The sequence below is a fragment of the Panthera onca genome, chromosome E2, assembly GCF_046562875.1.
Source record: "Panthera onca isolate mPanOnc1 chromosome E2, mPanOnc1 haplotype 2, whole genome shotgun sequence".
Taxonomy (NCBI): Eukaryota; Metazoa; Chordata; class Mammalia; order Carnivora; family Felidae; genus Panthera; species Panthera onca.
Window position 1 is genome coordinate 11,889,246 of NC_138353.1, and position 137,917 is coordinate 12,027,162.

At 42.0% G+C, this 137,917-nt stretch overlaps 3 protein-coding genes and 1 long non-coding RNA gene across 5 annotated transcripts; 3 read left to right on the forward strand and 1 right to left on the reverse strand.

Annotated features, from left to right (window-relative positions):
• Window positions 1-2,853: 2,853 nt before the first annotated feature.
• Window positions 2,854-74,624, forward strand: ZNF229 (zinc finger protein 229). 2 transcript variants are annotated; one of them, XM_060651385.3, is made up of 5 exons: window positions 2,854-5,808; window positions 13,196-13,322; window positions 14,764-16,921; window positions 33,268-33,325; window positions 74,374-74,624. In XM_060651385.3, exons 1-5 carry the CDS (start codon window positions 5,728-5,730, stop codon window positions 74,476-74,478), a joined length of 2,529 nt encoding a protein of 842 aa, XP_060507368.3. In that variant the 5' UTR covers window positions 2,854-5,727; the 3' UTR covers window positions 74,479-74,624. The 2 variants fall into 2 exon arrangements, with proteins under 2 accessions (XP_060507368.3, XP_078294460.2); XM_078438334.2 differs by lacking the exons at window positions 33,268-33,325; window positions 74,374-74,624 and having other exon boundaries at window positions 14,764-17,695.
• ZNF285 (zinc finger protein 285) lies at window positions 42,516-45,368 on the forward strand. Its single transcript, XM_078438353.2, has one exon. It carries the CDS (start codon window positions 43,380-43,382, stop codon window positions 44,562-44,564), a length of 1,185 nt encoding a protein of 394 aa, XP_078294479.2. The 5' UTR covers window positions 42,516-43,379; the 3' UTR covers window positions 44,565-45,368.
• Window positions 74,286-75,422, reverse strand: LOC144614535 (uncharacterized). Its single transcript, XR_013552333.2, has 2 exons — window positions 75,315-75,422; window positions 74,286-74,775 (listed from the first exon to the last, which is right to left on the reverse strand). It is a non-coding gene; the product is annotated as an uncharacterized LOC144614535 (long non-coding RNA).
• A 121-nt stretch (window positions 75,423-75,543) lies between these two features.
• On the forward strand, window positions 75,544-113,807 carry ZNF112 (zinc finger protein 112). Its single transcript, XM_078438332.2, has 5 exons — window positions 75,544-75,618; window positions 90,284-90,331; window positions 93,209-93,335; window positions 104,479-104,574; window positions 110,395-113,807. The coding sequence occupies exons 2-5, from the start codon at window positions 90,317-90,319 to the stop codon at window positions 112,893-112,895; spliced, it is 2,739 nt and encodes a 912-aa protein (XP_078294458.2). The 5' UTR covers window positions 75,544-75,618; window positions 90,284-90,316; the 3' UTR covers window positions 112,896-113,807.
• Window positions 113,808-137,917: the final 24,110 nt, after the last annotated feature.

Consider the following 137,917-nt stretch of genomic DNA (forward strand, 5'->3'; position numbering starts at 1 on the left):
CGTGGAGCCTGCCTGGGATTCTCTCTCTGTCTGTCTGTCTCTCTGCCCCTCCTCTCACGCACTGTCTCTCAAAATAAATAAATAAGCATTTAAGAAAATGATAAGAGAACTCTTATCCCACCCACCTTCTCTCTGGCGACCACCAGTTTGTTCTCTGTGTTTGAGTCTGGTTTTTGGTCTCTTTTTTTCTTTGTTCATTTCCCCCCCCCTTTCATTCCACATCTGAGGGAAATCGTATGGTATTTGTCTTTCTCTGATTCATTTCACACCCTCTAGGTCCATCCGTGTTGTTGCACATGGCAAGATACCATCCTTTTTTATGGCTGAGTAATACTCCATTGTATATATATGTATCACATCTTCTTTATTCATTCATCTCTTGACGGACACTTGGGTGGCTTCCATAATTTGGCTGTTGTAAATAGTGCTGCAGTAAACACAGGGGTGCGTAGATCTTTTCAAATTAGTGTTTTTGTTTTATTGGAGTAAATACCCAGTAGTATTACTGGATATTTTACTGGATAATTACTGGATCATATGGCATTTCTAATTTTAATTTTTTGAGGAACCTCCATGCTGTTTTCGCAGTGGCTGAACCAGTTTGCATTCCCACCAACAGCGTCCCAAGGTTCCTTTTTCTTCACGTCTTCACCAACACTTGTTATTTCTTGTCTTTTTGATTCTAGCCCTTCTGACAAGGGTAAGGTGGTCTCTCCATCTTGATGTGCGTTTTCCTGATGTTTTGTGACGTTGAGCATCGTTTCAGGTATCTGTTGGCCATCTGATGGTCTCCTAGGAGCTACAGTGAATGCAGGCTTGTAGACAAGGCCCACAGTTAGAATGGTGTGGACCCTCTGAGCCCTGTAGGGAGGGAGGTCTCTTTCCTGGGGGTAGGAGTAGATTCCAGGAAGGCTAGATTACATTCAGCTGGTGCTCAGAACTTTCTCCTTGTTGTGTAGCTGGGAATTGTGATAAAATCATGTCATCTCCTGGCTCGTTTTTATTTCATGGCCTTGCCTTCTTGGGACTGTGCCTTTCTCAGAGAGATCTGAGTAGAAGAGAAAGGAGTAACCCCTGGTCTCTTGACGTCAGAGCTCCAGGTGAATAAAAGTTTGGTTTCTTGTTTTATGGCAATGCCAGCTCTCTTCCCAAAGGCCTGCTTTCCTGATCTTCCTTACTCGTCATACCACGGTGTTGCCAAATGCCCATTCCGGCCCCTCAGCCGTGGCTGCTTTCCCCCAGAGATGTTTTTTTTCCTAAGGGTGGGGGAATTTCCCAGCGACTCTATTTAGTGTATTCTCTCCCTGGCCTGTAGTATTGGTTCGTGTAGCCGGTAAATCACTTAGGCTTACACTGCTTCAGGGCTGTGCTAGCTACAGGGAAGAAATAATTACAGTGACTGTAATGGTTTGCATTTATTAAGTGCTTATTACATGCCAGTGCTGCGGACAGCTTTGGTTGAGTATCCCTGATACCTGGGACAGTGCCTGGCGTGTACTAGCCTGTCAGTAAGAATTGATAGTTAATTTTCTCAGTAACTTATCGTTAGTCCCGTGTCACAGATAAGAACGCTGAGGTGTTACAACCAGAAGTCAGGGCCTTTGCCCTATGCGTGTCCCTCCGTTCTCTTCCCATCCCAGATCTTTGCGTGGCTGATTTATTTTCATGCAGGTCTTGGAGACTGTCCACGACAACCTGATTCATGTTGCGTCTCCCACACCTGCCCCCTGTGGTCTGACCCAGAACGAGAATCTGTCACGTTCAACTTATTTTCGTCCTTGCCCCTTTTGTAATCAGAGGTCACCTCATCTGTAAGACCTGTTGACCCGCCAGAATGCAAGCACCGTAAGAACGAGCACCTTGCCCATCTTACTTGGTCCTGTGTCCCCAGGGTTTGTTACAGCGTCGGAGACAGAGTGGGACACTGAACGTGTCTTTGTTAAACGAATGGGTGCCTGTATTCCCGGGTTGGCGGTGGGGTGAGCGAATGACAGCAGTGACAGTAGTTGGCTGAGGATTTTCCGTGTACCACGTACTAGACTCTGAACTTCATTCAAATAGGTATGCCCGTGTACATGTGTCACAGAGAGAGACTTAATTCTGTCAACTCTGTGAGTGAGAAGTACTGTCTTCACTTAACAGCAGAAAGAACAGGCTCATTCAGAGATTTCTCTCTCTTCTGGTGTTAACGCAGCTACAGAATGGCTGAGCCAGAACTTAGACCCAGGCCGTGTGACAACCTCGGTGTTAAGAGTCAAGACCAGCAACTTCCCACCCCTGCCTCTCGTCTTGCTGGCTGGATTAAAACGCCATAATTTACCTGTTTTCTTTAAACTTCAACTCCAGACTCGTATTTGACTTCTCCTTTTCACCCTCACGTGTAATTATTCGTCTAGTCCTGTCCTTTCTACCTTTGCGGTATCCCTTAGTCCCATTACCCCTTGATCCCAGTGCCTTTGGCGTCAGTTGTACTGGTCGTCCTCTTTGTCCAGTGTGAGCTCCATATGGTAAAGGAGTGTATCTTTCCTTAAACCTAAGCACCTGACATAAAAGTAGAACTCCAGTGAATGTGTGCTGTCTTCCCGGCTAGAATGTTAGCTGTTTGCGCGCAGAGTCCTTGCCTGCCCTGATCACCATCGTGTCCCAGCATGCCCTGCATGGTCCTTTGCATGTAATTGATTAAGCGAACAAACTGCAGAACAAAACCATCCCGCTCTGTAGCTGGTCTCAAAAGACCCAGGATCCAAGTATCAGCAGGTTGAGTTCGCATTAGTCCCATTCTCCCATTGATTTCATTTAAAAAAAATTTTTTTAATGTTTGTTTATTTTTGAGAGAGAGAGAGAGAGAGAGAGAGAGAGAGACGGAGCGTGAGCAGGGGAGGGGCAGAGAGAGAGGGAGACACAGAATCCGAAGCAGGCTCCAGGCTCTGAGCTGTCAGCACAGAGCCCAACACGGGGCTCGAACTCAAACCGTGATATCATGACCTGAGCTGACATCTGACGCTTAACTGGCTGAGCCACCCAGGCTCCCCCCACCCCCCATTCTCCCATTTAAATATGTGTTGAGTGCTTACCCTGTTGCTTGGAGCTGACTAAAATCCCAGCCCTCACAGAGTTCATACTCTCATGGGTACAGGAAGATAGTAAACAAGAAAAATAGATGGTAGGTTAGCTAAGCTTCACGGAGGACAATGAAGCAGGGAAGATGCTTTGGGAGGACTGGCAGAGGGACTTGCAATTGTGTAGGATAACTAGGAATGATTTCACTGACAAGGTGGTGAGTAGGTGAGTAGGGATCCAAAGGAAGAGAGAGGCCTGTGGACGCTGGGGAAAGGGAACAGCATTGAAGGCAGGGTCCATTTGAAGAAGTGTGGAGGCCAGAGAGGGTTAGCAGAGTGAGAAAGAGGAAGGATCGGTAGGAAATTGGGTATTGGGAGGTCAGATAGCGTAGTGTCTTTAAGCCTTTTGAAAGGCCTTTGGCGGAGGTTTTGAGTGAGGTGAAGTTCTTGGCCGGAGGAGTGACCTAACTTTATTTGTATTTGTATTGGTATTTTATTGTTTTGGGGAGCGAGAGAGACAGAGTATGAGTGGAGGAGGGCAGAGAGAGAGGGAGACACAGAATCCGAAGCAGGCCCCAGGCTCTGAGCTGTCAGCACAGAGCCCGACGTGGGGCTCGAACCCATGAACCGTGAGATCATGACCTGAGCTGAAGTCTGACGCTTAACCGACCGAGCCACCCAGGCACCTCTCCACACTTGCTTTAGAGGACAATCCCTGGGGCAGGGCAGTGCACAAACGGTGGGAGACAGGGAGGCGCTTGCCAGAGTGGGCTGTGCAGAGGCCTGGGACCGATGGCTAGAGGCAAGGTGGAGACATGAGCTCCCGACTCAGTACAGTACAGGGAGTATCTTAGAGCAGGCACCCTAAGGGTGTGTACGTTCCTATGAACCTGCCCTGTGGCTCGAGTCTCAGGAGAAAGATCAGGCAAAGAGGCAAAAGGAAGGAGCTTATGGTCAGTGTGTTTCTGCTGCCTACTGACTAGCTCCGGGCCCGTGCCGAGAGTTCTGTTCATCTCTGTGCTCCACACCCCACTGATGAAATTTGCTAAGCGTGTCCAGTGTGCCAACCCCGTGCAAAATGGAGACCACGAATGAAGGTAGAGGACCCCATTCTCTTGATGACTTAGAGGTCTCAACAGGGCGGCTGTGTGAAAGGTGGCAAGCCAGCAGTTTCTACAAAATGGTTCTGGGGTCCCAGGGTGACTGATTCAATCTGATGGTGGCAGAAGGACTCCCTTACGGAAGGGGTTCTTGAACGCAAGTCCGTGGGCGTAATGCAGGGTGATCATGAACCCGAGTGGGGAAAAAAAGATGTGCACCAGTCATACTGGAAATTAGTATTTCCTTTGATTATGAATGCAGGTGACAGACCACAGTAGTATTATCAGAACCCGTGACTCTGTTATTCAGGTAAATCATAGATGTTTTTATATTGTAGTTGGTGTAGATGTTTCAGAATATCACTTATGCTCATTACTTTTTAGAAATTCCAGCAGTTGATTCATTCCTGATATTTAATGTGTAAAAAGAAGCACATCCTTGGTGTTTTATTATTTTTGAACATTGTATTCCGGTATAATTAGCCTTTAAAGTAACCCTGTGTGTTTTATTTTATGCTTTCACAACATCATTCCGAGTAAGAACCCATAAGTATCACCAGACTGACACAGGAGGCCATTGAACAGAAAAGGTTACAAACTCTGATTTAGAAGATCTTTGCTAACCTGTATCTTGAGTGATAGGACCCTCGAGGACAGGGATTTTTTCTTCTTCTTTTTCTTTTTCTTTTTTTCTTTTCTTTCTTTCTTTTTTTTTTTTTTGTCATCTCTCCACCTAGTGTGGGGCTCAAACTCACAACCCTGAGATCAAGAGTCTCATGCTCTTCGACTGAGCCAGCCAGGCGCCCCGACGACAGGGATTTTTTTTTTCATCGTTTCTTCTGTGAGGCCTACAGTGTTGCATTAGTAAAGCTTTCATGCTCCAGATTTTCTTTCACAGAACACAGGTGTCCTGTGTTTGTGGCATTTGCACCCTTCTGTAGGGCCCTGTGTCTCCCTGTGACACTTCTGCTCAGCCCTCCCCACAGAAACCTCTCAGATTGTCCCCAGCCACCTGCAGCATCCTTGGCTCTGTGGACGGTGAGTCTCTCCAGAGCGGGGACTATGCATACAGCGACTCAGTCAGTGTCCGCTGAATGAATGATGTCTACAGGGTGTGAACCGTTCTGGAGACCCAGAGCTTTGGGGCCCAGAAGAAAGGACTCCATAAAGTCAAGTTCCCTCTTGAGCCCACGGGTCCCCGGAGTGCGGGAACCACCCAGGCTGGGGAGCATGCAGGGGAAGGCAGGTCCTTCTGAGCCCAGGTAGCCATGTGACAGTCCTTGTCAGAGCTTGGAGAACCTCAAGAATGAAGAAGGCCCAGATCTTCTGCTTCTCTGGCTTCGGAAGATCAGAGGATACATAAAGTTGCTGCTGCTCTGGGAAAACCTGGGAGAGGTAACCATGGAGACTTTGACCTCGAGGCCTAGGGAGAGAGGTTGAGAGTTCATGAAGGGGGTGCGGTGGGGGAGAATCGAGCCGGGTGCGGAGAGAGAAGAAACCAGTTTGTGACGCAGCAGACGTTGCTGAGGTCCAGGTAGAGAGTCTAGAGGCAGGAGCCACGTCTTCTCATGGCCTTCCTTCTCCTCCCGCAGCTCTCCGTTCTCAAGCTTCAGCCCTTTCCCAGGATGGGGAGGACAGGACAGTTTCAGGTGGGTTGAGATCGCTTTTCTTTCCAGAAATCACACGTCAGGCATCGGAGTGTAAAAATGTCTCCCTCCCTTGGTAAAAGGGAGTCGAGGAAACAGTGTATTGGGTGAATAATTACAAATGAGTCCTTCTCTGCCCGAGTTTATCTCCTCCGTGGGACATTTCTCTGTTTCCTTTCCAGGTGTCCTTTTGTCCAGGTGAATACACCCTACAAAAAGTACCCCGTGAACGAGGCTAAAAGAGCATATTAGGGGAAAAAACATTTCGTCTACGACAAAATTATAAATTCTAATGTCTTTATTTTTGACAGAGGGGTTCAAAGACCCAAGCATTCTTGCTCAGGAAGGGAGAAAAGCAGAAGTACAAATGGCCAACAATTATATGAAAAGTCCGATCAGCTTCTATTAAAGTAATACAGGGGTGCCTGGGTGGCTTCGTCAGTTGAGTGTCTGACTTTGGCCCAGGTCATGATCTCACGGTTCATGAGTTCGAGCCCCACATCCGACTCTGTGCTGACGGCTCAAAACCTGGAGCCTGCTTCAAATTCTCTCTCTCTCTCTCTCTCTCTCTCTCTCTGCCCCTCCCCCACTCATGCTCTGTCTCTCAAAAATAAATCAAAACATTAACAAAAAAAATAAAGTGATACAGAATGAAATGAGATACTGATTTTTTTTTCTTTTCTAGCAGATCAAAGATTTGAAAGGTCAGCTCTCACTGTTAGCCAGATGGAGAGATGGTGCGTTCATACCATTGAAAGGGGCATTTTTAGTCTTCTTGGTAGTTCTGCACACGTCTGCTCCAATATTTCCTACTCTTAAGAATTCATTCCAAATCAGAGCGAGTATTCAAAGACTGATCATTGCAACGTTGTTCGTAACAGCAAAAAAAAAGAAAAAACCGTGGGGTGGACTCCGTGTCCGTCCATTGGATTGATGTTGGATTGATGGACTGTTATCATTTTGTTTCTTCTCACGTCCAGGTCCTGTGCCGCTGTCAAATGAGGTCAAAAGCGGATGAAAATATCAGGACATGAAAAGATGCGCTCGCTCTCTCTCTCACATACACACACACCGTAGATCTGTGCATACGTGTTAACTCATTTTTCCTTTGGGTTGCAAGAAAAAGAAATGAAAGCAGTTTGCAAAATTTTAAGTATGTGCTCTTTTCGGCGCGTGCAAAATTATTTTACAAAGCTTCCTTTTTTTACGAAAAGACGTTATGGAAAAATTCGGAAGGTTTGAGTTACTTCCTTACTGTACGCCTTAATTGTAAATGTTATTGGGGAACTTCCTGCCACGAGGGCTGAAGAAATTAACACGGTTCTACTTCCCACCAGCTCCTGGTATGGTACTGTTGTTACCGTCATCACCTTCTGACGGTTGTCACCACTGATTCCCACAGTGAGCTTGTGTCAGTTCTCTCCGTAGTGGTCCTTGTCCGCCACCCGTCTCTGGTTTCTGTAGTCCTGGCTTCACTGACTTGCCTGTTGGCTGGCTCAGCGTCATTCCACGATTTGCTTTTCCCAAAGAAGACTTGCGGATGCTGTCTCCGCTGACCGTTTCTGTGCTGAACAATGTCTGTGCCTTTAGGCGAACGGAATTGCGGATGGCACATTGCCGAAGCTGAAGAGTCTTCATTCATACTTTCGGAACTGGCATTAAGTCTCATGCTGGTCTTTCTCTCCCTTCTCCATTCACCTTCTGGTGAGCAAAGCTTATGCTTATTTATTAGTTAGTTTAGCGCTTTTTCTCAGAAAGGTCTGTTGTGTTTATACATGGCATCTTGGCTGAGCGTCATTTTCAAGGATCACACGTTTATTGCCTTTGCTCTGCGATCTTGTGGCGTTAATTCTCTTTCTGCCTGGATGTCTGTCTGCCGTTACTATCATTTTATTCATGTGGTCCTGCCAGAACTCCCATTACTGAAGGTGTAACTTCCAGATCTATCTTCCCTGTTCTTAAACTTCTCTTCTTCGGAATTTTCTGTCACCTTCCAGGAGGCTGCTCTGTTTTCCAGTTCACCGGCTTGTGCTTCAGTGATGTTCATTCTGCTGGTTGGCTCGTCTCTTGAGGTTTTATTTTCCCCGAATCGTAGGAGTGGGTTTTTTTGGTCACACTTCTAAAAATTCTGATTAATTTTCTTTTTGGCAAGTTCTCCCCCCCAGGCTATATATCAGTACTAAACATTTTTGCTAATCTGATGGAGGAGGGTATGTGGCCAAGACGTATGTATTTTGTAGTTCCTCACACATTAGGTGCATGATAAGCATCTTTCATATATATATTTGCTGTTATGTTTTCTCACCTATAAATTGCTTATGAAATGCTTTTGTCCATTTTTCATTAATGACAGGAGCTCTTTCAAGAGTAGGGTTGTTAACTCATGCCCATCAAAAGTGTTAAAGTTACTTTCTCTCAATTTTTACTTTCTGAATGGTGAGTTGACCATAAAGAAGTGTAAAATTTGTACACAGTTAAATGATTTGTTAGTTCCCTTTTGAAAATATGGCTCCATACCTAGCTGCAAAAGGCCTTACCCATTCTAAGCTTAATCAGAAAGGCACCTAAATGGGGGCGTCTGGGTGGCTCAGTCTGGGTGGTTAAGTGTCTGACTTCAGCTAAGGTCATGATCTTGTGGCTTGTAGGTTCGAGCCCCATGTCAGGCTCTGTGCTGGCAGCTCGGAGCCTGGAGCCTGCTCTAGATTCTGTGTCTCCCTCTCTCTGCCGCTTCCCCAGCTCACACCCTGTCTCTGTCTCTCAAAATTAAACATTAAAAAAACAATTTTTTTAATTAAAAAAAAAAGGCACCTAAATGGGTTTTTATTTAGATTAAAAAACGTTTTAATCTCTAAAATGATTATAACTGGTTTTTGTAAGTGGCCTAAGGTTGACATTTAATGTCATTTTCTTCAAGATGGATAGCCAGTCAGGACAGTGCCATTTATTAATCATTCATGTGTAGGTCAACTGAAATGCTGACTTTATCATTTATATATTTTTGTATATGTTTATGTATACGTATATGTATATATGTATATAAACATGTATATATTTAATAGGTGTGTATGGGGATGCCTGGGTGGCTCAGTTGGTTAAGCGTCTGACTCTTGATTTCCGTTGAGGTCATTATCTCACAGTTTGTGAGTTTGAACCCCATGTCAGGCTCTGCCCTGCTTCAGATTCTTTCTCTCTCCCTTTCTCTCTGCCTGCTTGTGTGCTCTCTCTTTCTCCCCTGCTCGTGTGCTTTCTCTCTCTCTCAAAATAAATAAACAGTAAAAAAGTTAAAAAAAAAAAAATAGGTGTGTGCGTTATATATGTGGAGAAAGAAAAATGACAGTTGACTTAGCTTTCATAGGACGTGACCATTCCTGTATACTGTACTCTGGTCTACTGAGTTGTATGTCCCTGTGTTGTTTTACTATTTATATTGAGCATGTACCTCTGAGGTTCAAAAGTTAGTCTTTCTCTCTTCATTCAGCAAACGTTTGTTGCACAGCTACTATGGGCCAAACATTATTCTAAGCCCTGGTGATACATCAGAGAGCAAAACAGATAACACCCCTGCCTTCATGGGGCTGGCCTTCTAGAAGGGGGAGACCGGTAGTAACGGGTTAAACACAAGATGAGGGCTCTGAAGTATCTTGAGGGACGTAGGCAGGATGAACTGGGAGGAGGTCTGTGCGATCATCCAAGCGAAGGACGATGACGAGTCACATTAGAGAGGCAGAAGTAGTTACAGGGAGAAGCTTGAAGTATACTTTGGAATAATAAGTGGCAGAATTTTTTTAAGTTTATTTTTATTTATTTTGAGAGAGAAAGAGAGGAGAGAGAGAGAATCCCAAGCAGGCTTCGCGTCGCCAGCACAGAGGCTGACGCGGGGCTCGGACTCACGAACCGTGCTATTGTGACCTGAGCTGAAATCAAGAGTCAGACACTTAACTGACTGAGCCACCCAGGCGCCCCATGAATTTTTTTTTTTTTTTTTTTTTTTAATTAGATGTAAGAAATGAAGAAAAGGAAAGAATCCAGGCGATGCCTTTAAGGCAGATGGTACTTGCGTTTGCCCACGTCAGAGAGATGAGAAGGGAACTATTTGGGAAGAAAGACTCCCTTCCAGTTGGGCTGTTTTTGCTTCGCGATACCTTTTAGGCGTCCAGGCGGCAGGCAGAGTAGGCAGGGCTCAGTGCTGAAGGCAGGACTGGTTGTAGAGATTTGGGAGTTAGCGGCAGGGCCACAACTGTGTAATTGTCACATCGGCTGCCTCTGGCCCGACGTTTCTCCCCTGTGACGCTGCCTCTGGTCTTGGGATCGATCTGGGATTCTGCTCGGAAATGTGCTGTGTTGGTGGCGCTCGCCCTCCCGAGTGGGGAGGTGGGTTCCTCTGGTCTGGCGCCTCCAGTCTCATTTGGGCCGCGGTAGGGCTGGGTGGTTTCAGCGTCGTTACTCGGGCTGCCCGAGTCCAGTCCCGACTCAGGCTTCCGAAGCGTATGTTGTTCGACACGTAGCATTCGCTTTCTGAGACCCGTTTTCTCGTCGGTCAAATGGAGATAGCAACAATAACTACCTTGTGAGTAGTTACCATTAAAAGAGCAGACAAGAGAGCATTCCTGGTGCTCCAGAAAGTTCTCGCTTTCTGTGAGTTTTGTGAGGGTTCAGTGAGATAAACCACGTAAAGATACGTAGGCTAGAGCCTGCCTTAGAGTGATTTTTCTGCAAATTATCTGCTTTATACATGCATTTCTGGCCCCCTGGTAACACACAGGTTGGCCCGTATAGGACAGTTGTTAAAGTACAGTGGCTCTGGAACTAGACTCTGTGTGCTCATGTTGTAGTTTGAGCTCGAACCCTGTCTCTTACTGGCTGTGTAACCATGGCCAAGTTCCTTCACCGCCTGGTTCAGGGCTCCCCGAGACCACGCCCATGTTCAGAGATCTGCCAGGATCCATGGGGTCCAGTGTGTAGTTCTATGCGTGGCTGAGATTTGTCACAGAAACACACCCGTTTGCACCCTGCTTCCTCCAAACTTCACCCCACATGCCCTTTCCCTCAGCTGATTTTTTTAAAGTGATTTATTTATTTATTTATTTATTTTTGAGAGAGAGAGAGAGAGAGAGACAGAGAGAAAAGGAACAAGTGGGGCAGGGGCAAAGAGAGAAGAAGACAAGAATCTGAAGCCAGCTCCGGGCTCTGAACCATCAGCACAGAGCCCGACATGGGGCTCGAACCCACAGACTGTGAGATCGTGACCTGAGCCGAGTCGGATGCTTAGCCCACTGAGCCACCCACGTGCCCCATGATTTTGCTTTGTTTTTTAACCATACTAAGTGCAAGCTGTGAGTACGACTATGTACTGAGTCCTGTGAGTCCTTCTAGCGAATCATAGAACTTGGAAGGGATCTCGGGGACTGTGGGCACAAGCCCCACAGAGGCACGGCTGTTATTTTCTTCATTATCTCTGGAATTCCTGTGTCTAATACTGTTTTATAGGTACTGAACATTTATGGAATGAGTCATATATAGACATGCATGCATTAAACCTTACTATGGGGGCACCTGGATGGCTCACTTAAGTGTCTGACTTCGGCTCAGGTCATGATGTCATGGTTTCGTGGGTTCAAGCCCCCATCGGGCTCCATACTGATGGCATGGAACCTGCTTGGGATTCTCTCTCCCCCCGCCCCACCTCTCTCTGCCCTTCCCCTGTTCTCTCTCTTTCTCTTTTTCTCAAAATAAATAAATAAACTTTAAAAAAAAAAAAAAGGAAACCTCACTACTAAAGCTACTTTGCCTTCCTTCTTAAAAACGTACCCATGAAATTTTTTTTTTTTTTTTTAAGTTAAATATGTATACGGGCACCTGGGTGCCTGGCTCAGTCAATTAAGCCTCTGACTTTGGCTCAGGTCATGATCTCACAGTTCGTGAGTTCAAGCCCCACATTGGGCTCTGTGCTGACAGCTCAGAAATCGGAGCCTGCCTCGGATTCTGTGTCTCCCTCTCTCTCTGCTCTCCCCCACTTGCACTCTGTCTGTCTGTCTGTCTCTCTCTCTCTCAAAAATAGTAAAAAAAATTTTCTTTTTTAAATTATGTATAGAATCACAGCTCAAGTTGTACTTCGTAAGACCTTGTTACAGGTATTCCTGGGACAGGCTGCAGGCCAAGTGGAATTTGAAGTCCCTCATACGCAATTGTCTCCCTCTCGAGAAGGACGGCGAGTATCACGATACAGTTGATCGCTGTGTTTCACTGTGTTTACAACTGCCGCTGTCTTCCTCCGTGGACTAGAGCAATTTGCTTGAAGGCCATGGGCCACAGTTCATAACTGAGGATGACACAGCATGACGTGAAACTCCACCGCTGCTTCAGAGGCGTCCTCTGGCTGGGGACATGGTCGCATAAACACCCGTTGGTTGCTTCTGACAGGTGCTGACATGGAAACCCGTAAAAGGCGTGTGTGTGTGGAGGGGGTGGGAGGCAGGGGCGGCAAAGAGCAGGATTTGCCCCACTGCTGATGGAGGGGCGAGGGGCTGGTTGGTGAAGAATCGAGGAGGTGATCTGGAGGTGTGTGTGGACGTGGGCACTCTTAACATCAGGCACTGCTGAAACAGTCATTTTGGAGGAAAAGTTGGTATTCTGTAAGTGAGAGTCAAGGCACCCCTGGGTGGCTCAGTCAGTTAAGCATCTAGCTCTTGGTTTCGGCTCCGGTCAGGGTCTCGTGGTTTCATGAGTTCAAGCCCCTCGTTAGGCTCTGCGCCAGCAGCATGGAACCCGCTTGGGATTCTCTCTCCCCCTCGCTCTCTGCCCCTCCCCTACTTGTGCTCTCTCCGTCTCTCTCAAAGTGAATAAATACACTTAAAAAAAAAAAAAAAAACTTGAGGGGCACTTGGGTGGCTCAGTCGGTTGGGCGTCCCAACTTCGGCTCAGGTCATGATCTCGCAGTTTGCGGGTTCGAGCCCCACGTTGGGCTCTGTGCTGACAGCTCAGAGCCTCGAGTCTGCTTCAGAGTCTGTGTCTCCCTGTCTTTCTGCCCTTCCTCTACTTGTGCTGTGTCTTTCTCTCTCTCTCTCTCTCAGAAATAAATGTTAAAAAAAATTTTTTTTAAACTTATAAAAAAATTGTAAAATGGACAGACCGCACGATGGAAGCATTGTAGCTCTATGGAATTGCCCTCTGAAGTGCTCACACTGAGCGAAGAATGTTTGTTGCTTTGCTCTGTGGATAACCACGGAAGATCAGTTGGTAAGAACCGACATTGTTGGCATCAGACATTAACAAAACTTGATTTGACTCGTCAGACCGAGCAACTGCCTGCATGCTTGTCTACCCTTCTCAGTGACGCCAAGTTTGCCTTTCATCTGGTACGTGTTTGTGTTAATGGTGTTTCACATTTTAGGAGCCATTGACCTTCAAGGACGTGGCTGTGGTCTTCACCGAGGAGGAGCTGAGGCTTCTAGACCCCACCCAGAGGAAGCTGTACCGAGATGTGATGCTGGAGAACTTCCAGAACCTGCTGTCCCTGGGTAAGGGGAATGTCTGGGTAATCCACACTTACCTTGATTGGAATGTTCTTGTTCCCGGGGAACTTGAAAGATCAGGACTACATTTTTTGATCATTGTTTGCACCTCACAAATGAGCCTAAGGCTTGGATTTTCAGGGCAACAACCTTTCAAACCTGATAAGGCACCTCCATGGAACAAGGTAGAGAGACTTGGGTAACAGAGAAACTCCCGAGAGATGCATGCCCGGGCAAGAACCATGCAGCCTGGAGTCTGACGCAGGCAGGGGTGGGGTGAACTTGTCATGCAGAGGCCCCTTCTGATCTTGATCTTGCCTGTGGACACTTGTACTATGGTAGGTGATTGTTCTCCGACCTCATTTCCGCTCCTCGGTCCCCACCTTCACATGGATTCTTCATGCTTTTCAGAGAGTAACGTATCCAGAGTGACTGAGGGGTCCCTGGACTTTCCTCCCTTTGCTAGAAACAGCCGGTCAGCATTAAGATAAGCCAGTGGCAAAGAGACTCTTCCAGCATATTGAGAGTCCACTGATGGGTTTCTCATTTGTCTCCAATATCCTACAAGTCCTCAGGTGTGAACAGATTTGTGTTATTCTGGCCCATGATGATAAGAATCGCCAATAAGGAATATCAGAAAGCATGGGCAGATTTCTTTAACCTTGAACTACGTGGTAAACGTGATGGTTTGATGGCTTGCGGTTAGTGACAGAGAGAAGCTGAACATGTTTCTGCCTCTGTGCCCTGTCAGTATCATGTGGATTCCTATTCGATACGCTTCTGGAAGCCGGGACACAGCTGGTGCACTTTGGAGGATTTGGTGCTTTGTTTCTCGCCCAAGTTCAGCTCACACGTGCTCACAGATTCACTCTGGGAGGCAGTGCTCAGTATGGCTCTGAAACCGGACTTCCCTGTTTGACTCCCTGCCCACCCCTTCGGCACCGCATGGTGGAGTGACTTCACTGGGTCACTCACCCTCTCTGTGCCCTGGACCCCTCATCCGTTAAACAAAAATGGTAAGGGTTCCCACCTCAGTGTTACTCTGAGGGTTAAGTGAGTTAACCGGAGTATATCGTCAGCACCGTAGGAAGCATCATAATAATGTTGGATATTATTGTTATGAACAACAACATTAAGCGGAGAAGGGAATCTTCTCTGTAGGAATCTGTTTGGAATTTCTTTCTCGCTTGGGCAACTAGATGAGATGCAGTTCATTACTGGTAGGGTCATTTAATGTCTGGCTACGAAGCTTATTAATAGGAACCTCTTCTTTTTTTTTTTTTTTTTCTTTTCCAGATATAAAAGAAGTGCCTTGGTAGTTATGATACACACAGGTGGATTTTGCTCCAGGCCGTTACTGGTCCGGGCCTGAAAGCCTGACTTGACTTGAGATCCCTGAGCCATTCTTGTACTTGTTCTCATCTCTGAACTGTCTTTCACCCCACAGGAGACAAGAATGAAAAGGATCTGGAGTATAGTCAAGAAAGGGAACTTAAGTGCCTTTCCTACAGAGAGCTGTCCTACTGGAAAATCGGGGAACAGGCGGCTGCTGAATTAACTGGGAGTCAAGACCGCAGAGGGAATCTTCAAGGGAAGGATTTCCAGTTCTCGGAGGACGCTTCTCCCTGCCAGGGGTGGGAAGGAGCATCTCCTCGGGGTTCGCCAATTGGCAATTTGGCCAGCGGTCTTCAAGGACCCATCGGTTCGGAAAATCAAGCATTTCCACCCTGGAAAGCTCTACGACTGGTATCCGTTCAAGAATCTTGGATGAAAGCCTTTGTGAACGAGTCGTGGAATGTTCTGGAAAGGTGTAAAAAACTTGACACGCAGGGTACAACGGATAAACCTGAGTGGGACGGTTTCGGCTTCCGCTGGGTGTCACGTTGTCACGATGACCACGGGTTACCCGAAAGAGAGAGACCGTGTGATCGCGAGCGCTGTGGAAGAGACCGCCTGAAAAAGTCAACCCTCCGTCACCCTGCCCCGGAAGAGGATGACCTGAGAAGCAGCGAATGCGGAGATGGCCTCAGGGGCCCCTCGCACCTTCCCGCCCAGCCCGGAGCGCCCTGGAAAGAGAAAGCCCGTAGATATCCCGAGGGTGGTACGGGCTTGAGGCAGACCGCCCGCCTCGAGAGGCCCCAGAGGGCCCCCACGGACGAGAAACCCTCCAAGGGTAACGGGCGCGCCCGGGGCCTCCGGCAGAACGCGCGCGGTCCCAGCCGGCCCCGGGCCCCCGCCGGGGAGATGCCCTACCGATGCGACGTGTGCGGGAAGGGCTTCCGGTATCAGTCGATTCTGCTCATCCACCAGGGCGTGCACACGGGAAAGAAGCCCTACGCGTGCGAGGAGTGCGGGAAGGCCTTCGGTCGAAGCTCCAACCTGCTCGTCCACCAGCGGGTCCACACCGGGGAGAAGCCCTACAAGTGCGGCGAGTGCGGGAAGGGCTTCAGCTACAGCTCGGTGCTGCAGGTGCACCGGCGGCTGCACACGGGCGAGAAGCCCTACGCGTGCGGCGAGTGCGGCAAGGGCTTCTACGCCAAGTCCGCGCTCCACAAGCACCGGCACGTGCACCCGGGGGAGACGCCCTTGGGCTGCGGCGCCGAGTGCGAGTGCGGGAAGGGCCTCTCGTGCGGCTCCCACCCGAGCAGCCGCCAGAAGGCGCACGAGGGGCAGAAGCCCTACCGGTGCGACCAGTGCGACAAGGGTTTCAGCTACAACTCGTACCTCCGGGCCCACCAGCGGGTTCACACGGGGCAGCGCCTCTTCGACTGCGACGTGTGCGGGAAGAGCTTCAGCTACAGCTCGGGGCTGCTCCGGCACCAGAGGCTGCACACGGGGGAGAAGCCCTACAAGTGCGAGTGCGGGAAGGGCTTCGGCCGAAGCTCGGACCTCCACGTCCACCAGAGGGTCCACACCGGGGAGAAGCCCTACAAGTGCGGCGAGTGCGGGAAGGGCTTCCGGCGCAATTCGGACCTCCACAGTCACCAGAGGGTCCACACGGGGGAGAGGCCGTTCGTGTGCGACGCGTGTGGCAAGGGCTTCATGTACAGCTCCGACCTCCTCATCCACCAGAGGACCCACACCGGCGAGAAGCCCTACAAGTGTGCCGAGTGCGGCAAAGGCTTCAGTTACAGCTCGGGGCTCCTCATCCACCAGAGGGTCCACACCGGCGAGAAGCCCTACAAGTGCGAAGCGTGCGGGAAGGGTTTCCGGTGCACGTCGAGCCTCTACAAACATCAGCGGATCCACACGGGGAAGAAGCCGTACACGTGTGAGGAGTGTGGCAAGGGCTTCAGTTACGGCTCAAATCTGCGCACCCACCAGAGACTGCACACGGGGGAGAAACCCTACACGTGTTACGAATGTGGCAAGGGCTTCAGGTACGGCTCTGGTCTCCTCAGTCACAAGAGGGTGCACACGGGAGAGAAGCCCTACAGATGCGACGTGTGTGGGAAGGGCTACAGTCAGAGCTCACATCTTCAAGGCCACCAGAGGGTCCACACTGGCGAGAAGCCCTACAGGTGCGAGGAGTGCGGGAAGGGCTTTGGGCGAAGCTCCTGTCTTCACGTCCACCAGAGGGTCCACACCGGCGAGAAGCCCTACAGGTGCGGGGAGTGCGGGAAGGGCTTCAGTTACAGCTCAGGGCTGCGGAATCACCAGCGAGCGCACGCTGGCGAGAAACCGGAGAAGCAGACACGCGCCGAGGCAGAACTCAGAACTTGACGCCCGTCTGAGCGCCGACGCAGGAGGAAGGCTTTGCCAACGGGATGCGCAGGGAGGGCTCCGGTGGAGGGTGACCCGTCCCAGCAGTTGGCCTGCCCAGGAAGGGACGATCCGGAAGGTTGATAGATGAGAAAAGCACTTGCGTCGCAAACTTTGCTCTCCAAGGGTCTGTCCCCCAGAGGGCCGTCCTTGAAGTACGGCGGGGCCTCGGTAAAAATCGCCACTCTCATCAGAGTCGGCCCAGGAGGGAGCTTCTTACGAATGACCTAGGAGTGTGTCCGAGGAGCAGACTGTGAACGTGGATTCCTTGCCGGGTGGGGGAGAGGGGGGGAATACCTACACATGGGACAAATGTAGGAAAAAGCCGTCACCTTACTAAAACCAACATCGTGCGTACCTTTTAGAAGATGGTTTCTACAAAAATGGAGAGATGATGCGCACATTGGTTAGGGCAAGTCACTTTCAGAAGGCTGGGAACAGTTCGAGAGTCGCCTCTTGGCAGGTGTATCTCCACGTGATGTATCGCCATCATGTTTTTATCATGCTGCGGTGAATGTGTTTTATCTCCTAGAGATACACCGCTCTCCTAGACAGGCTGTGCTGTATGGCAGGACCATCGCATTTTATCAAGTTTTAAAAACACAGTCCGACTGGCATTGCATTGAATTTATTGGTTAATTTATTGCTGTCATGAATATTTCTGCCCCGTTCGTTTCGTTTCCCCGTGTTTTTAAAGATACATATTAGAGCATTTAAAAAAACCCAGAAACACCCCTTTAACTTGTCAGAACAGAACAGAGTCACCAAAGCCACCATCGGTGGGACCTGTGGAAATAGGCACTCGTGAATATACTGGTAGGAGTGAAAAGAAGTAGTCTTTTTTTGGAAAGGATTTGTCAGTGTATCGAGTCCCATTTGTATAACCTTTGAAGTGGCAATGAGTGTGTAGTCATTGATAGTTAGGAGATAGTTGCACATGTGGAAGAAGATGTATGCCTCCAGCTGAGTTTCTTAGAGTTTTCTTACTATAGCAAAAAAAAAAAAAAAACTCCCAAGTGTAACAAATAAAGGCACATGTAAATGAGCGAAAACCACTAAAAATATTCAGTGCCTACAGTGGCATTGAAGGTTGCCCACAAATTATTTTGTGAGTCAGGAGAGTTGTGGAACAATTTTAGTATGACTCCATTTTGTTGGTATGTTTTTGTGTGTGTATGTTTAGAGAGAGAGAAAAAAAAAAAGTGTGAAAGGTTAGTATGATAACTGCATATCTCTAGCAAGTGGGATGCGGGGTATGTAATACATTCATGTACTTTTATGCATTTTACTTTTTCACGAAGAGTATATATCAGTTTTATAACGATAGTAAAGCTATTTTTTAAAAAAATGAGTCTGGTGGAACAGTGCCTTATGGTCAAAGATCCCTGTTACAACCTCTATACTTTTTTTTCTTTTTTTTTGGCTTTTTCTACTGTTGACTTAGCACCTAGTACCACATATAAGGTATACAAATGAACTGAGAAATTTGTGATTTAGATACTTTCAGAGACTGCATAATTTTTTTTGGCTTGGGCAGAAACGAGGTGATCTGGAGAACCGGGAGGGGCTGTGGTGCTCCAGTCTGCATCCTGACCCTCTGGGACCAGTGAGCCCCCAAGCCTTGCTTCACAGAGGGCATTCCCGGTAGTCTGACTTCTTCATCCGGGAGGCTCGAGACCTGGGGCACAGTCCAGGCTGAGCTCCTCTCTGCTGCCTGGGCTACTAGACAAAGAACGTCAGGGAGGTGGGCAAGGGGCACCTTCTATCTAAGCGAATAGTTAGCATGTCTGGGAGTCGAGCAGAGTGCAATGGTTAGCTTTCGGAAGGGGGCTTGAAGAAAATCTCCAGTATTTTATGGAACAGCAGCAGGGTGATTCCTTCCAATCGTGGGGTGGGTTTTAGAGCCAAAGAGCCAGTGTAGACGCCATTCCTACACCTCAGACCTTCAAGGTTTGTGGTCAGAAAGTTCAACTCGCTTACTGGCTTTCCAAAGGAGGACCTCAGATTCTTAAAATTGGGCAGCACATCCCCAGTGTTCTGGAACTGGCTGTCAGATGCTGCCTGCAGCTACAGTCTTCTGAATGCCTGACCAGGGCTTAAAGGATCTGCTTCCAAGATGGCTCTGGGCACAAAAGAGCCTTGAACAGGAGGCCTCAGTTCTTCAGTGGCTGTTGAAAAAGGTCTAAGATCCTCACCACATGGGCTTCTGTACAGGACTGCCTGAGAGCCTTCATGACAGGGCAACTGACTTCCCTCAGAGCAAGTGAGCAGAGGGGAGAGAGCAAGCAAGAAGCCACAGTGCCTTTTTTGACCCTGAAATCGCCATCACTTCTGCTTTCTTCTGTTCCGTCGGAGCCACTAGTTTATGGGAAGGGGCAGTAGGCCTCCTGGAAGGAGGACCAGAGAATTCGTGGATGTGTCTTGAAACTCCATACCTACTAACAAGCGTGGGAGAATCACACGGTTGGAATGGTTGTGGCAACAGTCAACTTTTGTAGATGTGCCCTGATCATTCTACCTGCTGGAGGCTGGCCTTGACATGCCCCTGGGTTGCCTACAGCTGACCCAGCTGCCAGTCGGCTGCTGGTATTTCAGTGGCAGCAAGGGCTACGAGAGAGTCAAGGGCAGTGCTGTAACCGCTATGGATTGGTTTGCGTTGGGTGTAAAAGCGCGGTACTTTCCGTGCAAAATCAGCAGCAGCAAGTGAAGTGAGGTGTTACTCTGTTGTCATTCTTTGAATGTCATATGGTAGAAAGGTTAATACGAGCTTCAGGGCGTTTGGAGAGTTGTAAGAGCACCATCTGCAGAGCGGAGTCAGCGATGGAATGATCGGTAGCATACCAAGAATGATGTTGAACGAGTTGGCTCTAACGGAAGTGGGTTGGTTGGGGGGAGACGAGTCTGGTATAAAGTGTATGGTGACAGTAAGGCTGTGTCCTAGCAAAAGGTTGACATGTGGTCATTTTATAAGGTAGAGTCAGAGATTTAAGCTACCCATCTCCAAGCAGCTTTTGTGGGTCCAGACGAGGTGTAACTGTTCCTCAGAACAGTCGTTAGCCTGAATGTAAATATTTCCGGTATAAAACCCAGCCTAGTATTATTCCACCACCAGATGGAGAAGAAAGCGTGCCAATTTGGTGAGGTAATCTACCAGCACCCACTAGGATGAGGTGATAGGATAGCAGGTCAGAGATTAAAGTGGAGTTATTCACACACTTGGGAGATCTCCCGCATCCAGCTGTGTTGCTCACAGCACTGAAAACACCTAATAAGCCTGTTGTTGCCTTGGACCCCAGGGTCCCGGTGTAACACGGTGTCATGCAATTTGGCCATCAGGAGTACATGCATAGCATCTTTATCTCTTGAATTGTTACTTCTGACTGAAATTTGATGAATCGAGAGGTACTGTGTGTCAGGCACTGTGGGTCTAAGCACTGGGGATACAACCATTAAGCCCGCTGTGGTTGGAGCAGAGTGGGCAAGCGAGAAAGTAATAGGAGAGAGGTCAAAAAGGAGAGGCTAAGGGGCGCCTGGGTGGCTCAGTCAGTTGAGCGTCCGACTTCAGCTCTGGTCGTGATCTTGTGGTCCGTGAGTTCCAGCCCCACGTTGGGCTCTCTGCTGACAGAGCAGAGCCTGGAGCCTGCTTCAGATTCTGTGTCTCCCTCTCTCTCTGCCCCTTCCCCTCTCACTCTCTGTCTCCCAAAAATAAATAAATGTTAAAATATATATGTTAAAAAAAAAGAGGCTACAGAATAAATTAATGCAAACGTGGAGAATTGACGTATTTATGGCAGATATTACTGAAGCACGTTAAAGAAAACATCCCCCTCTATCCAGTAAAAAGACTTAGTATCTGCCAAAATTAAGGATGACTCCCAGCCCTGGAAGATTGCACTTTTTTTTTTTTTCCATCATGAGGAAACTAATGTCAAGATATCAATAGACAGGGATAGGCCAAAAGAATTTTGCTGTTCTCTTCATGTGCCTAAGTTGCAATGCCAGTTGATAGTTGGATATTATTTCTCCAGCTCCTGCCAAGGCATGGCGATGGGGGTCTTCAATTATCTCCCATGTCTAGGACCAGAGCTAGCAAAGAGAGAATATGTTCTCACCCGTTTTTTGTTTTTGTGTTTTGTTTTGGGGTTTGTTTTTGTTTGTTTTGTTTTGTTTTGTTTTGTTTCGTTTTGGTGCTTTCCTCCAGGCGAGAATTGTGGGCCTCTAGGGAAATCCTTCTACAATTTTCTTACCCCGTGATGGCACAAAAAAAAAGAGACTTTCTCTAACAGGAATCTTAAAATGCAAAAAAGTAAGTCCCAAGAGCGGAGACTTCTCCGCTCCGCTTCTTCAGATGGGAATCTGAAAACTTCCCATGTCTTCGTGATTTGTAGAAATAGGCCTCTTATAAGACCTCCACCCACCACCCACCCAGACTCCTGCTATCCCCTGATTAATAACAGAAGGCACTGGTTGTTAATTTTTCTGCTTCAGAGAAGGAGAAACCTATTACAGGACTATGTCAGCTCTGAAGTGTGGAAGATCTTCCAGGGTCCCCTTCAATGGAAACAAGCCGTGAAAAGGGTATTTAAATACATTTTAATTGAAAAATTGCGTGTTTATAAAATCAAAGGGTATGTCTGCAGAGTTAAGAACCTGTAAAGGATTTTCACTAAAATGGGAACAAGTGCTCATTTCCAGGTGGTAAGAGAATCTTGCCTCTCCTTTATTATCACGGGTGGAGAATGATTTGTTTTCATTATTGCTAGCGTTTCACTGTTATTTTACCACTCTTGCGATTGTTGTTATTTTCGTTTTAGGTAAATGACTGGCGTGCGGGTGACCCCAGCAGGGGCACGGGCCCCCTGGCTGCTGCGGCGCAGGGGCTTCTGGGGATTGTAGTCCGCAGACTTTCCTGCGCATGCGTTATGGGCTCCGGCGGGCGCCGTGGGCGACCTTGTTTGGGGCGCTGAGGTGAGTCCAGCCCGGACCGCGCCCCGGTCGGAAGCGCTAGGGGTGGAGGGTGTATAGTCGTGATCGCGCCCTGTTGCTAGATGGGAGGAGTTGGAAGCGGGGACTGGTGGCCAATGAAAGAGCCTTCTTGGCGGGGCGGAGTGTTGAGGTGCTCGCCCGGCATTCCTTGGGAAGAGGTGGGCGAGCTTGAGCTGGATTTGGGGGGACTGCGGCAGTGCCTCTGCAGGTTTGGGAGGTAGGAGCTGTGCATCCCCGCGTCGGGATTGGTGTCCGTCTTGGAATGTTCATCTCCACATCCAGGCGGGGGGGGCCGGAGGGCGTTGGCTCATGTTTGGGGGATAATGGTCGGGGCCAGGCGTCCCCGACTGGAGAGAGGGACGGGCCCAGCAGTTCATCTCCGAGTATGGGGGACGGCTTGGTCTGTTCATCCCTGGGGTTGGCAGGGGGGCGGTTCGGGCTCAGCACCCCAAGGCTTCTGGAATCTTGGCTTCTGAACGCTGGGCTTGGCATCTGGTAGCTCTGTCTCCAGGGGGGTATCTTGTTACCCCAAACTGGGTTCACCTCTTGGTAAGTGTTGAGCTAAAGGACACAACCAAGCCAAAAAAAACCCCCCAAAAAACAAACAAAAAAAAAAAAAAAAAAAAGGAAAAGGAAGGATTTTACTTGCAACGAGTAAAGGGGAACACCCGGGATATTTCCCAAAGCAGTGTCTCCTGGAACAATAAAACTGGGGAAGTTTTAAGCTAAGGGTGCGTACATATTCATGAAGGGTCTTGCGCAGTGGGGCAAAAGTCATCTTAAAGTGGGCGAGTCCCGGTCTTCGTTGAAGTCATGAGGGCCGGCAAGGGTCAGCATCATCAATTCTCTGGCCTCACTTGGTCTGGGATCTGGGTGCTCGAAGGGGTTTAGATCCTGCAAAGATTACTCAAGAATGTGCTTCAGGCCACGCTTCACTTTGGGGTCAGCCCTGGGAGTTTTACCATCGATTTATTGTCCCAAATATGATTAGGCTATCTCGTGGCCTGAAAGTGGCTGTGTATTCTTACATTCTTTTTTGTTCCCTTAAAACCGTTAACTACCGAGGTCTATTCTGCAATTTCAACATATCGCAGGGAGTTCTGCAAGAAAAGTGCTTCCGGCAAGTAGCGTCAGGTGCCAGTCAGGCTTAGATCACAAGAGGGCCAGGACATAAAAATGACTTTTCTTATGTCAAGAAGCTATGTCAACCACCCCCCACCACCAAAACCAAACAAACAAACAAAACAAAAAAACCCAGCTATGTCTCTTCTGTCTTTTTCCGGGGAGCCCTAACTCTGCTTACCTCTTGGCTTTTCTCCTCCCTCTAGTTAGACATCTAGAGTAGTCTCTGAATACAGTTTGAAAAGAACTGCCCCAAATTATTGGCCCCATCCTCACCTTGCACGCCGAGAGGCAGGGAATGCAAACTTTGAGGCTGATTAGACATAAAGAGCAAATGGCAAATTGTTCGGTTGCAAACTGCCTCTCCATTTGATAAAATTAGAGAATTGATGTTAATTATTTGAGGTGTAATGTTAGCACTTTTAAAACTATTTCACATCGTGATGACGTATGTTTGGATTAGACAATATGATGAATATGGTGTCAGGGGAATGTTTCAAAATACTAAGTGTACGTTGGGACTAGGTAGCCGTATGGTTGAAATAAGAGTGGCCACGTGTTGATAATTGCTTCAGCTGCATGATTGGTACCTGGGGGTTCATTCTGCTAGTCTGTCTCCCTCTGCATGTGTTTGAAATGTTTATAATAAAATGTTTTTGAAACAGCTTTACAATGAACTAGCTAGGAAGTGCTCTGAGGAAGCATAGAAAGGTTGAATTTTGCTCCTAGCTGCATATAGTATGTGGGAGCCAGACATCGCAAATTCCCTCTCAGACTAGACCCTTGGGCCCCGTGAGCCGCTGTGAGCTCAGAGGTGTGGTCAGCGCTTCAAGTGTCTCAATAAAATTCTGAGGTTTTCGTCTATTCTTTAAAAAAATTTTTTTAATGTTTATTTATTTTTGAGGGAGAGCGAGAGAGAGAGAGAGAGAGAGTGGGGGAGGGGCAGAGAAGGAGGGAGACACAGAATCCGAAGCAGGCTCCAGGCCCTGAGCTGTCAGCACAGAGCCTGATGCGGGGCTGAAACTCATGAGATCATGACCTGAGCCAAAGTGGGCTACTTAACCAATTGAGCCACCCAGGCCCCCGTGTTCTTAATGAAATTGATTCATAGGCATTTTATGTCTTTTGTCTCTTGTGAAGGGGATAATTTTTTTCTTCGATCTCTGTAAATATGAGTGAGAAATCAGCCCACCGACCCAATCAAAGGAGGGACAAGGAGACTGGGAACACAGTGAAGTGAGGCTTTAATCAACATTCTTGCAAGAGCTGGTGTCTGAGGGGCAGTTACAGCAGACAATTTATCTCCTAGTGTGAAGCCCCTCCCCTGATTCCTCATTGGCTGAGCACTACAGAGGTCACAGCCTTACCCAGGCGTTGCCTATGCCCATATGCCTATGCCATAAAGCGGTCTGATTAGAACAAATGTACATTCCCTGAGATGACCAGAGACTTTCAGTCCCTCCTCCCTTTATTCCTTGGCACATGCTCATTGCAAAGTCCACGAAAATAAGCCCGTGAAAATAAGCCTGCGAAACAGAGAGGGGAAGGAGGACCAGGAAGTGAAGTTTCTAAGGGTTTGGGACTCCGCTGTGGGTCCGGGCAGGGTGGGGTTTTATACATATTTCCAGTACTTTGTAAACCTACTGTTAACTAGACTGCCCAGCTTTTGTTTCGTATTTCTGAAAATGAATCCTCTGCCTTACTTCTCACGCTATGGGTGTGTTTTTCAACACCTCAAACCCACTGTTTCCAAAACTGAGCTCCTAATCGGCTGCAAAACCTGGCTCTCCAAAACCTTCTCCATCCTTCCAGTGAACAAGGCCAAAGCCTCCACCCCCTGCCTTCCACCCTGGATGGAAGCCATCGACGGAGCCTAGTGACCGTGTCTTCATTATAAACGCAGACCCCAGCAACTTCTCACTGCCTCCACCTCCGCGTCCCTGACCCAAGACGCCATCATCCCTTGCTGGGATTGTCGTGATAACCGACCATCTGGTCTTCTGCTTCCCATCTTGCCACTGTTAGTCCATTCTTAACAGCAGCCAGAATAACCCTATTGATAACCTAAGTTGGATCATGTCACTCCTCTGTTCAAAAGCCCTGCCTTTATTCCCACCTAATGAGGATAACAGCCAAAAGCCTTAAAACGGCCTAGAAGACCGCATAGCATCTGGCTCGCATTTACCTTTCTTTCGTCTCTGATTATTCTTTCCCTCACTCGCTCCACTTTAGCCACATGCCGTGCATGCTGCCACCTCTGGGTGTTGACCCTTGCTGTACGCTCTGTCTAGAATGTTCTCTGTACAGATATTTGTGTTGGTCACTCCTTTACTCAGTTAGGTCTTTACTCACAGATCACCCCCGTGAGGCTTCTCCTGACCACCCCATTTCATTCCCTATCCCCCTGCCCCATTTTTTTTTTTTCCCTCCATAACCCTTATTGCTATATCTTCAGTTTCTAGATCCCTGCCTGGCATACAGTAGGCACTTAATAAATATGTGTTGGACGAGTCAATGCCACCCTTGCTCTCTCTGAGCTTATGGCCAAGGGTGGAAGATAATGAAACAACCACAGTATAGTGCTTCGATAGGAGAAATGCCAGCCACAGTCGGCCTCTGCCATGGTGTGAATGTTTGGATCCCCTGAAATTCACATGTTTGAAATCCCAAGGCCCAGCGTGATGGTATTAAGAGGCAGGGCTTTGGGGCGCCTGGGTGGCTCGGTCGGTTAAGCGTCCGACTTCGGCTCAGGTCATGATCTCACGGTCCGTGGGTTCGAGCCCCGCGTCGGGCTCTGTGCTGACAGCTCAGAGCCTGGAGCCTGTTTCAGATTCTGTGTCTCCCTCTCTCTGTGACCCTCCCCCGTTCATGCTCTGTCTCTCTCTGTCTCAAAAATAAATAAATGTTAAAAAAAAAAAAAAAAAAAAGAGGCAGGGCTTTGAAGGTGGTTATGGCCTGAGGGCAGAGCCCTCGTGAGTGAGATCAATGCCCTTATAAAGGAGGGCCTAGAGGGCTCCCTTGCCTGGTCCACCCTGTGAGGAGAGGTGGAAGTCTGTGATCCAGAAGAGGGCCCTCACCTAATGGTGATCTTGGGCTTCTGGCCTCCAGAACTGTGACAAATAAATTTCTGTTCTTTATAAACCACGCGGTATGTGGTAGTTTTGTTACAGGGGCTTGAACGGATGAAGACGGTACGTGATAAGGTGGAGATAATCAAGGAGGGCTTCCTGCAGAAGTAACACCCAAACTGGTACTTGAAGGTTAATAATAATAATAATAATAATAATAATAATAATAATAATAGTAACACAATGTTGAAACTCTTCAGGATTCTTCAGGATCGGCCCCTGGTAATGTCTCCGGCATTGTCTTAGCCGGACTTGGCCCTGTGACTCTCTGTTCTAGTCTATACCCATGTGCTTCCTGGCCTTTGGTGGGACCGCAGCATTGCCCACGTGTGTGTTTTCGCCCACATTGCCACTTCTTCATTAGCCTTCTCCTTCCTTGTCAGTTGGGCAAATGCCTTCTGTTTCTTTGGGCATCAGCTACAGTTCAATTATCATCTCTCAAAAGCCTTCCCTGACAGCCTGGAGCCCTCTCGGGCTGTGTCGGGTTTCTGTTCCCTGTGTCTTTGTTCAGTTTTGTGCAGCCACATCTGCTGCAGCCCTTCTCACGTTCCAGTGAATTTACTGGCTCACCTCTCTACCCTCTAGTTTGCCTCCCCTTTAGATCAGGGACTGATTTTTTTTTTTTTTAATGTTTATTTTTGAGAGACAGAGAGACAGAGCGCGAGCTGGGGAGGGGCAGAGAGGGGGACACAATCCCAAGCAGGCTCCAGGCTCTGAGCTGTCAGCACAGAACCAGACATGAGGATCAAAGCCACAAACCACGAGAAGATCATGACCTGAGCCAATTGGACACCAACCAACTGAGCCACCCAGGTGCCCCAAAGGGATGTCTTTTATTTTTATTTATTTATTTAATTTTAGGGTTTTTTTTTTTTTTAAATGTATGTTTATTTTTGAGAGTGAGAGAGACAGAGTGAGCAGGGGAGGGGCAGAGAGAGAGAGGGAGACACAGAATCCCAAGCAGGCTCCAGGCTCCGAGCTATTGGCACAGAGCCCGATGAGGAGCTTGAACTCAGAAACCGCGAGATCATGACCTGAGCCGAAATCAGAGGCTTAACGGGCTGAGTCACCCAGGCACCCTGATCAGGGACTGAATCTTACATTTTTATCTGGAGCACTTAGCATACAGCCCAGTACACAACACTTACTCCTTATTGTGTGCTAGGCGCCACTCTGAGCACCTTGCACGTCATAACTTACTGAGTTCCCACAATGACACTTAGAAATAGGTTCTCTCGATATCCTGTCTTGTACAGAGGAAGGAACCAAGGCACCAGGAGCTGGTTTGACCAAGGGCACACAGCCAGTGGCTGACAAAGCCACGCCTTGAACCCAGGGAGTCTGGTTTCAGAGTCTTAATTTTTTTAAAAATTTTTTTTTTAACGTTTATTTATTTTTGAGACAGAGAGAGACAGAGCATGAACAGGGGAGGGACAGAGAGAGAGGGAGACACAGAATCGGAAACAGGCTCCAGGCTCTGAGCCGTCAGCCCAGAGCCCGACATGGGGCTCGAACTCACGGACCGTGAGATCGTGACCTGAGCGGAAGTCGGATGCTTAACCGACCGAGCCACCCAGGCGCCCCTAATTTTTTTTTTTTTTTTAAACAGCCAGGCTCTACTGCGTTTTCTCCTAGTCAGCGTTCACTGCATGGGTCATATACCCAATGCATGGGTTTTCCTTGCACCTTTGATCTCAGGATCTGATCTTTTCAGTCTGAGAATTGAGTCAGGCAAAGGCCCAGACTTCTCCATTCATTCATTCATTCATTTGGCACCTACTGCATGCTAAACTTGCCATATGTACACAAATGATACAATTTTTAGTCATTAGGAGCACATGTTACAGGAGAGAAAGCAAAAAGTAACCAGGAAAATTGAAGTAGGATATGAAAAGTGTTGTAGTGGACGTCAGTACCAGATCCTGTGGTCTGACCATAGAAGACTGATCCCCATGGGCAGGGGATATGGGAAGGTCACTAGAAAAGCCCTCCCATAGTCCTATACTTCATAGTCACTTGAACTGGCCAGTGACAGGCTTTGTCATGTGCACACAGCCATGTCTCACTAGCCTTTAAGTTTTTGGACAGGCTTTCTGGGGGTAGGGCGGCTATGCACATCTGTGCAGGCTGCGTACTGCACAAGGAGACCACATCAAAGCCATACTATTCACATAGGACACACATGCAATTTTCAGCAAGTAACAATAAAAGTACTCCGTTGCTTTATTCCAACAAAAATCAGTATGTGATAAGAATTTTCCAACAGGTGGAAGAAAAGTATCTTGAAGAAGGGATACATTTTCTAATATCCTCAAAGGCATATTGGCATGGGCTAGAGACAGCCCTGCCTGCCGTCCTGCCACAAGCCCTGAGGGCTGAGGGCTGAAGCCAGCTCTTGTAGAGCCCTCCGGCTCAGATACTCACAGATTACAGACGGACCACTTTGGCATTATCACATGACATTCACCCTCATGCACACAGAAGCAATGGTCTTTGTCCCATTCCTGAGATGATTACACAGGATTGCTAGGCACATCTCTCTCACTTTTGAATCCTCTGGAACTTCTAAGAAAAGTCAGGAATCTGGAAGCAGGGTTTTGGGGAAAACTCGGGGCTTATATTTCTTTTTTTTTTTTTTTTTATGTTTATTTTTTAGAGAGAAAGAGAGAGAACAAGGGGTAGGGGCAGAGGGAGGGAGGGACAGAGGATCTGAAGCGGGCTCTGTGCTGACCACAGAGAGCCCATGTGGGCTCAAACTCACAAACTGTGAGATCATGTGACCTGAGCTGAAGTCAGGTGCTCAACTTACTGAGCCACCCAGGAGCCCCGGGGCTTCTCTTTCTGATTGTGTTTCTTGGCACCTGAAGTTCCAGATTCAATTGTTGCTTTCCCTGCAGCTCCTCTTCCCCTCCAGAGGTTGCCGTGGGGACCTGGTCTCTGTCCTGCTTCAGCACTCAGATCAGAATGCGATTAGCACTGTACTTAGGGGTTTAACAAATCTTTGTGGGAGCCCAGAATAAGGCGATTCATGCTTTCTACAAGAGGTAGTAAAGGAGTGGGGGGAAAGGGTGAAGATTTGCCAAAAAGTCATTTTTTATTCTATTAACCTGATCCTGTAACCCTGCAAGCTGCTCGCGGGGTGGCCAGCAGACTGGGGCCAGTCAGAGAGCTAAATGTTATTGGTTTGTGACCAGATAATTTCAGAAATTGAGTGTAAACATTGAAAAATTTGTATATCAATTTTAGCAATTGTATGATAATTGATTAATCTGATGATTTAAAAATGGGCTTGTAATTTGTATGCCTAAGTTTGTACTTTTTCTAGAAATTTCTTTTTACTTTTTTCCGTATTTTTATTTTATTTTATTTATCTATTTTTAAATATAATTTATTGTCAAGTTAGCTATCATACAGTGTATACAGTGTGCTCTTGGTTTTGTGGGTAGATTCCCGTGATTCATCGCTTACATACAACACCCATTGCTCATCCAACAAGTGCCCTCCTCAATGCCCATCACCCATTTTTCCCTCTCCCCCCGCTCCCCCTCCATCAACCCTCAGTTTGTTCTCTGTATTTACGAGCCTCTTATGGGTTTTCCTCCCTCTCCGAAACCACTTTTTCCCCTTCCCTTCCCCCATGGTCTTCTGTTAAGTGTCTCAAGTTCCACATATGAGTGAAAACATAATATCTGTCTTTCTCTCCCTGACTTATTTCACTTAACATAATATCCTCCAGTTCCATCCACATGGCTGCAGATGGCAGGCTTTCATTCTTTCTCGTTGCCAAGTAGTGTTCCATTGTATATATAAACCACATCTTCTTTATCCATTCGTCAGTTGATGGGCATTTGGGCTCTTTCCATAGTTTGGCTATTGTTGAAAGCGCTGCTGTGAACATTGGGGGTACATGTGCCCCTATGCATCAGCACTCCTGTATCCCTTGGGTAAATTCCTAGCTATTTCTGGGTCACAGGGTAGCTCTATTTTTAATTTTTCAAGGAACCTCCATGCTGTTTTTCAGAGTGGATGCACCAGTTTGCATTCCCACCAACGGTGCAAGAGGGTTCCCCTTTCTCCACATCCTTGCCAACATCTGTTGTTTCCTGAATTGTTAATGTTAGCCATTCTGACAGGTGTGAGGTGGTATCTCAATGTGGCTTTGATTTGTATTTCCCTGATGATGAGTGACGCTGAGAATCTTTTCATGTGTCAGTGTGGCCAGTAGGCCATCTGGATGTCTTCTTTGTAAAAGTGTCAGTTCATGTCTTCTGCCCATTTCTTCATTGGATTATTTTTTTTTCAGGTGTTGAGTTTGGTAAGTTCTGTATATCGTTTGGATACTAACCCTTTATCCGATATGTCATTTGCAAATATCTTCTCCCATTCTGTCAGTCGCCTTTTAGTTTTGTTGATTGTTTCCTTTGCAGTGCAGAAGCTTTTTATCTTGATTAGGTCCTAGTAGTTCATTTTGGCTTTTATCTCCCTTGCCTTCGGAGACATGTCGAATAAGAAGTTGTTGCAGCCAAGGTCAAAGAGGTTGTTGCCTGTTTACTCCTCTAGGGTTTTGATGGTTTCCTGTCTCACATTTAGGTCTTATATCCATTTTGATTTTATTTTTGTGTATGGTGTAAGAAAGTGGTCCAGTTTGGGGCGCCTGGGTGGCGCAGTCGGTTAAGCATCCGACTTCAGCCAGGTCACGATCTCGCGGTCCGTGAGTTCGAGCCCCGCGTCAGGCTCTGGGCTGATGGCTCGGAGCCTGGAGCCTGTTTCCGATTCTGTGTCTCCCTCTCTCTCTGCCCCTCCCCCGTTCATGCTCTGTCTCTCTCTGTCCCAAAAATAAATAAAAAACGTTGAAAAAAAAAATTAAAAAAAAAAAAAAAAAAAAAGAAAGTGGTCCAGTTTAATTTTTCTGCATGTTACTATCCAGTTAGAAATTTCTTTTTAACTGTATTTTACCAAAATATTGGTCAGTGACAGATGAAAATAACAGTGAAAATAACATGAAACTGGTCCTTCACCACAGGTAGTTTTTTTTTTTAATGTTTATCTATTTATTTTGAAAGAGAGAGAGAGCAAGTGTGAGCAGGGGAAAGGCAGAGAGAGAGAGAGGGGGAGAGAGAGAATCACAAGCAGGCTCCATGCTTAGCACAGAGCCTGATGCGGGGCTCAATCTCACAAACTGAGATGCTGACATGAGCTGAAATCAGGAGTTGTATGCTTAACCAACTGAGCTACCCACACACCTCTCACAACAGGTAGTTTAAAAAAAAATTTTTTTTTTAATGTTTATTTATTTTTGAGAGAGAGACAGTGAGAGCCAGGGAGGGGCAGAGAGAGAAGCGGTGGGGGAGACAAAGAATCTGAAGCAGGCTCCAGGCTCTGAGCTGTCAGCACACAGCCCGACATGGGGCTCGAACCCATAAACCATGAGATCATGACCTGAGCTGAAGTCGGACTCTTAACTGACTGAGCCCCCCAGGTGCCCCCAGGTAGTTTTGAGAAGCACTATCTGAGAAGACAGAGACATGGTCTTTGGTTTTTATCCTTTAATCTTTGGGGTTCCCACAGTGCCTAAAGCAGAAATTTTACACACTCAGTTTCTCCTGGAAGGCCAGAGGCTACAGAGTTTTTACAGATGTTTACGGAGTTTTTCAGATAGGAAATAAGCACCAGAGTCAGAATGGTAAGTTGAGACGAGCTTAAAATAAAGGGGCAGTTTACCAAAGTGGGGGCAGGGTGTGGTAATCAAGAAAGGATCTTGCAATATCCCAGATCTGCTCATAGCAGGGTAACTGACTGTCGTCCCTAGGGTGGAAGGGCTGAGGGAGGAGCCAGTTACCAGACCTGGGGAAAGAGATCTGAGAGGAGGGCCACTGATAGGTGCTGTGACCTTTGGTCAAGGGGTATGAAACAGCCAGTCCAAAGCAACTCCAGGAAAGAGCTGGGGAAGTACTCTGACTTCACTTATGTCCCTTCGCTGGATCTCCTGCTGACTTGCCCTATTGGCTAAGTTCAACTGGAAGCTGGAGGGCAAGGGGGTCTCCTGCTACAGGCAGGACAGGGAAAGGAGTTGAGTGGATGTAGAGTGCCAAGTTCCCAGGGCCTCCTTCTACCTGCTTCTGTCCACCAGCAGATCTAGAGAGTTCCTCGCACCATCCTGTGAGCTTTTCCAGAGCAGAGTGTGCTGTGCCATCAGTATTTGCAAAAGTCACAGGGTCCCAGAGCGTAGAATGGGTGCTGGGGAGAGGTTGTTTTGTAAGATCTTAGCTAACTGAAAGTTCTTCAGCTTCCAGGTCCTGGTTACACAGGAGTAACTTGCATGTGAAAGTGGGAGCAAAAGAAGGTTCCCCCGTCATGCTGAGATCACCCTCCAAGTCAGAAATTCTGGAGCCTGTTTTCCGGAATGACTGGGATGCAGGTGACGTCAACACATTGGCAAGTCTGAGAAAAGGAAAAGCATGGCAGTTTTGACTGAAAAGTTTGAGGAGCGAGACAGGAGTGACAGGAGAGCCTGGGTGGAATGCGGGCAGGGGAGAAGGCTTGAGGAGGTGAGATTCAGTCCGTTGAGAATGAGAAGAGAGGTAAAGATACCTTGGGAGGGAAGAATGTGTGAAAAAATTGCACAGATAAGAAGAAACCAGGACAGGGGCACCTGGGTGGCTCAGTTGGTTAAATGTCAGACTTTGGCTCAGGTCGTGAACTCACTGCATGTGAGTTCGAGCCCCACGTTGGGCCCTGTGCTGACAGCTCAGAGCCTGGAGCCTGCTTCAGATTCTGTGTCTCTGTCTCTCTCTGCCCCTCCCCTGCTCACACTCTCTGTATCTCTCTCTCTCTCTCTCTCTCTCTCAAAAATAAATAAACATTAAAAAAAAAGTTTAAAAGAAAAAAAAGAAGAAACCAGGATTTACTCGGAATTTGTTAAACCCACACTCTCATGGATTCTTTCTTTGCAGTTCTGCATTCTCGGGATCCCACTCTTTCCAAGAGGAAGACAGTATGGTTAAGTTCCGGGTAAGTCAAGGTTTCCTTTCTCTCTCTTAAATACCACGTCCCTTCTGGGGAGCTATTTTCTGAAAGGAAATGGCCAAGTTTTGAGTGGCGGCTGTGTCTTAGACACTTCACCTTGCTCGTAACAGCTGTGTGAGAGAGGTGGTGTTAACGCCCTTTGCAGAAAGGAAGGAACAGGCTCAGAGATGTCAGGATGCCTAGTTCAGGCTATTCCAAGTGTGGTTCGCACACAAGTGCCAGTCCATGAGCTGCTTGTCACAGAGAGATCAATACAGCAATCAAAAGGAAGAACCCAGAAGCTTTTAATGTTTGTTTTTGAGAGAGAGAGAGAGAGAGAGAGCACAAGCCGGGGAGGGGCAGAGAGAGAGAGAGGGAGACACAGAATCGGAAGCAGGCTCCAGGCTCTGAGCTGTCAGTGCAGAGCCCAATGCAGGGCTCCAACTCATGGACCGTGAGATTGTGACCTGAGCCGAAGTCAGACGCTTAACCGACTGAGCCACCCAGGCGCCCCAGAAACTTCTATAGCAATGCAGCATTGCCACAACATTCGAGTGCGTGGTCAGTACATACATGACCACACTCTGAGTAGTGCAGGGTCCAGTCCACATAAGTAGCAAGATTTGAATGGGTATATGTCCATCAGGGTTCAACCAATTAAGGTGGAACAACATGAGATATATAGTAAGAAGAGATTTGGATGAGATTTCTTTTATGTGACTGGGGGTGGGGGCGGGGTGCAGGGCGAATTGGAAATCCCAGGGTGGGCTGGAACTCTTAGATACAGACTGGGACTGCTGTCTACAGGTAGAATTTTTTCTCTTAGGGAAGCCTCAGTTCTGGTCTGAAGGCCCTTCAACTGATTGAGTCAGGCCCACCCAGATTATTTGAAATAATCTCCTTCAAAGTCATCTGATTAAGGACTTTAATCACCTCTACAAAACATCTTCACAGCAACACCTAGATTAATTTTTGCTTCAATAATGGGACCGTAGTCTAGCCAAGTTGACGCATCAAAAAGGCCATCAGAGGGTGCAGCCGTGATTTTTTTTAAATCATGAAAAATGTTTTAATTATGAAAATATACAAAAAGGGAAAAGAGTACTATGAATGCCGATGTAGAGCGCAGGCTCAACGTCTTGCCACATCTGCTTCATCGATCTCGTTTTTACTTGCCTTTTTCCTTTCCCAAAGCATTTTAAAAGAAGATCCCTATAGCACGTTATTTTGTTTTATACTGGTTTTGTTCTGAGCCCATTACTTTCTTAGAGCAGCTCGGGTGCGAGCTAACATAAATGCACTCCCTCTCCTTTCCTCTGCCTGGACACCATCTTGCCTGAGCCCACCCCTTCTCCTTAAGGACATTTTCTAGCTTCTAAATTATTGCCAGCAACTGTTTTACCAAGCGTTTCACACTGTGTCACCCAGGCGACCATTTTTCCAGCCTCTGCTAACAGTTTCCTCAACCAGTACTGCCCGGTCCCAAAGTCAGTGCCAGAGATATTTATTTGGTAGCATTCTGCTTGTGGTAGCAGTTTTATCGGTTAGCTTGGATGTGTTGGGTGGTGGCAGAGGAGTAAGGAAGCAAGTGGAAACATTCGAGACCTCTTAAAGGGCTAGGCTCAGAGCTGGAACAAGTCGTGGAGCCAAATCCTAAGTCACGGGGCAATGAAATGCACTCTGGTCTTGTAGTGGCATTGGGGAGTGTGAGAGAATTTTGTTAAATAGCAATCTAAGTTACCATTCTCCTCTATATACTTCAGTATGTATTTCTACTGACGCTAGAAAAAAAAATGACTGAGACTATCAAGTTGTTCTTTGGTATCATCTAATACCCAGGCAATAATCAATTTTCCCCGATTATCTCAAAAATGCTTCTGTTTGCTGTCATTCAATGGGTTCCTCCAGCTATAATCTTTCCTATAAATGGAAGCACGAAACACTTGAATAAATTCAGGTCCCAGGTTTTACAAGAGTACTTCATAAATGGTGCTGTGTGCTGAGAAAAAGACTTTTTAAGTCATTGATTGTATCTGTATTGGTTTATAAATTTGGGTCATTAATATTTTTGGACAGTCCTTGTACCGGCATTATATGGCAGTCTCTGCATAGCATCCCAGCAAAGAATCCACTCGGCTGCGAAGGGTGGTGGGGATTGGGTGTTTTGTTTTCCCAGAGCGTTGAGACGAAGAAGGGAGAAGGGGGTTAGGCTGGGTGAGCCTGCATTCCTAACCCCTTCTCCCTAGAGTTATCCCACTGGGCTGTCCAGTATCTCTGGTTCCTGGCCTGCTCGCTCCAACTCCTTTTTGTTGCCTCCTACCGAGGAGAGAAGTGCTGCTAAGATATACTGGGTGGTTAATGAGCTGAAACTTATTTGCACAGCTCTGGAGACTAAGAAGTCCAAAATCAGGTAGCTGGCAGATTTGGTGTTGGTGAGGGTCCGCTTTGTCATCAGTGGATGGCCATCTTCTTGCTGAGTCCTCATATGGCAGAAAGGGTGAGCTCTCTGGGAGATCTTTTAGAAGGGCATCAATCCTATTCATGAGGCTCTACTCTGATGACCTAATTACCTCCAGAAGGTTTCACCTTTTAAGACTATCACCTTGGGGGATTAAGATTTCAATATGTGAATTGGGGGGTGGGGGGTGGGACACAAACATCCAGTCCATAATGCCTCTCCACCTACTTTTTGTTTTTAATAATTGCCATGTATTGGTGAATTGAACAGTTGCGAAATGCTAAATGCTAATTGCATAAATGCTCCATGGAATACATTTTAACTTCTCACAGCTTTGGTTGGAAGCATTTTTGAGGTGCAGAGTCTAATGAGAGTCACATGTCTGTGACCACGTGGTTGAGCAGTGTGATAAGTACACTGATAACATTTATTTTATTTTATTTTATTTTATTTTATTTTATTTTATTTTATTTTATTTTTATTAAACATTTTTAAAAATTACATTTATTTATTTTTGAGAGACAGAGTGAGACAGAGCACGAGTGGGGTAGGAGGAGAGAGAGAAGGAGACACAGAATCCAAAGCAGGCTCCAGGCTCCAAGCTGTCAGCACAGAGCCCAACAGGGCTCGAACCCACGAACTGAGAGATCATGACCTGCGCCGAAGTCAGACATTTAACCGACTGAGCCACCCAGGCGGCCCTGCAATGATAACATTTTATTTAAACATTTGTTTTCTTGGTCAGGGGATGGCGATTAATACTAGATTATTTTTCCCCTCAACTTTTTATTTTCAAATTTTTTAATTCGTGGAAAAGTGGAAAAAACAGTATAGTATATGATCTTTAACTAGATTCATAGTTGTTAACTTGTACACATATATATAATACACATATATACACACATACTTATCTATATTTCATCTTCCTTAAAACTTTTTTTAATGTTTATTTATTTTTGAGAGAGAGAGAGAGAGAGAGTGTGAGCACGGGAGGGGCAGAGAGAGAGAGGGAGACACAGAATCTGAAGCAGGCTCCAGACTCTGAGGGGTCAGCACAGAGCCCGATGCAGGGCTCAAACTCACTAACTGTGAGATCATGACCTGAGCCAAAGTCAGACGCTTAACCAACTGAGCCACCCAGGAGCCCCTATCTATATTTCATTTTGCTGACCCAGTCGAGAACGAATTGCAGGCATCATTATTCATCCCTAGATGCTTCAGCATGTATCTCCTAAGAATAAGGTCGTTTTCCTACATCTCCACATTACTGTCATCACACTCAAGAAATTTATTTTTGGGGGCACCTGGGTGGCTCGGTCAGTTGAATGACCTGCTTCCACTTAGGTCGTGATCTCATGGTTTGTGGGTTCAAGCGCCACGTCAGGCTCTGTGCTGACAGCTCAAAGCCTGGAGCCTGCTTCGGATGCTGTGTCTCCCTCTCTCTCTGCCCCTCCCCGGCTTGTGCTCTGCCTCTCAAAAATGAATAAATGTTAAAAAAAATTTTTTAAGGAAATTTATTTTTTTTCAAGTATAATTAACATACAGTGTTATATAGTTTCAGGTGTACAACATGATGATTCAATAATTCTATATATTTCTCAGTGCTCATCATGATAAGTGTCCTCTTTTTTTTGTAAATTTGTTCCATTTTATTTATTTTATTTTATTTTTTTTTTAAAAATTTTTTAACGTTTATTTATTTTTGAGACAGAGAGAGACAGAGCATGAACCGGGGAGGGGCAGAGAGAGAGGGAGACAGAATCGGAAGCAGGCTCCAGGCTCTGAGCTGTCAGCGCAGAGCCCGACGCGGGGCTCGAACTCACGGACCGCGAGATCGTGACCCAGGCTGAAGTCGGACGCTTAACCGACTGAGCCACCCAGGCGCCCCCCATTTTATTTATTTTAAAGAGAGAGCACGTGAGTGAGGGAGAGGGGCAGAGGGAAAGAGAGGACCTTAAGCTGAGCATGGAGCCCAATGTGGGGCTCGATCCCATGACCCTGGGATCATGACCAGAGCTGAAATCAAGTGTCAGATGTGCAACCAATGAGCAACCCAGGTTTCCTGATAAATGTACTCTTTAATCCCCTCTGTTTCCCCCACCCCCCCACTCACCTCCTCTCTGGCGACCACCAGTTCTCTGTATTTAAGAATCTGTTTTTTGTTTCTTTTTTTCCCTTTTTTAAAAAAAAAATTTTTTTTAACGTTTATTTATTTTTGAGACCGAGAGAGACAGAGCATGAACGGGGGAGGGGCAGAGAGAGAGGGAGACACAGAATCGGAAGCAGGCTCCAGGCTCCGAGCCATCAGCCCAGAGCCCGACACGGGGCTCGAACTCACGGACTGAGAGATCGTGACCTGAGCTGAAGTCGGACACCCAACCGACTGAGCCACTCAGGCGCCCCTCTTTTTTTTCCCCTCTAATCATTTGTTTTGTTTCTTAAATTCCACATGTGAGTGATATCATATGGTATTTGTCTTTCTCTGATTGACTTATTTTAGTTAGCATTATACCCTCTAGGCCCATCCATGTTGTTATAGATATCAAGAGTTCAATCCTTTTTGTGGCTGAGTAATATATCATTGTGCAGAGTGTGTGTGTGTGTGTGTGTGTGTGTGTATCTGTGTGTGTATACCACATCTTTATCCATTCATCTATTGATGGGCACTTGGGTTGCTTCCTTATCTTGGCTATTGCAGATAATGTTGCAATGAACATAGGAGTGTGTATATCTTTTTGAATTAGTGTTTTTGTTTCCTTTGGGTAAATACTGTGCATAAAAATAAACTCAAAATGGATTAAAGACCTAAATGTGAGACCTGAAGCCATAAAATTCTTAGAAGAAAACATAAGCAGTGATTTCTTTGACATTGGCCATAGAAACATTTTTCTGGATATGTCTCCTCTGGGAAGGAAAACAAAAGCAAAATTAAACTGTTTGAACTACACCAAAATAGGGGCGCCTGGGTGGCGCAGTCGGTTAAGCGTCCGACTTCAGCCAGGTCACGATCTCGCGGTCCGTGAGTTCGAGCCCCGCGTCAGGCTCTGGGCTGACGGCTCGGAGCCTGGAGCCTGTTTCCGATTCTGTGTCTCCCTCTCTCTCTGCCCCTCCCCCGTTCATGCTCTGTCTCTCTCTGTCCCCCCAAAAAAAAAAAAAAAAAAAGGCGTTGAACTACACCAAAATAAAAAGCTTTCGCACAGAGAAGGAAACCATCAACAAAATAAAAAAGGCAACCTAATGAATGGGAAAAGATACTTGCAAATGATATATCTGATAAGTGGTTAATATCCAAAATATATAAAGAACTTAGACCAAAAAGATCAAAAAGACCCAAATAATCCAATTGAAAAATGGGTAGCAGATAGGAATAGACATTTTTTAAAAAATGTTTATTTATTATTTTTGAGAGAGAGAGAGAGCAGGGAGAGGCAGGGAGAGACACACACAGAATCTGAAGTAGGCTCCAGGCTCTGCGATGTTGGCACGGAGTCCGATGTGGGGCTCAGGCTCATAAACGGTGAGATCATGACCTGAGCTGAAGTTGGACACCTGACCAACCGAGCCAACCAGGCACCCTAGGAATAGACGTTTTTCCAAAGAAGATATACAGGCGGCGAACAGACATGTGAAAAGATGCTCAGCACCGTTCATCATCAGGGAAATGCAAATCAAAACTACGATGAGATATCACCTCACACGTGTCAGAATGGCTAAAGTAAAAAACAAGAAATTACAAGTGTTGACCAGGATGTGGAGAAAAAGGAACCCTTGCGTACCGCTGGTGGGAATGAAAAATGGTGTATCCACTGTGGAAAACATTATGGAGTTTCCTCATAAAATTAAAAATAGAACCACCATATGATCCAGTAATTCCATTACTGATTCTGTTATTTTTTAGTAGTTAGCTGATACCCAAATGCTCCCAGTTGTCCCAATAATTTCCTTTTTATGTTTTTTTTTTTCCCCCTTAATCCGGCAGCCAATGCTTTTGGTTGCCTTGTCTGCTTAGTCCATTCGAAATAGATTTATCTGCCATGGCAGAGAAAGTAAAATGCCAAGTCTTGGTTTGTGAGGGGGAATGAACACCTAGATACTGCTAGGCCAGTGTATCAGCACAACCTTTTTGGAGGACATTTTGGATAATATCAAACTGTAAAGTATGCTTGCCCAAGTAATTCAGTGGTCTCTTGTCTAGGAATTTATGTTATACCAACGCTCGTATAAGCACTCAAAGACAGATGTTCGTGGATGTTTAACATTCTTTGTGCGACCCTGGATGGGTAACAGGGGGACACAGGCAATGTGGGGGATGGAAGCGACACTTGGCCTACCTAAAACTTTGAATTTCTTCTGTGTCTCTCATTTCTTTTGTACTAGGAGGGGCCTGTTCAGGGACACTAGCTATTGGAACAGGAAGAATTTAATAGAAAGAATTGTTCACTAGGTATGGGAGTTGTTAACCAGGTAACTGAAGGGGTGAAGAGAGAACTCTACAGTATCACAGAAGTAACAGCTACATAAAAACTGCCAACCAGGCTGAGGGGACGCAAGGGAGAGATTGAATTATTGGAACTTAGAAACTCGGAGGAGGGGCCTTGTGGCACTGAAACACAAAATTGTGAGGAGGCGGTGCTGACTGGCTGGTATCTCTGAGCTCAGAGAAGAAGCCCACCGGTCACGGACCCAGATTTCTGATGAGGGGACACCGGCTGGCTGGACTGGTGTCTGTGACGTGGGGAACAATGAAACTGGTTCTGTAAGTGTTGGGGAAACTGCAAAGTGGCTTCAGCCATCCCTGCGGAAAGGGACTGCTGTCACCAGCAGAACGGAGGAGCGTGAGAGAGGTGATCCCGGAACAGGAAGCACACAGGCAGGAGCAAGTGAAGTCCCTTTCTCTCTGAGCCTTACAAAATCCCTCTTGCGCCCCCTAGTGTCTGAGCCTCACATGGAGCCACTTGCCAAATTCAAAGTGTGATTTGCAGAATCTCAGCTCCAGCATTACAAAGTGTGTGGTTTCAGCACCAGAGTTTGGAGCAGAAAGACAATAACCTAAGGACTGGCACAGCTTCCGGTTGTGCTCTTCTGCCAGTGGTCCTTTGTGGATCATCAATATGGTGTGTGCTTGATGTTTTAGGAAACTGTGACCTTCAAGGATGTGGCTGTGGTCTTCACCGAGGAAGAGTTGGTGCTATTGGACAAGGCACAGATACACCCGTACCAGGACGTGACGCTGGAGAACTTTAGGAACATTGTCTCAGTGGGTGAGGACAACAACCCTCTGTGACCAAGCAGCAAACCACTGGTCCTGTTTCCTCAAATAATCAGCTTTGCAGCAGAGAGAATATTCCAGTTGGAGCATAAAGGGAAGCTTTGGCCACTGGAGAGAAAACCTGAGGGATGTGCAGACAAGACACCTGAGTGTTAGCAGATAGATGTGAGTGGGTGGCCCCTTGTGGAAGTGTTGGTGAGGAAGCTCTCAAGGCCTGCACCCGCTGGCCCGTGGGCATCCTATACAGTTAGCGAGCCCACCCTGACCTCCTCTCGTTGGAGGCTGTCATTCTTTTCTCCTGTTTCTTAAAGTGAGGTTGATGAAGTTCACACACTACCACGGGCCTCGGTCCCTTGCAGTATTTTGGGCAAAGGAGTGTGAAAGGAACTAAACCAGGATCTGGTATGTAGTGAGTGCGATATAAGGGTCAGCTTGTTTGCTTTCTTGTTGATGAATATCTACTTTTAATTTCTCAGAGGCTCACATATTACCTTGGTTTAGTTTATGAGATAGTTGCTGTTCTGGCCTCCTTTTACCAAAGCAACAGCTGAGGCATGGAGTAGTTAAATAACTTGCCCATGATCACACAGTTTGTAAGAGCTATGATTTGAACCCTCCTAATCTGGTTTTAGACCCTGTGCTTTTAATAACCACATGAAACGAGGTACCACTGTGTCTGTAGATTATAGACGTAGGCCCAATGTGCAGGATTCAGCACTGTCGGTAAGTCTGACATCAAGTTACTCTATCATAATCAGCCGTTTTTAAAAAGCAAGACAGATTAATGGACTAGAACACAACAGAATTTATCAGAGTACGTTGCACCTAGTGAGGTAAGTATCAGGTGATAAAGCCGTTTTAGTTAACGGTCTGTGTCTATTTGTGTGTACTAGGTCGCAGTGTAAATGCGTTTCTTAATGTGGATACAGTCAAAAAAACTGGCAGACTGCTGCTGTAAGCTTGTGGTGGGCAGCTCAAAGTCCCCCTTTCTCTGACACCACCTTCCAAATTAAAGTCACTCAGTAAAATGACTCAGAAATGGCATCGAACCAGAAGCAGTGTCCAGATGGTCTTGATCATGGTGTTCATGCCATTCTGAAGCCCATTTTAGGGTGCCAAGGGTATGACCACCCTTTTCTACCTCATCTCCCTTCGTTGTATGGCCCTTTAGTACAGTCTTGCTTCCCTGGGGGCCAGACCGTTGACAGTTCCAATTGTCCATTCTCATAGTGATGGCTATTTGATTTTCTGCAGTTTAGATAATGTAAAGAGGAGATATTAAGGAAGTGGATGACAGGATCTTAGAGCATGTGACTCTTGATCTCAAGGTCATAAATTCAAGCCCCACATTGGGAATAGAGATTAGTTACCAGAAAAGAAAAGAAAAGAAGAGAAGAGAAGAGAAGAGAAGAGAAGAGAAGAGAAGAGAAGAGAAGAGAGAAAGAAAAGAAAAGAAAAGAAAAGAAAAGAAAAGAAAAGAGAAAAGAAAAAAAATATCACTGGCTGGATTACAGGATCTTGGTGGACTTTATCTCTTCATGGAATCTAGAGAATCTCAGAGAAACTGTTGTCTCTTTAAGCCTGCCTCAAAGGTGTACATGTACCTCCCCCACCTCCCCCAAGAACTTTATTTCATAATATTATCCCCATCTCAATCCCTATTGCTGTTTTAAGTCCACCACATACAGTTGTGCGGGTGGTATAGAAACATACATGATAATCCCACCTCCTGTGACAATGATGTGAAGGAAGGGACATTAGCAGGAGACAGGACTTGTTTGTTTCTTCAACTTTATATAGTATCTTGGAAGGTCTTTGTGATCGTTTACGTCTGTCACCATGTGTAGCACTCCATTATTATGACGTACACACATACACACACATACACACACAAAGAACATGAATCATATGGGAAGACTCCCCCGTACCTTTTGTAGCCAAGTGATTAAAGGTGTCTTATCAGCTGCTCTTATAGCAGGGAGGTGAATTTCTTTCTCTATAAATTGTTCCCAAGATTTCTTTTGGTTTCCCTGCAACATCTGATTTTTAACAGGCAGTTCACAGATTAGACTTACTGTGGTTCTGTTTCCTCTATGAATAGAATCCAGTGACAACTTCCCACCCCATCCTACTTCATTTCTGAAAACCTCTGGAGGGATGACTTACTTGTTCTCTTCGCCAAATTCTCTTTTCTCCTCATAGGAGACAGGATTAGAGACAACATTTCACATCTTCAGGGAAAAGGGTTGAGTTATCTCTCGCCAGAAGGGCTCTACCGCTGGCCGATTTGGAAACAAAGGATCAGTGAGTTAACTGGGAGTCAGGAGTGTATCATGACTGTTCAAGGAAATTGTCCCCAGTATTTAGAAGGAGATGTTTTCCTCTCTGAAGAATGGGCGGGAGTGTCTCTTCAGATTTCTGGAAGTGAGAACTATGTAATAAAGGCCATTAATTTAGAAAATCAAGATGGCACGGTGTGGAAAAGCCTGACACAACTCCTTACACCCAAGTCTTGGAAGGAAGCCCGCATGACTCAGCGCCAGAATTCTCAAGGACAATATGAGAGAATTCACGTGGGACAGACACTGTATGGATGCGTTCAGGGTGATGACCACATCAGTCAGACATCACGGGGTCATGGTGACTCCCAGGAATGTAAAGAAGAAGATCCCTATAGATACACTGACTGTGGGAAGCACTTGGCAGTGAAGTCAACAGTCCATAACGTGGTCCCTGTGGTACCACAACCTGTCGAATGTAATCACTATGAGGTGGGACACATAGATGTTGCAGACCCTCTTGTCCATCCCAGCACTCACGTAGGAGAACAGTCTTGTAGATGGGACCAGTGTGGAAAGGACTTCAGTCAGAGCTCAGAGCTTACTGTTCATTATAAAACTCATTCAGAGGACAAAGCTTATGAGTATCAAAAGTGGGCTGAGGGCTGCAAGCAGAGCGCAGACCCTCCCAGATACCAGAAGGGCCCCTCGGGAGACAAACCCTATAAATGTCCCGAACGCGGCAAGGTGTTCAGGCGCAACTCCTCTCTTCACAACCATCACCGAGTCCACACGGGGGAGATGCCCTACAGATGTGATGTGTGTGGGAAGGGGTTCGGATTTAGGTCCCTTCTTTGTATTCATCAGGGAGTGCACACAGGGGAAAAGCCTTATACATGTGACGTGTGCGGTAAGGGCTTCAGTTACAGCTCATATTTTCACTTACATCAAAGAGATCATACCAGAGAGAAACCGTATAGATGTGATGAGTGCGGTAAGGGCTTCGGTCGGAATTCAGATCTTCAAGTGCATCTCAGAGTCCACACAGGAGAGAGGCCCTATAAGTGTAAGGAATGTGGTAAGGGCTTCGGTCGTAACTCATACCTTCTTGCTCACCAGAGACTGCATACGGATGAGATACACTGTGTGTATCGTGAGGATGGCCAGGGCTTTCGTTGCAGCTCGGACCTTCTTACTCATCAAAGACTGCACAAGGGGACGGAAACATTCTCAACGTAGTTAGTCAGGGTTCAATCAGGAAACCAAGCAAGTCCATGCACTGAAGGTGATAGAGGCTCACTCGGCCATTGGGAGGGCTGGGGCAGCAAAGGGCAAGGACACTGTCACCCATGATGTCGTTCTGAGGCACGGAAGCAGGGGTTCACAAGAGCATTCCAGAGAACTACTCTGGATCTCGACAATGTCTGCAAGACTCCCACCAGCTGTCGCATGCTGCAGTGGCAAAGTAAGTGATAACTGACAGACGCACGCTTCGTGGCAATGACAATAATTAGAGGTCAGATTTCCACGAGTGGATATGCCCAGGAAGGAAATTATAATTGAGATGAGGACACTGAGGCTTTCAGGCCAGCCAAAATCTGTAGATTTTTTAAAGAGTGTGCCTGCTAGAAAGATACTCAAAATGAGTGCTCAGAAACGAAACCCGTGTTATTGTTATTCGTGTGGCGAGAATATTAGTCCAAATTCTCAGGTTTCCAAACCCACAAGGTTTTCTACACAGAGAGGGGCTCTCTAGAAGTGATATTTTACGGCCACATTTACTGTGCGTTCACCTTGCGGGCTCCATTTCTTGGTCACGTAAAGAGCCTTCATTTCCCAGAACCCCTTGCAGTTGAGAGCTCGTCCATGTGATACGGTTTCCAAGCAACAGAGTACGAGCAAAAGTGATGTAAGCTACTTCCAGGCCTGACCCTTACAGACCTCTTGTGATGTCCTCCAGGCATCTTTCCTAGAAATGTTTCCTAGAGGCTGTTCCAGGCTTGGATTGGTGGAAGGTGGCTATCTGATCTGTGTTAGACCTTTTTTTTTTTTTTTTTTAAATAAATAGACATTTTTCTTCTATTTAAAAAATTTTTTTAATGATTATTTTTGAAAGAGAGACAGACAGAGCGTGAGTGGGGGAGGGGCAGAGAGAGAGGGAGACACAGAATCCGAAGCGGGCTCCAGGCTCCGAGCTGTCGGCACAGAGCCCGACGCGGGGCTCGTGCTCACAGACTGCGAGATCGTGACCTGAGCCGAAGTCAGATGCTTAACCTACTGAGCCACCCAGGCGCCCCATAAATAGACATTCATTGTGTTATAGTCCTGACATTTTGACAGTTTCTTTGTTGCTAGTTTTGCCCAGGCTATACTGACTATGACAGGGAGATTTAACAGCAACATATTTTATAGTCATTGGAGTTCGCGTAAGAAAGCAACTTCATAATTCAGAGTTTGAAACTTTTAAATCTTTATGGCCATATGTGGCAGTGCAGCCGTCCAAAATGGTGTGGGTAGGGCTTCAGTGAGAATCTTCATTCATTGGTACGTACGTAAAAAAGAAATGTTCCAGGGGTGCCTCGGTGGCTCAGTCAGTTGAGCGTCCATCTTGGGCTCAGGTCATGATCTCATGGTTCATGGGTTTGAGCCTCGCATCAGGCTCTGTGCTGACAGCTCAGAGTCTGGAGCCTGCTTCGGTTCTGTGTCTCCCTCACTCTCTGCCCCTCCCCCACTCTCTCTCTCTCTCTCAAGAATAAATAAACATTAAAAAAATTTTTTAAATAAAAAAAAAAGAAGTGGCCCAGATAACATGCATGTGGTAAAGCCTTCCAAAAGTGCAATCTATAGACATCAGAAATCCCGTGCAGTAGGGAAACTCTGTAATGTGTAACGATGAGAAAAGTTTGTCAGCTTACCACTTAAGTGCAGTAAGAAATAGACCAGGTGTCCTACAAATAGTCTTAATAAAGTTAATTCAGTAAAACTAATATTTACTGACGTGACTAACAACTTACAGAAGGGCAAGGCTGTTTATTGTCAGAAGCCGGCCCCAGCACTTCTCAATAGTCTTGTTTAATAATGGGGTTTTAGAAGGTGCTAGTTTGGTCAAGTCCCTTCCACAATTGTGGTTTAGTTTGGGACTATAGATGGGTTTGGGAGGAGGAGGGATACAGTAAAACCTTGGTTTGTGAGCATAATTTGTTCTGGAAACATGTTTGTGTTCCAAAGCACTTGTATATCAAAGCGAATTTCCCCATAAGAAATAATGGAAACTTATTTGTGCCGTGTTTTATTTCTACTTTTTCTTACATTAGAATTTCCTACTAGTTATGGTTTGTACATGGAACAGCCATTCAAATGCAAATAAAACCATTCCTGAAGTGTTGCTTTCTTACCAATTCAGGCGAGCAACAGTGAAAGATCAATATAGCTCAATGCCAATAATGGAGTGGAAAAACTAGCAATTCGCGGGGAAAAAATACGGGTGCAACCTTTCTGGAGAGGGTTTTATCTACATGTACCAAAGGGTATAATGTGCATCGTCTTGAGCTAATAATTCCACCTCACAAAATTTATCTTTAGGGTGTAATTGTACAAGAGGGAAAAGATGATTTCAGAAGGGAACATGCTCCCAGAATATTTACAATAATAAAAAAAAATCGTAAACAACCTGAAGATACACGAATAAGAGATTGAGTAAATTATGGTACCCCCATAAAATGAAACAAAATATCACCATTAAAAATGATATAGACCTATAAAAATTTCCACATACTTTTTGAAGAAAAAAAAAATCAAGTTGTTAGAGATCATTACAGGATGACCCGTGACTGACAAGTTTGAGAACGTGAGTAGCACTGGGAGTAGTCCCCTCCACTACTCTACACTTTTCAGTGTTGTTTCAAGGGTTGTTTGGACTGTTTAGCCCAGGTGGGTGTATGTATAACATAGGAAATGCTCTGTTTGGAGAAAGTGAGTCTGATGAAAGGTTGTGACATTTGCTTTAGAAAGATGCTGCCAGAGACGGAAGGCGATGGACTTGACCTATCGCTAGGTGGTTGCTGTAGTATATCGCTCCTTGAATGAGTAATTACTGCAAATGGACCAGTAGGAAAGCCAGCTGTCTTCCCACTGTGTGGTCTTCCTTTGTGTCTCAGTGCTGTTTTAGGCCAATCCTTGATTTCCTGACCCTTATCCTGTATGTCTTCCCATGTAACCCAACACTTACAGACCCGTAGCTGGGACTTTGAAAGGGCAATGGTTGCAGTTCAGTCTAGGGACACTGTGCCAGTTTATTGACTTTCAGCTCCAAACTCACCCTTTAACACACCCTCTGTGATAATGAAAGAAATTTCTTTGAGCATCTCTCCTTTGCAGTGGACACAATGTTAAGTGTTCTCCGCAGAGGGCGTTGGAAGGAGGCTTCAGGAGGAACGGGTCTTCTGCTTTTGTAGCAGCTGCATGGTCAGTCAGCAGTGTGGGTGTGAGGACATCTGCTCGTACTCTGCACTCTCCACACACTCAGAAGGTACAGTCCCTTGCTGATCTTGCAACTCTAGGCCATTGATCACATTCCTGTGGACCTCTGGATGTGGACCCTGCACATTCCAGGCCTTCTACCGAAACAGGCACACCCACTCCCTATGTCCATCCATGAACGTGGCCACTGGCTATGACTCATCTGTTCCCCAAATGGATGCCATCTGCAGCCTTCCTCATTCTGCATGCCCATGCACTCGACCACCAGTTGCGACTCGCCCACAAACCACCCACACCCTAGAATGTTGCTTCCAACTTGACCAGCAACCAGGGAGCACCACTGACCCAGGCAAAACAGAAAATTCTCTGCCATCCAGTGGGCTACAGTTACCTTTTCTTCACAAAGTCTGAGGTTTGCTGAAGTTTGTTTTTCCTTCGATACCCTCAGTATTGTACCACATAAAGTTTAAAAATATTGTATAGTTACTTTTTTAAAAGTTTAATCGTTTGTAAATTAAATTTCCATTGAAAGCACTGTGTGGTTTCTGTCTCCTTATTGGACCCAGACTGATCAGGTGACAAGTGTAATTTCTGTTTCAATGGGAGTTTTAAGGCCAAAGAGTACAGTGAGTTTGGGGTAATTCAACAGTGGTGAGGGAGAAAATATATGGAATATACTCTTTGACTGTCAGCCTTGATAGTTGCAAACATAAAGGGTTTGGAAGACTGGCCTTAACATCTATTGGCAAACTGGGAGACATGATATCTGCCACCTCCAAAAGTTTCCTTCTCTCTTTTTTATTTTATTATGATTTGTGTGTGTGTGTGTGTGTGCGCGCGCGCGCATGCACTAGCGTGCGTGTGGTATCATGAGATCTACCCTCTTAGCAAACTTTTAGGTATATAATACGGTATTGTTGATTTTAGGCACTATGCTGTACAGCAGATCTCTAGGACTAATTTACCTTGCATAAATGAAACTGTAGCCCCATTGAACAACTCTCCATTTACCCCTTCCCCTGGCCCCTGGTAATCACCATTCTAATCTCTGCTTCTGTGAATTTGACTAGTTAGGAACCTCATTTAAGTAGAATCATGCCACTTCTGACCTGTGACTCGCTGATTTCACTAAGCATAAAGTCCTGAACATGCTAAAGAATGAAATTGGATGCTGTCTTACACCATTCACAAAAATAAATACAAATGGATTCAAGACTTAAATATAAAACCTGAAACCATAAAACTCCTAGAAGAAAACATAAGGGAAAAACTTCTTCCCGTTGGTCTTGGCAGTGATTTCTTGGATATGACACCAAAAGCACAATTAACAAAAGTGAAAGTAGACAAGTGGGACTACATCAAACTAAAAACCTTCTGCATAGCTAAGGAAACAATCAAAAGAATGAAAAGGCAATCTATGGAATGGGAGAAAATACATGCAAAGCACATATCTGATAAGGGGTTAATGTATAAAATATAAAATGAACTCCTACAATTCAATAGCAAAAACGAACATAACCGGACTTTAAAATGGATGTGACTTGAATAGACCCTTCTCAAAGAAGATGTACAAGTGTCCAAAAGGTATATGAAAATATGCTCAGCATCACTAATCAGTGAAATGCAAATCAAAACCACAATAAGATATCAACTCACACCAGTAGGATGGCTATTATTAAAAAAAAAATAGATAACAAGTGTTGAACATTTGGAGAAATTGAACTCTTCTGCACTGTTTTTGGGAATTAAAATGGTGCAGCCTATATGGAAAATAGCAGTGGAAATTCCCCCCTCCCCAAAATTAAAAATGTAACTACAATATGATCCCATTTATGGATATATACCACCAAACAATTGAAAACAGGATGAGATATCTGCAGTCCCATGTTTATTGCAGCACCATTCCCAATAGCCAAGTTAAGAAACAACTCAAATGTCTCTCAACAGATACATGGATAAAGAAAATATGGCATATACATACACTGGAATATTATTCAGCCTTGAAAAGAAGAAGATCCTGCCATTTTTACATTTAGCTTTGTAAATAAAATTCTGAAAGAGAGCGACATCAGCAACATGGTAGAACAGGAGTTTTCTACATTCATTCCCCCCAAAGAACATTGATTTTGACAACCACCCATGAACAAGAGTACCCTTCTGGAAGTCCAGGAGTCCAGCAAAGTTCCAGCACAACTTTGGGGCAAAAAATAGACACATTGAAGAGGGTAAGAACGGTTTCACTTTACCCACAACACTCCTCCCCCAGGGTCATCAGGCTCTGTGCTGACAGCTCAGAACCTGGAGCCTGCTTTGGATTCTGAGTCTCCCTCTCTCTCTGACCCTCCCCCGTTCATGTTCTGTCTCTCTCTGTCTCAAAAATAAATCAACATTAAAAAAGAAATCACAAAAGATTTGAACACAGTCTGGAGCTCAAGAATACAATGGATGAGATGGGGGAAAAACACAATAGAGAACATCAAATGGACTTGATCAAGCAGAGCAAAGAACCTGTGAACCTGAAGACTAGTCATTTGAAATTATCCAGCCTGAGGCGAAATAGATCATATGCTCTCACTTATATGTGGAATCCAAAACAAAAAACCAACTCATAGACACAAAGGAAAGACTTGTCGCCAGAGGCAAGGGATGAGGAATGGTTGAAATGGGTGGAGTAGTGCAAAATTAAAGCATCAAGTTATAAATTGAGTCCTGGGGATGTAATGTATGGCATGGTGACTATAGTTAATAATATTAAATTGTATATTTGAAACTTGCTAAGAGAGTAGATCTTAACAGTTCCAGTCGCCAGAAAAAAAAAGTGTAACTATGTGTGGTAATGGATTTTAACTGATTTATTATGGTAATACTTTAACAATATGTACATATATCGAACCGTTATGTTGTGCACCTGAAATTAATATAATTTTATGTCAATTGCATCTCAATTTTTAAATCTGAAAAAAAAAGCATGAAAGATGGTGAATTACAGTAGTTTTATTTCTATGGCACTTTTCAAAATGTTCTATACATTATGTTGTTTTGCCAGTTTTATTCAACATGCAAATGCAATTTATAGGCAACAGATCATCAAAACCTAAATCAAAAAGTCTTAAATTATGTTGAAAAATTTGAACTTTTAACTCAATATTAATTATATATAATTATCCCAATTGTGCATCAGAGTAGTTTGAATTAATGAGGTTTTGCTCTATTGTAGCTACAATAGACCTGACAATGTTTTTCATTTTTTAATATTTTTTTAAAATTTATTTTTGACAAAGAGAGAGCGCATGAGCAGGGGAGGGGCAGAGAGAGAAACAGAAACACAGAATCTGAAGCAGGCTCCAGGCTCTGAGCTGTCAGCACAGAGCCCAATGCGGGGCTCAAACTCATGAACCATGAGCTCATGACCTGAGCTGAAGTCGGCTGCTTAACCGACTGAGCCACCCAGGTGTTTCTAGGACTTGAATTGGTTTAAGGGAATATGGTTTCTTATTCAAATATTCCCAGTCCCTTCTATGAAGTATTCTTGCCCCCCCCCCCCATGACCCTGTATCCTACCTAGCCTTTAAATCAAAATTCTACTTTACAGAAAATTTAGAAGTTTGCAGGAAAAAGTATGAGGAGGCCAATAGAAAATGCAGATTTGGATACGTAATTTGACATCTCGATTCTACAACATTTGAAGAAATGAAAAATGATGGTGATGATGTGTGTTGGGGAGGGTAGTTTCAGAATAAATGAACTTCAGATGAGATGATCAAATATGGTTAATCCGTTTGGATATTGATTGGAATAAACTAGTTGTAAAAAGTATTTTTCAAAAAAAAAGTATTTTTCAATAAACAGGAACTCATACTGGGATACAAATTAGATAATACTAAGAATTGTTAATTTTGTCCCATAAGGTAATGATTTTGTGGATATATAATATCGTTATTTTTTAAGTGATATAGGTAGTATTTGGAAGGAAATAACAATATCAAGAAGTAGCTATACAATATTTCAGAAAATGGTAAATGAAGCCAGTGTGGCAAAAAAATTTTTAAGCATGGAATTTAAGGTATATGCATTTGGTGTTTCATGTTACTATTCTCAATACTTTGGCATTATTGTTTCATTAAAAAATTTTTTTCTGCCCAGAAGTAAAGTGGTAAGTACTACTTCCTATGGTTTCACTGGTCATGGTTACCTGCATTCCATCTCCTACCTCAACCTACCTCCCCTCCTGAATAAAAGAAATACTCAGCAAATATATAATATTGAAGACCAACACAGGAGTAGTCGAAAGGAAGCCTGAGTTTGCACTAAAAAATTTAAAGGAAAGGGGCTCCTGGATGGCTCAGTCGGTTGTTTCCAACTTCAGCTCAGGTCATAATCTTGCAGTTCCTGAATTTGAGCCCCATATTGGGCTCTGCACTGACAGTGTGGAGCCTGCTTGAGATTCTCTGTCTCCCTCTCTCTGTGCCTGTCCTGCTCTCTCTCTCTAAAAATAAATAAACCTTTAAAAAACTTTTTAAAGGAAAGAGCCATTTTCCCTATTACAATCTTTTCTCCAACCCCTTGCCAGTGCAGTTCCTTTCATTTGTCAGAAATAACATTGCTGTTTCTGTTTTACGGCCTGATTTGTGCTTGGAATTTCTTATGGATTCTTGGCATCTTGAAATAAATACTTCGTGCCAGATAGCAGTCAGAGATAGATGAATACAGGCACAAGTAAAGAGGCAATCAAGTCAAACCAAGTCTGGCATCCCATCTTCCTTAAGTCTGATGTACAATGCAGCCCAGACCAAGTCCCTTTTAAAATCTTGTCTTTCTGCTAAAAAACATGTTAATTTTCTTTTCGTATGGAAAGCTTTGCTTGTCCCCCCCCCCCCCCCCCCCCAGGTACTAGAGCTTTCTTGACAAAAAAAAAATTTTTTTTACAAATATAAAAAAGCCAAACGCTAATAAGCGCTGGAGAAGTGACTCAGGTAATATTTAATTAAGCAAAAGAAATAGAGAGGGTAGGGAGGAAGCATGATCCCGCAGAGGATTCTGGGAGGTGTAGTCGGAAGCACTTCCACTCCAGGCAGGTGGGGCTGTAGCCCTAGACCGCTTTGGCATTCTGGGAAGTGTAGTCCAGAAGTTCCGTGCCGCGGACAACACTTCCTCTTCAGCAGTGCGGGTGGTGTGTCTCACGTGTGGTTCTGGGTTCTGGGAAGTGAGTCGCAGGAACTTCCGCTCCAGGGGAGGTTGCGGCCATGATTCCCCAGATAGTGGTGAGACTTGAGTTCTGGCAGCGACTCTAGGCCTCCTTAGCCTAGGCGAGGGACCAGTGGTGTCCCAGCCCTATGTGTGAAGGGCGAAAAGTGATGGTGGATGGAGGGCAAGGGGTAGAGGCATTTGCGTTTCCCTCTGGCTGGGCAGAGCTTCCTGGCGTTTGGGGGCGGATCGCGAGTCCCAGCTTGGAGGCGGGCTACGGTCGCTCATCCGGGATTGACAGTTTCCTAGGTACTGAGCCCCCCCCAGCCCGCTCTTGGACTCCACACTCACCATTACCGCTTCCCGCAGCCCTTTCCTTGACTCGCCAATCAGCCGTGCCGCTTCCTAGCGCCATCACATTGGGCAAGTTGCTCTCCGTGAATGAGTTTCCGAGGTGTAATTATAGTACTTACCCAATGAGCTTGTGAGAGTTAAATGGGGTTAATACTTCTAAAACGCTGCAGAACGGTGTTGACACACACAAAAGGTTGCTTCTGGTTACGGGTGCGCAGGGCTCTAGCCAAAGTAAATATAACAATGAGCAAGTCTGTATGAAAATTTTAGATTTCCCTGTGTGAAAAAGGCACCATACATACATGTGTAGAAGATGTACGGTAAACTGAGCTGAAAATGTCAACAACATATATGCTAGAAAGTGGCTTAATAATCTTAGAGATTCATAAGGTAGTGAAACCCCAATAGAAATAATGGATATGAATACAAAAATGTGAATAGACAAATTTTAGGAAGAAGGAATAGATATAGCAAGTAAAGATAGGAAAATATTATTCGTAAATAAACATTCTTAATGTTGTTTTCCACTGATTATGTCACTCAAGGGTTTTTTTTTTTTTAACATTTATTTATTTTTGAGACAGAGAGAGACAGAGCATGAACGGGAGAGGGTCAGAGAGAGGGAGACACAGAATCTGAAACAGGCTCCAGGCTCTGAGCTGTCAGCACAGAGCCCGCAGCGCTGCTCGAACTCACAGACCGCGAGATCATGACCTGAGCCAAAGTCGGCTGCTCAACCGACTGAGCCACCCAGGCGCCCCGCACTCAAGGTTTTTAAAAATTGGTAATACCTAATATTAATCATGGTATGGAGAATCGGAGATACTTATACTTTCTTGGGAGAAGGGAAACATAGGAAAAACTTTTGGTAAGAAAATATGCTACTTCACTATCAAAAATTTTAAATGTATATACTTTGGTGTTTCAGTTTTCATTTTTTGAAATTCATCCAAGAGAAGCAATTGGACAAGTAGGCTATGATCTAGGAAAGAGAAGTTCTTTGCAGCATTCTTAATAGGAAAGAATCTAAAGTTCATTGTGCATTACTTGGAGTGTGTGTGTGTGTGTGTGTGTGCATTACCTATATTTTAATTATTAATTCCATGAAGTACCATGAACCATGGAATGGAATAAAATTGATGATGAAAATAATAATAAAAGCTAACATTTACTAAGCACACAGTAGTTTCCAGACCCTGTTTTGAATTCTCATCATGTATCTTTTTTGAAGATTCCTTCTGTAACTATGATATAGGGACCATTTACAGATGAGGAGATTGAATATTGAATGGTGAAGGAATTTGTCTGAGCAAGCTAATAAGCTAATAAGATATACAAATTTAGGATTCTAATGAGGTTGTCTGGTTCCAGAGACCATGCTCTTAATCTTGAAGCAGAGTAGATGAATGTGCCATGTACCTTGAGAACACAGAGAACAAACTTCATGACTGTCCTTAAAGAATGACTGATGGCCTGTTGCAATAAAAAAGGTATATTATCCAGAGTTAGCATGTGCAATACAGGAGTGACAATTACCAAACACTTTTGGGATGAAATTAATAAGAACTTTTATGGGGCACTTGGCAATATCAATCAAAATGCATTTGTAGTGTTAATTTGCATTTTCCTGAAGACAAATGATGTTGAACAGTTTTTATGTACTCATTGGCAATTTATGTATCTTCCATTTTTAAGTATCTTTAGGGTTTTTTGCCCTTTTTGTTGTTGGATTTCTTATTACTGAGTTGTAGTTCAAGTATTATGAATACAAGTCCTTTATCATATGTATTTAAATATTTCCTCGTGTGTGTGTGTGTGTGTGTGTGTGTGTGTGTGTGTGGCTTTTTTTTTCTTGCATTCTTAAGGATTTCTTTTGGAGGGAAGAATATTTTAATTTTGAAGAAATCCAATATATCAATATTTTAATTTATGGCTCATGCTTTTTGTATGTTACCTAAGAATCTTGGCCCATCCTAACATCACAAAATTTTCTCCTGTGTTTTCCTCTAGAAGTTATGTAATTTCAGCTTTTTAAGTTTGAGTCTATGATATATTTTGAGTTAATTTTTGTATATAGCTTGCACTAAGGATCAAGTTTCTTCTTTTGTTCCCACATGGATATCCAGCTGTTCAAATTCCTTTTGCTGAAGACTATCCTTTCCCAATTGAATTACCTTAGCACATTTGCAGAAAAACCTTAGTTGACATACATACATGGACTGTTTTACTCCTTTGGCCTATATCTATCCTTTGTCAATTCCACAGTCTCATGATTATTGTAGTTTAATAGTAAATCTTGAGATCAGATCATATAAGTATCCCAAGGTGGTTCTTTTTAAGATTGTGGATTTTATTTTTTTAAGATTGTGAATTTTAGAATTAGCTTCTTAATTTTTATGAAAAAGCCTATTAGGACTTTGATTGGGATTGCATTGAACCTGTAGATCATTTTGGGGAGTATGAGTATCCTACCACTGTTGAGTATTCAAAACCATGACCATAAATTTGTTTTATCACCTCTCTCTCTGCTTTAATGTAATTTTCATGTGAGGAGGAAGTTTGTGTCTTGTTTATTACTGTATCTCTGGTGACTAGGACAGGCCTGGCACATGGAAGTGTTCAGCCAATGATTGTTGAGTGTGAACAAAGTAGTGGATAGGCATCCCTTAGACTTTGAGATTATGAATAAGCCAATGTGATTAATAGATATTCTACCAGTGTTGGCAAACTATGGTTCTGTTTTTTGTAAATAAATTTCTGTTGTTGTAACATAGCCACACCCATCTGTTTACATATTACCTGTTGTTGTAACACAGCCACACCCATCTGTTTACATATTATCTATTTTTGCACGGTGGTGGCAGAACAGAGTAGTTTTGTATAGTCTTCAAGTCTGAAATACTATCTGGCCCTTTCAGAAAACCGTTTTGATGTATGTTGTAGAATTGTGGTAGGGTTTTTGTTTTTTTTTTTTTAATCTTCTGATGAATGCCTATCTGTAAATAATTTGTCTGGTGTTTTTTCTGGATTCCTGAGGGGTACCTTCTAAATTCTTGGATTTTCCCAACTGATAGGAGTATCCTGTTACTCAGGGTGAGCCAGTTGGATCACACCTGAGTTTATTCTAATGAGATGAATCAGGATGGGGGCTGGTCACCAGCAAAACTAACCATACGATGGTTGGGGTTTAGAAGCAGGTGATACCAGCCCCATCACATGGCTAATGATTTGATGCGTCATGCCCACAAAATGAAACTCCAATAAAAACTCTAGACACTGGGGCTCAAATGAGCTTCTTGGAAAATGAATATTTTAATACATCCAGGGAGGCTGTATAAGAACTACAGAAAGAACCAACCTATCAGTGCCATTGCCGAACTTGTGTCTTATACCTTCTTTTTACCTCAGCTTTTATCTTTCATTACCGCATTCCACCTTAGTGTACCTTTGCCTGATGGCCTTTAGCTCTAGAAGAACTGACGTGAAATTTTTCCTTTTGTGAGTATATTACTTGAAAAGATCTTTTTGACCTTCTGTGACTTAGTCCAAGTTCTCACAGAAAAATTAAGTGGACACATTTATTTAACACCTCTTTACAAAGCACCTGCTATCTGACAAGTGCTTTTCTGGGAAAAGGGAATATGAGTACTTGTACTTAGGCATATTTCACTTCAGTTGGAAAAGACCTATGAAAACAAAAATGTAGGGGGTGCCTGGGTGACTCAGTCAGTTACGCATTCAACTTTGGCTCAGGTCGTGATCTCACGGCTCATGGGTTTGAGCCCCATGTCAGGCTCTGTGCTGACAGTTCAGAGTCTGGAGCCTGTTTTGGACTCTGTGCCCCTCCCCCACTCATGCTCTATCTCAAAATAAATAAAGATGAAAAACATATGTACATATACATGTATACGTATATATGTACATATAGTAAGTCAGGTAGTAATAAAGCCTATGTAGAAAAACTAATCAGGGGGCGCCTGGGTGGCGCAGTCGGTTAAGCGTCCGACTTCAGCCAGGTCACGATCTCGCGGTCCGTGAGTTCGAGCCCCGCGTCAGGCTCTGGGCTGATGGCTCGGAGCCTGGAGCCTGTTTCCGATTCTGTGTCTCCCTCTCTCTCTGCCCCTCCCCCGTTCATGCTCTGTCTCTCTCTGTCCCAAAAGTAAATAAAAAACGTTGAAAAAAAAAAATTTAAAAAAAAAAAAAAAGAAAAACTAATCAGGGTAAGGGGATGAAGATTGCCAGGGTTGAGGGTGGGTTGGAAGAGATTTGCTAAATTATATTGAGTGCTATGCTGTCACTGATGAGGTGACATTTGAGCAGAGCCCTGAGAGATGTGAAAGATTAAGGTAAAACTACCTGGGAGGAGAATTTTTAAAGGCAGAATATACCTCCCCCTTCTCACGGGTAGCTTAAAGAATTTGCATTATGTCTTTTTTCCCTTTCCCCAAACTCTGTGTCTCTTTTAAAAGGTTAGTTTCTATGCCCTTCACAAAAATTAACTGAAGGTGGATCACTGACCTAAATGAACTACACTGACACATCATAATCACCTAAAGTCCATAATTTACAATAGAGTTTACTCTTGGTATTATACATGCTATGGGTTTTTGGACAAATGTATTTTGAATGTATGTGTATATGAAAATAGGCTCCAGATCATTGTGATCAGAAAAATGAAAATTAAAACAATGAAATGCTACTACTCACCTATTAGAATGGCCAAAATCTACAACAAGGACAACACCAGATGCTAGGGAGGATATAGAGCAACAGCAACTCTCATTCATTGCTGGGGGGAATGCAAAACCATACAGCTACCTTGGAAGACAGTTTGGTAGTTTCTTACAAAATCAAATATACTTTTACCAAATGATCTAGCAGTTGTGTTCCTTGATATTTACTCAATGGGTTGAACTTATATCCACATAAAAACCTGCACACAGATGGTTGTAGCAGTTTTATTCATAATAGCCAAAGCTTGGAAGCAACCAAGATGTTTTTTAGTAGGTAAATGGATAAATAAACTGTGATGCATCTAGATGATGGGGTATGATTCAGCAATAAAAAGAAATGAGCTGTAAAGTCATGAAAATACATAGAGGAAACTTAAATGCTAAGGAAACTTAAAAACTAAGTGAAAGAAGCCAAGCTGAAAAGGCTACAGTATACTATGATTCCAATTGTACATTCTGGAAAAGGCCTAACCATGGACACAGTAGTAAGTTCTGCGGTTGCCAGGGGTCGGTGAGGGGAGGGATGAATTGGCAGAACACAGAGGATTTAGGGCAGTGAAAATACTCTGCGTGATACTGTAATGATAGATACATGTTTTTATACATTTGTCCAAACCTATAGAATATGCAGCACCAAGGGTAAACCCTATTGTAAACTATGGCCTTTGGGTGATTATGTGTCAGTGTAGGTTCATCAGTTGTTATAAATGTACCACTTTGGTGTGGAATGTTGATAATGACAGAAGCTATGCACGTGTTGGGATAGGGGCTATGTGATAAATGCCTATATGTTCCTTAATTTTGTTGTTCTAAATAATAAAATCTTTTAATAAAAACACATGAATGAGGAGCACTCATCTGTAAGCATGGGAGGTTCCATGCTTATCTCTAACCCAAAATTCCCAGATTCATCTATTCAGGGCCCTAGAGGAGAAGAATAGATACTTTTTTTCCTGGCTTAAACCATATTTCACAACTTGTAGTTCAACACATTGACTGCACAACCTGTGGTCTCCAAGCTGATACTAGAGTGGAATCTACAACAGGCCTTTTCAGCTTTCTTTAAGATCCCTGTGTCTGAATGACGGGGAGACTGGGAAAATCCCTGGATCTCATTAGGGTTCACTGAACACATTTTCTTTTCTCAAGTTTATTAAGAAGCAGTACAATAGATTTGCATATGAATAAAAAAATGCAAGGACAACCCAAGTATGAGTTATTAGATGGACTGCCTGGCAGCAGTCAGTAGTCTATATATTGTATAATTGGAGTAAGCACAGTGGACTGATAAGACAAATTCATATCCAGACAGTTAATTGTCCTATTTAGAAAGAAAACCTTTGTCCAACAGAAACAGACCCCTGGTGCCACAACATCATCAGTCCACTTAACCCACCCCCAGCCCTTGGCAACCATAGATCCAATTTTTTTCCCTATAGTTTTTTTTTTTCTTTTGCAGTATGCCATATAAGTATAATCATAAAATGTATATTTTTGTCTTAATTCTTACACTTAGCATAATACTTGTGAAATTCATCCTTACTGCATAAATCTAGTAATTTCTTCTAGTTTATTTCTTTTTAATGTTGACTAGTACTGTGGATATACCACAGTTTTTTTGTTTTTTGTTTTTTTAAAGTTATTGATGGGATTTTGATTAGGAAAAACGAGAAGATAATCTTTTGCTTTAAATTCCCCTGGTGAGATATTATGTAGAGTATCTATTCATATGCTTATGTGCCATCTGTATATCTTCTTTGGTGAGGTGTCAAAGTCTTTGACCTATTTTTAAATTGGATTGTTTGTTTTCTTGTTGAGTGTTGAGAGTTCTTTGTGTATTTTGGATAAAGGTCCTTTATCTGTCTTTTGCAAATATTTTCTCCCAGTCTGTGGCTTATCTTCCCATTGTCTTGAGATTGTCTTTCACAAAGCAGAAGTTTTTAATTTTAACAAAGTCCAGTTTATCAACTATTTCTTTCATGTTGACCTACAAAGCCACAGCCATCTTCAAGATCATCTAGATTTTCCTCTATATTATTTTCTAGGAGTTTTACATTTGAATTTTACAGTTAAGTCTTTGATACATTTTGAGTTAATTTATATGAAGGATCTAAGGTCTGGATCTAGACTCCTTTTTCTTTTTGTTTTCTCCTCCTCCTCCTCCTCCTCCTCCCTTGCGTCCCCTCCCCCTCCTCCTCCTCCTCTTCCTCCTTCTCCTTCTGGTTCTTTTGCAGTAGGACATCTAGTTCCAGAACCATTTGTTGAAAAGACTATCTCTGATGCACTGTTATGCCTTTGCTTCTCTGTCAAAGGTCAGTTGGTTGTTTTTATTTTAGTCTATTTCTGGCTCTCTCTCCTGTTATATTGATCTGTTTGTCTATTCTTTCATCAACACCTCCACTGTCTTTATCACTGTAACTATACTGTGGCATAGTAAGTCTTGAAGTCAAATGGTGTCAATACTACAACTTTTTTATTCTTCAGTATTGTGTTGGCTATTCTGGGTCTATTCCTCTCCATATAAACGTTACAATCAGTTTTTCAATATTCACAAAATAACTTGCTGGGAGTTTTATTGTGACTGCATTGTATCTATAGATGAAATAGGGAGTAACTGACATCTTGACAATATTGAGTCTTCCTATCGATGAACATGGAATATCTTTCCGTTCATTTAGTTATTATTTAATTTCGTTCATCAGAGTAGTTTTCTTCATATAGATCTTATAAACATTTTGTTATAACTGTAGTTATAACTAAGATTTATAACTAAGTATTTCACCTTGGGGATTGCTAATGGTATTATGTTTTAATTTCAAATTCTACTTCTTCATTGTTAGTATATAGGAAAGTGATTGACCTTTGTATTAACTTTGTATCCTGCAACCTTGCAATAATGACTTATTAGTTCTGGGAATGTTTTTGTCCATTCTTTTTGACTTTCTACATAGATGATCATGTCATCTGTGAAAAATGACAGTTTTATTTCTTCCTTCCCAATCTGTATACCTTTAATTTCCTTTTCTTATCTTAACGCATTAGCTAGAACTTCTAGTATGATGTTGAAAAGAGTGTTGAATGGTAACACCTTTGCCCCGTTCCTGATCTTAGTGAGAAAATTTCTAGATTCTCCACATGATGTATGATGTTAGCTGTAGGGTTTTTTGTAGATACTCTTTCAAGCTGAGGAAGTGCTCCTCTATTCTGAGATTACTGTCCTCATATGCTTTTAGATTTTAAAACTCAAAGGGAAGAATGTTTCTAATAGGGAAATGGATTTTTCTTGATTCTTTAATTTGCATATAATGTTTTATATTTGCACTGTTTAACCTTTAGTCTATAGGTTTCTGAATCTCAAAGAATCACAGCAGTTTTACAGGAGACATTAATTTCACCTGGTTGATTTTAACTCGACGAACAGCCCTATGACATCAGTAATTTATTGATATGAAGGAATTTGTTCTTTGGGGACTGGTTTCGGGACTGGTTTTGGCTTGGATTTTGGGTTGTTTACTTTGTGTACAGTATGTGCATTTGTGGTTACATAAGGATTCTGAAATTTTACCTATGACGATATGTCAAAACATATGTACTACAGTATTTGTATACTACAGGGTGGAAGGTAGTAGTTTCAGGCTGATTGGTCTGTCCGGCAGGCACTTGTTTTCTGAGATCTTGTGTTTGTGACTGAGTCCTCTGGCCCATAGCTACTTGGTTTCATACTTTTCACCTTACCCTGGTTGAGCCACTCACAGTCTTTGTCCTACTAATTTTGGATTTTGAAAATAAACCATGGAACTGAGTGATTTTCTGCTAAGTCTCCTTAATTCCATGTATGTATGTACATATGTATGTATTTGCAGATTATGTATTTAACAGACCGCCTGTTATGTTTTCCTGACCATCTCTCATTTCTTTGCCTTTAAAGTATGTTTGTTGATTTAGTTTCTTGGATTTTGTAAAATACTTGTATTCTTCTAATAAAATTTGTTTATTACATGAAAAAATGTAGTTGTTCTTAAGGCCAGTGGCACACAAATTAGAATTCCTCAAAGTTTGGGCATGAGGTAAAATGGCTACTTCTTACTTTGGTATTGAAGGATATATGTGTTTGTTAGTAAAGGACTGAAATGTACAGATCTTATATGTTTAAAAAGTGTAAAATGTTGAACCAATGGCTCAAAGAAGAAATAAGGAAATACCTTGATTAACAACTCAGGCAATAACAGATGTTGGCGAGGATGTGGAGAAAGAGGATCTCTTTTTCATTGCTGGTGGGAATGCAAGCTGGTGCAGCCACTCTGGAAAACAGTATGGGGGTTCCTCAAAAAACTAAAAATAGAACTACCCTATGACCCAGCAATCGCACTACTAGGTATTTATCCAAGGGATAAAGGTATGCTGTTTTGAAGGGGCACACACAACCCAATGTTTATAGCTGCACTATCAACAATAGCCAAAGTATGGAAAAAGCCCAATGTCCGTTGATGGATGAATGGATAAAGAAGATGTGGTCTATATATACAGTGGAGTATTACTTGGCAATCAGAAAGAATGAAATCTTGCCATTTGCAACTTCATGGATGGAACTAGAGGATATTATGCTAAGCGAAATTAGTCAGAGAAAGATAAATATCATGTGACTTCACTCATATGATGACTTTAAGACACATAACAGATGAACATAAGGGAATGGAAGCAAAAACAATATAAAAACAGGGAGAAGGACAAAACATAAGAGACTCTTAAATATGGAGAAAAAACAGAGGGTTACTGGAAGGGTTGTGGAAGGGGGGATGGGCTAAATGGGTAAGGGGCATTAAGGAAGCTACTCCTGAAATCATTGTTGCACTATATGCCAACTAATTTGGATGTAAATTTAGAAAATAAAATTTAAAAAAAAAATACCTTGAGAAAAGTCAAAATGGGAGTACAACATACCAAAACTTATGGGACACAGCAAAGGAAGTTCTAAGAGGGAATTTCATAGCAGTAAGTGCCCACATCAAGAGACAAGAAAAATCTCAAATAAATAACCTAATTTTACACCTCAATGATCTGTAAAAAGAAGGACAAAGCCCAAAGTTAGTAAAAGGAAGGAAATAACAAACATCAGAGCAGAAATAAATGAAATGGATACTAAAAAGACACATGGGGGGAAAATCAGTGAAACTAAGAGCTGGTTCTTTGGAAAGGGATAAACAAAATCATCAAACCTTTAGCTAGATTCACCAAGAAAGAAAGAGGGAGGACTGAAATAAAATCAGAAATGAAAGAGGAGAGGTTATAACTGATACCACAGACATACGAAGGATCCTAAGAAACTACTATGAACAATTATATGCCAACAAATTTGACAACTTAGAAGAAATAGATAAATCTCTAGAAACACATAACCTACCAAGACTAAATCATGAGGAAATAGAAAATATGAACAGCCCAATTGCTAGTAAAGGAGATGGAATTGGGAATCAAAACTCTCCCAGCAAACAAAAATCCAGGAGTAGATGGCTTCACTGGTGAAGTATACCAAATATTTAAAGCATTCATACTTATCCTACTCAGACTTGCACAAAAAGAAATAGAAGATAAGGGAACTCTTCCAAATTCATTATAAAAGGCATTTTGTTCAAGGACAGGACTAAGAAGCTCGCATACTGCTCCGGAATCATGTGAAACACAAGCCACTTTCTAGTAGGTGGCCAACCTTCCTCCCCAGGAAGCCAAAGTTCTTCCCACGGTTCTGGAAAGGTCAGTGTTAAGAGCGCGAGGCAGTCGGGAACTTCCGTTTACAGAAGGGCGTGGCTGTAACCAGAGTCTCCTTGGGAATTCTGGGAGCGCTGTGGGCAGTCGCTTCCGCTCCAGGGAAGTGCGGCTCTGGTAAGGTCTCCTCTGAGGGAGTTGAGCCCGCATTGGCGGCGATGCCTTTTCTCTTGGCCGGAGGTCAGCTGCGACAAACACGTCTTTGCCCTTCTGGAAGAGAAATCTGTAGGCAGTAGCAGAAGGTGGGTTTGGCCCCCATTTGAGTGAGCTTTCCAGGTTTATAGAGATTGCTCAGCGAGTAGCGGATCTCCTGTATTCTGTTTTCTCTGCAACTCTGCCACCTCCTTGAGTTCTCTGTTTATCCCACCGTGATCATGGTGGGGCTGATAACAGCCAATATTTAGGGAGAGTCCCTGAGGACTCAGACAGTATTTCCAATTTTCTTGTGTTAACTTACTTCTTTCTCAGAACAACCCTATGATTATCCTCATTTTACAGATGGGTGATAATAGGCCAATAAGTGGCTGGGCCAGGGTTAAATCTCCGAAGCACGATTCCATGATTCCTTATGATCTTGGGCGATACTCTGCTTCCATATCACATTAAGCGGTCATGAGGCTTAAATGAGATTATATGAAAAGGGCTTGGAATCGTTCCTAGCACACCTTATGTGCCTTCTATGTTACAGAGTACAGTATAATTGTAGTGTGTGGGAAATTCAATCAGTTATATTAGGAAACATAGAGAATATCATAATATTTTTAAGGCAGTAGTTCTCAAAATTAGGTGTTAGAATTACCTGGGAAATATGGTAGAAGTAGAAAAAAAAAAAATCCAAACCCTGTAATAGTTTCAGGAGACTGGACCTCTCTTCTTTCTTAGCTCTTTGGGTGATTCTGAGACCAAGTATGTGAATTGTGATCTTAAAGTACTCGCTTCCTCCCCACCCCCTACTTTTCTTTTTTAAAATTTAGTTCTTTTATATACCTGAAATGTTTGGATGATCTGTATGATCACCATTGTTAAACACCTAATTGACACAGATTTGATTATCATTTGAATTCAGAAATCTCCAGGGGGGCAGGAGATATTACAATGGACTTTACTGTTTTAAAAAACTAATCTAGTAAGTCTAAACTGCCCTTTCCCTGGCTAAGTGTGCTTGCAGAGACATTTACAAATCGTTCTCTGGATTTTTTTTCTCTTTTAAATCTTTTTTTAATGTTTGTTTATTTTTGAGAGAGAGAGAGAGAGCACGATCGGGGAGGGGCAGAGAGAGAGAGAGAGAGAGGGAAACACAGACTCCAAAGCAGGCTTCAGGCTCTGAGCTGTCAACACAGAGCCCAACGAAGGGCTCAAACCCGGAAACTGGGAGATCATGACCTGAGCTGAACTCAAACACTAAACTGATGGAGCGACCCAGGCACTCCTGGATTTTTTTTATCTTGAGTTTCAGGAGTATCTTATAACGGAGAGAAACTGTGAAAGCCTTATTCATAATAGCTAAAAAAAAAATATTAACAGATATCCACCCGCTGTGATGTATTCATGCAATAGAACATCACTCTGATAAAAGGATCAAATGACTGATACGTGCATCACCATGAATGGATTTGAAAAACACTATGCTCCAATAACTGTAATGCAAAAGAGTACTACTGTATGATTCCATATAATTGACATTCTAAAATGAATCGATGGTGAAAAAAAATATCGAAACAGTGGTTGCTACTGGGGAAAGGGGTAGACATTGACTGGGAAGTCTCTCGAGGGAATTTTCTGGGGTGATGTTAATGTCTTGTATCTTAATAGGACTCTGAATTGGATACAGAAGTGATAGGTAGGATATCTGGGTGGAGAGCTAAGAAATAAATATTGCTGATTTTAGAACCTAGGCTGTGAGTATATGGGTGAACACTATAATTCTTCCAACTCATCTCCACATTAAAGGGGCACCAGGGTGGCTCAGTTGGTTAAGCATCTGACTCTTGATCTCAGCTCACAGCTGGTGAGTTAGAGCCCTGTGTTGTGCTCTACACTGACAGCGAGGAGCCTGCTTGGCATTCTTTCTCTCCCTTTCTCTGTGCCCCTCCCCTGCTCGCTCTCTCTCTCTCTCTCTCTCTCTCTCAAAATGCAGAAACATTAAAAATTTTTTCATGTAAAAATATTGGGGGAACATAGCTTTGAAAAGTTATGAGTATGGGGCGCCTGGGTGGCTCAGTTGGTTAAGTGTCCAACTTGGGTTCAGGTCATGACCTCGCAGTTTGTGAGTTCGAGCCCCGTGTCGGGCTCTGTGCTGACAGCTCAGAGCCTGGAGCCTGCTTCAGATTCTGTGTCTCCCTCTCTCTCTCTGCCCTTCCCCTGCTCATGCTCTGTCTCTGTCTCTCTCTCAAAAATAAACATTAAAACAATTTTTTTGAAAGAAAAGTTATGAGTAATTTTTGTTTTATATATATAACACACACACACATATATATACACACTCACACTCACACACACACACACACACACAATCCCACACAATTTGACAGAAACACATACACATAAAAGGTGCACATTGATCACAGCATGACTACCAGTGGGGCAGGAGAGAATGAGAATGTGAGTGGTAGGGGATATAATTGAATAAGTAAATGTTATTTTTAGTTTTACATTTTGTTCAGCATTTCTATGTAATTAGAATAGGAATAGGGTCTGTGGAAATTCTGTCCACATTGTTGCCAGAGACCTATAATTTTCCAGGAAGAGTCTGGAAGTGAATCACACCTGAATTTTGTGTGCCAAGTATATTGCACATGGACAGTACATTTTCTGACCATAGAAAGAACACAATCTTTTCATGTCAAAATCCTGTAGATACCATTATATTTTCTGAGTGCTTTTAATGTTGCAGAAAAGAATTCAAGTGCACGGCTTATGTTTCATTCCTTTGAAACTGACTTGATTTCTAGCTTTACCTTGTATTTCAAAAATATCTCAAATGTTGACAAGCGCTTCTCCACACTCCCCTCCCCCTCTTCTCCCTCTTCCTCTCCCTCCTCCCCTTCTCCTATTTCTGTTCGTTACACTATTTAATATTGCTCACATGGAGAAATTTTGTTCATCCTCTCTTGATTGTTTACTTACTACAATCTGCTTCCTTCTGTAATCCTCTTTTTTTCTAATTAGTTTCTAAGATACACCTAACTGATGTGTTTGTATTCATTATAGACATTCTCATTATCTTCAGGCTTTTCCTTTGAGTTCTGAAAACAAGTTTATGAAACGTTCTTTTCTGCCATATATTCATTTTCCTTTGAAGCCGATCTGATTAAAAAAATACTTTATTTTTTAGAGCAGTGTTAGGTTTACAGAAAAATTTTGGAGAAAGTACAGAGATTTACCATATACCCGCCTCCCCCCTCAAACACAGCTTTTCCTATTATTGACATCTTGCATTAGTGTGGCATGTTTGTTACAGTTGATGAGCCAATATTGATATATTATTATTACCTAAAGTTCGCGGTTTACTTTAGAGTTCACTCTTCGTGTTGTACAGTTCTGTGGGTTTGAAAATTGCATAATGTCACAGGCGCCTGGGTAGCTCAGGTGGTGAAGCGTCCAACTTCGTCTCAGGTCACGATCTCACGGTTTGTGAAATCGAGCCCCACCTTGGGCTCTGTGCCGACAGCTCAGAGCTTTGAGCCTGCTTTGGATTCCGTGTCTCCCTCTCTCTCTGCCCTTCTCCCGCTCATGCTCCGTCTCGCTATCTCTCAAAAATAAATACATGTTTAAAAAAATTTTTAAAAATGCATTATGTCCTGTGTCCACCATACAGTATCATACAGAATAGTTTCATTGCCTCAAAAATAGCACTCGAGGGGCGCCTGGGTGGCGCAGTCGGTTAAGCGTCCGACTTCAGCCAGGTCACGATCTCGCGGTCCGTGAGTTCGAGCCCCGCGTCGGGCTCTGGGCTGATGGCTCGGAGCCTGGAGCCTGTTTCCGATTCTGTGTCTCCCTCTCTCTCTGCCCCTCCCCCGTTCATGCTCTGTCTCTCTCTGTCCCAAAAATAAATAAAAAACGTTGAAAAAAAAAAAAATAGCACTCGGTTCAACCGATTAGCCCTCCCTTCCCCTAAGCCCCTGGCAACTACTGGTATTTTTACTGTCTATACAGTTGGAATTCTATGGTATATAGTTCTTTCAAACTGGCTTCTTTCACTTAGCAATGTGCATTTAATGTTATCCCATGTCGTTTTATAACTTGATAGTTAATTTTTTTATTGCTGAATAATGCTCCATTGTACGGATGTACCATACAACCGTATATCATTGATTTTTATGCATGCGAAAAATCACTCATATTCAGAATAATGCCCCAATCATAAATATGCATGTGAAAGTATCAACCGAAAACGGACAGCTACATAATCACCACTCACACCAAGAAGTGAAGCACCCCAGAAGAAGCTCCACTCTTACCCACAGCACCGTGATGCTTCCTTCTCTATCATAAGTAACCAATTACCCTAATTTTTATAGACTCCTTTGATTTTCTTTATGTTTTTACTACAAAAGTGTCCATCCTGAATAGTACAGTTCAATTTTGACTGGCTTATGAATTTTGTATAAACGGAATCATACCACACCTCCTGTTTTCTGCCTAGCTCTTTTGTTCAACATCATAATTATGAGATTCACCCATGGTGTCGCATATAGCTAAAGTTTGTTCAATATCCTTCCTGTGTCCGGCTCCGTTGTGAAAAAATTTATTCATTCCATCATGGATAAACATTTGAAGTATTTCTAGCATATCCCTATTATGGATGATACTGCAATGAAAATTCGTATACATGTCTTTTTGGTAAACACACACACACAGTACTTATGGGTATATACCTTGAGTAGATTGGAAGTTTCATAAGAAATACTTCAAATTTGGCTCTATAGTCCACCAGCATGAGATTTTTTGCTTATCGCTTGAGGTAGAGATCATTATTCCCCCCTCGACACCACCCAGTTTAGCTCAGCACCACGTATGGAATACCTTCCTCGTTACCCCAGCTCTGCAGTGCCACCTTTGTTGCAAGCCTGAAGTCAACATGTGCTCTTGTGCCTAGAAAATCCAAGGGATCTAGTATAAATTATCAAAGTTAATCAGACAAGCTGGCAAGATTGAAGAATAAAGGGGCAGAAGCAACATTTAGTAGAAGTGGTTAGGGTAAGAATCATTATCTTATTGCCAGTCTCATAGCAAATGTTTCCAACTCTTCACGTTGCTTTCCATGTTCGCTGTAATTTATTGCCAGTTTCCTAAATTTTCTCATCATGAATGGAGGATTAATTTATCAACCTCTCTGTTTTTGGCATTCCTGATAAGTCTGCTAGGCATGATGTGTTATCTTTTTATAAACTGTTGAATAAGTTATGGCATAGAAGTTTTACATGTGTGTTTCCGATGAGATAGGCCTACCGTTTTCCATTCTAATAAAGACTGCAACAGATTTTGATCAGTGTTGGTTGGGAATTAGTTGAAAGTGTTTCCTATTTTGTTACTCTCAGGAAGAATTCTTTTTTTTTTTTTCTTTTTTCTTTTTAAATTTAGACCCAAGTTCGTTAACATACAGTGTAGTATTGGTTTCAGAAGTAGAATTTAGTGATTCATCACTTACATGTAACACCCAGTGCTCATCCCAAGTGCCTTCCTTAATGCCCATCACCCATTTAGCCCATCCCACCCCTCCATTAACCCTCAGTTTGTTGTCTATATATGAGTCTCTTGTGCTTTGCCGCCCTCTCTGTTTTCATCTTATTTTTCCTTCTCTTTCCCTATGTTCATCTGTTTTGTTTCTTAAATTCCACATATGAATGAAATCATATGATATTTGTCTTTCTCTGATTGACTTATTTCACTGAGCATAATACAGTCTAGTTCCGTCCACATTGTTGCAAATGGCAAAATTCCATCCACACTGTTGCAAAAAAAAAAAAAAAGATTTCATTCTTTTTGATTGCTGAGTAATATTCCATTGTATTCTAAGATAAGCATGGGTTCTTCCTTAAATGTTTGATAGAGTTCACTGATGACACTGTCTCAGACTAGAGAATTCCTTTGTGGATTTTTAATAAATTCCATTTCAAGTACTAGTTCTATTCAGAGTTGTGATAACTTCTTGTGTCCGTTTTGGTGTGTTTTAAATTCTGTTTTAAATTCTCTATAAATTTATTCACTTAAGTTCTCAGTTTCATTGGCATTAAGTTCCCCAGAGTATCCCTTCATGTCCATAAGAATGTATAGTGATGTTTCCTTTTTCATTCATTTCCTTGGTAATTTGTGATTTCTAACTGTTTTAATAATAAATCTTCACATGGATTTGTCAATGTTTTTGTTCTCATTTCAAAGAATAACCTTTTTGGTCCTCTTGTACTATGTTTGTCTTCTATTTTATGTATCTGTTCTCATTTAAAAAAAATTTTTTAGATGTTTATTTTTGAGAGAGGCAGAGACAGAATGCGAGTGGGTTAGGGGCAGAGAGAGAGGGAGACACAGAATCTGAAGCAGGTTCCAGGCTCCGAGCTGTCAGCACAGAGCCCAACACAGGGCTTTAACCCACAGACCGTGAGATCATGACCTGAGCCGAAGTTGGACGCTCAACTGACTGAGCCACCCAGGTGCCCCATCTGTTCTCATTTTTATTGTACCTGTACATTGGGAGAAGTAATTTGCTCTTTTTCTAACTTACTGAGATGGATGTTTCATTTCTTAATTTCCAGCCTTTTTTTTTTTTTTTTTTACTTCCTTTATGCCTATACTTAAAGCTTTCCTTTAATTTGATGTATTGGGTGCATCCTATGTGCTTTGATAGGAAGTATTTTTATTATCACTCAGTTAAAATACATTTTAGTTTTGTATGCAGTATTTCTTTTATTTATATGGATTTGGTTTATTTCCAAACATGGTATATAACTTAGAGTCCACTGAAAAGACAGACCACACCAGTTATTTGAAAAGAGAGAATTGGTATATGTAGGGAGTTGATGACTAGATTACTGAAAGGGAGAACAGAGGATTTTTTAAAAAAGTTTATTTACTTTTGAGACAGAGAGACAGAGCATGAATGGGGGAGGGTCAGAGAGAGAGGGAGACACAGAATCCGAAACAGGCTCCAGGCTCTGAGCTGTCAGCATAGAGCCCGACGCGGGGCTCGAACTCACGGACCGCGAGATCATGACCTGAGCCAAAGTCGGACGCTCAACCGACTGAGCCACCTGGGCGCCCCAAGAACAGAGGATTCTAAGGCGTGGTGCAGGTAACAAGCACAACAATCAGCAACGACCCCCAGGTCTGGGGTAACAAAGTGAAGAGACAGGGATTATTAAAACTGACAAGCTTGGAGGAAGGTCCTGATATCTTGAAACTCAAACCGCCAAGGTGGGAGGAGTGTTCAGCTGGCTCTGGTTCCCGAGCTCAGTCAGAGGAAGAGTGCTGCAGTTCTAGGACTTAGACATCTGAGGAGCAGGATGTGAGAGGCTGTTTGATAGTGTCTGCGAGGAGCCATGAAACTGGTTGTCAGGTGTTGGGAAAGGTGCAAATTAGAGTGAGCAGCTGCTGCTAGAAGGCAGTGCTGTTCCTGGAAGCCGAGAGGAAGTAGCAAGTCTCTTCCTTCTCCAGCCTTGCAGTCTCCTTCTGTCGGCAGAGACTAACACGGAACCAGATGTCAAAGCAGAAGGATAGGCTGCAAAGCCTCCATCCCAGCGCCATAAAACAGGGTAAAGAAGGGTGGTTTGGGAGCTGAGGGACAGTACTGTATTAGAACACACACGGGAGTTTTAAAGTCATCTTTTTTTGTTATTGAGTTCTGGCTGAAGTTCATTACGTTCAGAAAGCACATCTGGTATTATCTCAGCATTGTGAAATTTGTTGCTATTCCTTTAGGGCCCGTCATGTGATCCCTTTTTGTAAATATTTTATGTGTGCTTGAAAAGATGTGTATTTTGGAGTGTTTGCCAGAACCTTTTGCTCCCCTTACCCTCAAATGGGTGTCAAAAATGCTGCGGACCTTCCAGGCTTTTCAGCAATCACCCCACGAGAAAAGTCACCACAAGCGCATGACTCCCTCACTTTCTCTGAATTTTAGCCCACAAATTCTCCATCATCTTGTCTTTCGATGCCTCTTGACAGCTTTAAAAATATATCTAGGGGCGCCTGGGTGGCTCAGTCGGTTGAGTGCCCAACTTCAGCTCGGGTCATGATCTCACGGTCCGTGGGTTCGAGCCCCGCGTTGGGCTCTGTGCTGACAGCTCAGAGCCTGGACCCTGCTCCAGAGTCTGTCTCCCCCTCTCTCTGCCCCTCCCCTGCTCATGCTCTGTGTCTGTCTCTCAATAATAAATAAACGTTAAAAAAAATTCAATAAAAAAGTGTTATCTACCCATCATCTGCCAGAAGTTTATTCAAATGACCTGTTTTATTATTACAGGGAGTGGAAGTATATTAAAAATTTATCTATTGCATTTTAAAATTTCCCTGTCATTTTATCCAGAAAATTCACCTATTATCAGATTGATCCTCCTTAATATACAAACTATTAGGTATTTTTTAAAGCATTGTCTTTTGGGAGGGGTTGTTAAGTTAGGAATTACATGGTATTATTTCTTTTTTTAATCTTCCAAGTTTTTATTTAAACGCCAGTTAGTTGGGGCGCCTGGGTGGCTCAGTCGGTTAAGTGTCTGACTTCGGCTCAGGTCATGATCTCGCGGTCTGTGAGTTTGAGCCCTGCGTCAGGCTCTGTCCTGACAGCTCGGAGCCTGGAGCCTGTTTCAGATTCTGTGTCTCCCTCTCTCTCTGACCCTCCCCCATTGATGCTCTGTCTCTCTCTGTTGCAAAAATAAATAAATGTTTAAAAAAAAAAAACACCAGTTGGTTAACATACAGTGTAATATTAGCTTCAGGTATAGGATTTAGTGATTAATCACTTACATACAACACCCAGTGCTCATCACAAGTGCCCTCCTTAATACCCATCACCCATTTAACCCATCCCCCACCTACCTCCCCTTTAGTAGCCATCCGTTTGTTGTCTATAGTTAAGAATCTGTTTTACGGTTTGCCTTCCTCTTTTCCCATGTTCATCTATTGTTTCTTAAATTCTGTTTCTTAGTGAAATCATATAGTATCTGTCTTTCTCTGACTGGCTTATTTCGCTTAGCATAATACACTCTAGCTCCACGCCATTACAAATGGCAAGATTTCATTCTTTTTGATGGCTGAGTTATATTCCATCGTATGTATATGCCACAACTTCTTTATCCACTCAACAGCTGATGGACATTTGAGCTCTTTGCATAATTTGTCTGTTGTTGATAGTGCTGCTATAAATATTGGGGTGTACGTATTTCCTTTGAATCGGTATTTTTGTATCCTTTGGGTAAACACCAGTAGGGCAATTGCTGGATTACAGGGGAGTTCTATTTCTAACTTTTGTTTAGGAACCTCCATACTGTTTTCCAGAGTGGCTGCACCAGTTTATATTCCCACCCACATTGTAAGAGGGTTCCTGTCTCCACATCCTCACCAACACCTGTTGTTTCCTGTGTTGTTAGTTCGGTACCCCGCATGATTTCTTACATCGATTCTGGTCCTTTTGAACCACGGACCATTTTCACATAATGGATGTGATGAGAGAAAAAAAAAAAAAAAAAAAACAACTCTCTAAAGGCCTGAGATATAAGGGAAGCCATTTTAGATTTCTATCTAAGTCAGCCTGATTGTACATAAACTTTGTCTAAACCAAAAGCCTGATTTATGGCCCACCAAACATGCATTGTGCACCTGCTCTGTAAATGAGTAGCATAACGGAAAACCATCTTGTCCTTAAGATAGCCAGCAGTGCTCCTTCTCCCTGCATTCCTTGATGTTAAAACTTGTGACTCCTGCATACATGTTAATCTATAACCTGTTGAGCTTTTATAAGATGTAAAAAAAGGTATACACTCCTTTGAAAACTGTTCATTCTCCAGAACACATTCTTCCCTGTGAAGAGTGTTTCCCGGGCAGCTGTCCTAACTTGGGCTTAAACAAAACTCTCTTTCTTGCTTATACAGATTGTAAAAGGTGTCTTCATTTGGTATTTACACCTGTCCTGTCATTTTTCCTTCACTCCTCAGTGACAGTACTCGCCCAACATTTGAGATAGTTTCAGGTGGACATTGTATTTGACCTCATTCAGCTGTTTTTCAGCACCACACTGTACTTATTATTGCCAAAAATCTAGGCCTTAACTTATACTTTACAGAAAACGTTGGCATCAGGACAACACATGCCAGAAGAGTCATTAGACAAATCCAGAATGTGAGCAATCCTACATGCCAACCGAGTTACTATTTCAGCAGGTCAAGGGCACACAAAAAAGAAGGGGAGCTGTTCTAGATGATAAGAGGCTCAAGTGACATAGCATTGAATACAATTAATATTCCAGCATAGAGGAAAACGATAATATATTTATTCCCCAGGAGAAACCTGAGCAACTAAACTTTTTCTTCTCTTTTCTCTCTTTGCAGATTTTCTGGATTAAGCCATTATTTCATCTCCTGTCCTCCCTGAATCACGTCCTCCATAAGACAACTTACAAGTTTTTATGTCTAGAGCAGGGAGAAGATCAGTGATGTGATGCCAGAAGCTTAAAGAAGAAAAATACTTCAAGATTTTATAAAGGTTTCCAACGTTTGTCTCTGTCAGTATAGCTCCTCCCATTTGCCTTATGACTCACGTTTCATAATCAGCAATTAAAGCCAAGGAAATGCGGAAAACATTTGTTGCTTCTGCTTTATGGCCTGATCAATCAATGGTTGCATCTGCTTCTTGTGGATTCTTGGCATCCACGTCCATTCTTGTGGATCTTGCGATGAACACTTCAGGGTAGGTAGCACTGTCGGTTCTAGACGCATGCACGCCCATATAGACTAAAAAAGGCAATCCAGTCAAAGTAAGGTTGAGACTCTATTTGTCAAATTCAATACTCTGTATAGGTCAGCACAATGTCCTTTTAGTATCTGCATTCCGCTCCCCACCCCCACCCCCACCCCGCCATCCCTTCCTTTCCATAATCCCCTCCCCTCTACTCTTTCTCCAGTTCACTGGTCTCTAGGAGGTAGCTTCTTAGAATAGCTCCATAGTTTGCTTTGGTTGAGTTTTTTCTTAGTTTTTGTCACTTAGTTTGGAAGAAAAAAAATTTTTCAAGAAAACGACGGGGGAGGGGGCGGCGAAGCTCCACTAACGGTATAGAATTAATTCGTACTGACTATCCAAAAGAGAATACCGCCTGTCCAAATACTGACTATCCCAAAGAGAGAGGAGAGCCTTGAGGAAAGGCCACTCCGCAGGAGGTTCCGGGATTTGCAGTCCACCGATGCACAAGGCCAGACGCATTACGCTCCCGAAAGACGCCTCGCTTGCATGGTTGGCTGGAGATAATACAGAAGTACATCAAGGAGTTCTGTACCTGTGGCAGCATTTCGGGGTTACGGAACTCGCTCCGACCCGCAGGCTCCGAAATACAATCCAGCCTCTCGCTGGGACAGCCGATACTTCCACCCTAGGAAGGCGACGAGGCGGCCTGGGAATTCTGGGAAGTGTAGTCCCGGAACTCAGTGAGGCTGGATAACTTCCGCCGCAGGCGGCCAAGGCGGCGTCCCTGCTCCCGCCGGGAATTCTGGGAAGCGTAGTCCAGGGGTGGGGGGTTTCTGTAGGCAGAGTCGCTTCCGCTCCAGGTACGCGAGGCCGCGGCCTTCGTTCCTCCGCGAAAGGTGAGCCCCTGCCTCCCCGGGGGCCCTCCCCGCGGCCGCACTGACCTGGCTTCCCATTGCCTTGGCCCACGGTGACCAGGCTCTGGACGCTGGGGAAGAGAGGCCGCCTGCGGCCAAGGGCGGGGTTGGTGTTGCCTTTGAATGAGCTCTGTGGACTGCGGGGCGGTGGGCGCATCCCCCGGCTCGGGGCCGGGCCAGGCTCCCACCTCGCCGGGGGTGAGGGTCTCCTCCTGGCTCTGCGCCTCCCCGCCCTTTCCCCGACCACCAGCCAGTGCTGCCGCATCCCCGCGGTGGAATATTCGGAGAATTTCTGTGCGTCTCTGCCTCTCTTTCCTCTTCTTTAAGTGGATATTAGCGTCTACCTAATAGAGTTATTTTGCGAGTTAAGGGAGGACGGAGAAGTGAAGGACTTAGAGCCTGGCTTGGGGTTTAAAAAAAAAAAAAAAAAAAAAAAAGTCCCCTGTTAGCAGTACCTTTTAATTTCTCAGTCCCCTGAAAGCTTCTGTGAACCTGGGATGGGGTCAGAGCTCCGGCTCCTGGCCTTTCTCAGATCCCTGAAGAAAGCGAAGCTGCACCCAGATTCCTAATTGTTTGTTTTTAATCTAAATGTAGGTTTTTGTAGGGGTTATTCCCGGATGTTGTCTGCACTGTCCACTGTAATGTACATGGGAGTTCTGATGAAGTTGTGATTTCTCTGAGCCTCCTTTCCTTCCGCAGCCTGGACATCGTTGAAAAAGGCTGCTGGGAGGGGGGAAATGACGCTTTGCCTCCTGGAAGAAGAGCCTCACCTGAGTAGGACTTAGCATCTTTCTTCCTCTTAGGTTATCTCCTCTCAGGGGAGAAGATATTTCCTTTACGCATCTGCAAATTCTACCAGGAACACGCCCTGACTTTTGTTTAAATACAGGAAGAGGTGGGGGAGTACTTGGGCACGAGTCATAAGGATTGCACTTACTTTTTAAAAAGTTTTTATTTATATTCCAGTTCGTTAACATACAGTGTAATACTAGTTTCAGATGTACAGTATAGTGATTTGACATCCAACACCTAATGGTCATCACAAGTGCCCTCTTTGGGGGCGGCTTGGTGGTTCTGTCCGTTGAGCATCTGACTCTTGGTTGCCGCTCAGGTCCTGATCCCAGGGTGGTGGGATCCAGCCTGTCTCGGGCTCTGAGCTGTGCTTGGAGCCTGCTTGAGATTCTCACTCTCTCTGTCTCTCTGTCTCTCTGTCTCTCTGCTTCCCCCCCCCACCAAAAAAAAAAAAAAAAAAAAAAAAAAAAAAGAAAGGGAGGAAGGAAGGAAGGAAGTGTTAAAAAAATACAAGTGCCCTCCTTAATCCCCACCTCTTATTACCCATCCCTCCGCTACCTCCATTCTAGTAACCATCAGTTTGTTCTCTATAGTTGAGGGTCTGTTTCTTGGTTTGCCTCTCTCTTTTCCTTTGCTTGTGTCTTAAACTCCACACAGGAGTGAAATAACATGGTATTTGCCTTTCTGTGACTAACTTGCTTCACTTAGCGTAAGACTCTAACTGCACTCATGTCGTTGCAAATGGCAAGATTTTATTCCTTTTTTATGGTTGAGTAATATTCCATCGTGTATACATATACTACATCTTCCGTATCCATTCATCAGTCGAGGGGTTTCCATAATTTGGTTGTTGTAGATAATGGTACTGTAAACATCGGGGTGCATGTATCCCTTCGAATCAGTATTTTTATATCCTTTGGGTAAATACGTAGAAGTGCAATTGCTGGGTCGTGGGGTAGTTCTATTTAGAACTTTTTGAGGAACCTCCTTTCATTTTGTACCTTGGATGCACCAGTCTGTATTCCCGCCAACAGTGTAAGGGGGTTCCCTTTTCTTCATATCTTCGCCAACAATTGTTGTTTCTTATGCCGTTGGTTTTAGCCATTTTGGTAGATGTGAGGTGGTATCTCATTGTGGTTTTGATTTGCATTTCCCTGATGATAAGTGTTGTTGAGCCTCTTTCCGTGTGTCTGTTGGCCATCTGACTGCCTTATTTGGAGACTTGTATGCTCATGTCTTCTACCCATCTCTTAACTGCATTCTTTGTTGTTGGGTGTTGATTTGTAGAAGTTCTTCATTTATTTTGGATATTAACCCTTTATCAGATACGTAATTTGCAAATATCTTCTACCATTCTATAGGTTGCCTTTTAGTTTTGTTGATTGTTTTCTTTGCTGCGCAGAGCTTTTTATTTTGATGTAATCCCAGTAGTTTATTTTTTGCTTTTGTTTCCTTTACCTTAGGAGACGTGTCTAGAAAGAAGTCGCTACAGCTACTGTCAAAGAGGTTACTGCCTGTGTTCTCCTCTAGGATTTTTATGCTTTCCTCTCTCCCATTTAGGTCTTTCATCCATTTTGGATTTGTTTTTGTGTATGATGTAAGAAAGTGGTTCAGTTTCATTCTTTTGCATGTTGCTGTCCAGTTTTCCCAACGCGATTTGTTGAAAAGATCGTCTTTTTCCCATTGGATATGCTTTCCTGCTCTGCCTAAGGTTAATTGACCCTATAATTGTGGGTCCATTTTTGGGTTTTCTGTTCTGTTCCATTGATCTTGGTGTCTGTTTTTGTGCCAGTACCATACTGTTTTGATTACTGCAGCTTTGTAATTTAACTTGAAGTCTGGAATTCTGATGCTTCCATCTTTACTTTTCTTTTTCAAGGTTGCTTTGTCTACTCAGCGTCTTTTGTGGTTCCATATACATTTTAGGATTGTTTGCTCTAGCTCTGTGAAAAATGTTGGTGGTGTTTTGCTAGGGATTGCATTAAATGTGTAGATTGCTTTGGGTAGTATTGACATTTTAACAGTATTTGTTCTTCCAACCTATGAGCATGGAAAGTCTTTCCATTTCTTTGTGTCCTCATCAATTTCTTTCATCAGTGTTTTCTAGTTTTCAGAGTACAGGTCTTTCACCTCTTTGGTTATGTTTATTCCTAGGTATCTTATTATTTTTGGTGCACTTGTAAATGAGATTGATTCCCGCTGCTTCATTATTGGCGTATAGAATGCAGCAGATTCTGTTTTTTTGAATCTGGTGACTTTACTGAATTTGTTTATCAGTTGTAGCAGTTTTTTGGTGGATTTTTTTTTTGGATTTCCTATATAGAGTATCATGTCATCTGCAAATAGTGAAAGTTTGACTTCTTCCTTGCTGATTTGGATGCCTTTTATTTCTTTTTGTTGTCTGATTGTTGAGGTTAGGACTTCCAGTACTATGTTAAATAACAATGGTGAGAGTGGACATCCCTGTCTTGTTCCTGACCATAGGGGAAAAGCTCTCAACTTTTCCTCATTGAGGATGATATTAGCTGTGGGTTTTTTGTATATGCCCTTTATTATATTGAGGTGTTCCCTCTAAACCTATTTTTTTCAGGTTTTTTTTTTTTAATTAAGAATGGATATTGTACTTTGTCAAATGCTTTTTCTGCATCTATTGAAAGGGTTGTATGGTTCTTATCTTTTCTTGTATTAATGCGGTATATCACATTGATTTGTGACTATTGAATCACGCTTGGAGCCCAGGAATAAATTCCACTTGATTATGGTGAATGATTCTTTTAATGTACTATTGGATCCGATTTGCTAGTGTTTTATTGAGAATTTTCACATCCATGTTCATCAGGGATATAGTTTTCTTTTTTAGTGGAGTCTTTTGTCTGGTTTTGGTATGAGGGTAATGCTGTCCTCATAGAATGAATTTGGAAGTTTTCCTTCCTTTTTAATTTTTTGAAATAGTTTGAGAAGAATAGATATTACCTCTTCTTTAAATGTATGGTAAGATTCCCCTGTGAAGCCATCTGGCCCTGGACTTTTGTTTGTGGGGAGATTTTTGATTGCTGATTTAATTTCTTTGCTGGTTATTGGTGTGTTCAAGTTTCTATTTCTTCCTGTTTCAGTTTTGGTAGTTTATATATTTCTAGGAATTTATCCATTTCTTCCCGATTGTCCAGTTTGTTGGCATATACTTTGTCATAATATTCTCTTGTAATTGTTTGTATTTCTGTGGTATTGGTTGATATTTCTCCTCTCTCATTTGTGATTTTATTTATTTGGGTCCTTTCCCTTTCCGTTTTGATAAGTCTGGCTGGAGGTTTATTCAATTTTATTTTTTCAAAGAACTAGCTCCTGGTTTCATTGATTTGTTCTATTGGTTTTTTTGTTTTGTTTTGTTTTTAGTTTTTAGTTTCTATATCATTTATTTCTGCTTTAATCTTTGTTCTTTCTGCTAGCTTTAGGCTTCCTTTGTTGTTCTTTTTCTAGCTCCTTTAGATGTAAGGTTAGATTGTTTATTTGAGATTTTTCTCTTTTTTTTCCCTTTCTTCTTGATGTAGGCCTCTATTGCTATATACTTCCCCCTTACGACCACTTTTGTTGCATCCCAGAGGTTTTGAACTGTCGTGTTTTCATTTTCATTTGTTTCCATGGATTTTTTTTTTTTAACTTCTTCTTCATTTCCTTGTTGACCCTTTCATTGTTAAGTAGCATGTTATTTAACCTATATGTACTTGTGGTCTTTCCAGATTTTTTTCTTGTGATTGACTTCAAGTTTCATAGTGTTGTGTCAGAAAATATGCGTGGTATGATCTCAGTCTTTTTATATTTGTTGAGGGCTGATTTGTGACCTAATATGTGATCTAGTCAGGAGAACATTCTGTGTGCACTTGTAAAGAATGTGTATTCTGCTGTTTTAGGATGGAATGTTTGGAAAATATCCGTTAAGCCCATCTGGTCCAGTGTGTCATTCAAAGCCATTGTTTCCTTGTTGATTTTTGCTTAGATGATCTGTGCATTGATGTAAGTGGGCTGTTAAAGTCCCCAACTATTGTATTATTATCAATTAATTCCTTTATGTTTGTTATTAATTGGTTTATATATTTGGGAGCTTCCATGTTGGGGCATAAATATTTACAATTGTTATATCTTCTTACTGGATTATCCCCTTTATTATAGGGCCCTTCTTTGTCTCTTGTTACAGTCTTTGTTTTAAAGTCAGTTTGTCTGATGTAAGTATTGCTACTTTGGCTTTCTTTTGACATCTATTTGCATGGTAAATGTTTCTCCATCCCCTCACTTTCAATCTACAGGTGTCGTTAGGTCTAAAATGAATCTCTTGTAGGCAGCATATGTAGGGGGTCTTTTTTCCCCCCTATTCTGACACCCTATGTTTTTTGATTGGAGCGTTTAGTCCATTTACATTCAAAGTAATTACAATAGATATGTATTTATTCCCATTTTATTACTTGTTTTATGTTTTCTCTGATCCTTTCTTGTCTTTTTCTCTTTCATGTTTTGCTTATTTTCCGTAGTGATATATTTGGATTTCTTTCTCTGTATTCTTTGCATATTTATCAGTGGCTTTTGATAATATGGTCACTATTAGGTTGGTATATAACCTCTTCTGCATATAGCAATCTATATTAACTTGATGGTCGTTTAAGTTTGAACCTATTCTTTTCTCCTTTCCTCCCCACATTTTTATATTTGTCATCATATTTTATATTTGTGTGTGTGTGAAAGAGAGAGAGAGTTCCTTGACTGAGTTTTTACATAAATATTCATTTTTACTGCTTTTGTTTTTCTTGCCCTCATACTTTCACTTTTGGTCTCTCCTTTCCATTCAGAGTCCCCTTTAATATTTCTTGCAGGATTGGTTTAGTCCTCGTGAACTCCTTTGGTTTGTCTGGGAAACTCTTTCTTTCTCATTCTATTCTGAATGATAGCCTTGCTAGATAGAGTATATTTGGCAGCAGAATTTTTGAATTGAGCATTTTGAAAATATCATGCCACCCCCTCTGGCCTGTAGTTTCTATTGAGAAATCTCCTGCTAGCCTTATGGGTTTTCCTTTGTAAGTTACTGACTTCTTTTGTGTTGCTGTTTTAAGATTTTTTTCTTTGTCACTGCATTTTATAAATTTAACTACAATATGTCTTGGTGTTGGCCTGCTTTTGTTGATTTTGTTGGGGGTTCTTGTGCCTCCTGGATCTGGATGTCTGTTTCCTTTCCCAGATTTGGGAAGTTCCAGCTATTATTTCTTCAAATAAGTTTTCTGCTCCCTTCACTATCTTCTTCTTCTGGGACTCCAGTGATACAAATCTTACGTTTGATAGAATCACTGAGTTCCCTAAGTTTTCTTTTGCATAATTCTTTCTCTGTTTTATATAGCTTTATTGTTTTCCATTACTTTGTCTTCTGGGTTATTAATTTGTTCTTATACTTCTTCCAGCCTGTTGGTCATTGCATCAAGCATGTTTCTAATCTTATTTATTGCACTCTTCATCTCTTTTTTAACTCTTTTATCACTGTGTTAAGGGTTCCACTAACGTCTCCATTCTTTCTCTAGTCCGCTGAGCATCCTTATGATTGTTGCTTTAAATTCTCTATCAGGTATGTTAGTGATACCTGTTTCACTTAGATCTCTAGCCGTGAACTTGTCTCTTCTTTCATTTGGGATACATTCTTCTGTCTTCTCACTTTGTCTAAGCCTCTGCTTGCCTCTCTGTGTTAGAACAGCTAGTTGTGTCTTTGCTCTTGAAAGTAATGACCTTGTGAAAAAGAAGCCATGTATTTCCCAGGGCCTGGCACTTCAGGGTGTCTACAGTGTGTGCTGCATGCACTCTGCTGTTGTGTTCTGGTTGCTCTGTCCTTCAGGCCAGTTGTCTGCAGAGGTTCTCCTTGCCTGCAGAGGCTCTCTTTGCCTACTGTGGGCAGTGATTGGTCCCTGGCCTAAATTTGGTGAGTTTTAAATAGGTGTGCTCTGGTCTGCTTGTGAAATGAGTCTCTTTACCATCTCCACCGGAACTGAGGCCCTGCAAAACTCTCTGGTCTGGAGACATGGTGAGGTCAGGGGGTTGTGTTGGTCTTCTGGGGGAGGGGCCCACTGTGCCGAGACTGAAAAGGCAGTTCCACTGGAGCACAGCAGGGTGGGGCTTGGTGCAAGCAGGTTAGGCAGCCAGTATCTGTGCTGTACTGCTTTCTGCAGGTGGCTCTGTGCTTATGCTGAGGGATGGGAGAGGGAAATGGTGCCGGGCCACCTCCTTTATCCTGGGGAGGTGTCTCTGTGGATGCTGCCTCTCAGGGACATGCTCTGAGAACAGCAAATAATCTCCCAACTGTGTGCCCGAGCTGCTCTTCAGATTGCTGTTTTCGTGCTGCATTCCCCTCGGTTGTTTGCCTGTCTTTCTCTTCAAGAACAGCTTCTCTTCAAGAGCCTTCTGGGCTCTATCTCAGCCAAGCCCACTGACTTTTAAAGCTCCAGGCTTTCAAAGTAGAGACTGTAAAGTCCTAGGGAATTCCTCTAAAGTATTTGTCTATTCAAACCTTATAGGTGAGCCTAAGTATTGTCTTTATCATCTAGCAAGGTACTGAGATATATTACTACGATCCAGAATTACAGCTTTTCAGATCGCAACTTTATCATAAGGGCAGTAGTTTGCCCTAAAATTATGTAAGGGCCATTGAACAAGTGGCTTGGACATGGAATTTATGAATGGCCCATTATCATTTCTTTTCCCCCTTCTTGGCATCCCAGGCTTGCCTCCAATTTCAGGTCCTTTGGTTTGTTTCTGAAAGCAGAGAGAACACCTACCTGAGGGGGCTCCTTTCCCTCGTGTACAGTGAAAGTAGATATCAAGAATCTTATGTAAAACTGTGGAAATTTACTATGTAAATGCTTGACAGAATATTTCCTTGCTAGTATAATTTTTGGAAGGTGCTTTCTCCATTTATTTAAAACTGGCTGCGCAATTAAAAAATGCCATGCAGGGAAAAAACCCAAAAAACAAAAAGCAAAAAAACCCAAAAAACCTCTAGGCTTTAAGCCCCGCACAATTGTAAGAATGCACAAAATTCAGCCCCTCTCACTTTCCAAGCCATTGACAATGGAGAAACATTCTCCTCGGGTGTCCCTGGTATGCTCCTCTCTTTCTCGCTCCCTTCTCCATGATCGCGGCACCCTTCCCTCGACAGCAGCCAGGATCTGTTTCTCCCCTAAACTACATCTCTGCATTTCTTACCTTCTTGGATGTAGCCCCTTCTCTCTGTTTAGTTGTAGAGTTTGTTCCGTCAGTCTTCAGGTTGATTTCTAGGGTATTTAGCTTGATCTAATAGTTACCTAGTTGCATTTGTGGGACCAGGCAAGCCTAGTGTCCTCCTGCTTTGCCACCATCTTCCTGTCTCCTAATGATTCTATTTAAACATTTAACGTTAAACATCATCCTAGAAATTTTATGTGAATTAACATATGCAATCCCAACAAGAGCCCTATGGGGTCCCATGGATACTGTTATTCCCATGTTGTAGATGAGAAAAGGGAGACACAGAGGGCATAAGTTGTTTGTCCTAGGTCACACACCTAGGAAGGCTGAGCTGGGATTTGAGTTAGGTTTCAACCTATTGCCTTAGTTCTTACTATGCTTAGTATCATGTTGAGAAGGCATGTTTTGGATTTTTGTAGAGGGCCATGAAAGCTATGTCAATGAACTTTGAGTTTTTGATAAGATATTTTCAGTCATCTGTAATTTAATGGCATTTTATTTGGAATAATATTTATACTTCTAAATGAAATAAGTCAGAGAGAGACAAATACCGTATGATTTCACTTATATTAGAATCTAAAAACCAAACACGACAATAACAGACCGATAAATAGAACAAACTGGTCGTGGCCAAAGGAGAGAGGGCTGGGGGTGATGGGTGAGATAGGTGAAGAGAGTTAAGAGGTACAAACTTCCAGTTATAGAATAAGTCACAAGGATAAAAAGTACAGAATAGAGTCCATAATACTGTATTAATTTTGTATGGTAACAAATGATAATTACACTTATTGTGGGGAGCATTGCATAATGTGTAGAATTATCAAATCATTGTGTTGTATACCTGAAACATAATATGTCAACTATACTTTAATTTAAAAAGACTAAATTCTAGGGGGGTGCCTGAGTGGCTCAGTTGGTCAAGCGTCCAACTCTTGATTTCGGCTCAGGTCATGAGCTTACAGTTCATGAGATCGAGTCCCACATCGGGCTCATGCTGACAGCGTGGAGCCTGCTTGGGATTCTCTCTCCCTCTCTCTCTGCTGCTCCTCTGCTCACTCTCTCTCTCTCTCAAAATAAATAAATAAATATTTAAAACTTCAATCCTAGAAATTTATGGTTCATATTCTGATTATAGAAATAACGATGGCATATTGTAGAGAATTAAGAAAATACCTGAGGTATACGGAGAAAAGTTTTTTTTTTTTTTTTAAGGTTTTGTTCTCTATTAAAGGGATTTTTCCTTTTTTTTTTTTTTTAAGGTGTATTTATTTTTGACAGAGAGAGCACCAGTGAGGAAGGGACACGGAGGGGGACAGAGGATCAGAAGTGGGCTCCATGCTAACAGCAGCGAGCTCGATATGAGGCTCAAACTCACAAACCATGAGATCATGACCTGAGCTGACGTTGGACGCTCAACCGACCGAGCCACCCAGGTTCCACAAGAGAAAAGTTTAATTGCCAGTAACCACAGGTTGTAGAGATAATAATATTAATATTTTAATGTTTTCCTGGTCCATATATATAGTTTTGGCTTTTTTTACTAAAGATTTACAAAGTAGATATAGGTTTTATTTCTCCCGTAAGTTTTTACTGTGGAAATTTATAAATATAGCCAAATGTAATAAGAGTAACCATAATGAGCCCCGGTGGAACCATCACCCGTATTTAATCCTTGTTACCATTTGTCAGCCTTGTACCCCCACCGCCCCCAGTCTTTTTGTTTCAGCCTCTTAAAGCAAATCCCCAACATTGAGTCAGCATGATAGTGGTTCGTTGGTTGTCATAATTGCCAGAAATTGATTATCATTTTTTTTTATATCCAAGACCAAGAAAGGGAGATGTTAGCAGCTACTCTAAGGTTTTCACTTCAAGCATCTTTGATGCTTGGAGAATGTTAGTTCAGAAGGCTCCACAAGAACATGGCACTTTGGAGAGGGATGGTGATGGATTTTGTTTCCGTATATAGAATTTGGCTTACCTGCGTCTGGTTTTTTTGTTTCTTATCCCTCTCTTTCCATACACCTGCAGTTCTTGTGGTGCTGGGACCATGTCATATTTTTCTCTGTGTGTTCGGCACTCAGTATAAGATGGGCCAGGGTTTCTGGTTAGAATAGCTACTCAACAGACAGCTGGCATGAAACGTTGGCAGGGCAGAATTTCTGAAATTGGAATGAGGTAGCAAAATGGTCGATGGCGATATTCCTTAATCTCAGTTAATATTAGTGAGCTACATAATCCGCCAACTATTTCAGAGTGTTGAAAAGTGGATGGGAAATTCTTTTGATGATCTAAAACATATTTCCTAAGAATCACTATATTTTTTCCTAAGAAATACATTGGTAGAAATAATAATAGCAAATATTTGCAGACTGTTATGACGAGGAGGCAGTGTTTCCAATAGTTTACATAGATCGACTTCTTTCTCAGGGCATCTGGGTGGCTCAGTCTGTGAAGTGTCTGACTCTTGGTTTTGGCTGAGATCATGATTTCACAGTCATGAGGTCACGCGCTGCATGGAGCCTGCTTAATATTCTCTCCCTCTTCCTCTGCCCCTCCCCAGCTCACATACATGCATTCTCTCTCCAAAAAATAAAATAAATGAAGGAAAAAACCTTATTTCTCATAACAAGCCTAATACCCTTATATTACAGATAAGGAAATGGACTTTTAAAAAACAATTCTTGTAAAGTTCACTATCTTTTTCTTTTGGGGGTACAGTTTTATTCATTTTAATGCAGGTATAAATGTATATAATCACCACCATCATCCGATGCAGAGCAGTCCCATCAGCTCCCCAAATTCCCCTCCTGTTTTCTCTTCATAATCATCCTTCACCACATCTGTAACTACCGGCAACCACTAGACCCCTATAGGCTTGTCTTTTTGAGAGTGTCTTATAAATGAACTCATACCATATGTAAACTTTTGAGGCTGGCTTCTTTCACTCAGCATAATGCTTTTGACATTCATCCACACTGTAAGTATCACGGCTTCATCTGGCTAAGTATTAGCCATTATTGCAGGTTAATACTCCATTAATTAATAAAATATATGTAATAATATAATATATATTATAGTTTATCCACTCATCCATCCACTGAAGGGTATTTGGGTTGTTTCCGGTTCTTGGCTGTTATGAATAAGCTGCTATAAACATTTGTGTACAGATTTTTGTGCCTATTTCTCTAGTGTATATAGCCAGGAATAGGAATGTTGGGTCCTATGGGGATTGAATATTTAACATTATAAGAAACTACCAAACTGTTCTCCGGGCTGTCTGCCATCCTGCATTTCCACTAATGATGCATGAAAGTTCCAGTTGCTCCCCACCTTGCTCGTCATTTAGCATTGTCTGTATTTTACTTTTAATTTTAGCCATTCTAATGAACGTGTATTACAATCTCATTGTGACTTTAACTTACATTTCCCTAGTGACTAATGATGTTCAGCAGATACGTCTTTTGCTTATTTCCCATCCTCGTATCTTCTTGGCTGAAGCGTTTATGTTTTGGTGAAGAAATTCTGCTCTAATGAGACGTTTCATTTTGTCTTTAAAGTTTACTCATTTTTAGAGAAAGAGAGAGAGAGGGCAAGTATGAGCTGAGGAGGGGCAGAGGGAGAGGGAGAGAAAGAGGATCCCAAGCAGACTCAGTGCTGTCAGCACAGAACCCGATGTGGGGCTTCATTCCATGAACCACGAGATCATGACCTGAGCCAAAATCAAGAGTCGGACGCTTAACCAACTGAGCCATCCAGGCGCCCCAATGAGACATTTCATTTTAAATTTTTGAATTTTTCTTTCTTTCTTTTCTTTTTTTTTTTTTTTTGGTAGTTTCAAGTTTTTATTTAAATTCCAGTTAGTTAACATATATTGTAATATTCGTTTCAGTAGCAGAATTTAGTGATTCATTATTTACGTATAAAACCCAGTGCTCATCACATATGCCCTCCTTAGTACCGATCATCCATTTAACCCATCCCCCCAGCTCCCCTCCCCTCCCCTCCAGCAACCCTCAGTTTGTTCTCTATAGTTAAGAATCTGTTTTATGATTTGCCTCTCTCATTTTTCCTCCTATGCTCATCTGTTTCATTTCTTAAATTCCACATAGGCGTGAAATCATATAGTATTTGTCTGTCTTTGATGGACTTTTTTCACTTAGCATAGTACACTCTAACTCCATCCATGTTGTTGCAAATGGCAAGATTTCATTCTTTTTGATGTCCGAGTAATATTCCAGGCCACAACTTCTTCATCCATTCATCAGTCAGTGGACATTTGAGCTCTTTCCATAATTTGGCTATTGTTGGTAATGCTACTATAGACATTGGGGTGCATGTATCCCTTTGAATCAGTATTTTTGTATCCTTTGGGTAGATATCTAGTGCAAATTGTTGGATTGTAGGATAGTTCTATTGTTTACTTTTTGAAGACCCTCCATACTCTTTTCCAGAGTGGCTGCACTAGTTTGCATTCTGACTTCTCGACATCCTCGCCAACATCTGTTGTTTCCTGTGTGGTTGATGTTAGCTCTTCTGACAGGTGTGAGGTGATCCCTCGTAGTTTTGATTTGTATTTCCCTGATGAGGAGTGAGTTTGACCATCTTTTCCTGTGTCTGTCGGTCATCTGTATGTTTTGGGGGAAATGTCCATTCATGTCTTCTGCCCATTTCTTCACTGGATTACTTCTTTTTTGGGTGTTGAGTTTGATAAGTTCTTTATAGATGGTGGATACTAACCCTTTATCAGCTATGTCATTTGCAAATATGTTCTCCCTAAATGTGAGATAGAAAACCATCAAAATCCTAGAGGGTTACAGGCAGGAATCTCTTTGACATTGGCTGTAGCAACTTACTAAATATCTCTCCTGAGGCAAGGGCAATACAAGCAAACATGAACTGTTGGGACTTCATCAAAATAAGAAGCTTCTGCACAGCGAAGGAAACAATCAACAAGACTAAAAGACAACCTTTGGAATTTGTTTTCTAATTTTTCTGACCACTCCTTTACTGTGAATTGAGGATATTTGTGATGAGGGCTTGGTCTGATAATGTTGATGTGTGTGTGTGTGTGTGTGTGTGTATATATATATATATATATATATATATATGTATTGATGTGTGTATATATATATATACACATATATATGTGTGTGTATATATGTATATATATGTGTATATATGTGTGTGTATATATATGTATATATATCTTTATATATATATATAAATAAATAAATATATAATATAAAAATAAATATAAATATATATTTATATATATATAAATATATATACGCATATATATGTGTGTGTATATGTATATATATGTGTATATATGTGTGTGTGTGTATATATATGTATATATATATCTTTATATATATATATATATCTTTATATATATATAAATATATATAAAGATATATATATATATATATATATATCTTTGCCTTCTAATTCACTAACAAAATATTTCACTCCATTGTGCCTTAAAAGTAAGACTTTGAGGGGCGCCTGGGTGGCTCAGTCGGTTAAGCGTCCGACTTCAGCTCAGGTCATGATCTCACAGTTTGTGGGTTCCAGCCTGTGTCAGGCTCTGTGCTGACAGCTCAGAGCCTGGAGCCTGCTTCCAATTCTGTGTCTGCCTCTCTCTCTGTCCCTCTCCCCCTCATGCTCTGTCTCTTTCTCTCAAAAATAAATGAACGTTAAAAAAATTTTTCTTTTAATTTTAAAGATGAATAATGAAATAAGATCTAAATAAGTTTTAAAATACCCATCCGTCATTAAACTTTTCAGAAAGGTGGTCTCAGTGTGTAAATATGAAGCAAGTCCTCTTTGCCACCCAGATGCCTTACAAGACACGTTTACAAGGATGGTTTTATGATGAAGATTAGTATCTGGTTTTCTCATAATAGAAATTGGTATAATTGCAATAGTTTTCTGCTATTCACACGTAATCCTAATAGCAATCGGATAATGTCGGTTCCATTATGATCCTCCTGCTTTAGGTTACAGAAATGAAACATGGAGAGGTTATTAATTAACCGTGGTTAAATGGATGCATATATTGTATATTATAGGCACTATAATATATATTACATTATGTATTATTGTATACAATACATTATATATTACATATTGTATATAATATATATGTTATATATTGCGTATAATACATGTGTTATATATTGTCATACGTCATATATTGTATATAATATTTACGATACATATTATGTTATATGTTCTATATTACGCATGCGTATGCTGTGGCAGTGCCAACATACAGCAGATATACAGCAAACACACAAGGGTGCCAGGTTTTGAAACAGAATTTTGTGCCCGAGTCCGCTTCTAACCAGTACATCCCAGGGCCTCTCCTTGCCCACGTGTCTCGGGATCGGGGCGAGTTCCTTAGGAGCAGAAAGGCGACGTGAGGAGGGAGGGCTGAGGGTCACTGTGCAGCCTGTCCCGTGCTTGCGGGCGTCCTGCCAGGAGAAACCTCACCGGCGGCTGGAATCCGGCCGACACTGGGCCGCCTTTTTCTCTTTCGCACCAAGCTGCGTTTCCCTCCCTCGCCTGGTTCCTTTCTCAGTGCCTTGTTTTGCCTTCTCAGGTATCCGCCTTTCCCTGGGAAAAGGAGGAGAAAATGATCAAGTTCCAGGTGAGCTGGGGTTTTCACTTCCGTCACTGAGCGCATTATTTCACTTCTCACTGAGGGGGACGCGCTCTTTTCTCTTCCTTGCCAAGAAGAAAGAACTACAGCAGATGTTTAAGACCATCTAGGTGCCACGCAGTTTCTTTTTAAAACACGTTTTCCTTCCAGTTTCTGTTTTATGTTCTTCTTATTGCACAAACAATAGTGTGCAAGAGAGATAGACATTTTAAAAAATGGGAGGCACCTGACCGGCTCAGTCGGTGGAGTGTGTGACTCTTGATCTCGGGGTTGTGGGTTTGAGCCCCACATGGGTAAAGAGATTACTAAAAAATAAAATCTTTTAAAAAAATTTTATTTATTTTTTTTTTTTTAGTGTTTATTTATTTTTGAGACAGAGAGAGACAGAGCATGAACGGGGGAGGGGCAGAGAGAGAGGGAGACACAGAATCCAAAGCAGGCTCTAGGCTCTGAGCCATCAGCCCAGAGCCCGACATGGGGCTCGAACTCACGGACCTCGAGATCGTGACCTGAGCTGAAGTCGGACGCTTAATCGACTGAGCCACCCAGGTGCCCCAAAAAATAATTTTTAAAAAAACTTTATTTATTTGAGAGAAAGAGAGAGAGTGTGTGAGCAGGGGAGGGGCAGAGAAAGAGGGAGAGAGAATCTTAAGCAGGCTCCATGCTGGGCGTGGCAGCCAATTCGATGTGGGGCTCAATCTCGTGACTATGAGATCATGACCTGAGCTGAAATCGAGTCAGACACTTAACTGACTGAGCCACCCAGGTCCCCCTGCCAAAACAAAAGAAAACAAAACAAAACAAAAAGTTTTAAAATGAAAAGGCCACACATTATTCTGCTTATAAATTACCTTTTTCCACAGTCACTTCATATGCATTATGATATGCAATAATAGCTATAATTTTGAATTTTTTTCATTTAAAATTATTTCACCTAACATGTGTCATCTTTTATTAATTTCAATGAACTGCCGTCCCTGCCCCCTTTTCAACTATGCCCCATACACAAGTTAAGTTCTTGGGAATTCTCGCAGTTTAAGGCAACAGTATCGGTTTTACTACCAACAATCTTTCCAAAAAAGCAATTCTGAGAGAATTCTGATACAATTTATCCTTCTGTTGTAGGGACTCAAAACTAAAAAAAAAAATTTTTTTTCCTAATGCCTTGGCTACTTTATAAAAAGAATACCTAAAAGGTGGTTCTGTCTAACTGAATCCTACTGAAGCTGAACGCAGAAAAAAATTGTGTGAGATGTTTTCAGACAAAAAGAGCTAGATTTTGTTTTTCTTCCCAAGACCTGAAACTTTCTTTGCGTGTGTCTGTGGATGTGTCCTTGTGTTTCACTCCTTGTATATTAACTCATTTTGTTAGACCTATAGACTTCATTAAAAACAATTTTAGTCAGACTATAGGACAGGCAGGCACTTTGCACCTGTTACTTTATTCACTGCCCCGAGGGGAATTTAGAATAATCTGCAGCATTAACATGAAGGTAAGACGGCCCTGGAGGTTCAAGTCCTGCTCAAGTTCCTACAGCAGACCAGTGTCTGGCCAACTCCAAAGCCTTTCCCTCCTGGATCAAGAGTATCAGGCGCATCGTTTGGGAGGAAAGAGAGGCAAAACAAAACAAAACAAAATCCAAAACCAAAGCAGTGTTCTCACGCAGAGACTGAAGGCCTCGGGTCGTGATATTTAGAGCTCTGGCCAGAACAAATGCAGTGTTGACCCGGTCTTCATACAAAAGATTTAAACCCCCTGCAGTAAAAAGTTAGAAGACAAACAGCAAAGTAGAATGAGGAGTATTTACAGCGTATTTGGAAGAAAAGGACTGAATGTCCCCCAAACGAATATTTGGAATGCAACAAGAAATAGAGACGCCCAGCAAATACGTGAAAAGGGAATGGTCTTCATTGCTAGGACCTTTGTAAACATTTTGCTAAATAGCTGGTGTTTACTTTCCATGTCTACTTCTGAGATTATCAGAGGTTTTGTTTTTTTGTTTTTAGCTATTCATGTCTAGTGTTGGCCAGGGTATAGAGGTTTAGGAATTTATACTTGGAAGAAGAAGAAGCAAGAAAAATCTTTTTGGAGGAAACACCTGTCGTTAAGAGCTCAAAACACTAAAAGCTGGCCTTCAGCATTACCATTTCTACTTTTCGGAATTTATTTTAAGGGGATGAGCCAAGGTCTCTGTGAAAGGAATTTTTTTTTTTTCAGCCTTGTTTATAATAGATAAGCTGAAAGTAAGCCAGCATGCATCGTTTGGATCAGTGCATTGTATCCTAGGCCATCAATTCCTCGACTTACTATACAGCCCCGCAATGGGACGAAAGCTGGTCATAAGAGTGATTATGATAACAGTTAACATCTATCGGGTACTTAGGTCACTCGTTTTATTATCAGTACCCCATGCTGTGCGTATCAGCATGCAGGTGAGAGAATCAAGAACTTTTCCAAGGTCACATAGCTAGCATGAGGCAGAGCCTTCCCGCGTGAAGTCTTGCCCACATCACAACATTATAAACGCTGCACACTCCAGAGGGGGTACAGAGGACGAACTAGATGCTTCAACAGTAAGGGTGACTTTAAAATATCGGTAGCCCATGATGCCACAGTTCCAGGGACTTACCTGTAAGAGTGCCAACAAAAGGGAGCAATTTATTTGTTTGTGTGGCAGCAGCTTGGTGTGCAAGGAGTTCTTTTCTTGGAGCCCTTTTGGTGGCTGGAATGAGTGGTGTAGAAGGCAAACAGAAGGCAGCTACTTCGATTGGGTCCCCAGATTCTAGAACAGCTTCCCATCCTTGACACACACTTCATGCTGCCCCCTTCCATAAGCATGGTCTGCGTGTGCTTGGTGTTTGTAGGAGCCGGTGATGTTCAAGGATGTGGCCGTGGTCTTCAGTGAGGAGGAGCTGGGGCTGCTGGGCCCCACCCAGAGGAAGCTGTACCGAGACGTGATGCTGGAGAACTTCCGGAACCTGGTCTCTGTGGGTGAGGACAGGCATGCGGTGACTGAATGCCAGCCGCCTTGGGGTGTCTTTAAATGTGCTCAGGTGTTTCAAGCTCTGGGACTCTTGAAACCATCCTCTGAGCTTGGCCAAATAAGAGTCCTAATAATCCCTGTACAACACAGACAAGATGTCTCTGTCTAGGCAAAAATCCGTCCTTCCAACTATGTAAATGGGCAAATTGTGGTTCTGCAACATGGTTTGTTGTGAAATCAATTTAGTGAGTTGCTCAGCTCCCCCCCCCCCCCCCCCCCAGGGTGCCAGTAATGGTAACTGTTTATTAACTTGATGTTTCAGAGCTTTTTTATTTTTTGGTTTTTGTTTTTTGCTTTAACAATGTATTTGTAGGGGTGCCTGGGTGGCTCAGTCGGTTAAGTATATGACTTTGGTTCGGATCATGATCTCACAGTTTGGTGGGTTTGAGCCCTGCATCAGGCTCTGTGTGCTCATGGCCTGGAGCCCGCTTCGGATTCTGTGTCTCTCTCTCTCTCTGCCACTCCCCTGCTTGCCCTATCTCAAAAATAAATAAACATTAACAAAATTTTTAAAAAATGTTTTTGTAAATAACTTCAAATGTACAGAACATTTGCCAAGGTAAAGTAAAAGTAAAGAACAAGAACACCCCTGTAGCTTCTACCTAGATTCACCTATAGTAACATTATACCCTATTTATTTTTGTAAAATAAAATATTTTTTCTCTCTCCAAATATATTTGTGTGTATATATGAAAACATATGTATATGGCTCTTTATCTCTGAATACTTCAGTGTGTATGCAGAGTTTGGGAGTCCCCAAGGCTACTCTCAGTCTGACACCGGTCGCAAGCTCAGGGGTCCCTCAGATAACCCTCGGCCTCAATAATTCGGTAGAGGGACTCTCAGAATGCACTGAAAGCTGTTATCCCCACGGTTCCGCTCTATTACCTGGAAAGGATACAGGTTAAAATCAGCCACGGGAAGAGGCACCTGGGGCAGAACCCAGGGGGTGTTGGGCACCAGCTCCTAGCGGTCTCTCCCAGAGGGGTCGTGCGCAGCACTAACTGTGCCCGGCGGTGGCGGATCATCCTGCACGTGGAGTGTCGCCAGCCAGGGAGGCTCACACAAGCCAAGGTGCCCAGAGCTTTTATTGCCGTTTGGCGATGTGGTTGGACACCTGTGAGGCTGACCTTCGTTTCCAGCCCCTCTGGAAATCAAGCCGATGGCAGGTGGGCCACAGGCCCCACCAGAAGTCACATTGTAGCCCAGGGCCTCCAGGTGAGAAAGACACTCGCACCAGACAGGAAATCCCCAGGACTTAGAGATCACTTCCCACGAGCTGAGGACAGAGACCGGGCATCTCTTTGGGCATGGTTAATTCTTCACGAAACGGTCCATTTTGTAGAAATAGCAATATTCTCTTACGTATTCCCCGTGCAGGTATAATACTTTTACATCATCTTTCATTTGTGCTCTGATTGTAACAGTAGAGCAACTTACATTCCTTAAAGCCGATTTTTCTCTCCCCAGAGCAAGGCCTAGTCTTGAGTCTAGTCTAGCTGCCATGTCTCTTTAATCTTCTTTAATTTGGAACATTTCCACACAGTTTCTTTGTCTTTCATGACCGTGACATTTTGGAAGAACGCTATAATTCCCTTTCCCCCATTTTGTATATAATATTCCCGAGACTTCCCTTGTAATTAGGTTCAGATGATCCATTCTGGCTGGAACCCTATATTGGTAGTCCTTTTGAGAATATCACATATAGAGGCACACAGTCTGTCCCCCATGGGTGGTGCTAATTTTTTTAAAAATGTTTATTTATTTTTGAGAGAGAGAGAAACAGAACGTGAGCAGGGGAGGGACAGAGAGAGAGAGGGAGACACAGAATCCAAAACAGGCTCCAGATTCCCAGCTGTCAGCACAAAGCCTGACGCAGGGCTCGAACCCATGAACCGTGAGATCATGACCTGAGCCGAAGTCGGACGCTCAACTGCCTGAGCCATCCACGCGCCCCGGTGGTGCTAATCCACCCAGTCAAGGTATTCCGTTTCTCCACTATAAAATCACTGCTTTGTTTCTCTTGCAATCATAGGGCGACACTTTTTAAGACTACACAAATATTTCCCTATAGATTTAGCATCCAGTGATGATTCTTGCCTTTTCCAGTCCTTACCATGGTCATTACAAAATGATTTTCTGCCTTAGTACCTCCTTCACAGTTAGCAGTCAGCTCTTGGCATTCTACAGTAAGCAAGAGCCCCCTACGCCTTAACCATTTGTTTATTTGTAGGGACTTGCGACTTTTTTTTTTTTTAATGGATTGTAATATTACTGTAATTATTTGGGTGCTAAAATTGCTCCAAATTTGGACTTTTGTAGTATCCCCCATCCTTGTTTTGAGTACTTCTTTACTTGATGGCATAGCATGCTGTTCTTTGTCCCTCTTTTACTTTACCCTAGCTCTGGAATCATCCATTTCTTGGAGCGTGGTATTTAACAACAAGGTCTGGATACCTAGCATCCAGTGTCACTGACACTGTGGTGGGTTTGTTTCTTGGCCTCAGGGGATAGAACTAGCAGGTAGGAGTGTGTGTGTGTGTGTGTGTGTGTGTGTGTGTGTGTGCACACGCACACACGCATACATTCACTCACATACATGTAAGTACATGCATACATAGGAGTAGATATTTCACTTTCATTAAAAATAAGAGAAATGTTACATAAAATTATACTGAAATACCATTTCTCACCCATGAGATTAGCAAAAATTCAAACACTATACTTTTTTGGGCAAAGTGGCGGGACATAGAGCACTCTCATGCATTGAAAGTAGGAACGCAAGATGATACGGTCCTGAAGGAGGGGAATTTGACAGTTATTCAGCAATGGGCCCAGCAATTCGCTTCTAGAAATTTTCCCTAAAGATAGCAAAGTGCAGTGGTGCCCGGGTGGCTCAGTCGGTTAAGCATCTGACTCTCGGTTTTGGCTCAGGTCATGATTTCACAGTTCATGAGTTCGAGCCCCGCGTCAGGCTCTGCACTGACAACACAGAGCCTGTTGGGGATTTCTCTCTCCTTCTCTCTCTGCCCCTCCCTGGCTTGCTCTCCCTCAAAATGAACAAATAAGTAAGTAAGTAAATAAACATAAAGATAGTAAAGTGCAAAAGAGCATTAATAGTATACCACAACTCGTGTAAGAACGAAGGGGAAATAAGGAAATCTATGTATATCTGCTTGTCTTTATAAGAAGAAACCCAAGAAGGATTAATCAGAAAATCGTGAAGTTAGTCTCTTACGGTGGGTGGGAGGTAAGAGTGTGGAAGAAGTGTGTCACATTCATTTGAGTGTGCCTTTCTGTCTGGTCTGGACTCTTGAAAATATGCTAGTTCACCACATGATAAAAGTTAAATAAGAAAAAACCAGTAAAAAATGAAGAATGCGAAGGCGCGACAGTCTAAAGCTGAAAGAAAAGTTAAATTATATTTGAAACTAATACCATAGCCACCCTGAAGAGAGAAAAGAACTTATGGAAATAGCTAAGGAACATAGCACGTAACTATATCATATCACCTTAGCATTAGGTACAATGGGAGGGGGTAGAGGAATGAAACCGGGATCCTGAACAATTTTTAGTGGATTTACTTATTGTAGTGATACGGAACAAGCCATTCTGAAACTTTTTTTTTTTTAACCTTTATTTATTTTTGAGACAGAGAGAGACAGAGCATGAACGGGGGAGGGTCAGAGAGACGGAGACACAGAATCTGAAACAGGCTCCAGGCTCTGGGCTGTCGGCACAGAGCCCGACGCGGGGCTCGAACCCACAGACCGCGAGATCACGCACCTGAGCTGAAGTCGGACGCTTAACCGTCTGAGCCACCCAGGCGCCCCTCTGAAACTATTTTATTTTATTTTATTTATTTATTTTTTTAACCAATTAAGTTATCTTTTTAATAAATGAAGAGGTCACAGAAGTTGATAAAGATAATAAAAATACCCTAACAGGGAAAAAAAAGCAAATTATATGAAAGTACAGTTCCAAAAAGAAGAAATACAAATGACCAAGAAATATATTGAAAAGGTCTAGCCACTTTAATAATCAGAGGACTACACTTTTATTTTATTTTATTATTATTTTTTTTTTTTTAATTTTTTTTTCAACGTTTTTTATTTATTTTTGGGACAGAGAGAGACAGAGCATGAACGGGGGAGGGGCAGAGAGAGAGGGAGACACAGAATCGGAAACAGGCTCCAGGCTCCGAGCCATCAGCTCAGAGCCTGACGCGGGGCTCGAACTCACAGACCGCGAGATCGTGACCTGGCTGAAGTCGGACGCTTAACCGACTGCCCCACCCAGGCGCCCCATGGACTACACTTTTATTTTTTTTTTATTTTTTATTTATTTTTTATTTTATTTTTTAATATATGAAATTTACTGTCAAATTGGTTTCCATACAACACCCAGTGCTCATCCCAAAAGGTGCCCTCCTCAATACCCATCACCCACCCTGCCCTCCCTCCCACCCCCCATCAACCCTCAGTTTGTTCTCAGTTTTTAACAGTCTCTAATGCTTTGGCTCTCTCCCACTCTAACCTCTTTTTTTTTTTTTTTTTTTTTTTTTTTCCTTCCCCTCCCCCATGGGTTTCTGTTATGTTTCTCAGGATCCACATAAAAGTGAAACCATATGGTATCTGTCTTTCTCTGTATGGCTTATTTCACTTAGCATCACACTCTCCAGTTCCATCCATGTTGCTACAAAAGGCCATATTTCATTTTTTCTCATTGCCACGTAGTATTCCATTGTGTATATAAACCACAATTTCTTTATCCATTCATCAGTTGATGGACATTTAGGCTCTTTCCATAATTTGGCTATTGTTGAGAGTGCCGCTATAAACATTGGGGTACAGGTGCCCCTATGCATCAGTACTCCTGTATCCCTTGGATAAATTCCTAGCAGTGCTATTGCTGGGTCATAGGGTAGGTCTATTTTTAATTTTCTGAGGAACCTCCACACTGCTTTCCAGAGCGGCTGCACCAATTTGCATTCCCACCAACAGTGCAAGAGGGTTCCTGTTTCTCCACATCCTCTCCAGCATCTATAGTCTCCTGATTTCTTCATTTTGGCCACTCTGACTGGCGTGAGGTGGTATCTGAGTGTGGTTTTGATTTGTATTTCCCTGATAAGGAGCGACGTTGAACATCTTTTCATGTGCCTGTTGGCCATCCGGATGTCTTCTTTAGAGAAGTGTCTATTCATGTTTTCTGCCCATTTCTTCACTGGGTTATTTGTTTTTCGGGTGTGGAGTTTGATGAGCTCTTTATAGATTTTGGATACTAGCCCTTTGTCCGATGTGTCATTTGCAAATATCTTTTCCCATTCCGTTGGTTGCCTTTTAGTTTTGTTGGTTGTTTCCTTTGCTGTGCAGAAGCTTTTTATCTTCATAAGGTCCCAGTAATTCACTTTTGCTTTTAATTCCCTTGCCTTTGGGGATGTGCCGAGTAAGAGATTGCTACGGCTGAGGTCAGAGAGGTCTTTTCCTGCTTTCTCCTCTAAGGTTTTGATGGTTTCCTGTCTCACATTCAGGTCCTTTATCCATTTTGAGTTTATTTTTGTGAATGGTGTGAGAAAGTGGTCTAGTTTCAACCTTCTGCATGTTGCTGTCCAGTTCTCCCAGCACCATTTGTTAAAGAGACTGTCTTTTTTCCATTGGATGTTCTTTCCTGCTTTGTCAAAGATGAGTTGGCCATACGTTTGTGGGTCTAGTTCTGGGGTTTCTATTCTATTCCATTGGTCTATGTGTCTGTTTTTATGCCAATACCATGCTGTCTTGATGATGACAGCTTTGTAGTAGAGGCTAAAGTCTGGGATTGTGATGCCTCCTGCTTTGGTCTTCTTCAAAATTACTTTGGCTATTCGGGGCCTTTTGTGGTTCCATATGAATTTTAGGATTGCTTGTTCTAGTTTCGAGAAGAATGCTGGTGCAATTTTGATAGGGATTGCATTGAATGTGTAGATAGCTTTGGGTAGTATTGACATTTTGACAATATTTATTCTTCCAATCCATGAGCAGGGAATGTCTTTCCATTTCTTTATATCTTCTTCAATTACCTGCATAAGCTTTCTATAGTTTTCAGCATACAGATCTTTTACATCTTTGGTTAGATTTATTCCTAGGTATTTTATGCTTCTTGGTGCAATTGTGAATGGGATCAGTTTCTTCATTTGTCTTTCTGTTGCTTCATTGTTAGTGTATAAGAATGCAACTGATTTCTGCACATTGATTTTGTATCCTGCAACTTTGCTGAATTCATGTATCAGTTCTAGCAGACTTTTGGTGGAGTCTATCGGATTTTCCATGTATAATATCATGTCATCTGCAAAAAGCGAAAGCTTGACTTCATCTTTGCCAATTTTGATGCCTTTGATTTCCTTTTGTTGTCTGATTGCTGATGCTAGAACTTCCAGCACTATATTAAACAGCAGCGGTGACAGTGGGCATCCCTGTCGTGTTCCTGATCTCAGGGAAAAAGCTCTCAGTTTTTCCCCGTTGAGGATGATGTTAGCTGTGGGCTTTTCATAAATGGCCTTTATGATCTTTAAGTATGTTCCTTCTATCCCGACTTTCTCAAGGGTTTTTATTAAGAAAGGGTGCTGGATTTTGTCAAAGGCCTTTTCTGCATCGATTGACAGGATCATATGGTTCTTCTCTTTTTTTTTTGTTAATGTGATGTATCATGTTGATCGATTTGCGAATGTTGAACCAGCCCTGCATCCCAGGAATGAATCCCACTTGATCATGGTGAATAATTCTTTTTATATGCTGTTGAATTCGATTTGCTAGTATCTTATTAAGAATTTTTGCATCCATATTCATCAGGGATATTGGCCTGTAGTTCTCTTTTTTTACTGGGTCTCTGTCTGGTTTAGGAATCAAAGTAATACTGGCTTCATAGAATGAGTCTGGAAGTTTTCCTTCCCTTTCTATTTCTTGGAATAGCTTGAGAAGGATAGGTATTATCTCTGCTTTAAATGTCTGGTAGAACTCCCCTGGGAAGCCATCTGGTCCTGGACTCTTATTTGTTGGGAGATTTTTGATAACCGATTCAATTTCTTCGCTGGTTATGGGTCTGTTCAAGCTTTCTATTTCCTCCTGATTGAGTTTTGGAAGAGTGTGGGTGTTTAGAAATTTGTCCATTTCTTCCAGGTTGTCCAATTTGCTGGCATATAATTTTTCATAGTATTCCCTGATAATTGTTTGTATCTCTGAGGGATTGGTTGTAATCATTCCATTTTCATTCATGATTTTATCTATTTGGGTCATCTCCCTTTTCTTTTTGAGAAGCCTGGCTAGAGGTTTGTCAATTTTGTTTATTTTTTCAAAAAACCAACTCTTGGTTTCGTTGATCTGCTCTACAGTTTTTTTAGATTCTATATTGTTTATTTCTGCTCTGATCTTTATTATTTCTCTTCTTCTGCTGGGTTTAGGCTGCCTTTGCTGTTCTGCTTCTATTTCCTTTAGGTGTGCTGTTAGATTTTGTATTTGGGATTTTTCTTGTTTCTTGAGATAGGCCTGGATTGCAATGTATTTTCCTCTCAGGACTGCCTTCGCTGCATCCCAGAGCGTTTGGATTGTTGTATTTTCATTTTCGTTTGTTTCCATATATGTTTTAATTTCTTCTCTAATTGCCTGGTTGACCCACTCATTCGTTAGTAGGGTGTTCTTTAACCTCCATGCTTTTGGAGGTTTTCCAGACTTTTTCCTGTGGTTGATTTCAAGCTTCATAGCATTGTGGTCTGAAAGTATGCATGGTATAATTTCAATTCTTGTAAACTTATGAAGGGCTGTTTTGTGACCCAGTATATGATCTATCTTGGAGAATGTTCCATGTGCACTCGAGAAGAAAGTATATTCTGTTGCTTTGGGATGCAGAGTTCTAAATATATCTGTCAAGTCCATCTGATCCAATGTATCATTCAGGGCCCTTGTTTCTTTATTGACTGTGTGTCTAGATGATCTATCCATTTCTGTAAGTGGGGTGTTAAAGTCCCCTGCAATGACCACATTCTTATCAATGAGGTTGCTTATGTTTATGAGTAATTGTTTTATATATCTGGGGGCTCGGGTATTTGGCGCATAGACATTTATAATAGTTAGCTCTTCCTGGTGGATAGACCCTGTGATTATTATATAATGCCCTTCTTCATCTCTTGTTACAGCCTTTAATTTAAAGTCTAGTTTGTCTGATATAAGTATGGCTACTCCAGCTTTCTTTTGGCTTCCAGGAGCATGATAAATAGTTCTCCATCCCCTCACTCTCAATCTAAAGGTGTCCTCAGATCTAAAATGAGTCTCTTGTAGACAGCAAATAGATGGGTCTTGTTTTTTTATCCATTCTGATACCCTATGTCTTTTAGTTGGCGCATTTAATCCATTTACATTCAGTGTTATTATAGAAAGATATGGGTTTAGAGTCATTGTGATGTCTGTATGTTTTATGCTTGTAGTGATGTCTCTGGTACTTTGTCTCACAGGATCCCCCTTAGGATCTCTTGTAGGGCTGGTTTCGTGGTGACAAATTCCTTCAGTTTTTGTTTGTTTGGGAAGACCTTTATCTCTCCTTCTATTCTAAATGACAGACTTGCTGGATAAAGGATTCTCGGCTGCATATTTTTTCTGTTTAGCACACTGTAGATATCGTGCCAAGCCTTTCTGGCCTGCCAAGTTTCAAAGGAGAGATCAGTCACGAGTCTTATAGGTCTCCCTTTATATGTGAGGGCACGTTTATCCCTTGCTGCTTTCAGAATTTTCTCTTTATCCTTGTATTTTGCCAGTTTCACTATGATATGTCGTGCAGAAGATCGATTCAAGTTACGTCTGAAGGGAGTTCTCTGTGCCTCTTGGATTTCAATGCCTTTTTCCTTCCCCAGTTCAGGGAAGTTCTCAGCTATAATTTGTTCAAGTACCCCTTCAGCACCCTTCCCTCTCTCTTCCTCCTCTGGGATACCAATTATGCGTATATTATTTTTTTTTAGTGTATCACTTAGTTCTCTAATTTTCCCCTCATACTCCTGGATTTTTTTATCCCTCTTTCTTTCAGCTTCCTCTTTCTCCATGACTTTATCTTCTAGTTCACCTATTCTCTCCTCTGCCTCTTCAAGCCGAGCCATCGTGGATTCCATTTTGTTTTGCAATTCGTTTAAAGCGTTTTTCAGCTCCTCGTGACTGTTCCTTAGTCCCTCGATCTTTGTGGCAAGAGATTCTCTGCTGTCCTGTATACTGTTTTCAAGCCCAGCGATTAATTTTATGACTATTATTCTAAATTCACTTTCTGTTATATTATTTAAATCCTTTTTGATCAGTTCATTAGCTGTTGTTATTTCCTGGAGATTCTTCTGAGGGGAATTCTTCCGTTTGGTCATTTTGGAGAGTCCCTGGCGTGGTGAGGACCTGCAGGGCACTTCCCCTGTGCTGTGGTGTATAGCTGGAGTTAGTGGGCGGGGCCGCAGTCCGACCCGATGTCTGCCCCCAGCCCACTGCTGGGGCCACCGTCAGACTGGTGTGTGCCTTCTCTTCCCCTCTCCTAGGGGCGGGATTCACTGTGGGGTGGCGTGTCCCGTCTGGGCTACTTGCACACTGCCAGGCTTGTGTTGCTGGGGATCTGGCGTATTAGCTGGGGTGGGTAGGCAAGGTGCACGGGGGCTGGAGGGGCAGGCTTAGCTCGCTTCTCCTTAGGTGATCCACTTCAGGAGGGGCCCTGTGGCAGCGGGAGGGAGTCAGATCCGCTGCCGGAGGTTTGGCTCCGCAGAAGCACAGCGTTGGGTGTTTGCGCGGAGCGAGCAAGTTCCCTGGCAGGAACCGGTTCCCTTTGGGATTTTGGCTGGGGGATGGGCGGGGGAGATGGCGCTGGCGCCTTTGTTCCCCGCCAAGCTGAGCTCTGCCGTCCGGGGGCTCGGCAGCTCTCCCTCCCTTTGTCCTCCAGCCTTCCCGCTTTCCGCGCAGAGCTGTTAACTTATGACCTCCCAGACGCTAAGTCGCGCTTGCTGTCGGAACACAGTCTGTCCGGCCCCTCCGCTTTTGCCAGCCAGACTCGGGGGCTCTGCTTGGCCGACGAGCCGCCCCTCCGCCCCGGCTCCCTCCCGCCAGTCCGTGCAGCGCGCACCGCCTCGCCGCCCTTCCTACCCTCTTCCGTGGGCCTCTCGTCTGCGCTTGACTCCGGAGACTCCCTTCTGCTAATCCTCTGGCGGTTTTCTGGGTTCTTTAGGCAGGTGTAGGTGGAATCTAAGTGATCGGCAGGACGCGCTGTGAGCCCCGCGTCCTCCTACGCCGCCATCTTCCGGCACCCCTGCCCTCTGAAACTATTTTAGATGCATTACAGGTGCCACAGCAATTTAATGGAGAATGTATAGTCTTTAAAAAAAATTTTTTTTTTTTTACTTTTTTAATGTATATTTATTTTTGAGAGACAGAGCATGAGCAGGAGAGGGGCAGAGAGAGAGGGAGACACAGAATCTGAAGCAGGCTCCAGGCTCCGAGCTGTCAGCACAGAACCCGATCCAGGGCTCAAACTCACAAACTGCGAGATCATGACTTGAGCCGAAGTTGGACTCTTAACCGACTGAGCCACCCAGACGCCCCTAAGATTTTATTTTTAAAGATTTTTTTCTTTTTACGTTTATTTATTTTTGATAGAGCACAAGTTGGGGAGGGGCAGAGAGAGAATGAGACACAGAATCCGAAGCAGGCTCCAGGCTCCGAGCTGTCAGCACAGAGCCCATGTGGGGCTCGAACCCATGAACCGTGAGATCATAACCTGAGCCGAAGTCGGACTCTTAACCGACTGAGCCACCCAGGCGCCTCGAAAGTATAGTCTTCTCAACAGAGGGTGCTGAAACATTTGGACTTCTGTATGCGCCTATATCCATGCCTCGCACCTCAACAAAAAATTAACTCAAAATGGTTAAGAGACTGAATGGAAAATGTAAAAGTGTGAAACTTCTAGAAGGAAACACAGGAGAAATTCTTCATGACTTTGTATTAGGCAGGGAGTTCTTAGACACCAAAAGCATGATTCAGAAAAAAAAAAAAAAAGATCACTTGGATTTTGTCAAAACTTAAAACTTCTGCTGTCCTTGCCTTTCTACAGGGAATCAGCCCTTCAAACCGGAGCTTATATCCCAGTTGGAGAGAGAAGAAAAGCTGTTGATGATGGAGACAGAAACCCAGAGAGATGGGTGTTTAGGTAAGAGCCGCCCTGCAGTAACACAGCAGCTAGAGAGCCTCTCCTAAGACATGAGTCAGAACAGGTCAGGCCCTAAGGCGTCTGTCCCCTCAGCTTCCTCTGGCTTTTCACATATTTCCCTGTGTTTATTTCCGCTCACTCATTCTGTTCCGCACCGCCCCACTGCTGCCCAGGAGACCCGTCACGGTCACGCTTCTGCTTCAGCTCACTTGACTTGCTTTTCTCTTCGCCTTGAAGAATCTGAGGCAGGCTCCAGGCTTGGTTAATAGAGGCATGGTCCTCGCTGTCTTCAGTGCCCCCTTGAGACAGCTGGTAGGCGTAAAATAAATCCACACAATCGAGGGATACTCCAGAGCGTTGTTTGTTTTCTGATGAATGCCTGTCCTGATTCTAATCATTTAGGTGTCCTTGAGTATCTATAGACACGTAGCCATTATTCTTAGAAGATTGAGGCTAGCCAGTCAACCAAAGTCAGGATCAAAAGTGATCGATGCCAACATCACAGCTGATTCTTCCCACGCAGCGGTTTCAACTGAGACACTCTTGCACTTACTTCCTATTCAAATGCCCAGCTCTTTATCTTTCCGTTCTGTCCTCTCTTTTCGTCCTCTAGCATCTGAACAGTCTCTTGACCTAGCTACAGTTTTCTTAAAATTCTTTTTTTTTAAATTTTTTTAAACTGTATTTATTTTGAGAGAGAGAGAGTGTGTCAGCAGGGGAGAGGAGAGAGGGAATCCGAAGCAGGCTCCACACTGATACCGTGGACACGGGGCTCCATCCCACAAACTGTGAGATCATGGCCTTAGCCGGCTCAAGAGTTGGCCGCTTAACCAGCTGAGCCACCCAGGTGCCCCAGTTATCTTAAAATTCTTTTTTTTTTTTTAATTTTTTAAATGAATATTTATTTTTGTGAGAGAGAGACACACACACACAGAATCTGAAGCAGGCTCCAGGCTCTGAGCTGTCAGCACAGAGCCCATGTGGGGCTCGAACCCATGAACCGTGAGATCATAACCTGAGCCGAAGTTGGATGCTTAACCAACTAAGCCATCCAGACGCCCCTTAAAATTCGTATTCAGTTTGTTTAAACTTAAGCCCGCAAAACCATCAGTTCACCTATTTCTCCCACCCCTATCCCTGCCCTCTCAAAACCACCATCTCTTCTCTATATCTGCAAGCTTGGTGTTTTGTTGTTGTTGTTTTTAAAATTCTTCATATAAGAGAGATCCTATGGTGTTTGTCTTTCTCTGTCTGACTTACTTCACCCAGCATAATGCCTCAAGGTCCATCCATGTTGTCACAAATGGCAAGATGCTTTTCTTCTTTATGGCTGAATCATATTCCATTTTATTTTTTATATATTTTATTATGTAAATTTATTGCATATGTTATGTATTTATCTGGCACTGAACTGAGGAACTTGCCATGCCTATCCGTGGGTCTCAGACAGCTGTTCTCTCTGTTTCCTTTGATAACTTTAATTCTGTTATGGCTTCATTGGGATATCAAACGTCACTGTGTTAGTAATTACTGAAATTGTGACTTAACTTTATATGTCAACTTAACCTTAACTACACCTTAAGTTTTAACACAACCTTTCGTAAATATTTGGTGATGTCTTACATGTGCCAGACATGTTTATCCAGAATTACAATTCCTTGCCACAACTTACTTTTTAATAGAAAACTTACCACATTTGCCTGAACTAACTTCAGACATAAAGAAAATGTGGGTAAAATGGCACGTTGCTAATAAAAGAAGACAAATCCGTGTTTTAAGTTACACATATGCTTAGTAACTTTTGATCATTAATAGTGGTTCTGATATCAGATCTCACACTGTGATAGGCTGGCCAATTTTATGCTCTAATATAAAGGGTAGTCTTTGTTTTCTGCATCTCACCCCCTCTGCTCCCACTCTACATAACCTGTTCTTGTTTTCATACATTATATGTTTTATACATTATATATATAAGACACATCTTAACAAATTTAAAAAATAGAAATCATACAATTGTGCTCTCAGATCACAATTGAATTATACTAGAAATCAATAAACTAAGTAACTGGAAAATCCCGAAATGCATAGAGACTCAACAGCACACTTGTAAATAATACATGGGTCAAAGTAGAATCTCAAGAGAAATTTAAAAATGTTTTGAACTAACTGAAAATGAAAACACAGCTCATAAAAATTTGTAGGACGCAGTGGAAGCAGTACTAAGAGGGACACTTAAAGCCCTGAAGGCATATGTTGGAAGAGAAGATCTAAAATCAATTGTCTAAGGTCCTACTGTAGTAAACTAGAAAAAGGAGAGCAAATTAAATCCAAAGTAAGCAGAAGAGAAGAAATAATAAGAATTAGAGCAGAAATCAAGTAGAAAACAGGAAGCCAGTGGAGAAAAAAATGAAAACAAAGACTGGCTCTTTGAAAAATCATTAAAACCAGTAAGCTTCTAGCCAGGCAAACTAAGAAAAAAAGAGAGAGGATACAAATTACTAATATCAGACATGAAGGAGGGGACATCACCCAGGTCTTGTGGGCATTAAAAGAATAATAAAGGAATACTATGGACAAACTCTATGGAAATATGATAGCCTCGATGAAATGGACCAATTCTTTGAAAGACGTAATTTGCCAAAACTTACGCAAGAAGAAATAGACGATCTGAATAAGCCTATATCTGTTGAAGAAATGATAATTAAGAACCTTCCAAAAACAAAGAACTCATTTAATCGTGGGGTAAAGCAGTGGAGACAGACAAGAAATCCTCAAAGGTTAAATATACTCTGATAGAGCTAAGTCTCAGATGTGGTTAGGAGAGTAGCCAGCTTTGTAAATATTTGTAATCAAAACATTATTGTTACTTTATTCTCTCCTGCCTGCAAAATGCCTTGGTTTCTCTTACTATTTAAAAAGCTCAGTAAGAATGCAGGCTCATCTCAGCCTGGATTGCCTGAGTTGATATTCTTGACTAATTTATATTAAAGGAGAAGAGAAAAAGAAAATCTAAACTGAGATTTTTTTTCTTAATTCATTATAGCTAACTGTTTAAAGGGATTATTTGGTATTTACAACACATATAAAAATTTTTGTTATTGAATTGGTTCATAGAGGATGTTGGAATGATTGACTTTCTCAACCTCTAAAGCTAAAGGACTACTAAGAAGATGAAATAAATTCTCAGCTTTCTTCAAATGAGATTTTTTTTGAGAGAGACAGTGAGAGAGAGAGAGCGAGCTTGGGAGGGGTGGAGGGAGAGAGAGAATCTTAAGCAGGCTCCACAGCACAGAGCCTGATGCAGGGATCGATCCCACAATCCTGGGATCATAACCTGACTGGGATCATAACCTGAGCCAAAATCAAGAGTCAGATGCTCAACCTACTGAGCCACCCAGGTGCACCTTAAGACCTTTTAGTGTTTTTTTTGCAGTGCATATTTTCTCCATCAAATTCATTTATTCAGTTCGTTTATGAATTTGATTTAACACAATTTCTTATCAGCACCCTGCCATTGATACTAAGAGAGAACCTAAATGTTGAGAGAGGGAAAGGAAATGACAAGGTGTTTTGGTACACCCCACTGGCTAAAGGAAATTAAAGTTAATGTCATTAAATGTGTGATCTTTTCCATAGAGCCTGAAACTAAGTAAAATGACCTTTTTTCCCCTTCCTGTAACGCTTTCACATTGTGAAGCCACTGGTCAAGACGAAACTTTAATCTCTGAAATATTTGAGACAGTCATATCAAAAATTATGTACAAATTTCTGTTGAAAGAGCTACTTTGTAAAAAACTGGGTTTTGACCGGCAAGCCTCTTTTCATGTCCTCAAGCCACCATGTCAGTCCCAAAAGATATAAAGTATTTAAACTGTATCTTTATGGATATATACTGAGTGTTTTTGATGATACCAAGCAAAACTATAAGGATTATGATGAACTCCAGCTGGACACCAAACTTCTCACATATAAGCTATTAACTTTGTCTGCCTCCTGTAGGATGTCCCTTCGTTTCATGTTTAAGTGATAAAATATTAGTGTAATAACTGGAAACTTTGCTTTTGAGAAGCCAGAGACATCACTAAGCGTTTGGCTTTTTTTGAAGTATTGAGAGGCGTTATGTATGGATGTGCCATAAAGTGTTACCCTGCAGTTACCGCAGTGTCCCACAGTCTAGTGCCACCCTAGTCATCAGTGTGGCATTTTGTTTCTTTTCTTTTCTGATCTTTTATTTTCTCTTCTATTCTCTTCTTTCTTTTCTTTTTTTTTTAAAGTTGGGGATAGTAGACAAAGCGGGTGGGGGGCTGAGTTAAATGGGTGATGGGCATTAAGCAGGGCACTTTTTGGGATGAGCCCTAGGTTGTCATACGTAAGAGATGAATCACTGGGTTCTGCTCCTAAAGCCAAGACTACACGCTATGTTAACTAATTTGAATTTAAATTAAAAAAATATATTTATGGAAGAAAATTAACCTTAATAAAACATTTTCAGTAAAATAAAAATTTTAATTGGAAAAAAAATAAAATGCAAAACTAAAAAAAAATAAAGTTGGAGATAGTATGGGTTTACTGGTAAGATTTTATACAAGAAGAAATACACTGTTTTGAGTTAGTTTAAAAGTTAAAAAGACTCAATCCAGAAGAGATTCCTGCGACCTTTGCTTTTCTCATCAGCCGGTGCTACCCTAAGGGTAGCCCTGCCTCTCATACAGCTTTTCAGCCTTGTGGCAAAATTGCCATCACCACCTTCCCATGAAAAACAACACATCTTCATGCCCTCTTAGTTCTGTTTTACTGCTTTCTTTTCTGGATGCTATAGAGAATTAATGTGCTGCCGGGTGTTAGGAAGGTACATGTTATGATGTCAGCCCTGCTGAATCCGGTGTCAGTAGGGAGGTACTCTTGGATTTGAGGATCCGCTGTCTGCTAGGAAGCTGAGTGTTAATAACTAAGCGACAAACCATTTATACTCAAATGTGCCTGTCTTCAACTCTTCTGGTGCTTCAAATTTTCTGAACATTAAAGTATTTTTCCACTAAAAGGACACAAGCCAAAGTCAGTGTTCATTGAGCTTTTGGTTTTTGGTGATTTGCCTCAAAGTACACCTCCAGGTGCCAGGGAACTTGGCTGTGCTCGCCTCCCTCAACCTCCTTTTTTTCCCCTGATGTCTTTGGAGTTGAATTCTGTCACAGTGTTTCACATTCTGACCTATACGATGGCCCTTGCTGATTGTGAAATATCTTTTGAAAAGAGGTGAAAGTGATATGGCTTACAGTGACTTAGAAGAATTTATTATTCTCATGAAGATAAAGAGTTTATAGGGGCCATATGATGCCTCATGCATAAAGGTCTGTGTTTACCTTTGCACGGTATTTAACACTGTCTCCTGACACACGTACAGACGAAAACATTGCCATACCCACATGCCAGAGAGAAAAAAAGGTTTTTGTCCACTGGAGTCTCCATTCTTCCCAATTTGAGAATTCCCCCTTCTTGGGATCTCCAGGCAATCCATGATAAACCCATAAATAATATGTATATGGTTTTACTAGACCTCTTGAACAGGGCCACCGTGTTTGATATTTCCAGGTTGCGTTGCAAATCCCTGATTTTGAGGCATACAGATAGCTTGAATTATGTGGACCTTACTTATATTCCTGATACAGCTGAAGAAGAACCAGAGCCATTTTCTAAGTATTCTTAGACATAGTAACATGAATTTTCCTGTAATTTCATGTCGTGATCTAAGTGCAAAATCTTAAAGTCTCTGAATAAAAACTTCCACTTCTGCACATATCTAAATTCTCTTTGTCATTATAGGAGCCAAGAGTCAACATAATATGGAGAGTAGTCAAGCAGTGGGATTAGGCTACATTTCCCCCAAAGAGCCTTCTTCCCGGAAGACCTGGCAACAAAGTACAGGCGGGTTAACCAGGTGTCAAGATGCCATGAAAAATTTTCAAAGGAATATTTCTCAGTTGCAAAACCGAGGTGATTTCCCCTGCCAGGTTTGGGCAGGAGTGCCAGTTCATGTTCCCGAAGATGAGAACTATATATTGACTCATATAGAGGATGTTTCCAGTTGCGTAAAAAGTCAAGAATTTCCATCTTGGAGAGCCCAGCATTCTTGGAGGAAAATGTATCTGGCAGAGTCACATAATTATCAGTGTAGGTGTCAGCAAATTTTGATGAAAAATAATTTCCGTAAGTGTGACAGCACCAGTTGGATCACGCCACACAATGATAATCTGGGAGTACACAGATCAGAAAGAGTTTACAGCTGCCATGACTGTGGAGAAAACCTCATGAAGGTTTCACTGCTTAATCAAGACTTAATCAAAATGGGGCAAAAGCCCTACTCCTGTAATGAGTACAGAAAAGCCTTCAGTGACGACTCCAACTCTGAAGTTTATCAGCAGTTACACTTAGAAGGGAAAACCCATACCTACAGTCCATGTGGAAAGGGCTGTAGTTATAGTTCAGTTCTTCATATTCATCCAATTGTTCATAGAAGAGATGATTGTGTTTTTGAGAGTTCACCTCTGCAATCCCATCAGAGAATACATACAGAAGAGAAGCCATATAAATGTGGATATGGTGAGAACTTCAGTCAGCCCTCCTCTCTCAACACTTGTGGACTTATTCACCCGGGACAGACGTCCTATAGATGCAATATTTATGAGAAAGCCTTCAATCATAGCTTAGACCTTAATAGTATTTTTAGGATCCATACTAAGGAGAAACCCCATGAATATGAGGAGAATGGGGGTGTCTTTAATCAGAGTTCTTGTCTCCAAGTCTACCAGAAAATCCACACTGGAGAGAAACTATACACAGATGTAGAATATGAGAAGGGTTTTCTTTGTAGCTCAAATCTTAACATTCAGCATAGAGTTCACATGGAAGAGATTCCTTATGGTTCTGAGGAATGTGGTAATAACTTCAGTCTGGACTCACATTTGCAGGACCTTCAGATAGTCCATACTAGGGAACAACCATATAAACATTATGCATGTGGTAACAGCTTCAGCCAAAATTCGTATCTTCAAGGTCATCAGAAAATTCACATCGGAGAGAAAGCTTACAAGGACTGTGGGAATGGCTTCAGTTGGAGTTCAAAACTTAAAGATCATCAGAGAGTCCACACTGGAGAGAAACCGTACAAATGCAATGCATGCGGTAAAGGCTTCAGTCATAGATCAGTTCTTAATGTTCACCAGAGAGTCCACACAGGAGAGAAACCTTATAAATGTGAGGAGTGTGATAAGGGATTCAGTCGGAGTTCATACCTTCAAGCCCATCAGAGAGTCCACACTGGAGAAAAACCATACAAATGTGAAGAGTGTGGGAAGGGCTTCAGTCGCAATTCATACCTTCAAGGCCACCAGAGAGTTCACACTGGAGAAAAACCATACAAGTGCGAGGAGTGTGGGAAGGGCTTCAGTCGGAGTTCACACCTGCAAGGCCACCAGAGAGTTCACACTGGAGAAAAACCATTCAAATGTGAGGAGTGTGGGAAGGGATTCAGTTGGAGCTTTAATCTTCAAATTCATCAGAGGGTTCATACAGGAGAGAAACCCTATAAATGTGGAGAATGTGGTAAGGGCTTCAGTAAGGCCTCAACCCTCCTGGCCCACCAGAGAGTCCACACAGGAGAGAAGCCATACCAATGTGATGAGTGTGGTAAGAGCTTCAGTCAGAGATCTTATCTTCAAAGCCATCAGAGTGTCCACACTGGAGAGAGACCATATATATGTGAGGTATGTGGGAAGGGCTTCAGTCAGAGAGCATATCTTCAAGGTCATCAAAGAGTCCACACTAGAGTGAAACCGTATAAATGTGAGATGTGTGGGAAGGGTTTTAGTCAGAGTTCACGTCTTGAAGCGCATCGGAGGGTCCACACGGGAGGGAAACCATACAAATGTGAGGTATGCACAAAGGGCTTCAGTGAGAGTTCACGTCTTCAAGCGCATCAGAGGGTCCACACAGAAGGGAGGCCCTATAAATGTGAACAGTGTGGTAAAGGTTTCAGTGGGTTTTCAAGTCTTCAAGCTCATCACAGAGTCCACACTGGGGAAAAACCATACAAATGTGAGGTGTGTGGAAAGGGCTTCAGTCAGAGATCAAACCTTCAGGCTCATCAGAGAGTCCACACAGGAGAGAAACCATACAAATGTGATGCGTGTGGTAAGGGTTTCCGTTGGAGCTCAGGTCTACTTATTCATCAGAGAGTCCATAGTGGTGACAAATTCTATAAAAGTGAAGAGTATGGTAAGGATTATCCTTCATCAGAGAATCCATACAGAAGTGAAGATCTATAAAACCGTTATATTTGTTTTGAAGTCCTCAAATGGGAACTGAAATTTTCCACTCCCTAGAGTTCTTATAGTAGACAAAATTCCTTTCATGAAAATAATGTTTCTGCCCAGCCTCAACGTTCACGATAGTCAGGAGACCACACTATGGAGACATCTAACAAGAGAGTCTCCGTAAGGGGTTTTCTCACAATTTTAAGATTCATTGCACGTGACTTTAACTATCATTGTACTAGGGCTTATAAAAGACCAGAGGAACGAAAGTACAGTGAAGAGCGTGCCTAAATCTATGTTTACTCTAATGTAAGCTTAATGAGAAAAGGGGCTTCACTCATTTACTGAGTTTTTAAAACCATGACATTGCATAACTCAGTGTAGGTGCTCAGTACTTTTTACTAAATGACTAAAAATGTATAAAAGTATCATGTTTGAAAATTTTATTAAGCTTATTTACCCCAAAAAGATCATTTAAAAATGTATTTGGAGGAGGAATCCTGCAAGTAACCTTAACATAAGCACTTCAAGTGGGAAAATATTTGAAATGTAGAATATCAAGCAATATTGTCATCTGCAATTACACGAATTGGGTTGTAACCCTGTTGGGATTGGTTCCCATCCTTTGTCTTGTCTTAAACAGGGATGAGCTGAATTCTTATCATTTGGTCTCTTTCTATACAGTATTCCATCAGTTTAAGTTTAGCGCTGTGTGTGTGTGTGTGTGTGTGTGTGTACCCATATGTGCACTTTAAATGACAGTACAAATTGATAAACAATGTTTCTGGTTGCACTGCATTTTACATAATTGACTTTTTACTCCTGCCGTGTGTGTTAAGGCAGAGTTTTCCTGTAATATTTGCAAAGTGTCAGAAATGGTTGCTAATGAAAAGTACTTTCTTAATAAATGTCAAAATTACAATACTTCGCTTTTTTAGTCTTCACGTTTCTGTCAAAGTTCTTTTGATTTGATTTTTGTTTTTAGTCAAAATTTTTATTGGAAACTTTTTTTTTTTTAATTTAAATTCATCTTAGTTAACATACAGTGTAGTCTTGGCTTCAGGAGTAGAACCCAGTGATTCATCTCTTACATATGACACTGGTCTGACTGATTTCCACCTGGAAACTTAGAATAATAATTTATGATAAGGCCATCTTAATAATATAAAGGGATTTGTACAATGAGGGTAATTTTTTAAACTAGAAATAAATAGATAAATTTCTCCAAGTTCCTATAAAAATGGAATTATAGAAAGTAAGGAATCAATCCATAATGATAGGAAAGAATTATACATATTGTGTCAGTGAAAATGTGGATTGTACCTTCAAAATATCCAGTTAAGTTAAGTCTGCATACATATATGTTCAAATACGTGTTTCATAGATAATGTGTGAAAGATTACTCACCATCATATATGCAACAGTTTTCTCTGACAAGCAAAATTTTGGCGTAGTCTTTTTTTTTTTTTTTTTTTGGTACTTCATTTAAAATTTTTTTTCAATTAACATGTACCAATTTTACCAAAGTAATAAACTACTGAGTTATCATCCTTTATATTTAAGAATCCATAATGTGATTGCTTTATTTCACTAGACAGCATTATGGCCAAAACTAAAGAATAAAATCCGTGAGGTTAATTTTCAAAATTCTCTAGGTTTCTAAGGATACAGGTAAATTAGGTGTCAGCAACTTTTTCTTACTGTGAAATTTCTTTAGGTCTCAGAGGCCATGCAGCCTAGAATGCTCTAGTACAATTCACTACTATTATAAACTGGTGCATCATAATTTTTCTCAGATTTCTCCCGTTGGATGAATGGGGCGACCAGAGCATGCCCTTACCCTGGCTTTCAAGGTGCTAAGTCAAGTTGCACAGTGTCAGACATTGGGGCTTCTAATGCATTTCTTTACTGTCATCACTTCCAAGGGAAAATCATGAACGCTCATGGTGGTTTTATCATTTAGGAAGCTTTTAGCTGTAAGTAACAAGAAATGTAACTTAGAGTTGCTTAGACCAAAAATATTTCTCAGCTCATATAAATAAAAAGATGCAGGCAGGGTAAGATGTGGGTCTGGGCTTTGTATTGCTTTTGTTTAACTCTCCCACCTCTGTCCTTTTATGTGAACTCTTGTCTTTAGATTGCTCACAAGATGGCAGTATCACCTGCTTTTTTTTTTTTTTTTTTTTTTTTTTTTTTTTTTTTTTTTGCTCACAGGTGAGGGAAGAGAGCTTCTGTCTCATTTTTAGTGTTATGTAGTCCTAGTTCCCCCAAATACATAAGATCTCTGTCCTCTCCAACCCCCACTCAAGACTGACGCTAAACCAAGACAATAAAGAATATCCTTTTTTCCCATAAATAGGCTAGCTTGTTCCTAGAGGCAAGCAGTAGCAGGCTACATTGGAAAAACAGCAAAAATATGGACCGAGAATGCTGTGGCACAGGTATGCAGAGATGGCCAAAAGCTGAGGGTGAAGAAGGAACATTGAGAAAAACCCTCCAACACTCCAGCCCCTACCCGAAGCGCCAGTAATATTAGAAAAATTTGAAGTGGTATACTAAAGATAACTATTTCAACAACAGAATCTAATTCCACCTTAACTCCTGGCCAGATTGGTTCACCCTAACACTTTAGCAGAATAGCTGTGCCCAGTTCCAGACAAAAATAACATTTACTTCAGTTTCTACCATTTGACACACGTTATTTGGCATTCAGTCAAAAAATTACATGATTACAAGAACAAACAACCCTCTCTGCCAAGTAGCAGCAGACCAATTAATAAAACCACACAGTGAGATGCCCATATTTTGGAATATCAGAAAGTTTTACATAACTGATCGATGTGTTGAGTGCTTTTGTGAAAAGGGCAGACAATATACATGAACAGATGGGGGAACTTGAGTGGAAATTAATAAAGAGTGAAATAGGAAGTGCTAGACAAGAAAAATTTTATCATAAAGGATGCTTTGAAGGACTCATGAGTAGGCTCAACAAAACTGAGGAAAGTGTCAGAGAACTTGAATATAGGTCAATTGAAATCATTCAAACTAAAACAGAGTAAAGGACACAGAGCATCAAAGAACTGCGGGGAAACTTCTTATGGTCTAATATATGTATAATTGGAAATCTAGGAAGAGAAGAAAGCAAGAATGAGAAGAGAAATATTTGCAGAGATAATGGCTGAGAATTTTCCATAAATAGTAGAAGACCAATTCTAGATCCAAGAACCTCAGAGTGCTCAAGCAGGATATAAAAACAAACAAACAAACAAAAAAATGAGACCTATCCTTGCCAAACAGCTGAAAATGAACAAGGCAGAGGAAATATTGATGGTGGACAGAGAAAAAGGACACATTACGTACAAGGAACAGAGATGAGAAAAAACAGACTTCTCATCATTCAAGCCAGAAGTCAGTGGAGTGATATCTTTAAAATCCTGAAACAAAATGCTGTTAATCAAAAATTCCAAGCCCAATGAAAAAAAGTCTTTTTAAAAAGTATGCAAAATGAAGATTTTTCAGATGAATAAAAGCTAACAATTCACCACCAGTAGATCTGCACTACAAGAAATATTAAAGGAATTTCTACAGGCAGAGAGAATATTATACCAGAGATAAATTTGGATTGAAAGAGAGAATGAGAAAGAAAGAGAAAGAAAGAAATATAATTTTTCTTATTTTTAATAACTCAAAAATATTCACCAAAGCAAAAAGTGAGCAAGGTTTTGTGAGTTTATAGCACATGTAAAAAGTAAAATATAACAATACCTTAAATCAGGGGAAAAAGAAATTGGAAGTATGCTGTTCTACACTACATGGATTGGCATAAAAATATTATAAGATAGGCTGTGAAAAATTATAGGTGCATATTATAAGCCCCAAAACAACCATTTAAAAAAATTTAGGGGTGCCTGGGTGGCTCAGTCATTGGGTATCTGACTTCAACTTGGGTCATGATCTCATGGTTCGTGAGTTCGAGGCCCGCGTCAGGCTCTGTGCTGACAGCTCAGAGCCTGGAGCCTGCTTTAGATTCTGTGTCCCCTTCTCTCTCTGCTCCACCCCTGCTTGTGCTCTGTTTCTCTCTGTCTTTCAAAAATGAATAAACATAAAAAAATTTTTTTAATTGAAGTGATATATAACTAATAAGCCAGTAGTAGAGACAAAATGGAATTATAAAAAATAATCCAAAAGCAGACAGGAAAACTGAACAAATAGCACATGGTGGAAATAGTAAATATTAGCATGATAATAGCTTCAAATCCAGTGATATCTATAATTACATTAAATGTTCTAAACACACCACTTAAAGATCGTCAGATTGGATAAAAAAAGCAAAACCCAACTATATACTATATGCCTTCTAAAGAAACCCTTTTTAAGTATAAAGAGATAAGTAGGCTAAAAGACTAAGAAAAAAAACTAATCAAAAGAAAGTTGGACTACCTATATTCATATTAAAAAATTCATACAAGGAGTATTACCAAAGGAACGTCAGGTGACATACAACTCTAAATGTGTATGCACCTAGCAACAGAGCTTCAAAATTCATGAAGCAAAAACTGATAGGATACCATAAGTATCTTTGGAGAACTCAGTATATTTCTCTTAGTAATTGACAAAGCAAGATGACAGAAAATCAGTAAGGATATAGAAGACTTGAACAACACTACCACCCAACGTGGTTTATTTGCCACTTAGAGAACATCTCAGTGGTTGAATAAACATTACTTTCGAGTGCATTTAGAATATTCACCAAGACAAATCATATTCTGGGCCATAAAGCAAACCATACCAAATTTAAAAGAAGTAAAATCATGCAAAATATGTTCTCTAATCCAAATGGAATTAAATTGTATCAAGCAAGTGATACCTGTTGTGAACGACAAGGAGCAGCAGTTCCAGACTGTCAACCCACTGCATGGCTTGCAAATGTTGAGGTCCCTGGAAATATTGGGAACAACTTCATGAGAACATTACAAACACCTTTATGTCTATACAACTGACAATTTTAACAAAGTGTACAAATTCCTTGAAAGACACAAATTACCAAAGCATACAAGAATTGACAGCCTGGAGAGTCATATCTCCTAAACAAGGTAAATTTATAGAAAAAACCTTCTAGCAAAGTAAACCTAGGTGCAAATGGCTTTACTGGCAAGTTCTAGCTAAATATCTCAGGAAAAAGTGATTCTAATTCTAACCAAAATCTTAAAAAAAAAAAAAAAATAGACATGGAACCTTTCTAAGTCATTTTATGAAGTCACTATTCCTGATAACAAAATCCAATAATGACATTTTAAGAACAGAAAACTGACTAATACCCTTCATGAACATACACTTGAAAATCCCCAACAAAATATCATATTCAGCAATTTCTAAAAAGGATAATAAATCATAAAGTGGTATAGACTTAAAATGTAGATTTTTAAAAAATAAATTTAGCATTTATTTATTTTTGAGAGACAGAGCATGAGCGGGAGAGGGGCAGATAGAGGAGAAGACACAGACTCTGAAGCAGAATCCAGGCTGAGTTGTCAGCATAGAGCCTGACATGGGGCTCAAACCCACAAACCGTGAGATCATTACCTGGGCTGAAGTCAGATGCTTAACTGGCTGAGTCACCCCGGCATCCCTGAAAATGTAGATTGTTTCAATATACAAAAGTCAAGCTGTCTAATTCAGTTAAATGCAGAAGAACTTTATAAAATTGAACATCAATTCATGACTTAAAAAAAATACCCAAAATCTAGGAATTAAAGGGAAACTACCTCAAGCTGATATAAGACATAGGCAAAAATATTGATAACATCTTTTTAGTGGTGACAGATTGAATGCTCTTTTAAAGTTGTATTTTAATTCCAGTTAACACAAAAAATAAATAAGATACAAACTGCTAGAAGGGTGGGGGCAGGGAAAAAGATTGGATGCTTTCACCCAAAAGTTTGGGAACAAGGCAAGGACTTCTACTCTCCCCGCCCCATGTCAACATTTATATGGGAGGTAAGTAGCCAGTGCACCAAGGTGAGAAAAAAAAAAAAAAAAAGACAGGAAAGGAATAAATAAAACTCTAATTGCAGAAGACAAGATTATGCAGAAAATCTCAAGGAATCAACAAAAGAACAAGTAGAACCAATGAATATAGCAAAACCACAGGATACAAGACTATACAAAAAAAAAATCACTGTACAGTAAAACCTTTGGGAGCACAATCCATTCTGGAAGCATGCTTGTAATCCAAAGTGCGTGCATATCAAAGCAAATTTCCCCATAAGAAATAATGGAAACTCAGATGGTTTGTTCCACAACCCAAAAATGTTCATATAAAAATGATTACAATACTGTAATATAATACAAAATAATAAAGAAAATACAAAATATAAAGAAAAATAAATTAGCCTACACTTACCTTTGAAAACCTTCGTGGCTATTTGAGGGAGACAAGAGAGAGGAGGGTTATTGTGTAGGACAACTTTCACTATCACTAATGGAATCGCTGCTATCCATTGGCTCAATGGAATCTTCTTCTGCATGGGAGCCATTGTATATGCTCACACAGATGCTGACTACGGTACAGTATTAATAAACTCTTGTCGTATACTGTATTTAATGTAACTGGCAAGAAGGCAGCAGAGGAAAGGGTCTATATCTGCAGGCAGCCTGACCCAGAATGAAGCAAAGCATTCCTAAGCTTACCCTTGTATGGAAAAGCCAAGGACTGTCCATAGGTGCTTTGAAGTGACAAAAAATACACTAGTACCAGTTGTGGGCACCTTCCAACATTCTGAAAAATCACTGATTTCTGCCAAATACTACCGCCTGAGACCGAGCATGGGAGATGATCACCCACAATCCTACAGCAGGAGAGAGAGGGGAACCATTGGCTCAGTTGTGATCATGTGACAACAGGCATCACATACAACTCGTAAGACATCACTTGTTTATCAAGCTAAAATTTATTAGAAATGTTTGCTCGTCTTGTGGAAAACTTGCAGAACAATTTACTCACAGTCCAAAGTTTTACTATACTTGTTCCAAACTATCGGAAATTGAAATTAAGAAAGAAAAAAGCAGTACAATTTACAATAGCACCGAGTATATAATGTACGGTAACAGGGAGAGACTGGGGGCATGAGTGTGTGTGATCTGTATGCTGCATATTACAAAATACTGATGAAAGATTTAAAAGACCACTCAAACAAATAGATACGACCTACTCATGGAATTGTTAAGCCATTTGTCCTAAATTGATCTATAATGCAACACAGTTTCACTCAATATCCCAGAAGTTTTTGCAGAAATTGACAAGCTATTTTTAAAATCTGCAAGAAGTAAATAAGAATGGCCTAAAAACTAAAAAAATAAAACGATATTGGAAGACTCACACTATCTGATCTCAAGACTTACTATAAAGTTACTATAATCAATACAACGTGGTATTGGTGAAGGAATAGACACATAAAACAGTAAAACATAATAGAATCCAGAAATAGATCCACATATATGTGTTCAATCGATTTTTGGCAAAGATGCGAAAGCAATTCAATGGGAGAAATCATTTTTCAACAAAGTATGCAGGAATAATTAAGCATCCATGTTCAAAAGAATTAATCTTAACCTATACATCACACGATATCAAATATTAACTCAAAATGAGTCTTAGGCCTACATGTAAATCCTAAACAATAAAAGACCTAGAAGAAAATGTGGGACAGTTTTCTTTATCACTTTAAGTTAGGCAAGGAGTTATTAATATGATCCATATAAGAAATTTGGTAAGCTGCACTTGATCAAAATTTAAAACCTCTGCTTTTCAAAAGACATTGTTATGAAAATAGAGAATCTACACACTGGGAAAATTATTTTCAAAACATGTTAACATGGACTTGTATTCAGGGGCACCTGCGTGGCTCAGTCAGTTAAGCGTCCAACTCTTGATTTCAGCTCAGGTCATGATCTCATGGTTTGTGAGTTCAAGTCCTATGTCAGGCTTTGTGCTGACAGTGCAGAGCCTGTTTGGGATTCTGTCTCCCTCTCTGTCTGCCACTCTCCTGCTTGCTCTCTCTCTCTCTCTCTCTCTCTCTCTCTGTCTCTTTAAATTAAAATAAGCTTTAAAAAAAGGACTTGTATTCAGAATATATAAAGAACACTCAAAACTCAATACTAGGAAAACAAACAACTCATTAAAAAAAATACTCAAAAGTTTTGAACAGGCACTTCACCAAATAATATGTATGGATTTCAAATAAACACATGATCAACATCATTAGCCATTAGGGAAATTCCATAAGTTAAATTCCACAATGAGGGCCATGTGGCTGGCTCCATTAGTGGAGCATATGACTTTTGATCTCAGGCTTGTGAGTTTAAACCCCATGTTGGGCATGGAAACTACTTTTTAAAAAAACCACACAATGAGATAGAACTACACACCTATTAGAATGACCCAAATGAGAAAACGGGACAATATCAAGTGCAGAAAAGGATACAGAGCAAGGATACATCTCTCAGACATTGCTGTAGAAATATACTACAGCCACTTTGAAATATGGAGGGCAGTTTCTTATGGAGAACATACACATTGCATACAATATAGCAATCCCATGAAAACATGTTCAAGCAAATATGCAAAAGTTTATAGCAACATTATTATAACTGCAAAAGCTCAAAACAACCCATATATTCTTTAACTGAAGAGTGGAAAAGCAAACTGTCATATCCACACAATGCAATGCTACTTGGCAATTAAACAGAGTATTGATAGAACAACATGAATGAATCTCAAATGCATTATGTTAAGGGAAAGAAGCCAGACTCAAAAGATTGAATACTGTGTGATTCCATTTATACCACATCTGGAAAAGTCAAAATAGCAGGGACTAGTAACAGATCATTGCTTATCTGGATATAGAGAAAGGGATTATCACAAAGAGTATGAGGGAACTTTTTGGACTGATGGAAGCATTCCATATCTTGATTTTTGTCATGTATATGTTAATCAAAATTCAGAGAACTGTACACTAACAAGAGTAAACATCATATGTATCATATGTAAATTACATCTCAATGAATTGCCTTGAAACAAATGCCTGAACATTACAAATAAAAGTGTATAGAAAAACCCAATGTGTAAGTGAAAATATTTGAAACTTCAAACTCACCAATTCACCACTCCAATACCTATTGTGAATACTTTGGTTTACTATGCCCCGTGTTGCAAAGACAAATACCACTGTATAATACTTTTCAAAACTACAATTATATCATGCATACTATCTTCTAACTTTGAAAAAACTTATCAATATGTTAAAGACATTTACCCTATCAACAAATTAATCTACTACATCCTTCTATTGACTACATAGTGTTCTATGCTTATGTATCGATTTTTATTTATTTCCTACTGATGTTTTTTCACTCCCAAAAAGTCAATGGAAAATTGAGAACCACAAAATTTATATTCTTTCAATTCTCCTGTTAACTCCTGAGATAACAAAATAATTGCCATCAAACTCACATGAATTGTTCTTACAAAACAGATCTTATTAACGATTCAAAGCATATAAGCAAAAATCACACCCAGATGTAGCTTTCCTTTACGGGGGCCTCAAAACTGTCAAAACCACACCTTCCTCACAAGTCCCATTTCTTGCACTGGAATGCATTTTGGATGATCACTAAAAAAGTGTGTCAGTATTTGTCCAAATCAGGCCCAGATGTAGCATTCCTTTTTTGAGAGGCCTGAAATGATGAAACACAGCTTTGTAATTATGCACTAGGTAGTATTTTGGCTTCATAGTAATTGATCAACATCTACAATGTATGTGATGCATGTCAGCTGAGAGGAAGCCGTTTGGTTTGGGAACTTTTAGATTTTATATTTGACTATTCTTTCATGTAAGGATAAAGAAGTGGATGGATACTGACTTTATTTCTCCAGCAAACCATATTCCATATATACATAAATTTCGAGTTTATTTGCCACAGACAACTTGGATATACCAGCTAAAAGCTTACTTTTAAACTAGAATTTCTTGATTTCATCTTCATGCTAGTAAATCCTATTAGCATGTTTCCATGGTGGTCTGATTGATGTCAACATTCTTAAGATATTTCCAGGGAGAAGGGGTGAGTTACTGAGACGACATTAATGATTTTCTTTCCATTTTTGTAGAAGAAATTTTTTAAAGATTCTTGGGTCCAAAGATATTTGTTTTAAATTTGATGTTTCCTGAGGCCCTTTCTTCTAAAAAGTGCATAAGAGCATCCACATTCTCCACATCCTTATGAACAATGGATATCCATTTGCCACCAAATAAAGGTGATCTGCTTTACCAGCCTGCCCCCAGAAAATTATTCCTTTATGGGACATGATAAAATCATTCAGAAACTTCATAATTTTTCACACAAAATATCTGACATTCAAAAAATTACCATGTTTGCTAGGAATCAGGACCAGATGAATGAAACAGAATTTGGGTGATACCAGAGTTATCTGACAGATTTAAAAATAATATTGATGAGGGGCGCCTGGGTGGCTCAATCGGTTAAGCACCCGACCCTTGATTGCAGCTCAGGTCATGATCTCACTTTTAAAAAGTCTAAATAATATTGATTAAAATATTCAAGAAAACAGATGAAAAGATGGAAGGTTTCACCAGAGATTTTGGATTCCTATAGAACCACAAAATACAATAACTAAAATGAACCGATGATAACTAGAGTTACTATGATGATCATTTTGCAATATATATAAATATTGAATAATCATGTTGTATACCTGAAACTAATATGTCAATTATATGCATTAAAAAAAAAAAGTGGGGCGCCTGGATGGCTCGGTCAGTTGGGCAACTGACTTCGGCTCAGGTCATGATCTCGTGGTTTGTGGGTTCGGGCCCCTGTCGGGCTCTGTGCTGACGGCTGGGAGACTGGAGCCTGCTTTGGATTCTGTGTCTCCTTCTCTCTCTGCCCCTCCCCACTTGTGCTCTATCAAAAATAAATAAATGCAAAAGAAAAAATGTTTTTTCCTCATCCAAAGAAACCTGGATCCCATGGATCATCCAAGTTTCCATGTATGCGCTTCACAGAGCCAGAGAATCTTCCAAAATTATCTGTAAAATTGTTTGAGTATGTGTACTCGGGGAGAAAGAGGGTCTATAACTTTATTCAGCTGCTAAATAGGGATCTCTGATCCCCCCGCCCCCGACACACACACCAAAAAAAACTCAAGAATCACTGAAAATCCTAGCTTTCTTAGCATGGCCTGTGCCACACTCATGATCTAACCTGTTCCTACCTCTGGACATCTTCCAAAAATAAAAACAAATTTAAAAAACACACAAAAGCTACCTCCTTTTTTGCCTGCCTGTATTACTGGGGATAGGGCAACTGCTGTAAATCAACCTTCATATCTCAGGGGCTTAACACAACAGGATTTTATTTCTGGCTCATTGTCCAGTGGGAGGACTTGGTTAATGGGCAGCTTCCCTATGATGAGTCAGAGACCCAGGCTCTGTCATCCTTACGGCTCCAGCCTCCTCCGTGCCCTTTTCATTCTGTTGGTAAACAAGGAAAGAGCAAGTAAGGTCAAGCATTAGGGTTTCCCTGGACCAGACTTGCAAATACTGCCCAAGGCTTCCCTTCATATTCCTCTAGCCTGAACCCAGTCACATGGCCACATCTAACTGTAAGGGAACCTGGGAGATGTGGTCTAGTCCCAAAGGAAGAAGTAAGTTTGGGGAGCAGATGGCCAATTTCTGTCACACCTGGCTTTAACAAAATTAAGTAGCTACACATAATAGTACGTAAAGTACAGTTTACACTCTTGTCTCTGAGACTCACATTTCTAGGAAGTTAATAGCTCAATAACTCGAGCTTCCCCAAGCTGGACAATCTGACTTAAATGTGTAGTTGTGTTTCCAGAAAAAGTGGGCAAAACAAATATTTTCAGTGGGGAGAGACTTGAAAGCTAAGATTTAAGATGTCAACCATTTTAAAGCTTTTCTTTTCAGGCCAATGAACTACCAGACCAATAGTAGAATTCTAGAAAATGAAAACAGGGAAGACCCCACTCCTTGATAATAAGAATTTTCCTTGATATATCCCCAAGGAAGCAATTCTGTACTTTCTGTTCAAGTTATTTAGAACCTAGATGATGTCATTGCATTTCGGTAATTGAGAAAGTGGAAACAACATGATGTGTGAAGAAACCATGCAGGTGAGAGAGATCCAATAGTCACAGCTAGTTAAATGTTTTCATCCTGGGGCTCTGTAGTCCCCACCTAACTAATCCTGGTAAAGCAGTCAACAGTAATGACATGTGTTTTTCCTTCTCCCTCAACTATGCCTTGTTATTATCCTGCTTTTCTTCAAAAAATAGACTATGTTACCTAAGTTCCAGGTAATTTGGGATTTCCATTATTTCTCCTAAAAGTAATGTTCCTAGTCTGATGAAGTGGACGCACCCTGATGGCAGAAATTAAAAACCAGACTCAGAGAGGTTAAGGTGGCAGCTTTATTTCACAAAAATAGCAGAATCTGAATTGGTTGGACTATGATCACTTTTGAGTGTTTGCCGTAAAATTTTCAAATACCCCAAAAGGGTAGTAAAATGCCTTCCCCTGTTCCCATCGGATTCAACAATAAAGATCTTGCCATATTTGCTTTATTTGTTTGTTTATTCATTTTTTGCTGAGATATGTTGAGTTCCTTTGTCCAACCTCCTCCTCTCTGAAATCTGTCTCTCACTCTCTAGTTGGGATGGAGTGGGTGCTGCCTCTTTGCTGACATTCACTCAATGCAAGGGGCGGGAATGGTCAAGAGGGCTCCATCTCACAGTCCCTAAAGCTCATGGTAGGGAGGAGGAGGTAGCCCCTCGTTAGTGCAGGGCATGAATGAACAACAAGGCTCTACCCACAGCTTCCAGGACAGCCAGGCTGAGTGAGGAGGGAGAGAAATTATTTTTGTGTGGTATTACTGAACAAGTGTTACCTTAAAGTATCTTAGTTTATCTGCCATCTTCTTTTCACTTTTCAGAATTTGTTTAGTTTCCCATTGTTGTTGTTGTTGTTGTTGTTGTTGTTGTTGTTGTGTGTGTGTAGGGGTTTCACTTGTAAATAGCAGGAGGAATAGGGTAAAATGTGCTTAGTCCATATTGTTCAGAACTGGAAGTCCATTGCTATCCTGTTTAAATTTCTTCAGATGGATATGTCTCTAACTGGTTTTCAGCATTTATTCCTTTCTGGTATACATATTTATTTACATTTCCCTTAAAGTATGGCTTTGGTCGCATTCCATAAATATATATGTGTGTTATTTTTATTACCACTCAGTTTAAAATATATTCCAGATTCTGCCTAGCCCATCCGCTGAACTCTCATGGATCACGAATCCATGGTCAGGATTGATTTTCTTAATTTTCAGACCAACTATAATTATCTAGGAAGGATTTCATTACTGATTTCTACCTTTATTGAATTTTGGCCAGAGAATATACTTATATTATTAGTGTTTTGAAATTTGCTGCTGTTGCTCTATGGCTCAGCATATGGTCAAATTTTATTAACATTTTATATATACCCAAGTAGATGTGTATTCTACAAAAAAAAAAAAAAACCAACCTATTAGATCAAATGTCCTGATGGTGCCAAATTTTCCATACACTGTTTTCACTGTTTTACTGCATGTGTTTATTCTATTTGGTAATTGGAGAATATTTATCCTTATAGTTCTGCCAATTTAAAAATATATATATTTGAGGATATTTATTACAAGCATACAAAGACACATTTGTGTTATGTTCTTGGAAGATTTAATCTCTTTATCATTATGATTAATCCATTAGTAATTCCAGCATAGTGTTTTTGCCTTAAAGTTTACTTTGCCCATTATTTATGTTGTAGGTTTAAATGTGGTAATAATTTGTGGCCAAGGATGGTAATGTCTTTCTTCCACAGAAAATTTTATTTCCTTCTGCTAGTTAGCTGTGAGGCCATCAGTGATCCAGGATCAGCTTAAAACACTCCTGGAGATAGAAATGACTTAGAGCTGGGCTGAAGGCCTACTTGCCTTTCACTCTGACTCTCAGTGTGCATCGCTTTGGAGGCCTCTACATAAGGCAACAACTAAGGGAAAAATTAAAAGACAGATTTGTCAGGGAGCTGTCTGACAAATCCAGTATATGAGAAAATTCAGTATATGAGAAATCCGGTATATGACATAGCTTTTTTAGCAGCCCAAGAGGATGGCAAAAAGGAGTGACAGAAGTCAGTTCTAGATTACAACAGACTCAAAGACTCATGCAACGATCATGCAATGAATGGACAGGTTTCGATATTGATTCAAGGAAACCAAGTGTGAGGGACTCGAGAGAGAATTGGGAATTTCAAATAAGGATAGAGTAAACTAATATTAAGGAAGTGTTGTTAATTTTGTTCAGTGCATTGTGGTTATGTAAGTAAGTGCTCTCGTGTGTTTGAGAAATGTATGAAAATATTTTGACAAGATGGACTTGTATTTAATTTAGTTCAGTAATAAAAAGGCAAGAACATAAAGTGAGATGGAACAAGTGGGGGCAACATGTCGATAATTGTTGAAGATGGAAGATGAGTTTCTGGACATTTAATTGTTTGTTCTCAGTGTGTGCTTTTTAAAAATTTCATAATAGAAGACTATTTCATTCTTGTGCAAGAGAAAAGCAGACAATACACACTTTCTGGGTTTTATGTGTGTGTGTATTTTCTCTTGGTGGTGGTGGTTCTAAACTTTTTCTGGACTTGAGTCCGTATCTCACAAAATAAATCATGGCTGCTCTGATTTCCACTGGTTTGTGGAATAATGAGGCATGTGGTTGACTTTTTTTCGTATTTATTAAGAGCAAGTTAGAAGTAGGTGATGTGATACCTAACGATGAACTCAAAGAAGAAACATTTTCAAGATTTTATACAGGATTCACTCCCTTGAATACTGCAATGCTCTCTCCAACTCCCTGACGGTGTAGCTTTCACTTATCTAAAGAGACCACAATTCTTCAGCGTGAGCAATTAAAACCAAGGGAATTTGAGAAGTTTTTGCCGCATCCGCATTATGACCTGATTAACGTTTGTGCTTTTGTCATTTCTTGGTGCCTTGGAAACAACTCAAGCCGGCTAACACTGTTTGAGTTCCAGATGCCTCCAGGTGTGCATGGAACAAAGGAAATTCAGTCCAGGTAAGACTGAGATAGTGCTCCTTAAATTTGGTGTCCAGTGCAGCTTACGCCAATCCTCCTTCAAAATCTTCTACACATGGCTTCCACTTTAGGATGGTTTGTATTTTCTTTCTGTGTTTTCAAGCTTCACTTTTCTCTCCTTCACAAGATATCTTCTTGACCACTGCCAAATTAGTATGGTTACATGGATAATTTTTAAAAAGTGAGAAAAAGAAAAGGGAAGGCTAGGCTTGGCCAGAGGCACAGAATTCATCCACAATGAACCTCATTACAGGTTTCCACCGTCTGAAAGTACGGCGTTCTAGAGTATCCCCCACTTTCTGAACATTGGGATTACTTCGTTTTTATGAATGACTTAACATTAGTGTGGTAATGGCTCTTTTCGTAACAGTGAAAATGCTCTTTGGATTTCTTCTGGGTAGCAAAGTCAGGTACAAATCTAAGTCTTTTATAAAAGCAAAGTGGGGTAAAGCCAGGGATACTTGTATTCAAAACACCAAAGGGCACCAGGCCAGAAGCACAACTGTGCGTCCAGGAGTGTGGAACGTTAGTGTAGAAGATCCATGTAGCTGAAGAAACTTCTACGCCAGGCAAGCGTGTCAGTGGCGCTCAGTCCACCAGAGATCTGGGCTTTTTTGAGACATTTCGGCTCCAGAAAGATGTGTCTATGGAAAAGTACTCAGTGTGGTAGTCCACATCTCTGACAGAGTGTCGGGACTGTAGTCAATGTTGTCCTAGGGCATTGCAGGAAGCAGAGTCCAGACCTCCCAGTGGCCCCTAGCACACCAGCCCCTGGGAGGCGTGACCCGTGGCCTCTGCTCTACTCTGACACTCTGGAAAGCAAGAGTTCAGGAGCTCCGAATAGCGGGAAGGAGGCACTTCTGCCCCCAGGGTCGGAGCAGTAGATGATATCCTCTCGGGCATTCTGGGAAGTGTAGTCCGGAACTCCGTGTAGTCTCAGACACTTCCGTTCCCAAGAAGCAGGTGCTGGGGCATTCTGGGAAGTGTTGCTCTACAGCGGCCGGTGGCGGCGGCACTTCCGGCCCAGGTGTGGGAGGTTATGGCCATCGTTCCCCTCCCACTGGTTGTCAGTTAAGCATCCCGCAACCCTTAGAACTTTTCCCACCTGCTCTTGAGGCAGCAACAACTCAGTAGTCTGTATGAAGGGGGAGAGAATGGATATTTGAGGTATGGGGAGGGCAGCTGTAGTTCCCTTAGGCCGAATCTTCTCCCGTTTGGGGAGGTTCTTGCCTCCCTGGGGCGGGTGCGGCTTGAGTCTCTCCTCCCTCTCGCCTGGCAGGATAACATTGGGAAGAGTTACTTAGTCTGCGCCTTGTTTGCTCATCTGTAAAAGGAGTAGATGATAGTGCCTTCCTAATTAAGTGTTGGATTGCTTGGTGTGGCTTGCTCTGGCAATGGTGATATTTCACAGCCTCCTTTCCTTCCGCGCTCTTGACTTCCCCAGGACGGTGTGGAAGTGGAGGCAGTGACCCCTTGGCTCCTGGCAGCAGGGCCCTATGTAAGTAGGACTTGGCATTCTTCTTCTACAAAGATATTTACATAAATCGGAGAATTTGTGGGATGTGTCCTTGGTCGTAAGCAATACTAATAATTAAGCCTTAGTTTTTAAGTTCCAGTCTAAGCTTTCTAAGCTTTCTTTGTACTATGAAAATTAATAAAGAGAAACCTCACTTAAATGGAGTGGGGAGATGGGGCGCCTGGGTGGCTCAGTTGGTTAAGCATATGACCTCGGCTCAGGTCATGATCTCAGGTTGGTGGGTTCCAGACCCACTTCAGGCTCTGTGCTGACAGCTCAGAGCCTGGAGCCTGTTTCAGATTGTGTCTCCCTCTCTCTCTGCCCCTCCCATGCTTGTGTTCTGTATGTCTCTCTCTCTCTCACTCTCTCTCTCAAAAATAAATAAACCTTCAAAAAATATTTTAAAATATGGAGTGGGGAGACCAGAAAAGGGAGCTCTCACCCCCTACCATTTGAGGTCAATCACAGGAAGAACTGCCAATTACAGACCCCTACAGAAGAACAGGAAAGACTCACTTACAGGCCCCAACAGGAAAAGAGGTACCATGCATCTCCTACAAGAAATCCACTGCCCCAGCACCATAGCCAATGAGAAACCTCATCACTCTGGACTGTTGCTTTTCTCAAATGGACTTTATTCAAAGCAACCTCTCCCAATTTCCTCCTTCTCCATAAAATAATGTGCCTCTCCTTTGTTTGTTGGACTTACCAATAATTTTGATATAGCTTCCATGTCCAAATTGCAGTTCTCTGCTATTCCCAAATACACCCCTTTTTCCTAGTAAAATAACTTTTGTTTTTAAGGTCAACAATACAAATTACTTTAGGGTGACCCTATGAAATGTGTATTTGCTGTTTAGGAATTAATGCTTAAGCTTTTAATCTACTTTAAAAACAAACCTATAACATGAGACTATAAGTAACAGCATTTATGAGGAAACTGTATTTCCATAAACAGATTTAAGAAGAAAGGTGGCAATGTTTTACATTTTTGCAGATCTCTTTAGTTGCTGACTTTAAGAAAAACAGGTGGATTTTTGTATCTTCTGTGTTCTATCTGTTGTGATAATATTGTTTTGGTTGAAGTAATGAAGAAAATCCAGCCTCCCACAGTTATAGTTGGAAAAGAATTACCTTAATAGATTACAGATAATATTCTTCTTTGATACTGCACCAAAGTTCGACAAGTGATAGTTTCTTAAAGGCGATTACAGTGTAGAGTCTGAAACCGTATCGGGTACTTTTTGTATTCCATTACATTAAGAATCCTTTAGTCTGTCTTGTACTTTGAGTCTTTTATCCATTCATGGTTTTGTGACATTATGCATTGCTCATTTAGAGAATATTAAATCGCTGAGTTTTTCAGATCTTTCGAATACTGACATTTTTTATCTTACAATATCTTTCTCAATTTATTTAAACTCTAACTAGTTAACATATAGTGTAATATTGTTTTCAGGAGTAGAATTCAGTGATTCATCACTTACATATAACAGTGCTCTTCCCAACAAGTGCCCTCCTAATGCCTATCCCCCATTTAGCCCATTCCCCCCGACTCACCTCCCTTCCAGCAACCCTCAGTTTGTTCTCTGTGTTTAAGAGTCTCTTATGCTTTGTCTCCATTTCTGATTTTATCTTATTTTTCCTTCGCTTGCCCTATGTTCATCTGTTGTGTTTCTTAAATTCCACATTTGAGTGAAGTCATATATTTGTCTTTCTCTGGCTGACTTCTTTAGCTTAGCATAATATGCTCTAGTTCCATCCATATTATTGCAAATGGCAAAATTTCATCCTTTTTGATCACTGAGTGGTATTCCATTGTGTGTGTGTGTGTGTGTGTGTGGTACATACACACACATACACACCACACCTTCTTTATCCATTCATCAGTCAATGGACATTTGGGCTCATTCCATAATTTGGCTATTGTTGATAGCACTGCTATAAACATGGGGGAACATATACCCCTTTGAATCAGCATTTTTGCATCATTTGGATAAATACCTAGTAGCACAATTGCTGGGCTGTAGTGTAGTTCTAATTTTAATTTTTTGAGGACCCTCCATACTGTTTTCCAGTGGCCGCACCAGTCTGCATTCCCACCAACAGTGCAAAAGGGTTCCTCTTTCTCCACATCCTCACCAACATCTGTTGTTTCCTGAGTTGTTAATTTTAGCCATTTGACAGGTGTGAGGTATACCTCAATGTGGTTTTGATGTATATTTCTCTGATGATGAGTGATGTTGAGCATCTTTTCATGTGTCAGTTGGCCATCTGGACGTCTTTCTTGGAAAAGTATTCATGTCTTCTGCCCATTTCTCCACTGGATTATTTGTTTTATGGGTGTTGAGTTTGATAAATTCTTTATAGATTTTGGATACTAATCCTTTATCTGAGATGTAATTTGCAATATTGATTTTTTCCTTTGCTGTGCAGAAGCTTTTTTATCTTGACGATGTCCCTAGTTCATTTTTGCTTTTATTTCCCTTGCCTCCAGAGACATGTCTAGTAAAAAGTTGCTGTGGCTGAGATCAAAGAAGTTGCTGCCTGTTTTCTCCTGTAGGATTTTGATGGTTTCCTGTCTCACATTTGGTCTTTCATTCATCTTGAATTTATTTTTGTGTATGGTATAAGAAAGTGGTCCAGTTTCATTTTTATGCATGTCACTGTCCAGTTTTCCCAGCACCATTTGCTGAAGAGACTGTCTTTTTTCCTTTGGATACTCTTTCCTGCTTTGTTGAAGATTAGTTGGCCGTACATTTTTGGGTCCATTTCTGGGTTCTTTATTCTGTTCCACTGATCTATAGACACATTTCTTTAGAAATAAACTAGCACTGGGGTGCCTGGGTGGCTCAGTCAGTTGAGTGTCCAACTTTGGCTCCTGTCTTGATCTCACAGTTCGTGGGTTCACGCCCCCCATTGGGCTCTGTGCTGACAGCTCAGAGGCTGAAGCCTGCTTCGGATTCTGTGTCTCCCTCTCTCTCTCTGCCCCTCCCCTTCTTGTGCTGTCTCTCAACAATAAATAAATGTTAAAAAAAATTTTTTTAGAGAAATAAACTAGCACTAATGTGTGGCTCCTGTATATGTCACGTGGTGTCTTTAATGATAATGATGATAATTACTAGCATCTATTGATCACATATTAACAGGAAGAGCCTTGACTACTTTGCATGTGTTAATTTGTGTATTTCTATATGAACCCGGTCTTATTTTACAGATGAGAGAACAGAGGCATGGAGAGGTTACTTGAACAATGACTGGTGCTAAGTGTCACACAGCCAGGGATAAGCCTCAGTGGCCAGGTTCCATTCCACTTTCTCTTGGCCACTACACTCTGCTTTCATTAGGATGTAGGGGCACCTGCGTAGCTCGGTTGGTTAAGTGTCTGATTCTTGATTTTGGCTCAGGTCATGATCTCACAGTTTGTGGGTTTGAGCTCCACTTCGGGCCCCACACTGTCGGCATGGATTGGCATTACTTGGGATTCTCTCTCTCCCTCTCTCTCTCTACCATTCCCCTGCTTGCACTCACGCTCGGTCTCTCAAAATAAATAAATAAATAAATAAACTTTAAAAAAGGATGTAAAGTAGGCTTGGAAGCTAATGAGAACGAGGCCAAATCTGAGTAGGAAGCATCTTGAAGCAGAGGATATTTAAAGTGAGAATAATTAAAGTCTAAATGCCAGTTGAGCAGGGAAGGAAGGCATGATAAAATAAAAAGAACAGCACAAGCAAAGACCTCGAGGCCTTTGTGGGAAAGCAAGGGACACACTCAGGCTGGAAATTTAGAGTGGAGAGAAGGTTTAGAGAGGGAGGGGAACGGTTCTGACCTGGAAAATTTCTGTGAATTGTGTGTTTATCCTAAAGACGCAGAGAAGCCACAGAGGTGTGTCATGCAAGAACGTAACCACGTTTCCATCTTAGACCGAACACTAACAATAAGAAGCCAAGTTAGTTGATCAGGGGTAAGTATTCTGAGAAGTTAAGGCTCAGACTCTGGATCCAGACTTGCTAGTTTTGAAACTGAGTGCTGACAGTTATAACCTTGGGCAGGTTACTTAATCTCTCCGGGCCTCAGGTTCAAAGATGTAAAATACGGGCAATGTTATCACACACTTCATAAGGTTGTTGTGTGGGTTAAAAGGGACTATGTATACATGCTGTGTGAGCCAAAAATGAAATCCTTGTAACAGACATTTTGGTGTAATATAAAAGCATGACAAAAGCAAGAAAATATTGGAAGGAATATATGGGGCACCTATAGATATTTTAAGGTATTCCCTTCTCTCTCATGCCCTTCACTTGTCATTTGAAACTTCAGTGTTACCTTTTGTTAACCTTAAAAATACAACTGCCAGTTATTTTATGAGCAAAATTGGGTTTATTTGGGAATAGCAGAGAATTCCAATTCAGGACAAGCAAGCTGCAGCAAAACCATAGACGTGTCTCCAGAACAAAGGAGAGGAACAGTCTATTATGGAGGAAAGGGGGGAAATTGGGAAGACGGTGAGAAACAGAATGTCCCTTGGAGTAAACTGGGAGTTTAAAGCACAGTGGCTTTTCATTGGTTGAGTTGTGAGTCTCTCATTGGCTGGGCTGTTGCAGAGTGGGGGCAGGGGAAGGGAGGGAAGCCTCCTGCTGGGGTAGTGAAGTAGAGTCCACCGGCACAGTGTGTCTCTTCCCATTGGGTCTGCAATTGATGGGGAGTGACAGGCCATGAGAGCTCCCCCTGCTGGCCTCTTTTCTCCATTCTAAACAAGAATTCCTTTTATGAATTTTTAACTTTGAACAAACACAAATATCGTGTATGAAGACTACTTTTTAAATATCTAGTTAAGATGATTTCTTTATCTTTAAAATTCAGAAAGCCCCTTGGGGTGGAGGGTAATAAGAATTGCCTGCATTTAAAAAAAAAAAAAAAAAGCTGATCTGGGGGAGCATGTGAGTGGCTCAGTTGGTTAAGCGTTGGACTCTTGGCTTAAGCTCAGATCATGATCTCACGATTCATGAGTTGGAGCCCCACATCATGCTCTGTGATGACAGCACAGATCCTTGGGATCTCTCTCTCTCCCTCTCTCTACCCCTTTCCCCCACCCCTCGAAATAGATAAACAAACTTTTTAAAAAGTGAATAGAAAACAAAATGATCTGGTAGGTCTAAAATAAAGTCAGCCTTTCTACTCTGAGTATTTGCCCCCAAGAGCACTTACAAATCATGAAGCTACCCTTTCTTCTTAGAGACACCTCTGCTAGTATCTTAAATGGAGAGACACAAGAAGCTGACAATCTGGAGGCTTGGAAGCCTGGGTGACAGACTCAGCTCCCTGCCTGGCATGCTGGGAACCCATGCGCGATTCCTTTACTCCTAGTGAGGCAGGTTAGCATAGGGGTACCAGAAAGGACTCAGGTCACCAATCACCTGGGTTCTCACCTAGTGCAGTGGTTCTCTGCCCTGACTGAGTCCTAAAATCACCTAGGGTCCCTCCCCAAATTACACATGTCTTGACAGATTCTAATTTAGCTTTAGAAGAGGCTTATGTAATTTTTTTGTTTATGTGCATATAAAAAACATTTTATTTATAATTATATATAAATATAACATATATATAAATATAATGAATATATATATTTCAGATTCTAATTTAGTTTTAGAAGAACTTTGGGCAAGTTTTGAACGTCCCTGAAGTTTTAACACGCTGCCAGGGTTGGGAGATACTATCTTGGAAGTTAAGGCTCTGGGCAAAAATCCTGGCTTTTCTGTTGGCTACTGGCTTATCAGGAAAAAGTTCCTGAACTCTCTCTCTGTGCCTTAATTTTCTTATCTGTAAGATGAGGATAACTATTGTCCTTATCTCCGTCTTATTGCTGTGAAAATCAAACAAGATATTAAATATAAAGCACTTAAATTACTGCCGTGATATGTGTAAGTGTTCCATAGATGTCAGCTGCTGTAATTATTATTGGCAGAATTTTATTAATGTTTACATTTCATTATGGGATGGAGACTGCCAGCAGTCAGTCAGGCGTGGGGAGGATTTCTTATTTTTACAGTGAGCAGCAAAGAAGGCCACCCAATGTAAAATAACCAATTTTCCATTGACATTTGAGCAGAGACCCAAGAAAAGTGAAGAGTCATCCATATGCTATCTTCAGAGAGTTCCAGGCACAATATAAGCCCCTTTCAAAGGGTGGCTTTCAGAGTTTGTGTTGTGCCCTGTTCTTTTCATTCTCCCAGGCTCTATCTGTGTTGTGAAAGATGAGCTTTTTCACTACCCCCCCACCGGAATTTATGGAGCTCTGAATTACTATTTGGTTGTAAAATAATGTATGTTATCACTTCTGCTTTCTTTCCCCCTTCGTTTTCATGGAGAAACCATCTCAAAGGAGCCAAAGGGCCACTCTCTGCTTAAACACTGCCTTTCAGGAGTGGGTGATAACGTATCTTCTCCCAAACTTGCAAGTTATTCCAACTATCCCAGGGCCTCACAGTCCCTTGGACATTGGCATCTTTCCAATATGATACTCAAGACAGAAAAAGGATTTAAACTCTGTATGAAAATATCCCCTGGTAATCTATCTGTAAACATTTTACTAAACATTTTGAGCAGAGCCCCGAAGTTCCGATGTGCAGTCTGGCTCTGATTCTCAAACGCTCTGGTAGGCAGAATTACACAGAGGCTGTTTACCAGGCACCCGCCACAACAACAGAAGAAACTTTTAATGAGTATTACAGGGAGGGAGGTGAAGTTCTCTAAACATTTCCTGCCAAGTCATGTAGCACTGAATTGAAAAGTTCATTGGAAAAAAAAGAAAAACGACCTCAAACATTTAGATATCAGTATAAATTTAGAAACTTTGGAATAGGGGCGCCTGGGTGGCGCAGTCGGTTAAGCATCCGACTTCAGCCAGGTCACGATCTCGCGGTCCGTGAGTTCGAGCCCCGCGTCAGGCTCTGGGCTGATGGCTCGGAGCCTGGAGCCTGTTTCCGATTCTGTGTCTCCCTCTCTCTCTGCCCCTCCCCCGTTCATGCTCTGTCTCTCTCTGTCCCAAAAATAAAAATAAAAAACGTTGAAAAAAAAAAATTTAAAAAAAAAAAAAAAAAAGAAACTTTGGAATAATAGTGAAAAACATTATAGAAAATAAAATTCTGAAATTATTTTGGAGGTCGAGAGTTCATAATAGTGGTTAACTAACTTATAAATAGTTATAAATCTAGAAAATATGATTAGATATACATGTTGTGCAGTAAGATATAAGCTCTATGAACGCAGAGACTTTGTTCACTGCTGAAGCTACGGTCTTTGCTTTTTGCCCCGAAAGCGTATATTTTTTTAATATTTATTTTATTGCTTTAATTCCAGCACAATTAACCTACAGTGTTATATTAGTGTCAGGTGCACAGTACAGTGACTCAACAATTCTATACATTATTCAGTGCTCATCACGATAAGTGTGCCCTTGACCCCCTTCACCTATTTCATCCATCCCCCCATCTACCTTCCCTCTGGTGACCAGAAGTTTGTTTTCTATAGCTAAGAGTCTGTTTTTTCATTTGTCTTTTTTGTCTTTGTTTTGTTTCTTAAATTCCACATACTGGTGAAATCACATGGTATTTTTCTCTGAATGACTTATTTCACATGGCATCATACTTTCTAGATCCATCCATATTGTCACAAGTGGCAAGACTTCATTTTTTTTTTTTTTTTTTTTTTTTTACAGATGAATGATATTCCATTGTGTATGTATTTACCACATCTTCTCTAGTCGTTCATCTATCGATGGACACTTGGGCTCCCTCCATGACTTGGCTATGGTAAATGGGTGCATATGTTTTGTTTTGTTTTGTTTTGTTTTGTTTTCACTTAGTGTTTTTGTATTCTTTGGGTAAATAACCCGTGGTGGAATGACTGGATCAAATGGTAATTCCTTTTTTAATTTTTTTTTTTAATGTTTGTTTTTGAGAGAGAGACAGAGCACGAGCAGGGGAAGGGCAAGGAGAGAGGGAGACACAGAATCCGAAGCAGGCTCCAGGCTCTGAGCTGTCAGCACAGGGCCTGACATGGGGCTCCAACTCATGAACTGGGAGAACATGACCTGAGCCGAAGTCGGATGCTTAACCAACTGAGTCACCCAGGCGCCCATATATTTTTAATTTCTTGAGGAACCTCCGTGCTGTTTTCCACAGTAGCTGCATGAGTTTACATTCCCACAACAGTGCACAAATGTTCCTTTTTCTCCACATTCTTGCCAACATTTTTTGTTTCTTGTGTTTTTTATTTTGGCCATTCTGACAG

What these genes read in the sequence shown, in the direction of transcription:
- ZNF229 (XM_060651385.3), top strand. Translation starts at nt 5,728, where the DNA reads ATGGCCTTCCTTCTCCTCCCGCAGCTCTCCGTTCTCAAGCTTCAGCCC. An exon ending in GGAGGACAGGACAGTTTCAG is followed by an intron (nt 5,809 to 13,195) that starts GTGGGTTGAGAT and finishes TTCACATTTTAG; the next exon opens with GAGCCATTGACCTTCAAGGA. An exon ending in CCAGAACCTGCTGTCCCTGG is followed by an intron (nt 13,323 to 14,763) that starts GTAAGGGGAATG and finishes TTCACCCCACAG; the next exon opens with GAGACAAGAATGAAAAGGAT.
- ZNF285 (XM_078438353.2), top strand. Translation starts at nt 43,380, where the DNA reads ATGACTGTTCAAGGAAATTGTCCCCAGTATTTAGAAGGAGATGTTTTC.
- ZNF112 (XM_078438332.2), top strand. An exon ending in CCGGAACCTGGTCTCTGTGG is followed by an intron (nt 93,336 to 104,478) that starts GTGAGGACAGGC and finishes GCCTTTCTACAG; the next exon opens with GGAATCAGCCCTTCAAACCG. An exon ending in CCAGAGAGATGGGTGTTTAG is followed by an intron (nt 104,575 to 110,394) that starts GTAAGAGCCGCC and finishes TTGTCATTATAG; the next exon opens with GAGCCAAGAGTCAACATAAT.